This window comes from Acomys russatus, chromosome 23, assembly GCF_903995435.1.
Source record: "Acomys russatus chromosome 23, mAcoRus1.1, whole genome shotgun sequence".
NCBI lineage: Eukaryota > Metazoa > Chordata > Mammalia > Rodentia > Muridae > Acomys > Acomys russatus.
The window spans coordinates 29,504,278-29,648,456 of NC_067159.1; the positions used below are offsets into that span (position 1 = coordinate 29,504,278).

General features: G+C 41.9%; 3 protein-coding genes across 6 annotated transcripts in view; 1 reads left to right on the forward strand and 2 right to left on the reverse strand.

Moving 5' to 3' along the window:
- Tifa (TRAF interacting protein with forkhead associated domain) overlaps positions 1-2,914 on the forward strand; it is a 6,800-nt gene extending 3,886 nt beyond the window's left edge. The window contains exon 2 of the mRNA XM_051165857.1: positions 2,281-2,914. Coding sequence (XP_051021814.1) covers positions 2,295-2,852 — 558 coding nt within the window. The 5' untranslated portion in view covers positions 2,281-2,294 and the 3' untranslated portion in view covers positions 2,853-2,914. The remainder of the gene's footprint in view (positions 1-2,280) is intronic.
- Positions 2,915-13,974: 11,060 nt separating this feature from the next.
- On the reverse strand, positions 13,975-47,590 carry Ap1ar (adaptor related protein complex 1 associated regulatory protein). Of its 4 annotated transcripts, XM_051165482.1 has the most exons (12): positions 47,279-47,375; positions 45,915-45,931; positions 40,316-40,329; positions 30,147-30,195; positions 29,373-29,399; positions 27,088-27,113; positions 22,288-22,384; positions 20,942-21,040; positions 18,920-18,975; positions 18,232-18,305; positions 17,670-17,798; positions 13,975-14,576 (listed from the first exon to the last, which is right to left on the reverse strand). In XM_051165482.1, exons 1-12 carry the CDS (start codon positions 47,358-47,360, stop codon positions 14,314-14,316), a joined length of 933 nt encoding a protein of 310 aa, XP_051021439.1. In that variant the 5' UTR covers positions 47,361-47,375; the 3' UTR covers positions 13,975-14,313. The 4 variants fall into 4 exon arrangements, with proteins under 4 accessions (XP_051021439.1, XP_051021440.1, XP_051021437.1 ...); XM_051165483.1 differs by lacking the exon at positions 20,942-21,040; XM_051165480.1 differs by lacking the exons at positions 40,316-40,329; positions 45,915-45,931 and having other exon boundaries at positions 47,279-47,590.
- A 33,584-nt stretch (positions 47,591-81,174) lies between these two features.
- On the reverse strand, positions 81,175-107,314 carry Fam241a (family with sequence similarity 241 member A). The gene is made up of 2 exons (XM_051165650.1): positions 107,047-107,314; positions 81,175-82,165 (listed from the first exon to the last, which is right to left on the reverse strand). The coding sequence occupies exons 1-2, from the start codon at positions 107,188-107,190 to the stop codon at positions 81,920-81,922; spliced, it is 390 nt and encodes a 129-aa protein (XP_051021607.1). The 5' UTR covers positions 107,191-107,314; the 3' UTR covers positions 81,175-81,919.
- Between the last annotated feature and the right edge of the window lie 36,865 nt (positions 107,315-144,179).

Genomic DNA, 144,179 nt, shown 5'->3' on the forward strand with positions numbered 1-144,179 from the left:
GATTTGATGAGAAGAGTGAGAGGGCCTGTACATTGAGACCCCATCTTAGTTACTTTTCTGCTGCTGCGATATGACACCATGACCAAAGCTTTCTTATAGAAGAAAGGGTTTTGGGGGGGGTGGGGATTACAGTTTCAGAGGGCTGGAGTCCATGACCTTTATGGTGAGGATCATGGCAGCGGGCAAGCAGGCTTGGCTCTGCAACACTGGTTGAGAACTCACACTGAAACACCACCACCAGGCAGAGAATTAACTGGGAAGGATGTGAGCTTTTAAAGCCTCAAAGCCGACCATCTCCACTTCCTCTTAAGAGTTCCACCAAGTAGGAGCCACATATTGAAATATATGCGTCTATGGGGCCGTTCTCATTGAAACCACTGCAGACTCTGTCAAGAACAGCAGCACATGTAAAAGATAAAGAAAGGAGGGTAGTGGAAGTAAAGAAAAAAGGGCAGTAGAAGTAGCCCGAGATCTTTGTTTGTTTTCAAACCAGCATAATTTGATATCAACATCTAAGATAGGTGGTGGTTTAATACTAACCAATTTTTGCTTTGTTATAAGCAAAAATCAGTACAACTATAAATTTCACTTAATTATAAAACCTTATTGATAGGGGCTGGAGAGCACTGACTGCTCTTCCAGAGGACCTGTGTCAGCACCCACATGGCAGTTCACAACTGTCTATAACTCTAGTTTTAGGAGATCTGATACCCTCATACAGACAAATATGCAGGCAAAACACCAGTGCACATAGACGTACAGTCTATTACAACATGATTACTATAAGTTGTGAAACCTTTTTATTTTTATGTACTTACTTATTTCAATTAATCTTATTTTATTTTATGTGCATAGGTGTGGGGGTGTTACAGCCCCTGGAACTGGAGTAATAAATAAAAATTAATTGATTAAAAAAAAGCCACTGACAATGATTGTTTCCCAAGCTCCAAATCAGCATAAGCAGATAAAAGCCAACCACACAATCAAGTGAGGGTGACTGAGAGGCCACAGTGAACACTCAGCAGGTGTTCAGATGGTGCCTTCACCACACTTGGTAGAAGGAGTTGTGTGGCTATGGCAAAAAGTCACCCATACGCATGGAGCAATCAAAGTCTAGAATTAAATACAGTGTCTTTCTATTCATATGAGAGAAATTATTCTCTGTGGAGAAATATGTGATTAAGTGTCCACGCATGCTCTTTGCTTTTTACCAGAAAATTGTGGTGTGTGTGTGTGTGTGTGCATGCTCACATAAATATGCTTATGTGAAGAACCTGCTCTTAAGGTTAAGAGCAACTTTATAGTGGTTGATTATAGAGCAGAAAAATTAAAAAGCCTATGATTGAGTAAGAAACTTGTTTCTAGGTACTTTTTATTTTTTGAATTTTAAAATCGTATGTGCATGTAGCTGTTTTTTTTTTGTTTGTTTGTTTGTTTGTGGTAGTTTTGTATCAAATAGCTTCAGAAAAAAATTTAAGACATGTATTTTCCTTTTCTGCTGTAATTCTGTAAACAGCACTCCACCAGACCAGTACTGTAGTAGTCAGTGTATAGTGAGGCCTATCTAGGTGGGGATCTCAGGTCTTAGGCTCCAAGGATGCCAACAATGGCTAGATGGAACTGCTGTGGTAAATGACTGTTTTTCTTCCAGAGGATCTGGGTTCAATTCCCTAGCACCCTCATGGCAGCTCACAACTGTCTGTAACTCCAGTTCCAGGGGCTGTAACACCCCCACACCTATGCACATAAAATAAAATAAAATTAATTAAAGTAAGTCCATAAAAATAAAAAGGTTTCACAACTTATAGTAATCATGTTGTAATAGAATTAATAGACTGTACGTTTTCTTTGTGTATAGCTCCTCTGAGGATATTAAAACCCAAATCAGTTTGGTTTTTATAGTCTCACTAGGTTGTCCAGGTTGGGTTTGAACTCATGATCTTTCTGCCTTAGCTCCTGAAGCATTAAAAGGGCATGCCACCACAACACATCTGAGTTTATTTTTTAAAGTACAACCATCCGAATTCTCAGTTTGCATTGCTATTTAAATGAGAAAGAAGTCGACACTAACTCTCTACTTCCCCTAAAATCCCTGTGTTGTTAACAATTATGCACATTATGAGAATGGTCAAAGGAGAACTGAAACAAAGAGCGAGGAAGAGGGATAGCACCCCTTCCTTGTATTTTTCTCAGTTGAGGAACCCCCTCCCCCCTCCCTGCCCCCTGCACCACAAGAGGGTGGTACTGGAGGAAACTAACCTGACAGTTTGACTGTTGCAGCCCAGGGGAACATCATGTCCACCTTTGAAGATGCAGATACAGAAGAGACGGTCACGTGTCTCCAGATAACTGTTTATCATCCTGGCCAGCTGCAAGGTGGAATATTTAAATCAATAAGGTTTTGCAACAAAGAGAAATTTCCTTCTATTGAAGTGGTGAAATTTGGACGCAATTCCAACCTCTGTCGGTATACCTTTCAGGACAAACAGGTTTCCCGAGTTCAGTTTGTTTTACAGCCATTTAAACAGTTCAACAGCTCGGTCCTCTCGTTTGAAGTCAAAAACATGAGTAAGAAGACCAGTCTGATGGTGGACAACCAGGAGCTCGGCTACCTCAATAAGATGGACCTGCCTTACAAGTGTATGCTCAGGTTTGGGGAGTACCAGTTCCTGCTGGAGAAGGAAGACGGAGAGTCAGTGGAATCCTTTGAAACTCAATTCATCTTGTCTCCAAGACCACTCTTACAAGAGAACAGCTGGCCATCACAGAGTCCCATACCCGAAGATGGGGGCTACTCATCCTATTTCACCCACAGAACGTCTCCTACAGAAATGGATGAAAATGAGTCGTGACCGGAGTCTGAGTGGAGAAACACGGAGGATGAAGACACAGGGAGGCACTTGAGAGGCGCTCTGCTTCTTAGGAGTTTGTGAGTGTGGCGCAGCACAGATAGCTGCGTGTCGACTTTGAAAAGCCTGTATACTGTGTTCGTTATCAATTTAGTCTTTTCGTTCTGGATCTACAGAGAGCTAAGTGTGCATCCGTAAGGGTTGGTGTCCTAAGGTTGTTCTTGCTCCTTTTTCTGCTTGGTGCCACTCCCACGCTTTGTTTTGGCAGCAGCCGTCTCTTGGCTTGGTCACGTCATTTCGTAGCAGCCTCTGTTTTGCAAGGTTGGATCTCTTGCCCCTTGTTCCCTGGTGTCTGTGGCATGCTAGCACTTGCAGAGCCGGAGCCGTGCAGTGAGTCCTAGAGTGCTGTCTGAGTCACTGTGCTTTCGTATGGGAAGCCTGGAGAACTAACATCTTGATTTTCTTTCTATGGAAGTATAATGTTTATTCCTAACATGGCAGTTTCGCTTTTTTTTTTTTTTTAAACATTTAAAGAACATTGAGGTTAAAAACATTCTCTTACAAAACTGAAAGTGAATTGTAAGTATCTTACACATTTAAAAGTTGCAGAAATGAAGACTTTTAACACCTTCTTGGCATATGATAAAGTCAGAGCTCAGGCCCCTTGCGCTTTGAACCTTCTTAACGAAAGAAAATGTGTTCTTAGGGGGCTCTGCAGAAGTGAGTATATGTGAATATTTATAACAAATACTCAAATATTTCTGAAGTTTCAGCTTCACATGAAGTTGTACTGATTTAAAAGATTCTCGCTTTAGCTAGATTAAGCTGAATGCTAGTGAATGGTAATGTAAAAGAGAACAATAGCCATCATGTTAAGGTAAATTCCAGGATTACCAGGAAGTATAATTTCCTTGGTAAATGAAAATTTCATGCTGTAACAGGAACAGTTATTTGGGGGTGGGAGTAGGTCAAGTGGAGAAAGCTAGTCACACACATATCTTAATTTTGCTCTTTTGACAACATCTTGCTTCAAAGCTCAGGCTGGCCTTGAACTCATGCATTAGCTCCTGAATGCTGTGCTTACAAGTGTGTACCCCGGTGCCTAGCTTAATGTAACTTTATTTCTGCAACAACCTGTAGCGGTGACCTTCATTCACATTGTGTTAAGACGTGCTAAATGTTAATAGATTCTGACATTTTCAGTGCTATTGAAGAATCTCCTGTCTCAGTGTTGTGTAAAAATTACTCCCCAGTTATCTCTGATTGGTTAATAAAGAAGCTGAAGAGCCTATGACTGGGCAGAGGAGACAGTAGACAGAACTTCTGTGTGTATGTATGTGTGCAGACAGTAGGCAGAACTTCTGTGTGTGTGTGTGTGTGTGAGAGAGAGAGAGACAGAGACAGAGACAGAGAGACAGAGTCACCAAGCCATGAGGATGTATCCATGAGGAGGCTGGGCCATGAGAAGAAGGTCATTGGGCCATGAGAAGGGAGGAGGTTGCAGTGGAGGAGTTGCCAGGAGGACAAAGATGGAGAAGAGGTGGCCAGAGAAGTACTAGAGGACAGGAAACAGGGCATGTGGCTAGGAAGTAGGCCAAAGCTAGCATAGATAGGCTAGAATAGATCAATATCTGCCCAGTTATGGTGCTTAAAGCTTATTAATAAATGTAACAGGTCTCTGTCTCATTATTTGGGAGCTAGAGTGGGCACAGAAAAAAAAAAAACCATTAAAACCAACCAACAACCTTTTGAAACTATTCCTAATAAGCTTTTCAGCCTGGTGCCATATGAATGCTATGTTCACTATGCCTCTTGATGGTGATCACCATCACTCCTGACTGTAAAATAGGACCTCAGATGCTGCCCTGGCCCAAGGGTTGTTGTTAAGGGTGCCATTTTCTATCTCTGTGTTAAGTACCCAGATGACTGTTTCATTTCTTGTCCAGTTTTCCTGCTGACTCCTGTGGTAAGCAAAGAATGGCTCACAAGTGTCCACGTGTCTATGAGCCAACTGCCACAACCTGTGAGTACATCATGACATAGCAAAGACAAGGGAATGCTGTGGATAGAATTAAAGTTTGCTCATTAGATGGTCTTGAAATAAAGAGATCATCTTGGATTATCCCAGACTCAGTTAATAACAGGGTCCTTAAAAGAAGGAGGGATAAAACAAATGATACCAGAATGATGAAGTGTGACAAGGACTTGGCCAACTGGTAAGGGCTTTGCACTTGGATGAAGGAGGCCTTAAACCAAGGAAAGCTGCTACATCTTGAAGCCAGAAAACGTGCATAGGCATCCACGTGCTAGAAAAGGCAGAGAAACCTTAGCAAGGACCTTTTAGTCCAGTGGCACCTGCCATTGATGTCTGACCCTTAAAATTTTGAGATGACACATCTTTGTTGCAAATTATAACAATTTGTTTACAGCAGCAAAGAGAAAACAAACATACTCTCTCCCATGTAAGGTTATTGCTGTAATTATTCCATCGCAAATCGCGGTGAAGAGACACCATAATCAAGGTACTTATAAAGGAAGCATTTAACTGGGAAACTTGCTGACAGTTTCAGAGGGTGAGTCTGTGGCTGTCATTTTAGGGCATTGGGGCAGCAACCAAGCAGGCATGGTGCTGAAGCAGCTCCTGAGAATTCACTTCACTTCAGGTTGAAGGTGGAGAGACAGCGACTTGGCCTGACATGGGCTTTTGAAACCACAGTGACGTATTTCCTCTAACAAGGCAACACCCCCCAGATCCTTCCTGAACAGTCCACCAACTGGGAATGAGCTGCTAAAATATATGAGTCTATGGGGCCCTTCTTATTCAACCCACCACAGTAAGGCACCGTCAATCAATAGCCTTCATTACGCTACCTTGCTTTAGGATTATACTTTCTTTTCTGATGCAAATTTGCAAACTAGATCACCTAGCTTGTTACAGTGCTTACAGTGTGGACAGGCTGCCTAGGAGTGCAATAGGTGAGTTATAATAGTGTTCTGATTACAAATAACAAAACCTCTCCTGAGCTACTCAAGCACAGAGGAGGTTCTTCAAGGAAATCTGAAATATCTCACAGAACAAAAGGAAGGAATGCTTCAGGCGCACAGTGGGATTGCACTGGGCAGCCTCATTCCTTGGTGTGGCCCGTGCTGGCCCCATTCTCCACATACATGGTCACAGGAACTCCCAATACATTAATCATTGAAGGTGATTATCCTTTGAAGGTAACACGGTCACATTGTAAAACAGCTGCTTTGGTGGGTGACCGTGTTGAAAGAAAATAGGATTTTCTAACAACAATAACAATACCAACACCAACATCACCAACAAAATCACCCTAGCATGACTGAAAATGAGGACAAAGGAAGAATGGTGTTTGACGCAGCACACTGTGTAGCTAAGAGGAAATTTCAGCACAGGTCTTAAGAGTTGGGAGTTTAAACCTCTGGGAGTTGGAATCAGGCTTTTAAAAGGGCACGTTAACTCGTGCCAGTGTTACACATGCAATCCACTGGGGAAAGCGAACTCATGTGGCATACGATTGTTAATTTTTTTTTTATTTAAAAAAATATGTCTATAAGTATTTCTTTGTGAAGCAGGGAGCTTTGGCTCATGCCTGTAACCCCAGCACTCAGGGAGGCAGAGGGAGGTAGATCTCTATGAGTTCGAGGCCAGCCTGGTCTACAAAGCAAGAATAGGACAGCCAAGACTACACAGAGAAACCCTGTCTCAAAACAAAACAAAACAACAACAAACCAGAAAGCAAAACAAACAAACAAACAGTATGCCTATGTGGTGCTAGAGTTACAGGAAGTTGTGAGCCACCAAGCCTGAGTGCTCGGAACCAAGCTTGAGTCCTCTGCCAAAAATGGTGACCAAGTTCTTCTTAACTGCTGAGTCACGTCTCCAGGCCCCTGGCATAGGGTTAAAATTTTTTTCTTTTTTCTTTCTTTTTTTTTTTAGATTTATTTATAGGTGTAAAGACTTACGCAGTTGAATGGGTAGAGATGTGAGGCCAACTTTTGAAGAATCAATTATCTCCTTTCACATATGACTTTTATAACAACTTTCTAGAAAATTCTATTTCTATATCCAATGCCTTGAGTGACAGGCAGAAGCTCTAACATGAACAGAGGTATTTGTTCAGTGAATGTAGGACAGGGTGTGTTTACCTGGGCTGTAACACACGTTACAGAAAACTAGCCGTGACCTTACTGTCTGGGAGATGCTGTTGGCAATCTGAGTAGCAGCTGCCTCTCTGTGACCTAATGGTTCTTTTGTTTTCTCCTACTAAGCATTCAGCTACTTCCTTGGTCTTTAAGAATGTAGTAGGTGGGGTTACCACTTAATGGTGTGGGCTGTGACTGAAACCATCAGTCTCCTTTGCAGGTGGTGACTAAGGGTCAGACCAGTGTGGGGCTGGGATTCCCTGAGTCTCTAGTTGGTCTGAGTTGCTTCAGAATCCATCCAGTTAACCCATTCTTCTGCTGTTCTGTCTACAGGAAAAGCTTTATTTGCTGGTAGCTCACCCGATAAGTATTGGCTTTAGGATCAGGAGCTATGGGACAGCAAGGGCAACAGTGGCTCCAGCTCTGTTGCTGGTTTCATTTTCCTCTTGATGGAAGGCCACCAAGGAACGGGAGGTGAGTGCTTTGGCCTCACCACCAGCATCCCGCTGGAGCTCCCGCTCCAAAGCAGAATTCATGATAAAACTTCTAAGGTTATTAGCCAGGTTGTAAACTGAGGCAATGAAACCCATCTTAGGCCTCCTCGTGTTCTGCTGCTCAAATACCTTCCTGGAGGAAGACAGACAGCATTTACCTCTCTTCCTGAGGCCCCAGCCACAAAGTAGCTGTGAGTCCAACAGAGGTCATTCTGACAGACAGGGCAGTGGGTGAGAGGTCACGGGCAGGAGCATTAAAGGAGCCACACTGCAAAGAAGGTCTGCTCTATGACCATGCAGGTGGAATCTCTTACCCCACTTATGTACTCTAACTCTCCCTGAAGCCAAGAGGAAAGGGGGGATTTGTGGGTGAGAGTCCCAAGACCCTCCTGAGCCCTTCCACCAATGAAGGAAGTCAGCAGTTGACAAGCCCAGCTGTGGTGTTTTTTTGTAGGACACAGAGGACTTGATGGTGAGAGCAGTTTAGCTCACAGGTGTTGACACACAAAACCCACAAATCTCAACTCAAAGGGGATGAGAAAGAGTTTTATCCTGGAGCCGAGTAATGAGTGACCATGGCCCCAAGTTCCATGCACCAACTTAGAAGCAGTTTCATGAAGTTTGCTTAGCAACAGAACAAGGCAAGTCATACATCAAGGTGCTTTTCAGACGCACTGGTGTAAACAGTGAGTGAGTGGCTGCAGCACAGGGGAGAAACACTCTGCTGTAAGCCTCAGATGCGGGTTGGTGACTCTTATCCTTTTGGTTGGTGGGAAATTAGGGTGTTGTTAATAGACTCCAAAGGTTTTATCTGCAGTCAGGATGTAAAGCTCTACCACAGAAGGGAGCAAAGCACGGCTATGTAGCGGGCTAAAACTAACTCAAGATAAATTGGAATTAGTCCCTGGGCCTGCAACATCCCTAGCTCTCCCGACACTCAAGATTTTGGTTTCTTTCTGTTCAGGAATTCTCCCCCACAGAAGATAGCCTGGTACAAAAACATTTGTTATGATTTTTTTCAAGACAGGGTTTCTCTACATAGCCATGGCTGTCCTGGTCTCACTTTGTACACCAGGCTTGCCTCAAACTCACAGAAATCCGCCTGCCTCTGCCTCTCCAAGTGTTGGGATTACAAATATGTGCTAGGGGCGCCCAGCTCACTGGGCTATTTTAAAACAAGTTTTAAATCCTTGGCTAAGTAAACGGAACAAGACAAACCCCTAACTTCCCAAACCCCCACAAACAGTGTTGGCCCAGTGTCTAGAGCAGGAAGCTTGACGTTCAATGTGGGCTGAGTCAGACTGCCGGGGTTTATCTTCATTGCTGATGTTTCCTGACACTATGTTTTTCTTTTCCTTTCTCTGAAACTAAGGATTAAGACAGTGCCTCGCACAGAGGGCCTCTGTGAAGCTCAGCTGCGGTGTGGCGTGGACTCTGTCATCACAGTGCTCCGTGTTATGTTAGGAGTAGCACCGAGCAGCTGGCTCTTTTATCTCAAGTACTCTTGAATTGACACAGCTCTCACCACTACAGAACTAAAAGGGGACAGGAGATAGTTTGAGTAACCATATACCAGGATGCCCAAAGGATGTCTCATAGATGTGATTATGTGAGATTTTCTTTTTATTAGTCAAGGAATGAATACGTTGGTGGGGCTAGTACGCAGCTGGGCTATGCTCTTACCTTCTGGATTGGTAAAATGACTCTGCTAAGAATATATTTCAAAGGTTTCGGTGGCTCTAAGAATGTTAGCTGAGTCAGAAGGGTGGGCAATGGAGGCCTCAAAGGGACTACAGATAATTCAGGATAATTTAGCTCTGAGTCTTCATCATTCTAACTCGCCCAGTCGAGTTTCCTTTTAAAATTTATTATATATATATATATATATATATAATGTATGAGTTCTCTATCTCCACGTACACCTATGTCTTAGGGTTTCATTTCTGTGAAGAGACACCATGGCCACAGCAGCTCTTATAAAAGAAAACAAAACATTTAATGGGAGCTGACTTACAGTTTCAGAGGTTTACTCCATTATCATCATGGCAAGAAGCATGACGGTATGCAGGCAGACACGGTGCTGGAGAAGGAGCTGAGAGTTCCACATCTCGATGCACAGGCAGCAGGAGGAGACTGTCCCACACTGGGCACAGCTTGAGCATATAAGACTTTCAAGCCCGCCTCCACAGTGACATACTTCCTTCAACAAGGCCACATCCCCCAATAGTCCTATTCCCCGTGGGCCAAACATTAAAACACATGAGTCTATGGGGGCCATTCCTATTCAAAGCACCACAACCTGCATGCCAGAAGAGGGCATCAGATCCCATCTGGTCATGAGCCATCATGTGGTTGCTGGGTATTGAACTCAGGACCTCTGGAAGAACAGCCAGCGCTCTTAACTGCTGAGCCATCTCACCAGCCCCATCCCAGTCAGCTTTGTAGCCTTCTCAACACTGGGTGGCTTGGGTTTTCCTAGAGAATTAACTTAGAAAGAATATCACTATGTCTAGGTGTCAGGGAGTCTCCAAATAAATGTGTAATTTTAACAAAATACTCCTAACAATAATTTTCAAGTTCCATCTCATTTCCTCTTTAAAATTTTCCGAGGGTGTTAAGTATCATTTTGGTGAAGCTGTTTCTTTTACAGTATTCCATTTTGCTTTCTACAATCAAAACATTAATAGGAGATACTACGTGAAATAAAGACAGGACAATACTGCATTTGACATATCTTATTAGATGTTTGTTAATAAACTATGACTGGGGTCTCTGTAGCTAAAGTAAAATGCAAAGTCTGTCTTCTGCTAGAATACATTGTCCAATTTCTAAAAATGAAAGGAGGGGGGATTTCAAACTATCATTTTAGAGATAAACTGTAGACTCTTCAGTAAGATCCCCCACATAATGCCTCATCCCCCTCCAGCTCCCTAACAGAAAAACTCTGCAAATAAAATATCTATGCTGACCCTTCACTATTCTTCATCAACCCACTCATTACCTAGCACACCTCATCCATCAGCCTTGCTGTTCCCCAAGGTCACCAGTCCCCCCGTCAGGACATTTTGATGCCAGTGACCCCACTCTCAAATTATGTATCTGCATCTTTAGGAGCCTTTTTATCCCCCTGCCAATGCCCCCACCCCACCCCCAAGAGCAGCTTTGTTTCTCTGCCTATACTTCCCTGTGGGAGAACTCAGCTACCATGACTTAAAATACCACCTGGTCACTGTTATGGTTAATGTCAAATTGACAGGACCCAGAATTGCCAAGGAGAGAAGCCGTGGGGTGTGCCTGTGAGGGATCATCTAGTTAGAGGAAGGAAGAGGCACGTCAACTATACATGGTACCATTCAAGTGGGTGGAGTCTCCGATGATGTGGAAAGGAGAAAGCTAGCTGAGGACCAGCCATTGTTATTCTCTGCTTCCTGACTGTGAACACAACAAACTCCTGGGGCCAAGACGTCCTTGCTATGGGCTGCATACTTGGCTATGAGCCAGAATAAACCCTTTTGCCCTCAAGTTGCTTTTGCTAAGGTATTTATTTAATGGAAGCAAAGATACAAGTACACATTATTTACTAAGAATCCTCAAACTTACAGCGACACCTCTTCCTTAATGGCAGGCATATGCACAAACACCTTTTGATATCCCCATGGAAATAGTTAGCTTTTCCAACAAAAATTTTCATTCCTCCCTCTTCACCAAATCTGTTCTTCCCATGGTGCCGATTAAGTCAGATCAGAAGCAAGACGTTATTGGCAGGTAGAGCCATGGCTGCTGGTTGGCTGTCAAATATCCATGGACTTATCTAGAAGGGAAGCAATGAACCCAGACATTTATTATTTGCACACAGCAAAGCAAGAGGAGCATGGAGTCATTCTCATGGATGCTCCTGAGATGTCACTGAACCAAGGAGGCTAAATGACAGGTGACATGAGCAGACCCATAGTCTGTGTCTATGTTGTTGAGGAGCCAACACTGAACTGTGGCCATACAGTTGTATAGATTGTCTCTGTATCTGAATAGGGTGACATCAGTTCTATGCTTCACTGAAGTGATGGCATTGGGTGAGGACTGCCTCCTGGCAGAGGCAGATGATAAATGGCCTGACAGTTCCTCTAAGGATGGGCTACTTTCCTACATCCCAGGAGAGATCTTGAGGCTCTCTGCCAAGATCTGCTTCAGTGTTGAGTCCTGCCTGTGTGGAATGTATACACTGCGTGGAATATCTGACCAGCCCTCACTTTTATTCCCATAATCAAGTCAATGGGAAACCCTTCTGAATCTCCCTCTAAAATGACTGACTATGGCTCTTGTAAACTTAAACCATACCCCACCTAACTCGGGGTGCCCTGCATCTGCGCTTGCCTTCTTATGATCTGGTCCCTATTTAGCAGCTAGGCCAGCTTTCAGAAATGCAGATCTGGTCACTATACATCCTAAGCGTCCAACAAAATGTCAAGAGCATTTTATTATACATCAAAACACTTTTTCTTCTGCTCTTTAACCATGGCCTGGAAAGCTTCCATAAATTACCTGTGACCTCATCTCTGACAATGCTTTGCCTCACCCAGATACTTCAGTCTAGGCCTTTCTTCTTGAAAATTTCCTTTTCCTGCCTCAGGAACTTTGTCTACACTCTTTTCCTTGCCTATGACATGCTCTACTAGGCTCCCCCACCTTCTCAATTAAGACCCAGAATAAATGCCTCCTCAGGCTTCTAAGCCTTCTGACCTGTGGAAAGTGCTCACTCGGCCTTGTTACCTTGCCCTGTCACCCTGTGGTTTGTGGTTGTCTGAATGACAATGACGCCCATAGGCTCATGTACTTGAACACTCAGACCCTAGTTGGTGGAACTGCTTGGGAAGGATTGAGAGGTGTAGCCTTGTTGGAGGAAGGTGTGTCACTAGGGGTGGATGGCTTTGAGGTTTCAAGAGCCCATGGCATGTCTCAGCGCTCTCTCTGCCTCATGTGTGAATCCTATGGAAGCTCTAAGCCACTGCTGCAGTGTCATACTGCATGCCTGCTGTCTGCTCCTACCACAATGGACAAGACTCTAACTCTCTGGAACCGTGAAGATCCGATACACCTTTTCTTGTTTAAGTTGCCTTGGTCATGGTGCCTCTTCACTGTAGCAGAAAAGTAACTAAGACAGAAGTTGGTATCACATTTGCTGAACAAATGTTATCCTTAGCATTTTATAAACATAAAGGAAGAAAACTAGGATTCTTTTTCTTGGTAATAAAAGCATATTTTTACATGTAGTTGCGGTCTTATCTTCACAGCTGATTTGAGAAAATAATTATAAGACAAGAGTCACACTACCTGTACCATTATGAAGCAATATCAGCAATATGCAAATATCATTAAATGTAAAAATGTTTATTCACAATCCTTGAGAGGTTACCATTCCTTCAGAAAATTCTTTATGAACAAAAGGCCAAGAAAATTACAACAGTAGCTTATGCCAAAACAAAAATATACATCTGATGTAATATAAACTTTAAAAAGCATTAGCACAGGCAACGTGAATATAGAGACCTTTAAATTATCTCCACGACACACTTACAATTTAAGTTTTAAGACAGATATAAATAATAGCATAACCTAATGTATATTTACATATCAAAGTATATTTATTTTTATGAGATTAAAAAATGACAAAGCTACAGATGTCATAGTATAGCAGGTACAAATATTGAAAGGGCCACATTAATTTTTCATGTACAGCAAGAACTTGACTATTTCTACCTGGACCTTCCTGTAGTGTTGAGAGCATGCACCATCACTGCTGAAGAGAAACAGCAAGGGAGACAGATACCGTGTGCTTGCCAAAGTGACAGTCCTCAGCCAAGCCGAGGAAGGAGTTAGGAACATTTCACAGCCCTGGCCTTTTCCAAGATTCAGACGCAGGTCTTCAGTACACATTAGCTCCACTCTACAGAGCGCCTTGTACTACAAGGCAGAGTAAAGGGCAGTACAATCACAGGGACCTTTCATAGCAGAAAGGATTTTAATTACTTTGAAATACCCGTATTTTGATGTTTTCTTAAATCATTCACAGAATATGTTCTGTGTAAAATCTTTCAAAGATCATTCACTGGAAATATAGAACTTAAAAAAAGAAAGTAAAAACTTAAGATCTCAATTTAACGCTACTATAGTGGCATGTAAAGTAACAATCTTAAATATATATTATTAGTTTTAATTATTACCACGTCAACATGTCTAAACTCTGGAAGCTTCTTTAATCCTATTATCTTTATCCATATTGAGTGAACGACGAATTAGGATCTGTACATGTGGTAGGTGTGGGAAGAATGCCTTGGGGGCGTCTCCAAACGCCTGCTGCCGACTAGGCAAAATCTAAAAGAAGAAATCAAAGTAAACAAGCTAGATAAGAATCAGCCTGCAAAAACGAATCCAACCATCCTCCTCATGCTGCCTTTACATCCGAGAATTCACAAAACAGTCATTTTAAATTCATTTCTATAATAAGATAGGCTTAGGAAAGCAATCAAAGTAAAGCTAATACAGAGTTAAGATGCAGTCGTGAGCAGGGTAAACAGAATGCCACGAGTGCTTGATATGTCAGAATCACTGAGTCGGGCCTGCGACACAGAAGGCAGATGTTGAAATCGCACTTGACTGAAGCGTTCAGCTCTCTCCCTCTACTCCTGCTTCTAGGAAAATGAGCATTTGTCACATGTTATTTGCCACCTTACAAAAAGGCTTGACATGCCATCTGTACATTCTAGTTGACTTTTAACATTTGGTAAGTAAGGTCACACAATTCCTTCCTATCTGATCTGCTGGTCCGTATCAGACTGCTGGATAGCAGAGTCTGACAGCTCTAACACAGGGTTCACAAACCCAGAGTACTCAGAGTTGCCGTTATCGTCCATTTCGGCACTGACGAAGTCATTCTCCCACTCCAGCCCGTTAGAATCATCAGAGGCGGACGTGGGGTTGCTCCCCTTCTTGCTGCTGAACCTCAGTGCTGCCCGCAGGATGTCTTCTTCTGTCTTGGAACGCTCTCTCATTGGCATCATCCTATTCATTCCTGGCATTTGAATAACATTGAAAGACATCTCAGTAAGGATAAGAAGCTGCATTAAAAGACTTGCCAGCTAAGCCAGGCACATAGGTGCACACCTTTGGTCCCAGCACTCAGGAGGCAGAGGTAGGTCATCTCTGAGTTCGAGGCCAGCCTGGTCTACAAAGAGAGTTCCAGGACAGCCAAGGCTACACAAAGAAACCCTGTCTTGAAAACTGACAAAGAATTGCCATCTTAATAATATCATTGCTCCTGTTCGTCTCCACAGACGTGTGAATTAAACAATGGAGCCAGTCCTGTGAAAACTTTCTCAAGAGGAAAAAATCTGGGGTTTGGTCACGTGTCTTATATAAACAAATAAACAATAACACTCCCCCAAAACCCAAAATAAAACAAAACCAAAAAACCAAAGCCAAAAACAAAAAAACAAAACTGCAATACCAATCATCTGATAAAGGAAAATTTCTGAAGGGCCAGAGATCAAATACAACAGGGGGGAGGCGAGTGTGTGAGTGTGTTCATTGCTCTGAGTCTCATAAGGCCACTTGGTATCTTTGCCAAGGTCCTTTCCCACCAGATGACAGTTACATTTCCTGGAGAAAGGCAAAGATGGCACTACAGTGATGACACAGCATTTCCCAGTACATCCTAAATTCCTGCTAACACTGCACTTACTTCCAGTACATTACGCAGCCCGGTGAGGCTAAGTACTATACCATCAACTCCACTTAGAGTGCAAGAACCTGCAGCAGAGAGGTGCGTGTCCTCCAGGTCCCTCGGCTTTGCTAGGGCTCCCTACTGAGCTATGTCTCAACCAAGGCTCAATTCAAATTGACTCAGTTTGGCTTCCAAGTCTGTGTTCTCATGCTACCTTGATTCTTGACTACAGTAGAGGGAAGACGTTTCCTAGTTCTAGGTTTACTATGGTAACATAGTTTCAACAATCTTGAAGCAGACAGAGGGAAGAAAGGACAAAAACTTCTAAATTCCTCAATACAAACTGACATTGGTAAAAGAACTAAAATCTAGGAGAGGCAAAAGGGGTCACAGAGACTAGGGAGCATGATGAACTGTATTTTCTGACCTTAAAATATCAGATCTCACAGTAAAGAAAGAAAAAGGAGTACTAAATCTCTACCACTGTTGTCTGTCAGTCCTAAAACAATTATAAAGTAAGTTATTATACTAGATGAGGGCACTATAAAAATATGAGCCAGGGCTAGGGAAATGGCTCAGTTGGTAAACTGCTTTTTCACACAAATAAAAGAACCTCAGCATCCATGCAGAAGGCCTAGTGTGATCACAACTGTAATGAGAGCTGGAGAGGCAGAGACAAGATAGACAGCTTTAGAGCACCTGAGGCTGCCCTCCCCCCACCTATACCCACAGGAAAACTATGTGGGTTAAGAACTCATATGCCTATGCATTTGTATCCAGTGGACCTGCTTCTCTACACTGAAATTTCTCTAAAGGAAGCTGCAGCTGTACATCAACTGAAAAGAAGGTTTTCAGTGGACTCTTTCCTCTGCCTACTCTAGTTGAACAATTTTGTTAATACGCTGAGTAATGAGCAGGCCAGTCTTCTGTATGGATATGACAGCACACATTCAGTCGACAGAGTAAGTTACAAACAATTGGTGATTGGGATCCAGTAAGTGCAGGCCTGGGGAAGGGGGTATCACTGGGAAGACTTAACAAGCGAATGTAGCCTATCAGGAAACTATTCAAGTTCTCCGCCTGTCCATTTTTTAATTGGCAAACAAATTAGCATGATAAAGGATATCTAAGATCCATTTCATCATAACTGTCTATGAACTGCCTAAAGCTTATTATTTTCTTTAAGGTCTATGCTCTGTCATTCTTTCTTACATTTTCAATGTTTTAGCATGAAGTTGTGTTGAAAACAAGTAAATATTTTAGCTACAATTCTTAGCACTGTGTCAAAATGACTACCATACTCCTTTCCCCCAAATATTTATTTTTTTATTGTCTCTCTTTTATGTGCTGAGGCTCACACCCAGGTCCTTGCACATGCTTGGCAAACACTCTACCTCTGAGCTACATTGTCCTCCTATCTAGACACTTTATTGTTTAGTAATATGTCAGCACTTAGACAAAGCATGAAACATCACCCTTTGCTCCTCCCTCTTGAGGATGAGCAACATGTAAGTACTAGAGCTCAAAGACCAACCAGATACAACCCAAACAATGGCTTCTCTTCTACACCACCCCCCAAGAACTAAATTGCTCAATTATAGTGAATCACACATTGCCTGACTTGACACTAAACTGCTTAGAAAAGGCAGTAATCCCTTAAGCAGAAAACTTCAAAAATTAGGCTAGAAAGGCACTTGAAAATTAACATTTGCTTTCTGCTGGGCAGTGGTGGCACATGCCTTTAATACCAGAACTTGGGAGGCAGAAGCTCTGTGAGTTCAAGGCCAGCCTGGGCTACAGAGCAAGTTCCAGGACAGCCACAGCTACACAGAGAAACCCTGTCTCAGAAAAACAAAATCATTTGCTTTTTAACTCTCAAAAATCATAAAAATTTAAGTAATGTTCTAAGTAATTTATTATGAGATTATAATTATTAATAAAATAATAGCCATGAGTTTGCAAAATGGCTGCATTGGTAAAGGTACACGCTGCCAAGCTGGAGGGCCTCAATTTAATTGTAAGGCCCCCACATGGTGGAAGGAGAGAACCAATGCTCTCACAGATGTCCTCTGACTTCCACACACGTTGTGGTGTGCATGTCATGAGCGCATACATACACATACACACATACACACACACACACACACAAACACACACACACACACACATACACTAAATATAAGAAACAGACTCATGCTTGTAAGCCCAGTACCCTGGAAGCAGAGGCAAGCGATCTACATGAGTCGAGGCTAGCCTGGTCTACAGATCGAGTTCCAGGACAGCAAGGCTAGTGAGACTCCACTAAAAAAAAAATAGTCTTAGTATGATTTTTCATAGACTTGTATACACTCAAGTTAAATGCCATGAAACACAAGGCAGAAGACATTTCTATTTGGACTAACACAGGTCAATGTGACTCTCTGGGAAACTGAGGCAGCATACCTTCCTCATCTTCCCACTCCAGGTCCAAGGAGGTGCTGTCGTCATTTCCACTAGTTGATTTGGTTTTGGTCATTAGGTCACAGCTGCTTTCGGTATTTGGTGTCAATACTGTGGCGTCAGATGAGAGTCCTAGAACACACATCCAATGAACTAAAGTTACTGCACTCCTACCACAGCAGCTGTTTTCTTTCTTTTCTTTTCTGTTTTTTTTTTTTTAAGATTTATTTACTTATTATGTATACAGTGCTCTGCCTGCATGTACACCTGCACTCCAGAAGAGGGCACCAGAACACATTATGGATGGTTGTGAGCCACCACGAGCTTGCTGAGAATTGAACTCAGGACCTTTGGAAGAATGGACCTCTCAGCCATCTCTTCAGCCCTAAGCGTCATTTTATTTTTCTTTTTTTCCTGGGGGGCAGGGAGGACGGACAATGAGATGGGATAGGACAGATGGATAATTGTCTCTCTAATTCTTAATGCTCCTGTAAACTTCTACAAATAGTTCTTAGTGTGGCAAAAAGTATATTGAAGATGTTCAGAGAATATTTTAAAGACTTACTACTACTTCGAAAAACTTCGTACTGTGACTTTGTATTTCTCAAACAAGATTCAAAGTCGTCTTCTGGTCCTGCACTGTAATAAAAGTGAATTTAAAAAATGCATTTGTAAGAGATTCAACAGAATGAGTACCGATGTCAGTGATGGTGTTTCTGGCTTGAAACCTATTTCTCCGAAGTTGTAACTGCTTACAATTAGAATACTCTGGTGCAAATGGGTCTTAACTTTTTAATGCTATCCTGAAACTGAAAGGAGTCCAACCGTGAAGGCCAGTCCTCAGAGCTGACCTGTACAACAGCCCTGTACTGACAAGCACTCGCATGCCCTTTACTAAGGTTACCAGCAACATGCCTGCAGGAGCCCAGCTGCCACATGCCTCTCTACATGAAGACGCTATCACTCTACAAAAGCATCAAAGCCAGTATGAATACATGACCACTTACAGCTTAAAGAACCAATGCTCTCAGTGCTCTTCAGGACAATGTCTTAGGAGTACATATGAATACATATATGTGTATGCATATAAATTTTGGCGATGTTACATACCCGGGGGTGGCGGCACATTGAGGATTGAACCCAGCACCTTGAGCATGTGAATATGTCTACAGATACTTCAAGGCAAACACTGGTCTGTTTGGCAATAACACTTTCTGCCACAAATGGAGGAGGGAACACACGTTGCTCTTTACCTTTGATAGTCTCCACTGCTAGGATGATAGCGCTGTGCAACTCTCTGCTTTTCTTGCTTTGGAAACACAATGTAATACAAAATCATTTTCACATCAAGCTATGTGCTTTAAAAATACCCATGCAATGCCAACATCCTCCTTTACCTAGTTTCTAAAAACAAAAAGTTAAGTGTTACTCCACTGAGACCTTCCCCGTCATCATTACTTCTACATCCTCTTGTTTAGGAACAGAGCTGCTCTCAGCTCATCAGTGTGCGCTGGTGCTGCTAATGCTCAGCAGTCCTGCGAACTCTCGTGACCAGAAGGATGTGGCAGGGAAGTCAACTGCTGGGTTACGCTTCAGCCCTTTTTGCTAGACTAAGGAGCAACCTAAGAACCAGAAAGCTGAGCTGACCCAGGAACTCTAACGGCAATGGATCACTTGGGACTCAGCGCAGGAGTCTCAGAGCTCTGACAGTGGCTGTGCATTCCTGGCACAAGTGCTAGCTTCTGCTTCTCCACCTGTTGATTACAGATGGCTACTATACTGCCTTTGCGGACCAAGTTTCTACGAAAAGCAGTAAGCTAGCACACGTCCCTATAGTTGGGTCCATGTACAATGTGCAGATGATGTGTTCCCAGAGCAAACATTTAGTCATGGAAACAGGGACACAGATTACCCAGACTGATACATCAGATGTGGTGTTTTAATCCAGTGGTTCTCAACTTTCCTAACCCTGCAACCCCTTAATATAGTTCCTCATGTTGTGGTGACCCCAGCCATGAAATAATTTTCATTGCTATTCCATAACTGTAATTTTGCTACTGTTATGAATCGTAATGCAAATGTCTGACATGCAAGATTATCTGATATGCGACCTTGTGAAAGGGTTGTTTGGCCGCCAAAGGGGTCTCAACCCACAGGCTGAGAACCACTGCTTTAACCAAAGACAAGGTACAGAGAGAATTTATTATTATAAAAGGGAATGCCTATATTAAGAGCAACAATTAGTTTCATAGAAAGTGAAAGTTAATTGTAAAGTTTTCCAGTATTTAGGATGTCCCCATAGGCACGTCCCCATAAAGAGTCTACTGAAACCCACCCCCTCATAGAGGGAGAAAGACAGTTCATACAGAAATCACAAAGACGGGATTGCTCAGGTTCTCTGAATTTCCACCTGTGACTGGAGTTCTGTGCTACTGAACCTGTACCACTCAACACTGTGGTGGCAAACGTACACAGGTCCCTATGGTGGAGGCCAGTCAGCAGTGTGCTGGCTAAGCACCATGCGGGAACTCTGGCTCTCCAGTGTGTCAGCTGGAAGATCTGCCGTCACCTTCGTCATCTGTAGACTAGGGGCTTCAAATGTCCCCTTCTTAAGACTGCTGTGAATTGTAAACTAAGAATCTTCCTGATACTGTTCCTGACACTTAGCTCTATAAAAATCTGTTACCGACTGTTGATAAGCACTGTGGGATAATGCCACCTGGTAAGAGACAGTAGATCTGCCTTCCCTGATAAAATACCAATGATTTCTCAAGACTCTTAATGCTTAATGTCTCAAACATATAAGGCACTGAGAATTAAACAATACCCCTACTGAGCCATAAAGCATATAGCTTGTCTTACATTAAGAATGAGAGTCTTACAATTTAAGAAATTGTTTTTAAAAATCTTCATGACAATACACTAAAGTGCTTGAGAAATTATATTGAAGACTAGTTTTGAAATACCTGCCCTCTAAACACAGTATTTTCCCTGAAAGAATTTGAATTCAGAGCACCAGAATTCACCTATAGGCTAAACAAGAATCAGCTCCTGCTAAACTAAAGCTACACTTACGTAGTATCAAGCACATGTTTATGTTACTTCTAGAAGATAATGATCAATGAATTTGCCTTTGAGAGTCCTAAGAATATATGCCTAAGTACATCCTCTGCGAAACAAGGAGCTGTTGATTCTACAGAAAAGGCCCAGCTAGGAGTTGTCGGAGAACACAAGGAGAGAAGGAAGCCTGGTGTGCGCTGGGGTCTCCCCCTCACCTCCAGGAGCGCTCGCTGCCTTGCTGCCCTGGCTGCTTCCCGCTGGGCAGCATATAAAGCTTCTTCTTCTAGTCTTAACTTCTCCTCTTGTAAGGCTAACTGTACATGAACAAAACGATAAGGATTAACGGAAACCAGAACCTGTCTAGCTGCTCTAAAAACCGCTATTCCGATTATAAAACAAAACATAAATCATTGAGAATAACTGATATCTGTGAAGCAGACCAAAATTAAGACTTTTGTAGCTGCTCATTTCAAATTCCTTAATAAATACCCGAGATGATACATAAGACGCTACTGAACTCCCTAGAAAATGCAATGATCTTCATTTTCAGTCATCATTTTAATGCTTGCCACCCTGACAACAATGGTTCTGGCCCTCGCAAATTCAAGGCCAATCACATCTCGGCTTTCCCCAAATTCCTGTCTTTCCACTTAACTAACGTCCATATACATTTCTCAATTTTATTAGTATTATCTAAAATCTACTTTCACATTTAAGTTCTCGCCATTCATAGCAGCATAAGCAGAACCTTAGCGATAACCACTGCATATCAAATCCAAGTTAACAAACTGAGAACTAACCTCTTTTTCTTCTGAGCACTATTAGCATCTAGTGTAGATTAAATTAATACATTTGTAAATCACTAATGGTACTAAACATACTGTGTTTTATTCCTTGAAAAAATTCTTTTTGGTGCTGAGACTGAATCCAGCACCTTGTACTCTACAGTTGGTCTAGAAGACCATAAGGTTACTTCAATACAGAACTCAGACAGTTCAGGCTGTCTGTCCTTGAACTTGTTATGTTCCCAAGACTAGCCTCAAACTCATTCTCCTGCCAGTCGCTCCCAAGGGCTGGGATTATAGGCACATACTACTATACCCAGCTCAAGAGTGCTTTTAAATGTAGAATGAAATACAACTAATTGTCTTTAGTTCAGTGGGAATGAAGCCTTAATTATAGGCCACTTCCTTAAATGTATGTAACAATTATGGCTGGTAGGGTTACATGGTTCACTGAGAACAAATAAACCCAAGACACACAAAACCTTAAACATGGCTCACTATGAAACAGAGCAGTTATGTTAAGCTGACTGAGACAAAGGAACTTGATTTTGCTTGGCACTTCTACTAGTGAACTGAGAACTGTCTTTAAAGAATGCTGTACAGCTGTCATGTGACACTGCATGACCTATAGTAAGCTGGAACAGGTTTCCACATTAAATCATTTGTCTCTGCATTTATATAAACAGAGGCCAGTGACTGTAGGCAACACTTCAGTGAGCACCCCCACCCCAACACTCTTCATGACATGTATTTCAGCAACAGGGCAGACTGCTTACCTCCCTCTGGATTCTCCTATCCACAGCTTTCTGTTTTTCAGCAATAGAATCATAATGCTTCTCTTGTAAATCAACAATTTCCTCCTCAGTAAGTGGCCTAGAAAAACAGGGAGGGAAAGGAAAAAACAAAATAAACGCTCTGATGAACCCACATCCACACAACACATCCCAAAGCCAGGGGCATGCTGGACTTTTACTGTGGGAAAAGTTTACTGAAGCAGTTGTGGAACGGAAAGCTGAGATACAGCAACAGTCCTGCCAGTTTAGGATGACACTCATGCTTCCCATGACAGCTGCCTGCTGGGAAGTAGGAACTCTGCTACTCTACACAGGCTCTACCTCACGGCTGTCCCTGACCACCCCAAACACCTCAGCACAGAGCGCATTTTCAATCCTCTGTACTCTCTCCTCGGTTCTCAGTCAGAGCCTGACTCTCTGTCCAAGCTCCCCGGGCTCCCCAGGCCCTTCATCCTTCCTTGCACTGGTCCTTCCAGCCAGTGATCTCCTAGCCTCCACGTAGGGAAACAGCGATGCCTTTCCTCTCTCACTGCATGCCTTCTTTGTTCTACTGTACTCCAAACACTCTGCTTGCTCACTCTGGCCCCGAGTCTTTCCCACGTTCAGTCCCTTCTGCTGTGGGCTGCTAGAAAAAAAATACAGCAGCCATGTGGGCCTCAGTCTCCAGCAACCTTACACCAGGTGACCACCTACATTAACTACTCTGTAACTTCCTTAAGTTTCTTATTCAAGCCTTTTTATTAAAAGCAACTTCATTTCACGTCCACACTTCAATTTATCTTATTCTTCCTTCCCTTCGCTAAAGGGGCAGGGAGAGGTCCTTAACCCACCCGAGGCCATCACTATATTTATGAGTCATTCACGTCCACAGGTTGTTCCTTCAGTACTTATAATACCCAGCTCCTCCCGACACCCACACCGAGCAGAGATTACACGTGAGGAAATGAGACAGACGTAGATTAAGGAGCAGCATGTATGTGGTAGCGCTAGAACTTAAAGCCGGCAGTCTAGCACTTTGCTCCTAACTACTGTTTCCTGTCTCCATGTTCTTGCCTCGAGCCACACGTCAGTTCACTGCACTCATCGGCTTCCGTCACTCCAGTAACTGGTAAGCACTGGCTTCTATGTCGTTAGACACAACAAACAGCTTTGTGCCCTTCTCGCCTCAGCTTACAAACAGCCCGAGCATCCCCTCTAGCCTGGACCTTCTCATTTATCTTTTGCCGCCCTAGACTCTCCTGGTTCTTTGTTTCTCTCACTTGCCAATCATTCTCAAACTCCTCTTTCACTATGTGTCTATTAAGTTCACAGCACTCTTCCCATGCCTCAAGAACCCTACTCTACCACCCTCCAATCCAGGTATGTGACCCCGCCCCTTCTGAGGTGGGGAGGATTGACCCTGGGACTTGGTACATGCTGGGTAAGTGCTTACCACTGAGCTAGTTATATCTGGGCATGGTGAAGTAGGCTAATGACATCAATATTCAGAAGGATCAGAAGTTCAAGACCAGTCTGAACCTTATAGGAACACTTGTGGCCAGCCTGGGTTATGTATCAAAATCTCAACTCCAGCAAAGTACAACAATGCAAAGCCCCTAGGATTTATTTATTTAAATGGTTACTTAAAAATATTTCATACAATATATTTTGATCATAGTTGATGGACCAAAGTAACTACATTTTGCTTAAAACTTTCATTTCTGTATTTGGGTGACCTACTCTTGAGTTCTGGATCTAGAAGACCCACAAAGAAACACCTGGCACAGAGATACAGAATAACCTATCAGCTTGAAAATAAGAAAGAACTAAAAATTCAAATACTCCCCCAGATTTCTCAAGAGTTATTCCTTAGAAGTTAATTATTTGTGGGTTGATACCAGACTTGTACCAGACAAATATCAATCAGTTCAAGGAATAATCAATAGGACGCTTGCCAAACTAGAAACCCATTTACCTGCTCTCTTGCTCACTACAGTCTATAAAAAGTTCTTTCCTACTTGTCCTCAGGACTCACACCTGCTCCGCTGTGTGGGTAATAGTGTGGGCCCAGCTTAAGCTGAACAATCAATAAATGAGACCCCTGTGTGTTTGTATCCCAATCAGCTCCTAGTGTTGATTGGGGTTTCATTTAAGGCCGGCACAACAATAGTCTTTCTCCTCCCTCAATGTCTCCCAGATCCTCCCCACTCAATTCCATGTCCTTTTTCTTTTCCCTGACTCAAAAATAAATAAATAAATAAATAAATAAGAAAAATATTCTAAAAGAAAAGCTAGTAAAAAATAAACAAACAAAAACAACAACAAAAAGCTCAAAAGAAAACATGGAGTCTGTTTTGTTTTGCCAACTACTCCTGGGCTTGGGGCCTGTCTTGTAGTGTGGTTGATGCACTCGGTGACACTCCAATGAAGAAAACTGATAGTCCCTTTCCCAGCAGGTGTCAACTCCACATGGCTGCTTAGTCAGGGCTAGAACACTGTGACCACTTCTGCTTTTCAGTGCTGGAGTCCTGTCTGGTTTGAACTTGTACACAGAGACCCTAGACTTTTATTGTTTTCTTAATTATCTTCACCTTCCTATCACCATATATAGTCTCCCAGCACTTCCTTTCAATCAATTATCTCATTATGTATGTGCATTTTTTGACTATCCTCGAAGGTCTCCTCTGCCTGAATAATAATTGCTATCCAACTCTTTAGAGATTAACTCAGGTGCCATCATTAAAAGAAGTCCTTTTGGGCAGGGTGGTGGTGGTGTACACCTGCAATCCCAGCCCTGGGGAGGCAGCCTCGTACTAAAATTCTGTCTGTAAGATCTTTCTCTCAGTAGGATAAACTTTCTTCTAGACACACATACACACACACTTGCTAGGCACTGAGGCATACTCTCAACCTTTGCCCTCTTTTTTTTTTTTTTTGGTTTTTCGAGACAGGGTTTCTCTGTGTAGCCTTGGCCATCCTGGACTCACTTTGTAGACCAGGCTGGCCTCGAACTCACAGCGATCCGCCAGCCTCTACCTCCCAAGTGCTGGGATTAAAGGCGTGCGCCACCACGCCCGGCTCTCTGCCCTCTTTTAAAGGGTCTCACAGCCCAGGCTATCTTCCTGAGTGTGTCTACCAGAAGCCTCCTTCCCCTGATTCTGTGTCTCCACGCTACCTTTACAGCTCTGCAACATCACACCAAGTCTGCACTTGATTTTCAATCCTAGTATGTAACACAGTGCCTGGCACATGGACAACTGCCCAATAAAGGCTTGCTAAAGTAAAAAAAAACGCAAGGACAAGATACCCAAAATAGGAAACAGTTCCCTTGACACAAGGAACTTTTTCTTTCTTTTTAAAATTTATTTTATGCATATGGGTGTTCTGCCTGCTTATATATCTGCACCACTTTCATGGCTGGTGCCTAGGAAGGCCAGAGAAGATATCAGATCTCCTGGAACTAGGGTTACAGATGATCGTGAGGCAAATCAAATCTGGGTCCTCTCGAACAAGTTAGTGCTCTTAACTGCTGAGCCATCTCTTCAGCCCAGGAACTTTCTTTTGAGTTAAAGGTAGATGCTTCTTTTTCAAGCCGTCTAAACAATTTTAATAGCAAACAAAAAGACTATGTAAATAAATTGTAGTATCAAAGTTCTAGTTACTTATGAAGTTATAAATGGGCTTTTAATTTTTAGAATGTTTTAGACTGTCAAAAAGAAAAAGGGGTAAAAGATAAAAAGAAACGGAGCATCAGGTGCACACGGTGGCACATGCCCTTAATCCCAGCACTCAGGAGGCAGAGGCAGATGGATTTCTGTAAATTCAAGGCCAGCCTGATCTATGAAGCGAGTCCAGGACAACTGAGGTTACACACACACACACACACACACACACACCTGTCTCCAAAAAACGTTACCAATATTAAGTGAGTTTTCTTTTTTTTTTTTTTTTTGAGACAGGGTTTCTCTGTGTAGCCTTGGCCATCCTGGACTCACTTTGTAGACCAGGCTGGCCTCGAACTCACAGCAATCCGCCTGCCTCTGCCTCCCGAGTGCTGGGACTAAAGGAAGTGGGTTTTCTTAATGCTAAACAATTTTCTTAAAACTGAATGATTTATAACATAGGCCCAATAGAAAAAAAAAGAACCTGAGAAATCGATATACATCAATTTTTTTTTACTACTTGAAATTTTGTTTTGGGAAATGCATTAATTTGTATTTTATGTACAGAGAAAATTTCTGAAACATAAACTCTTCAGTGTCTTGAAGGCTATGATCGGAATCTCTCAGGAATTCAGACCTCAAGAGGCTTCAGGAAGTCACTAGTGCCCTCCCTGCCGAAGTAAGCAAAAACTGAGAGTCTCTCTCAGATAAGCCATACTACAAAGAAAATACAGACAAGACAAGATGCAAAGAAGCCTCTGAGACTACACCAGCTGCCTACAAGAGGTTTAGACCAACTGAGGCACCTGAAAAGGCCATTCTCCAACCCCTTGACTTACCAACAGGCTGTGCACTGAGTTCCGAATTCCTAGCTGTGTGAGCTGTCGTCACCTGTGCTGGGGTGGTCTTGGTGGTGCAGCTGTCTTTGAGTCATTTCTGCTTCTTTAAGTAGCCCTCACCCATAGTCTTGTAAGTGACCCCAATAAAACTCACTGGATCACCAAGTTGGACTTTTATGGGATCCGTACTTGGGTCTGTCGTGGGCTCCCTATCTGGGGTGAGTAATATGGGTGCTGCATCTCCCCAGGAAAAGTTTTGTTACATGACACTTACACATTTTTGTTGTTTTGAAAAGCCTTACCTGTGGCTGCTTCCTGGGCTCTCCCCCTGCACAAAAGTAAACAAGTAAAAGAAATTTCACTAGTTGAACTCACTATTTAAGATGATCCAAAGCTCATCTTTGATGAGCTTTGATGTCAAAGTTAGCAAGTCAGCAATCCACACTAGGAAAAGTGTTTTCAACACACGAAAATAAACCTATAAAGTTGTCAGGTGACAGAAATGCAGGTTTCAGGAATCTATCTCTTAGTTCTCCTAGGAGGAAGGATTTGCTAACAGCATTCATGGGGACTCGGAAACATTTTAACTACAATATGAATTAGGGGCTGGAGAAATAGTTCAGGGTTATGACCAGTACTGCTTTTGCAGAGTGATCGGAGCTCAGTTCCCAGAACACAGCATGTGGTTCAGCTGCCTGTGACTCCAGCTGCAGAAGATCTGATATACCGCTCCCTCTGCTCTGTGAGAGCACTACACACATGGAGCACTGCACTGCACTGCACTGCACTGCACTGCACTGCACTACCCTGCCCTGCACACAACAGATATACATACATACAGTGAACAAAACTAAAAAGTAAATCTAAAGAAATTAACTGGCTCAATTTACTTTACAAATAATAAAATTCAATAGTTGTTGCTCTTTTTTCTCTAAAGCAAACCATAACCATAATTCTTTCAAGACTGATTTGGGCTTATGAGTATATACCTTTAGGCTAGTCATAAATGTCAGCTGAAATTATTACTAAGTTGGCAGTAGGAATCAGATTCTAAATGGTCCACACTCACATAGAAAGTAGCATCACAAAACAGGATGGTACGTCTCCCCACTCATCACAAGTGGGCCAGAGGAGAGGCGGGTCAGCAAGCTGAGAATTAGCAAAAAGGCCTTAGCCAACTACTGAAAGCACTCAGGGAAGCATGGAGCTGCATGCAGGCTCTTCTGAGAAACTGGGGAGGCAGAGGCAGCAGATCGCTGTGAGTTTGAAGCCAGCCTGGTCTACAAAGCAAGTCTGGGGCAGCCAAGACTACACAGAGAGAGACAAAAAAAAAAAAAAAAAAAAAAAAAAAAGAGAGAGAGAGAGAGAGAGAGAAAGTGCTGAAGTGCTGCAAACTAGAGAGCAGAAAGAAGTACACACCTTGCTTCTGCAAAGTCTATTTTGTTTTGTTTGTCTGTTTCTTTGTCTTTTGAGACAGGATTTCCCAGTACAGTCCTGACTGACCTGGAACTCACTCTGCAGACCAGTCTGGCCTTGAACTCAGAGTTGCACCTGCCTCTGGCTCCCAAGTGCTGGGATCAAAGACATGCGCCACTGCTGCCTGGCTACTAAGGTCTTTCTATCAAGTTATTTTGAGAAATGCTGAACTGGACAAGTTTAAATTAGTTTAATAATTTAAAATTATATATTTTTTATTTGCGTGTGCTTGTGTGTGCGTGCGCGCCCATAGCAGGCCTGTAGGTGAGAGGACAACTTGTAGGAGTCAGTTTTCCTATTCCACCACGTGGTCCTGGGGGGGTGAACTCAGGGTTAGCGGCAAGTGCCTTTATGCGCTGATATATCTCATTGGTCTCATGATGTAAATGCTCAATGAAAAGCTGAATACATTTTCCTCCTAGAGGACCCTGGGAAGGTGAGTAATCTGCACAACATTCACAATTAAAGTTGAACATCAGCATATAAACTCAAGCTCTCCTAATTATGTCTCCGCATATTAAGTATAAAGCATATTTCATTGGTTTGAAAGTGCATTTTTTTCATGTTTTAGCATTTCTATTCTTAGATTCATCTTAAAATTGACTGAGCTTTTAATAAAATGAGATATAGAAAATCAGTATTAGCAGGACAGTGATGGCACACACTTTTAATCCCCAGTATGGAAGGTAAAGGCAGGCCCTGAGTTCAAGGCCAGCCTGGTCTAAGGAGCTAGTTCCAGGACAGCCAAGGCCACACAGAGAAAATCTGTCTCACAAAAACAAGGAAAAAAATGACTATTAAGAACAACTGGTGGAAGGTAATTGCTAAAGTGGGAATTTTATAGCCATACATACATTCCACCTTCAAAAATCCACAGAAATGATAGATTCTAGATAGAAGTATTTTCCTTATATATGGGAAAGACATTAGAAATAGCTTCTTTTTGAAGTTTCTTGAGTTCCATAAAAGGCAAAAATATCTGTGTCCAGCTTTATATTCAAGGTACAGTAGAAAATTCTGGATTCCTAAAGATGCAGAATGGATGAGAAGCAAAATGCAAGACAAAAAGTGGTACAGTAACAAGAACAAGGACAGTGAGTCCAATACTCACCTCATCACTCTCTACCAGATTCTCAAACTGCAAAGGACAAAACGGCAGCATCAGGAGGGACACTTGTCTAGTACATCTCACAAGAAACTGCCACTTTTTATGCAACGTCACATTTATAAGGCACCTAGGAAGTTGAGTGCCTTTCATAATTAGCACATTTGGTATATTCCAGTCAACCAAATGGCCAACCCAAGCACGCATGCACAATTATTTTTCTGTCCACCAGAATCCACAATACTGAGCCAGGTCCGGTGGTACAGACCTACATTCTCAGCTACTCTGAAGGCGGAGGCAGGAGGATGCAATGCTTAAGGACCCTCTTGGTGACAGTGTGAGTCAAGGCCAGGCTGTATGATTCAGTGAGACCTGCTTCAAAAAAAGGTAAACCAAGAGGGATGAGCATGTGTGTCAGAGTGCTAACCTAGTATTCATGAAACCAGCCTCCAAAAACAATTAACAATATTAAAACAAACTGTTATGTTTCCATATTATAACCCATACTAAATGTGGGTCTGAATCCTTCTGCATTAGAAGCTCTGAAGTTCAGAACACCTGTTGCTCTTGTAGAGGATTCAAATTTGGTTCCCAGCACCTATATGGTGGCTCACAAGTCTGTAACTTGCTAGGAATCTGTCGCCCTCTTCTGGCCTCTGTGGGTGCTGCAAACACACAGTACACAATGCAGGCAAGCTCTCATATACACAAAATACATCTTCAAAAATAAAGAAAAAGAACCCTGGCAGTCTGGATCCCACCTAGTGCTCCAGGACTCACCTCTATGGTCAAGTGCTCTCCTCGTGGGCATGTTCTAAAATATTTTGATCTAGGAAGAAAAACATAAAAACAACATTTAAAATCACAACTAAACCTAAAATTCAATTTATATTATGGCATAAAAGTATTCCTACAAAAAACAAAACAAACCCCTTTAAATTCTCTAATAAAGAGAGCACCTTGTGTTTCTAAAACAAACCAAATTTACCTAAGACTATACGATATTATTCAGACTATAAGACGCACCTGACTATAAGACATACTCAGTTTTTAGAGCAGCAAAACAAGAAAAACAGTAAAAACAGCAATAGGACCATAAGATGCACCCTAATTTCCCCCACACACTTTTGGGGGAAAAGTGCATCTTTTAATCTGAAAAATACTGTGTGTGTGTGTGTATGTATGTGTGTGTGTGTGTGTGTATATATATATATATATATATATACACACACACACTTTTTACTAGTAATAATTACTAAGACTATATAATAATAAGTTAATTTAAATAAATATTATATAGAACAGAATATAGTGACATTTTAAATTTTATCAAATAAAATATCGTGTTAAAATGGAGGTAAATATAATCAAATCACACATATTGTATGAAAATGTCAACTAAATCTATCATTATGTATAACATGTCAAAAAGACCAGGAAAAGCTCTTTTTAAAAAAAAGTACCCCAAAGGCCATATATGATGAGTATGTCCCTTACATTTTATTTATTTTTTAAATGAACTATGAACATATTCATTAGGATGCTCAAGAATGAACAACGTGTCATCACTCTCGAGAATACACTTGACCCGTCTTGTGGGAGGAAAAGGACAAGAGTTCCCAACACGAGTGTCAAAGGGCTCCACAAGAGATCCCCATCACCAAGGAGGATGTTTCCTGACAGCACTGTCTCTGTAAGTTCCAGCCAAATAATCACGATTTCCCAAAAATCCTTTACTGCAGCATGAATTGACTGTTTTGTCCTTGCTACTCTTCAAAAGCCAAGCAATTGAAGTCACCAAGGCTGCCTCTGGAGTCCGCAGAACATCCCTTTGATTTGTCACTGCATTGATACCCGCAGGAGCAGTTGGGAGTGGGGTGAGAATTTAAGGTTGTACACAGAACATTAATGGCATGTGGACACAGGCCATCATCAAACATCCTTTTCAGATGAAGAGGGGTAGGAGGGACTGCTACCTCAGTCAGGTTAACATTTATGGAGACCTTATATGCAAAGGCATGAAGGACCAGTGCTACTGTTATCTTACTCTGCACGGTGGGAGAAATTTGCAGATGAAAGTATACACTGTCCCTGGCTTAGGTTTTTCCTGATTCTTCCTGTTAAATGGTGACATTCTGCCTCTCAACTGCTTATGTATCATTTCTTTCTTTCTTTTCTCTTTTTTGGTTTTTTGAAATAATTTCACTCACTGTGTAGCCTTGGCTGTCTTGGACTTACTTTGTAGAGTAGGCTGACCTTGACGAACTCACAACGATCCACCTGCCTCTGCCTCCCAAGTGCTGAGATTAAAGGCGTGCGCCACCATGCCCGGCTCATTTCATTTTTTTTTTTTTTTTAAAGAAAGACGATCTTAAAACATTACAAGAGAAGATGAGGAGATAGTGACAAAACAACTCTGTAATAATAATAAAAAAGAACACACAAACCAGATGTAGTGCAATATTTGTAATAGAAACTGGCTGAAAACACTACATGCTAACAGACAACATGATACACAAATAGGGTGGGAGTAGACAGGAAAGGGCAGAGGCCACAGGCCTACACCAAGAGCCCTTCAATAGACTGCTGAAAGGACTGGATCTGCTGCGTTAGCTGAGAGCCTTTTTTGATGGTAACAGAACAGGCGATGACAGGCCTGGAGACCCCACAGGCCCGTCCTAAAGCCTGCTTGGAGCGCACAAATACATAGGGGACATTCTTGTCTTCACACAACAGTGGGAGGTCCAGGATGATCTCCAAGGGCTCAGTGTCTGCTGCCATCACAGTGAACTCAGACATGCCTCTGTTGAGTGTGTTGGTGGCTTTATTGGCTCCTTCCCAAAGCTGCTTGTAGCTGCACAACTACCATGCTGAACAAGGTCCACCAGCTTCTTGGTGAGGTGGGCACCTGTGTTGGGACAGGCCTTCAGATTCCCATCAGCTTCTGCTATGAGTGCAGTATGCCGGTCTCCCCATGATGCGAGCACAGCCCACCTCAGACAGACTCTACATTTTAAATGTATGCAAACCATAAAAATTCTGAAAGGATAACATAGGCAATGTGTGAAGAAGAGCAGCTGTCCAGCTGTGGGAGCTGCTTCCTGTAATCCCATCTCTTTAAAGGCTGAGACAGGACAGTTGCTGTGAGTTTGAATCCAGTTAGGGCTACATAGGCAGTCCTTGGTTGCAGAACAAAACAAGACAAAGAAAGCATTCTAGATAATGGGTCATACATTTATAGAAGCCTTTTTGTTCTTATGTCTTCACAAATGAAAGATGGAAAACAACTCAGAAACATCCACTAGATTAACTTTTCTACGGGTATGGGGCAAATATTTCCTTTTACTTTGATCATTACTGTCTGTACCTCTCTCTAACACTTAAGATGCCATTAAATAAGCACCTTCCTTACCATGTAAGCTCCAACAATATATCTCTACTGCAAGGCCAAGTCCATCTCAGACACAGCCATTTCAAATTCCTCTGCTACTGCAAGTCCCAGCATCTTTAAGACTTTCACTGACATGCAGTTCCCACTATAGCTGACAAAACGAATAAAGGAAGCCACTGCATGGGAGCCATATTTGCTCTTACAGCTCCTGTCAGCTTTACTAGACAGGGAAGGCCTCTTTGAACAGTAAGATTTTGAGGGTTAGGTCAGGTCTTATGCTTAGTATATGTACATATGCATGGAGGGGGCTTACAGAGTTAGGAAGAAAAATGATGTATTATTGCAACTAATGAATAAAACAGCAAGGAAATATAGTTGCTGGTTTTTCCTGAGACTTTTTTAATCTGAGAGATGTGATAGCTGATCTTCACTGTCAACTGACTGGGTTTAGAGGCACCTGGGATCTGTGACGGCATTTCCCTGAAGAATAACTGAAGGGGAAACACTTAGTTTCACTTCCTGTTACTGTGATGATTTAGTGGGTTTACGTCGCCCACAGTACTGGGTCACAGTCCACCACTGTGGGAGTTAAGGTGGCAGGCATGTGAAGCAGCTGGTCATATCACACCCAGTCAAGTGGAGAGCAATGAGTTCATGCATGCTCCCTGGTGCTTCTCCTCTCTGCGCAGGGCCCAGCCTTCGATGCTGCTGCCCACAGTCAGGGTGGCTCTCTCCATCTCAGTCAACACAATTAAGAACACCACTCACAAGCATGTCCACAGACCAACCTACTCTAGATGGCTCCTTGGGAGGGATCCCAGCTGGTTCTAGATTGTGCCAAGCTGACAATTAAAGGAGCCACCGCAGGCACCAGTCCACAGGCCAGTGCTCTGGACAAAAGGGAGAAAGGAGAACACAGAGAGCCTGGTTGCCATGTTGTGACCGGCATATGCATCCCAAGCCATGATGAATTAAAGCCTCTGAAAGTGTGAGCCAAGGTCAACGCTTTCTCCTGCTTTAATCTATATATGCTGGGTATTCTGCTCAAACAACCACACAAACATAACATAGTTGTTTTGTGTCTTCCCCCAGGTTTCTGGTAAAGAGTAGATGAGTCCATACTGTCTTTAAAAGAGTTCATGGAATATTCCAGTATAAACAAAAATCTTTTTATTCTCTAACCATGCGTGGTCTCCAGAAATGTTCTGACAGCGAGAGTCCTGCTTGTGGTATTAAATGCTTCTCTATGTATAACCACTACCCCCTTGCTTGAACAATGTCTCTGCTTGCACCCTGCTTGCTTAGGCCTCTGAGTGGCGTGAGCGAACGATGGAAAGGAGTCTGCAACAGCAACCTAGCATAGGACCCTACGCTGACACTCAGGACCAGGGAGTACCTGCTGCTCTGCATTTACAGGTTGCAGGACTATCACGGCTCACACTTCACAGAAGCCAAGTGTCTCTGGCTTGTCCGCCACAACTGTTATAGAGAACTCTTGCCTGACTCTCACTGGCCAAACTACACACCCCTAGACTCACTTGGTTGGTTCAGAGTTGTCTGAAATCAAACACAGAGAACATCTTCCTGAGATCTGCAGGGCTTCACTTCAAAACAAAACAAAACAACAGACTGAAACCTTACTCACAAAAAATATGTATCAATTCCTACAGCAATAAGACTATATTGATTGGTTAAAGTAAATAAGCAGTTTGGCAAATGCAGGGACCTTTTTTTTTTTTTTTTTTTTTTTTTCCCTCAAAGAGAAGCTTTACTGTGAGGCTTTTCTAAAAACAAGTGGGCATCGGAATATACATTTTTTTAAAGTGAATTATGGATGTTTTTATTTATTTAAGTACTGCTGGCGCCTGCATAGACCTTGCACAGACATGTACAGTATTAAATTTGATCAATGATATTTGGCCAACTTTGAGCTATATAAAAACTATAGCTGTTCTCAGAATTTTCCACATTTTCTATATGGCAGATGTTTTGAACATGGTTAGAAAACAAATGTTTATAAACATCATTTCAAGGTTACTTATAAAAGCCTCCTTAGCACGCAGGCAGTGTGTTAGTTCATAGAGGTGTCCTTCAGCAAACACTCCATCCCTAAGGCAAATGAAGGACACCAAGATTCAAGTCTTTCATACTACTGACTGCTCAAAGTCCAACAAATTTGGAGCATGTTTTTAGTATTGTCCACAAAAAGCTGTCCTGACTTTTTAAAAAACTTTATTGACTCTTTGTGAACTTCACATCCTACCCCTCAGTCCTATTCATCTCTCTATCCCTTCATCTGTCCTCTGCCCTCCCCGACAAAAGAAAGTGAAAAACAAAACAAAACAAAAAGATAAAAACAAAACCCATCTTGTCATGGAAGCTTTAGTGTGTCTCAGTGTGCCACACAGTATAGCATTTGTCCACACACCTTCACTTGCAAATGTCCACTGCAATGAATAGTTGGTCTGTTTCAGGGGCCCTGGCTTCTGCTAAGGTATTAATATGGGATCCTCACCAGAAGTCCTCTGGGATCTCTTGTTGCCCTGTGTCATGGAGATCTTGTAGCTTTGGATCTGCAGAACCAGCCCCTTCACATACACCAGCAGCTCAATGATGGGATGGCCAACTCAAAGCTCTGCATCTAGGCTAGCCCTACCCCTCGCTGGCTGTAGCACTCAGGAGAGCTGTCCTGACTTTATTTTCTCCTTACAGCTCTGTTTCAGAGCAAGGGGTGAGGCTCCTAGCTCATCTACCGTTAAAGTACCATATTAACCTTTTACTACCATGGTTATCAGGATCCATTAACAATAACTGTTCAGCTTCACTGTTTCACTAGTGTAGTAAACTCCCTAATTTTTTACTTTCTTTAATGATTTTTTTTTTTTTTAGAAGCTTTCCACTCTATTAAGAATTTCCCTAGGGGATCTTAGAGATGATTTGCTGCTTTAAGAGGCCAACAAGGAAGCCACTGCAGCAACACAGAGCAGAATGGCAGTGGCTAGGAGCACCGCGCTAATAGGCAGTAAAAGCAGCCAGAATGTTCTAATACAGGTAGTAATACTTTTTTTTTTAAATAGTAGACAAAAATATATAGTTTATTTTAAAAAGAAACTGGAAGAGTAAATTCAATGTCTTACAATAAAAATCATAAGTAAAATGAGCTGTTATTTGACTTCACTTAATGATATCACATTTGCATATATAAAGCGGTGCATTGAATTCTACAGTTGTAGACAACTATAATTTGTCAATCAAAATTAATATTGATAAATGGGAACATTTTTGATAAATTGGGAAAAAAAATCACAAAAACCATCATACAACAATTAAAAAACTGTAATAAGGAAGCTATGTCAAACAGCCTTCCAAAAAAACCAAAGTTGAAACAACTTAATCAAAAAATAAACAAATATTTAAGAAGACAGAAATCAAGGGTGGAGCTGTCAGAGACGAGGACGGTGCAAATGGAACAAGTGTGCAGCCTGGAAATCAACACCCACACAGAGCTAAATGTCTAGGCAAGAGTTCTTTATTTAATGCTAAATCAACACCACCAACATAAACATCAGTCCAAACCCCCTGAGAGTGCTAAGTCACTCCCCTTAGGCGTGTGTGTAGTCACTAGTGCTACCTAGCCCTAGAACTGGAGGCGAAGAGGCGAGATGAGAAGAGCCCCAGAGTGCTGAAGGCAGCCTACAAGGGCATCCAGGCTAGCTGTGTCTCAGTGCTTCTTAGAAACAAGGCTGGGGCTACTTCTTAACTCCAGACCACTAGAAGCATTTTTCTTCTCTTTCTTGCTTCACACTCAAGAAATCATCTATTTTCTACCCCGAGGAATGTTGGTCACAGACAAAGACAATGATGTCAGCATTTTCCCCTCCCACACTCATACTTCATGTCACGACCTTCCCCTTTGTGCCGAATCTATACCAAACACCTCCTACCTTATTGGTCATTTCAAAGCAAAAGGACGTCCTTACGGAAAGACAATTACTACATACTTTGCAGGCAGCTGACTTCTCATCTTAAATTATCGACTTATACTTAAGCTGTATATCTGAATGAATACAGATAAAGGTGAAAGCCTGGGGCACGGAGAAACCACCTTTGTAGTTGCTTGAAACAAATTACCATGTTTAAATGAATCAACCAAACTAACCACACACAAAAGATAGTAAGACTTGCTTTAGTCAGGTCTCCCAAGACCTGTGTTTCACAATGGCACAAGGATTGTTTTCTTCAATTTGAAGAGAAAACAGACAACAACAACAACAACTCAGTATCTCACTGGCTCGATTTCCAGCTAAGTGCGACATAAGCAAAGAGAAGAGAGAACAAAGCGTTAACATGGTAAAGAACAGACTCACATTTATCAAGTACACAGAATGAGCCCAGAACTGAACTAAGTCTCAGAGAAATGTCCTTTCCTCAACACTCCTAGGGCTATTGTTACCCTAAAGAGCTCACTGCTATTGAGTTTGACAGCCATTAGCCATGAGTGCTACAAGCACCTCAAGTACAATCGTCTGAATTTGGAGGGATATGAAATATCAAACTGAACTGGATTTTAAAGAGAGTACAAAAGGAACTGAAGTGCCTCCTTCAGTAACTAAGCTCTTCAGCACATCTGCATGGCTAGATGGGGAAAGTGTTCAGATCTGGCCACACATGGTCCAGTACTAAGTGTGCGGCTTAGAGTCTAATTGTGCTCATTTGTTATGTAACACCATCCACATAGATGCTTTTGTCCATGACATGACTGCATCTTTCATTAAAAAAAAAAAAAAAAAAAAGCTTTCAACAAAATTGGTGAACACTGACAACATTCAAAGAAAGTCTACTCTAATAATTTTAATCATACCATCTATAAAGGAAAATAGCCATCCTACTTTTTAGAACTACTATTGTTAGCACATAAGTGGGTCATAGTGTACAAAAGTCCCTGAATTTACTTAAGAAAAAAAAAAAAGCAAGCCAATGGAAAATCTGATTTTTTTTTCTATCTTGCTTATAAGTGAAAATAGGAAGAAAACCCTTATTCTCTGCCTTTGTATTTGTAGAATTTGACTACAGATACTGAATTCTTTAGGAAGAGATGCTGCTTTTCAGGGATTAAGGATTAAAAGAAAGAAAAGACATACTTAAGAAAGCTGGTAAAAGGAGACTGGGATGGATGTGAGGACATCTTACTGAGACTCTAGGTAAGAGAAATATAGGAGATGGAGAAATAGAAGGACACAGAGAGTCCTAGAAACCTACAAGAAGAACATCGTGATGGGTGGACTGGGGCCCAGGGGGTTCTGTTCAAACTATTGCACTAACCAAGGACAATACAATAGTAAACATTGAACCCCTACTCTGCTCTACCCAATGGACAAGACATTCTCCACAGTTATGTGGAGAGCGGGGACTGACTTTGACATGAGCTCTGGTGCTCTGTATTTGACCACCTCCCCTCAGTGGGGAGGCCTGATAACACTCAGAGAAAGAATAAGCAGGCTACCAAGATGAGACTTGATAAGTGTATGACCACATAGTGGGGGAGGAGGTCCCCCTCAGTGATAGACCTAGGGGAGGGGAATAGGGTGAAAGCAGGAGGGAGGGAGGAATGGGAGGATACAAGTGATGGGATAACATTTGAGTTATAATCTGAATAAATTAATAAAATTTAAAAAATTAAAAGCTGGTAAAAAACCAGGCAGTGGTAGTGCATGCCTTTAATCCCAGCACTTGAGAGGCAGAGGCAAGTGGGTCTCTGAGTTAGAGGCCAGTCTGGTCTACAAAGCCCAGGACAGCCAAGGCTACAGAGAAGGCCTATCTTGGAAGAGAGAAGGAGAGGGGGTGGCGGGGGGAGGGGGGAATGAACATGAGCACATGTTGGTAAGGGCCAAGCTACTCGACTTCTATTAACTTCATTTATGATGATAACACAACGGTACCATTAGACATCTTCCAAGTTCAGAGATTCTTGGAGGTATGACTTTTTAGCAAATTGGAAGAAAGATGGCAACAGTAAGTGTGAGGAGACACACAGATCCCACCTATAGCAAAAATCGACAAAACAACAAATTCCTATTCCTGCCACGACACTGCTGCCCTCCTTGGGTAGTTGAACTAGGGAAAGGATAAAAAGAGGGGAAAGGGGCAGAAAGAAGGGGAAGACTCTAATTGGACAACATACATAAAAGAACAATTCTTAGTCCCACTAACTTGATTTCAGAGAGGCAGCCATCCTTCCAACTTGTCAGAAGGCAGTCACCACGTTAAAATGAAGGTATCTGTGTTTCACACAGGTGCTCTATCCAGTTCCTACTATCCATCTTTGTGCCAACATTTCAGTTTCATTAGTGTTTGTCGTGCCCTAAGACAAATTCATTGCCTTCTTCCCAAAGCACAAAATTAGCCTGCCAAGTTCCAGAAAAACCCTGATACCAACCTCAGTTTGAATGGCACCTAGTTTGTGGTCACCAGCAAACACTGTGGAGTCCTCAGCAGTGAACACAGTCGTGCTCTCTGGTCACTGGCAGAGCCTCTGCAGCTTTCAGCATCTCCTACTACTTACTCCTAGGTTCATCCATTTCTGCTATCACTACAGGGATTAAAACTTATATACATGCTCTATTTGCTACAGGCACGTAGAACTATAGTGAAGGTCTTGTACAAATACCCAACATTTCACAGTAATAGGCTGGAAAAAAGCATATTGCTAGTATTTAGAAAGTGGAGCAATGAAAATCTCTTATTGGTAAAAGTATAAACTGGAAAAAACATGAAAAACTTTAATGCCAATTGATGGTAACAGCAAAAACAAACAAACAAACAAACCACAACCACCACTGAAATAACAAAAATGCCAATCAGTAAAGGAGTGGCTATGTGTTATGTTAATATAATGCTACACAGGAAGAGAAATGAGTAGATGATCAGGTAGGTATGAAAATGAGAGTTTTGGCCTAACTGTTCAAAAAAACACTGAGAGCAAAGACAAACATATATAACTAATATTTACTGTATTTAAAGTAATTATAGAGGAACAAGAATACAATTCTTTCCTTAAATCTAGCTGGGTAAGCCAGCATAAGACACTTGCTTCAGTGCCAGGAACCACAAGAGTGTGAGGGAGCTGAGAGGGGACGGTGCAGAGTGAGTGCATGAATAATGCATGTAATCAACCCAAGGCTACAGAAAAAGCAATGATAGCTAGGATTAGGATGGTGTCCATGAGAGAAGCAGATAAACAAAAATGTGACCTAGCGGGAAGGATTAGCGGAGGAGAGATGACGGGAAGTGGTGTCAGATCCTAATGGTGTTACAATGTGCCAGAGGCAAGAGTGGGTACAACACAAAAGGAAGCAAGTAAGTCATAGAAGATGCAAGACTTCCGGCAGTGAGAGGATAAAAAGTAGTGATGTGAAAAGCTAGGAGAGTCCTCAGAAAATACTGCAGGGTCACAGCATATGCACATTTAACTTTCACCAACTGAGGCAAATGCTCTGGGGAAAAGGGTGGTGTAAAATAACAGGGACAACCCTGACCACCGCATTAACAAAATGCACACCTAACACACGGGTGCTCCAAAAAGTAACTAAAGAAAACAAGCACATTTTCCTTCTTAGCCTGGAGCTTTCCAAAGTTCAAAGTCATCCATGGATGACTTATAGATACTCCTTACTGTCCCTGAGAGCTGTCTCAAGAAGAGACAGGATTGCTGCACATTCATTCTACTACTGAAAATGTTAAGTGTGGGCTCAACATGTAAAGAGGTACAGAGAAGCAAAATAGAGCCTGTGGTTGGCATCCTACCTGGTGAAATACAGTAAGACAACTCTGTGTATTTTGCTGGATATTATAAATTAATGATGAGTAGCCAAGGTAAATCATTCCAAAGTCTACTCAAAATTAAAAAGCCTTCCAAGACAGCCCTTCATCCCCAAACAAAAGACTGGGCAGGCTATAAATCATATGCCTGGCAAAAGCTATTACAAAGAAGATGATGGACACTGTTTTCCAGCTGACATCAAATATTCAGCGGAGGTCTAACCACTGGGCTCTGAAGGGATAAGAATTGACAGAAGTAGCAGGGAGGGCTGCTGTCAACACAGGTATATCATGCCTATGGGAAGAGTTCCAGTTCTCTGTCTCACTGCCTGAGCTGCTACCCTGGCTATCTTGTGCCAGGTACTGGGACTCAAACCATTGGCTTTCCTGGGTCACTAGCTTGCACACAGCAGACAGTGACACTTAGTTTCCACTGAGGCCAATCCCTCATCACAAATGTGATGTTATATCTACCGTTGCAGCTATGGGACAATATATGGAGTTTTTCTACTGGTTATGTTACCTACGGAGACCCTTACAGAGCTGGTAATCATAAAGTAAAAATAGCTACTATTAATAGTACCTTCTGAATGATAACTTTAGAATGGATGGTCAGAAAAATCAATTTATGCCTTGCAAGAGCAATGGAAACAGACCTTCCCTCTGTGCATAGCAAAGACAAAAAGGAAGACCAAACACACACACACACACACACACACACACACACACACACACACACACACACGCACAGAGCCAGTGCCTTCTGAGAGAAGCCTGCTCTAGAGTAGGCTAGTAACAAAAAGGGAGGTCAGGAAGAGCTTCCCGTTCATTCATCTTCCATGCTGTGATACATGTGATGCTTTCATATGTAACATTCTCTTTCTCTTCTTTGTCTAAGTTAGTGAATGACAGCCAAACCAACATATTTATATTTAGAAATTTCATGTTCTAAATATTAATATTTATATGTAGTCTAAAGTTCTAAATATCTAAAGACAAAAATTAATCTTACAGTCCAATGGGGTAGACACAAAGGTAAGTTACAAGCAAGGTTGTGATTTACTTACCCTGAAGAGGACTCAATCCATCCCTAAATGTGGGGAAAAGCCTTCAGAAGTATTAGAGATCAAAGCCCAGGGTGTGAAACTCACATACTTAAGAAACTATATTCAACAACCACTTGCATCTACTATGTACTAGGAACTTAATTATGAACCAGGTACTCAACAACAGGAAACCAAAGTCAGCGTGGGCACAGACAGGGGAGCACATGCAAGGTTAGGCAGACTGTTGGGCAGTGCTGACAGCTCTTATTTCACTTCAGGAAAACTTAGGAAAATAATTCTTGACTTGCCAGTGAAAAGATGAGTAGGTCAGTGTTATTCAAGTGAAGAGGGAAGAAATAGATTCAGGGAAGAATGTAACTCAGAGACATGACAAGAAAAATAGCTAAGAAATACATAATGCAGAATCTGGAAAGATATATTAACAGTTTTACAGATTTTAGCCTTTATCCTAGAAGTAGGGTAAGTATGTACAGGCTAATTTGATGTAGTAAATTCCTCAACTGAGATTCCCTCTTCTCAGATACGTCTGAGAAGGCGTATGTCCTGAAGAAGCACGATTACCATCTTATTCACAGCTAAGGTGACTGTAGACTACTTTTGTATGAAGAAGGGAAGAAACAAAAAGTAAAAACAAGAAGAAAGGGCTGGGAGAAGAAAAGGTAAGAGCAGCATGCAAGACGGGTTAAAGTTGCATTTCATGTCAACTGGAATTGGTAAGCAATTAGATTATTTTAGAACTCAGCAGGAGAGGACTGAACTGAAGAGGCCACAGGGAGTAGATAAAGCCATGTGTTTCACAGTACTACCCAAAAGTGCACTGGGAAAAATATATACTAAGGAAGAATAAAGATCAGAACAAAGCCCTGGGAATCTCTAAGCTGTAACACAAAACTACAAAGCGGGCAGAATTTTTATATCCATTTAAATCTACTACTATGAAAAGTAACTTTCACTTGTATGTTTTTCAAAGCCCATAAATATGCACAACAATAAAACAAATCCTTACCATTGACACCCTAGATCTCTGTATCTCAGCAACACATTATCATGGCAAGCATTACACATAAAACAAAGAGCAAGGGACTAATGTTCCTTAACATGGATAACATAGTTCATCTAGTGTACAAGATGTTAAGAGTGACAAATCAAGAGAACTGAGGAGAGCAAGGCTGGCAAGCTACGGTCAATACTATTTTCAAATAAAGGGTAATAGTTTATCAAAAAGTTAAAATATGAAGATTTGTGAATGTGTAGTATTAAAACTAGGAAGTCTTCAGTGTTATTTTAATTAAATTGTTTTCTGATCTATTTGTATTAATGTGTTTTTGCTGAAAACAAAACGTGAACAGTTATTCAAACCCAGAAATGCATGATACAAGTGGATATATATTGAACTTGAATTCCACACAACTCATCAGGCTGCTATAGGAGAAATACAAGATCTAGAAATTTAGCTATAGGAAACAGAAAGTAGCAGAAGTCATTAAGTAAGGAAATGGCATGATACAGTGTAGTTTTACAAGGCTAGACTCCTGTAACATGCAGGTAGCCCAAGGACAGCAATTTGGAAGCCACTAACTGGGTGACAAGAAAAGCATCACTTTAGACAGAAACACAAGAGAATGCATGTGTATAAGCGGAGGCTAAGACAGACCCTAAGTAAAAGCATCTTAGTAGGCTAAAAAGGTGCATAAAGGGGTAGTGGCTGAAGTGAAAGAACGGCTCAAACTTCCTTGGGATAAGCAGTATACACATAAAGAGAACTAAATAAAGACACCAGAAAACCCCTTATCTGATAGCTAGAAAGAGCAAGACCAGGCAGGAAAGAAACAAAAAGGGAACCGATAGTGTTGGTGTACTTTTAACCAACTATTTTTATTTGGAGTTCTTTAATTCTCTTTCTTCCTTCTCCACCCCAACACCGGGTAGGGGAGAAAGAAGGTTAGTGGGGGAAAGGGCCTTGGCTTTCCCTTAGCTGCTTCCCACTGTGTAGGGTCGTCGAGTTCTCTGGGGGCAAGTCCAGTTCTTGTTTCAGGATACCTCCGACTTCTTCTCATCCAACCTCATCAAAAGCAACCAGGAGCAGAATGCTTAGCACCAGCAGCCCTGTCTTCTTTCTCAGAGCTCCTTAGTCGCTCTCTGGGGCTGGCTTTTATCCCCACTAACAAAAACCACACCCCTGCATGAGGTGGTTCACAGCTGACAAACAGCAAGTGCCCTCTCAGGAGGCAATTATCAACTTCGGACAAACTGTGGAGCAGCTCTCCCCCACCAATCCCACACCTGGGATTTAAAAAACAAACAAACATGTTTACTTATAAAGCAAAACAGAGTGATGTTGCAGAGATCATGTGCACACCGTCAAGAAGCTTGTCACATGAGACAGGGTCAAGTTGTTAAGCCATTCGTAAGCTCTTCACCAAACAAGTCCAGGACAGTTCAGACACAGAGGGTAGTAACTAAATGTTTAACTACAAAGAGCTGCAGGCTATTACCAGTTAAAGATAAGGGCTCTGGTTTCTGAGGGACTTTGACTGCAATCCCAGCTCTGTTATCTCGGGCATGTTAAACGTATAAACTTTGGTTCTCAGTCTATAACACATGTACAAGTTGAACAACAATCTAAAAGTTCAAAAATCCAAAATGCCCCAAGTTCTGAAACCTTTTGTGAGCCAACATGAGGCCACAGTGTGGAAATTCCACAGCTGACTTCACATGACAGGAAGACAGTAAATTGCAGGGGTTTGAGGCCAGCCTGGGTAACACAGTAAGACACTATGCTGCTTAAAGCAAACTGTGCAAAACCATAGGAAGACTAAAAAGTACTCTATAAAATCACTTTCAAGTGTACAAGGTATGGATGAAATACAAATCAGTTTTATGCTTTAACTTGGGTCCCATGTCTAAGAGTATCGAATATAGAAACATTCCAAAATCATACTAAAAATAAGAAATTGGTCTCATGCATTTTGATAGAGTATGCAATTTTCAACAGCACTTACTACATGACAGGAGTGTGCAAAAGAATGAGATAACATGTAGCATTTAGAATACTGCCCAGCATACAGGTAGTAGCTAAACACTGACAGGCACTAACATCATTTTCACTAGGAAAAGCAAATCACTGTAAACTATCACCTAGAAGCAAGTCTGCTGCTAGAACCCAAGGAGCTGACACCCATTAAATAGAGCACCCCAAACATGACCATATCTTTGCATAAGCCATACTACAACTTACCTGGAGCAAGAGTGGGCAGTTGTCCAGCAATCAGAAGGTGACAATTAAATTACAGCACAACAAAACACAACCAGGTTCCGAAGAACCTATCTAAGAACAAATAGCACATAGTGCTGGGGGTGTGGCTCAGCTGGAGAGTGCTTCCCTAAAGTGTATGATACCCTGGATTTGAGCCCCAGCACTGCATAAACCAAGCAAGGTAGGATACACCTCTAATCCCAGAATTGAGAACCAGAGGCAGACTGACTAGAATTTCAAAGTCATCTTAAAGAGGGGCATGCTAAACGTTAACAACCACACGTACGCACTTACTCAAAAGGCTAACCCTCAAAATGAAGAAGGCTAACCATGAGAGGCTACCATCAGGATTATCAGTAGCTTGTCTCTTGGTAGTAAGGTCTCCAACATGCCAACAAAATATTGATATTCTGATTAGCCAACAGCTATTCTAGCATATGAAATACCAGTGCACACTCTAGTATATTTGATAATTATAGTGCTGAGATTACATAGTGTAGAGTAAGTGATCTCATTTTGAGACTCCTGGGAAATCTGCAAGGCTAAGAAATCAGGCTTCCAATCATAAAGCACCCCTGTGGAGTCCACCTTAAATGAGCCTAACAAAGCCCAGGATGTCCTAATTCTCACTAGCCATGATAAGCACAGAGACATGAAATCAAAGCAAGCTTTGTGATTACCCATCTTTTCCCACCTTCAGAAGGACCCATTACCTGTCCAGATGCATGCGTTAAAGAAAACGACTAACAGCAAGAAAACTGAAAAGCGGTTTAATATTAATGTGTAAGTAACTACATGCTTCCAGGAAGCAGCTAAGAACTGTTAAGACTAATATTAAGCAGTAAGTTTATGAGAAGACTCAAGTAAGGGAACTTTTGAAATCTATGCTTACAGATGAAAAGAAAGAAGACTGATCATGTGGTCTGAGATGTCAGCATCCGCGGCCCACAGGACTTACTCAAGGTGCCGGCCAAAACAAAGTGTAGATTCATGCTCGAGTATTATGACAAATCCACAGACAACGTACACACGGCTCACTGATTTCCTCCTGCTATTCCTACTCTATGTTGCAAAGCCTGTGCTCAACCAGTAGAATCCACAATTTTAATAAACAACGTAATAGTTACAACATACTTTGTAAAATTACTGTTTAAAAAGATTCTTCCAGAACCCAGGTACTCCATAGTCAAATATAGAAACATTTTTGTCTACCACAGACTCCAAAACACTCTTTCTCAGAGTTAGAACATTACACCATCTGCGGCAATAATCCATGATAATAAAGCCAAAGGCAGTGCATGGTCAGAGCTTCTGCGAGCCTACGTGCACAGCTTAGTGAACAGGTTCATCCACATACAACTTAAGACAACACGATTTTGGATCACAAAATAAAAACAGCTGTCACATCCCGGTGACAGTAATAGTATGGAAATCAGGAAAATCAAAATAACGAACTTAGTGCAAATCTTTTAAGTCTATCTACTCCCATTCAGGGCATGCATGGTGTAAAGCCTTAGCTGCTTTGTCTCCTAAGAGGCACACTGCCTGATTGGTCAATCATATTTTATAATGTCTCCATGACCCAAAGATTTGAAGTACAAATCACTTGGTTTCAGTTTGTGTATGCTGAAAGCTTTGTGATACAAAGCTATTGGCTGAAAAGTTGGCACTACGCTTAAGACAGTACAAAATAGACATGTTTTTTACATTAAGTGGCTGGCTTAGATTTTTGGTTCTAGGTTTAAATTTCTGGGAACTACTTAGTTAACAATAAAACCAACAGCAACGCTATGTGCCCCCCTTTTCTTTCAATACTCTAGAAAATAAAAGGCATAACAATGAAATAATCATAAAAAATTCTATTGGATGGTGTGGATAGAAAAATCTTAAGCATATTCCACTTTCACAACAAGAGAAGTAATGTTCGGTGATACTTTGACTACATTATCAAACATGTGAGGGCAATCGCAAATCCCTCCCCAAATTTCTAAGTATTACTATAAAAAGAATCTCAAACAGCCGCACCAATCACTTAAACGGCCAGTGTGCACTGTGATCCAGTAGCTCTTTACCTAACATAGTTAGTTCATCAGAGTCTGGAGCAGAAGTGACTTCTACTTAAAATGCACCTGAACCATCAACCTTGGGGCCAGACTTTCACCTGCTCTGTCAAGGCCCCAAAGGAAGATGAGTATAGAGACAGACGCTTTGGCATTAAACAAATTCAAAGCAGGGTGTGTCCAGACGGCAGTGCAGGGTGCTTACGGGAGACGCTGCCTCCCGAGGCAAATCCTCGGGGAGGTAGCCTGGACTGGGGGCGGCGAGCACCACCACCGCCAATCCCCGGCCATGCATTCGGGACTCCGCTGCTGTCTCTTACCCTCCGCCTGCTCGCTGCAGCCGACCTGCTTCCCGGCGGAGCAGCCCGAAGCATTGCGTCCAGCAGCAGTTCCCCATCGCATGCCGCCCGGCGCCGCCGTTCCTCCTCCAGCCCCTGAGCGCGAGCCCAGGTGGAGCAGCTGCATCCGCGCCGGCCGGAGCGCGGCAGACGGCGACGCAGGGAACAAAGGCCGCCGCTAAGGCAGCGGGCTCCCGGCTACCGCGGCGCGAGGGACGAGCGCGGAGCCGTGGGTTCCCGGGTCGCCAGCCGTCCGCATGGCCTGCTTAGCCACCCGCCAGCGCCCGTCACCGCCCCGGCAGCCGCGGGAGGCCTGTGCGGCCACGCCCCCTGCAACTCCTGCGCTCCCATTGGACACGCTTCCGGCGGTCCCATTTCCGGCGGCCGGCGTGTGCGTCATTTCCGTTAGCTTCCGGATTGGCTGTCTCAGCATGGCAGGAGGCGCTGTTTGCGGTTGTAGGTGCTGTGTGTTGAACCCGGAACCTAAAAGGTGAGTTACCTCTCTCTGCGCTGTGGTCGCTATCGAGCAGGGAGCCTTGAGCGCAAGCTCAGCCTTCGAACTTTGTACCTAAAGCATGCAAGCCTCCGGTCTACAGCCGCGGGTCGGATCACCCAGCGAGTGCCTTCCAGTACTGCACCTTAGCTGGAGGTAGAGGTTAGGCATTCATTGCCATTACTTAGAATACACCAACAGGTTTTGTTTTTGTTTTTTGTTTTTTGGACTTCAAATATTCTCGTTTGTGTGGCAGTTTCTATACTGCCAGCGCAGTGGAGAGACATTAATGGTGTACTACTAGCCAGGTTTTCTTTTATTAAAAACGAAAATTTCCAGGTTGGGGATGTAGCTCAGTTGGTAGAAGTGTGGAAAATATGCAATCCGAGCACTTTGAAAGATGGAAGCAGAAACATAGCTCAGGGTCATCCTCAGATACATTTAAATTGGAAATCAGCCTGGGCTGCATCTGTCTCTCCTCCTCCTCCTCCTCCTCCTCCTCCTCCTCCTCCTCCTCCTCCTCTTCTTCTTCCTCTTCTCTTCTTCTTCTTCTTCTTCTTCTTCTTCTTCTTCTTCTTCTTCTTCTTCTCTCTCTCTCTCTCTCTCTCTCTCTCTCTCTCTCTCTCTCTCTCTCTCTCTCAAAAGTTCAAGTACTTTGAGAACCAGAGGGAATCAGCAAAAAGGTCTTGAGTTTTCAGGAGGACTGGCCGGTTTACTTCAATTATCCTGCTCAAAAGTAAGAACAAGGTTGAGGGGTTGGAAATCCATGCCCTCAAATGCTATGGTTTCAGATACCAAGTAGCTTTAAAAGCAGAAGGCAGGAATCTCTCTGTGAGTTGGAGGCCAGCCTGGTTTACAGAGCCAGTTTCTGGCCAGCTATGACTATAGATAATGAAACCCTGCTCCTGCCCCAATTGGATATAATGGTAGTTTCATAAATGCCTAGTCCTGTCGCTAGATGCTTCTCTGACAACCAGATCTTACCATTTTAACCTGCTTTAATGCCAGTGAAGTAGTTACACTGAAAAAATAGTACTAATGGTAAAACATTATTTGAGCTACTCATTTGTTCGTTCTTACCATCAAAGACCAATCAGGATTTCAGTCTTAGCACTTAACTAGTGTACTTGAATCTTCCATATCTAAGTACACAAACTCACTGCTCATTGGATGCCAGTGAAATGTCTTAATTGTTTCCTAAATTGTTACTGTATTTTCTTTCTCTCGTCCAGTACCTGAAATCAATATTAATAAATGGGTCTTGGCAATCAAACTATAAATGTTTAAGGAAGTTGGTATACGCATCCTGTGGATATTACCCATAATGTTGATAAGCATACCTTGAGTGAATGAGTCTGCAGAAAATTATGCTGAATTAAAAACCCAATTTGCAAAGCTTACATATTGCATAATTATACCTACAGGACATCTTTTTGAAATACAAAGTGATACAAATGACAAACACAGTAAAGGGTTCCTAGGGGCAGCAAATAAGAAGTAGGCTCATGATAGGAAGTCTGTATTTTGGTTCTGTGGCTATCAGTGTACTCCCATCTGTGGTACTTCACTGTGGTTTTGTCAGACAGTCTTATTGAGGGAAAGAAGCTTAAGGTACAGTAGATGATACTAATAAATAATGTGTGTAGGAGTGTGTGGGGGTGTGTAGGGGTATGTGTGGGGTGTGTGTAGGGGTGTGTGGTGGTGTGTGGGTGTGTAGGGGTGAGCCATATCCATGCAGATGCCTGTGGAAGCCAGTAAAAGGCATTGGATCACCACAAGCTGGACTTACAGGTGGTTATAAGTCACCAGACGTAGGTTCTCTGGGAACCCAGTCAAGCCCTCTAAGTCATCTCTCCAGCCCTGATGCATTATTTCTTGAAATTCCATGTGACACCATGATAATTGCTAATTGAAGAAGCTTAAGAAATAGGCTGGATGTAACTCCAGCTGTGAGGGGGCAGAACAGGTAGGTATCAGTGAGTTTGAGGCCAGCCTCAGCTGAGGTATACATACTGAAGATCCAGGCCATCTAGAGGGAGGGGGTGAACCCCTGTCTCAAAAACAGCAACAAAGCTTAATGAATTACAGCTGCAGACTTGACAGGCCACTTCTCATAGGTGCTTTTAGAAACCTCCATGAGAAGTAAATACTAACACTGGTTAAGCCATGTCTTAGTTAAGGATGTGAATGGTCTTCATAATCAATGTAGACAAATAAACCTTTAAAAAAAAAAAACAAAAACCACACTTCACTAAGCAAATTAAGCAACCTAAAGTAATGTCATTTACTTGTTAAGTTAAAAAAAAGTTTGCAAGTACCCCATCATCTTCAAGGGTGCAGCAAATTTTGAGCCTCAGACAGTGAAACTCATTATGGAAATTCATTTGAAAATATGTATTAGTAGTCACCAAATAAATGATTAACATTTGAAAGGACGCTAAGTTTGCTGGTACATTCACACTACATAGTCATCAGAAACGTTTCTGAAAGTTAAAAATAGAGGAAAATACTTTTTGAATAATGTGTGAAAATGCTTGTATTTTGAGATAGGGTCTTGACACATAGGTCAGACTTAGCTCAAACTGGGAATTTTTCTGTTTCCCACTACTGAGTGAACAGTAAGGTTATAGGTGTATACCACCTGCTCTAAGCGTGGAAACCTTTCTGAATAAATATGTGAAATGCAGTTTTGAAGTTTTTCATTCAGCCTGCTACATATTGATGACTAAGAACTGACAGAGAGAAAACCTGGAGCTGCAAGGGATAAGGCAGACGAGGGTGAAGAAAGCCTAGTTCTAGTGACATAAGCTTGGGTCCCTACCAAGATATAATCTTGCTTCTCTCAAGTTTGGGCAAAAGGTGAAGTTAGTAATAGCCATAGCCAAGAGTATTTCAAGATACATGTATGGGATTTATCCTAGCCAGAGAGTATATTTATATGAAATTATATGAAAATTGACCAAGTAGGATATTGAGCTTATCCATGAGAGACACATACATATATAGATTAAGTTGAGTGGAGGACTTCTTTTTTTGAGACAGGGTTTCTCTATGTACCCTTGGCTGTCCTGGACTCACTTTGTAGACCAGGCTGGCCTCAAACCCACAGAGATCACCTGCCTCTGCCTCCCCAAGTGCTAGGATCACAGGTGTGCACCACCTGCCTGGCTAGTAGAGGACTTTTCATGTCAGCCTTCTAGAGTATATGGTAGCTTGCCTTCCAGGTATATGGTGGCTCTCTTCCTCACCCTCTTCAAAATTCTCTTCTGTAGTATTTTATTATGAAGTCATTGTTTTCCATAGAGGCTCTAGAGTCAGGATATGTTTTATACCTTCTAACTGCCTTCTGATCACGTGATTCCAAATTTGATTTTCTTTACTCAGAATTTTTCATTGGTTAGTAATCTCTTTGTGTGCTCTCATGTTCTCATACACAACAGTTCTTAGGAAGACTTCTGTGTTCCTTATTACCAAACAGGAGCACAAACGTCTCCTAATTCATTTCATGGTTTAGATTACCAAACACAGGGTATGGCATATGACCTGTGTAAAACAGAAATTACAGTAGACCTTGTCAACAAAATAAAAGTAATAAAGACTTGCCTTGTGAGGATGAACTATGCCAACTCCTTCACATAGTCACCCCTATACTGCATTATATGGACTTTCCATTCCCCACGTGTCAGTGTTTCTGATTACTAAGTGGGCATTGTTGTTTCCATAGAAGTATCCTGTGAAGAAATGCTTCCTTTTTCAGAATTCAACCTTTTAGACTCACCCTCAGGCTTGAAGTCAGACTTTAAGAAAATATGCCCCCTTAGCCTTTAACCCCAGCACCCAGGAGGCAGAGGCAGATGGTTTAGGACAGCCAGAGCTACACAGTGACATTCTGCTTCAGGGGTGGACATTAAAGGAGAGAAGAAAAGAAAACATGCCCTGAATAAAAGGAAAAACTCTCCAATTCTCAGCCTTTGCCCCATAAGCTACCTCTTTTGGGGTGACTAAAAGTTAATATATCCAGTGAGTTAAGAGGAGACACTGCTTGCTACCTAGTAGCCGTAACTTTTGAGAACCCAAGCAGAACAGTCTTAATGCAAGACTCTGGCATCATGATTCTGAACATCTTGTTTCGTCAGCTTAAAATATGATGTGAAAGACCAATTATCTTATTCAGGTTTAAGTTGGCACAGAACTGCCTAACTCTTTTATACTAACATATGAAGTAGTCCAGCTACTTATAAATTCTCTACAGATGAAGAAAGGCTTTTATCAGGGGTGAGGAAACACACAGTAAGCACACAGAAAGACCTGCAAAACAGAGCCAGATGAAATCCCTTACTTTTCATGATAGAGAAATGAGCTATATAGATGCATTTCAAAGGAAATAAGCACAACGAAGGGTGTTTAAAAACACAGAAGGTAATTACTTAAGGGAATCACTAGCAGCTTGTTGTCTGCCTCATGGGTGTGTGGTAAAGCAGCTTAGTTGCTCAACATTGTTCAGAACACAACACTAGGGGATTTGTTTCCCTCTTTGCTCGCCAAACATTTTCATTTCACAAAAGAGGCATTCACACAAACGATTATACAAGGGTCATACTGCATTTATTGGGCATAGTTTGTCGCAAGTCTCTTCATGCCAAACCAGAAACCACATTACTAGTTAGAACAAGGAGAACTTAGCACAGAGAACCACTAAGCTTAGTGTTGGGAACTTCTACGATCCCACAGATGTAGCTACCATACCAGAAAAACCTCTGAACATTGAACAAAGAAGGAGCTTAGAAGTTCCCACGTCCATTGAAGATAGACACTGATTTCTGGGATGGTTCATTTGTGCTGTGGAAACATGCTTCCTGCCTTAACAGAGTATGACCATGTCTGAAGGTGCCTACTTTGAACAGACTCACTCTGCAGGGGGCTGCTCACCACTGTGGGAAACATGACATGACAGAACAGTGGAAAGGGGATAGTACCTCCACACCAAGGATGTCCCTGCAATGCCTTCCATTGGAAAAGCCTCACATAGAAGCACTCAGTTAGAGTCTTCAGGGTCTGGGCATGACATCAAACATCATGGCAAAAAGGGTGAGAAACAACACAGGTCTTAACCATCCTCCTAAAAACAAGAGAGTCTTGAACACCTACAAGGGGAGGTGCTGAGACCAAACACTGAGCATTCACATGATTCATCACCTCCCATTGTCAGTGTCCTGTCCCACAATGCAATATTAACAGTTTCCCCAATGAATGGCAAATTCTGTGATCCTTGCCGTGCTTCTAATGAAACTTCTGACAGTGGCAGAAATAATATGTTAACTCTGAGGCTGACTCAGAAAACATGATGAAGCTGCTGCCTAGGCTTGAGGCACGATAGGAGGATGGGATATAAGGGGATATGAGAGGAAGGGAGCCTTTCAGTCTGAAGTGGAAGTTTGAAGCCTCTTGCCAGCTGACAAGCCAAAGATTCCAGGACAATTAATATTTGCTCTGGAGGTTGCCTATCTAAAGACAATTCCTTTCACACAGGAGTATTCCAAGTAAGAATGTTAAAATAGCAATTAACCATGTCTAAGGCCTGAGCATATATGACCTTGTTCCTCCTAGCTGCCTCTGGGAATCTCATGAACAGGACTATAAACTTTACTTACAGTGATAATAATATGTCTTAGCTGCCTTGTGCATCTCTTGACAGGCTTTGACCTCATCAGCTATAATCCTATCCTGAGAACTTCAGGAATGCTCTATCATCTCATTTAAATTCCACAAAAAAGTCCTTGAGATGTGTCAGGCAGTGATGGCACACACCTTTAGTCTCAACACTCGGGAGGCAGAGGCAGGTGGCTCTCTGAGTTTGAGGCCAGCCTGCTCTACAAAATGAGTTCTAGGAGAGCCAAGGCTACATAGAGAAACCCTGTCTTGAAAAACAAACACACAAATAAATTCCTCAGTAACTCCTTGAGATGTAACTCCAGAAGCTTCCAAAGACTTGTATTTCACTGCTGTAAGGACAGACAGTTCAGGACAACTCTCTGAGGAGCCCCGCCCACATTTAGGTGTGTCTTATCCTTTCTCAGTACTTCTTTTTGTATTTAGCCCTAGAGCTTAAAATCTGTCTTAGCATTTGTCTTAACTACTTTCAGCTCTGCTTCATACTGACTCATTCAAGAATCCCAGCTTCACTTGTCTCTAAGAGAGATCCTCAGGTTGCTGTAGGCAGCAGTGTGGAGCTGTCTAGCTGGCACCCTACTCATTGTCAATAACTGGTAGGCGTAACTTTGCAAACCTGATTTCAGGCCACAGAGTGAGGAGTGGTCTCAGGAAAGAGTTTTGGATCACTTCTGTCAGTGGCACCAGTCAGCACACTTGTGATCAGAGCTGACTTTAGATGACCCAGTTCTTTGCCGTGATGTCATAGCCAATCTGATTCATGTAATCCCCAGGCATAGTCAAACTTCTTTTCTCATTTCAAATATTATTGTTTTATTTCACTTCAAAGTTTTCATTTTCAGATTTTAGACCTACTAAGTCTGGGTTCATGTGGGATAATGCATCAGATAAGCAGAATATCTGCTGATTTTAAAATAAAGCACCCACTTTCCCACACAGCAGTCACAGCATGGCCAAGAATGCAAGAGTGGAAGAGAGATTGAGAAGGAGATGAGATACATGTCCTTCCATATCCTCATAGCACTTGGACTCGTGGGCCCAATGGCTGAACTTGACAGAGAGTCAAAACTATCTGAAACTGTAACAGCCTTCCTCTAAGCTGTGAATCAAAGTAAAATGAAAAAAAAAAAAAAAAAACACCAAACAAATACCCGAGGTACACAGTTATCATTTGAATATTCAGGCAAATTCCCAGTGAGTTAATACCTAAAGAAATGTGGCTTGTCTGTGTTCAACATAATTGCCATCACTTTAAAGGAAAGAAAAAGAACCTTACTCTTTAGGGACAATTACAAAAAACAAAACAAAGTTACACTTTCTTTTTAATGTTGCTGTTTAAAGAATGTCAATAAATTAAAAAAAATTTAATGGGTACAAAAATAAGTAGAAAGGAGACCCATATGCAAGAGAAAATGTAGAAAGTGAAAACGTTCTGAGACATAGACCTAGTTACCAGACTCTGAATGAGAGCTTCAACGGAGCTATTACAACCATGTGGTCCAGAAGGTTAAGGCATGTAATATTTGAAAGAGAAACAGAAATGCCACAAAGCAAGTTGGGAACTAAGAATTGAGTATATTTTATTGCAAAAGCACAAGGAACATATTAGTTGAGCTTCCCAGCAGATTGCAGAATGAAATGTAAAGGAGTAATTAACTTAAAAGTTCTTTGCAAATGAAGAGAGCAAAAGGACTAGGGAATAGAGGCATGGAAACAGCCTGGGAGGCCATGTCAGATGGCAGTGATGCTGTGTCTGGGTTCCAGAAGAAGAGAGAGTTGGATAGGAAAAAAATATTTGAAAATAATGGCAAATAATTTGGGTTGTGTTTTACTTTTACTTTTGTCTTTTTCCCCAGTCAAGAACTCATGTAAGCAGGCTGGTTATGAACTCTGTCTGTAGAAGAAGCTGCCTTTGAACTCCTGAGTCTCCTGCCTCTCCTCCAAAGTGGCTTACAGATATCCACCACCATACTCAGTGAAAGAGAATAATAAAAGTTGATAATCAACACCTAGCCACAGATGTTACGGTACACTGTGTGAAGTTGTATCTCTTTCTATCCTTCTTCACCTACCTAAGGCATTCTCTGATAGGCTTTAATAAAAATCTCATAGCCAATTAGCTGGGCAGGAAGTGGAAGAAGGGATTTCATGAGAGAGAGAAAGGAACTCTGCGAAGAAGAGAGATGTAGGTTTTTCACCAGGAGAGGAGAAGGACATGACTATGGACCAGGAAGGTATAGCTAAGCACATGGCTGGATGGGGCTGGGTGGTTGGGTTAACTTAGAAGAGCTAATGTAGAATCTGCTCACCTAAGGCCTCAGCTTTGAATTAGTAAAAAGTGTTGGTGTCTTTCTTTTTATGGATGAAGGCCTGTGTGGGTCCCACAACACATAGATTTAGGAACATTTGATGTACACTAACAGATTCTGCACTGGGCCATGTAAAAGCTGATGAATACAAAGATAAGGAGAAAAGTTAACAACAAAACCAAAACATCCAACAATAACAAAACAAAAAACCAAACCAAATCAAACAATCAAAGAACAAAAACAACACATGGAAACAAAGAAAAACCTACACCACAGGAGGAAAAAATCCAACTATAGGAGGAACAACAGTAAGAACACCATCTGGGAGGCTGGCTGTTCTGCTTCGGAGCACTTGACTAGCATGCTTCCTGGCTGGATCCTAAGCCAGGACCACAAAACAAAATTACTCCCAAGTGAGGCAAAGCACAGCAGTGTCTCTAAAGGACTACAGTCATGAAAAGGGCAGGGAGAAGAGACTGATGGACTCTGTCAGCTAGATTGCCTTAAAAAATGAAGGCAAAAAAGAACATTTTCCAGTAAACACAAGCCGAGAGACGTCAATGCAATAGAATTTTCTACCACAAAAAAAAAAAAAAAAAAAAAAAGCTAAAGGGAGCGCACCCGCCTACAGGAAACAATAGCAGATGGCCACCCAGATTCATAGAAAAGAATGAATGAAGTGGGTAAGAAGAAGCCACTAAGTAGGTTTTTTTGGGTTTTTTGTTTTGTTTTGTTTTGGTTTGGTTTTTGGTTTTTTTTTTTTTTTTTTTTTTTGTTTTTTTGGTTTTTTATTTTTTAAAGAGGAAAGTTGACCGTATTTTTAAAAAAAACAGCAAAATTTTGAAATTGCATTATATTGAAGAAAATCAATAAAGGAAGTATTCATTAGGATCCTGCAATTTTCACTGTGAGCTTTTTTCTATTAGTAAAAATTGTTAACATAGTTCAATGTAGTCTGAGAAATTTAGTGTGTACATAATAGTCCCTAGAAGAGGGCTTCTTAATCTCAGCATCATTAGTACTGGGACCAGATGTTTCTTTGTCACAGGGCTGTCCTGTGCACTGAAGGGTGTTTAGCTGCATCCTTGATCTCTACAGCCATGGCAGCTACACCTACTTTCTTCAGATAGTTGACAGATATGCCCTGGAGAGCAATATTGTCCCTTATTGAGAATCACCAAAAACACATAGTAAAGGTAGTGCATGCTCACCCTCCTTATAAATACTCCTAAGAATGTGTTCAACTTAATTAAATATGATATGCCAACAAAGACATGTAAATAATTTCACAATATGTAAATAATTTCACAATAATTGAGGACTGAAAAACTTCAACAAGGTCAATTTATTTATTTTATTTTTCTTTTCGAGAATTGAAGTTTAAACCAGGGGCCCATACATGCTAGGCAAGTCTTCTGCCACTAAGATAGCCTGTTGTAGAAGTTTTGATTTCTTTAAAAACTCAGTTATGTTATGTAAACATGTTTTTGTTTTAATCCAGGGTGTGGGATATGGGGGCTGCTCCAGTTTGTCCAAAGCTGATAACAGCTTCATGAGACTGCCTCATGGTGGGGTGTGGTTTTTGCCAGTTGGAAAACATCTTGTACAGACTCTGAGAGGATGTAAATATGAGATTCCAGAGAGAAAGAGGAAGAAGGGTTGGGAGAAGAACTCTTGGAGGACATGGTTGGAAAAGGAATAGAAGGCTGCTGCTGCATTTGCTGTTGCTGGGTAAATACCCTGATGACAGAAATTGGTGTCACCCCAAAGAAGCTAATGACCCTACACAACAGGCAGTAGCCAAAGAGAACTACACCCCTTCTCTCCGCTAACTTTTTTCTCTCCTGCCTGGTGTTGGAGTGTTGGAAGGGACTGGAGTGGAGAAGAGAGAAAGAGATACAAGAAATCAAAATAAAAATCTATTTTAAAAGTGCATCTACACTAGCCCTCTATGTACTTTTTGTTTTGTTTTGTTTTGTTTTGTCTTGTTTTAAGTTTGGACAGAGTCTCATTAAGTTCCCAGGATGGTCTGGAACCTGCAACCTTTCTGTCCCAGCATCCTCAGTAGCTGAATTTATATGCTTATGCTGTGAGGTCTGGCTATGGGTTATTAAGTCAAATTTTAGTAAAATTCTGTGTGTATTGAGACCACAAGTCACTAACTACTATTGAGTTGGTGGGGAATTTATTAACCCTTTCCTGCATGAAATCATGGCTAAGAGACGAGAATCATTAGGGATACCTGTATCAAAAGATTGCAGTGACAAGATATCAAAGTCTGGAAATAATTGGAAATTACTAGAGTGTTGATGAATAAAGCATAGCTTGCATGTCTAGCAAATAGCTTTATAATATTGATTAACTTATTTAGAGCACAACACAAAATTAATTTTAAATCTTAAAACTTGTGCACTGATTTCTATATTAACTTAGATTAGCTTATCAACTACAAAACACTTTAATAGCATCTTGGAAGTTCAGAAGAAAAGGGAATTTTAAAAGTCCAATCAGTACTCGATCTATTTTTACAGTTTTGATTGGTCTAGTCTGGCCTCCATGGGGAACTGTTTACAGGTTTCCCAGGAAGTGTTAATATGCTCAGGTTTGAGAATCATTGTTTCATGACAGAAGTCTACAAACTACAGCCACAGCTTACTGTTTTATAAATAACATTGTATTCAGTGAAAAGGATCAGGCAGTGAAATGATATATGATACTTATTACCCAAAGTCCAGCCCACAGTAGTTAACCCCTAAACAGGAGCCTTCTGCTCCTCAGCAAGCTGCATCGTGTTTATGACATGAACACTCCCCTGGACTGGCATAGCATGAGTGAGAAGTAATGATGGGAATACAGTGCACAGTGCGATATTCTTTACATGTAATTTTATCATTTGTAATACTCATATGAGTGCACATTTAGACACCAATGTTAAAAACACATATACACATCCATTCAAAAGACAAGCGCAACATGCAGGATCGTAACTGTGTTCTGGGAAGACAGAAGGAAAATACTCAGGGAAGAAGAGAGAGGGGTAAGTTTAAACATAAAGGAAAAAGACAGGCTAGGGCTGAAAGAGTTCCATGCAAGTACGCTATGCTCCACACTTTTCTGAATGTCTCAAAAACTGAATAGGAGTAATGAGGGGAGGTCCCCCTCAGTCACAGACATAGAGGAGGGGAATAGGGTGAAAGCAGGAGGGAGGGAGGAATGGGAGGATACAAGGGATGGGATAACAATTGAGATTTAATATGAATAAATTAATAAAAATTATTTAAGAAAATTAGTGCATGTTGAGCCTTTTTTTAGATTCAACTTCTAGTACATTTTAGCAAACTACTTTTCATTCAGTTACCTTGTTGGATTCCCACAATAATATAGTAAGGTGGATTTTAATGTTAGTTCTTCCAAAGTAGGAACTGTCTCCATATTAGTTTACAACTAAATCCTTAGCTAACAGTTTAGTGCCTGGCACTTAGAATAGGATCAAGACATACCAACTGGATAAACAAACCAATGAATAATTCACATATCAATGACTTGTAGAAGCCTAAGACCTACCTGACATTCAAATTCATATTGACATCTAGCCTAGTATAATTCCTGGTTTCCAAGTTAGCTTTCCACATTGTACTGTATATAAGTTATGGCTTTGACAGAACTGCTAACAAGGAGAGAGGAGATGAACTCACCTTTTTAGTGTTTTCTGTAACTATCAGAAACAATCTTGAGAACACCAAATTTTACATTTTTTTTTTAGTATTTGGTAGATAGGAGAATGGGGAGACAGCTTTATACATCAAAAGTCTGAGAATTGTTAGGTTCACTGGTAAGACGATGGCTGCCTAGAAGGGAGATAACCTGTTAATCTAATCCATCCCAAGGTGAACATGATGTCTAGTGAACTTCCTGTGGGTGGACATCAAATACAATAAAAGTGCACTGTTACATGGGGTGTGTGTGTGTGTGTGTGTGTATAGTCCATTTTTGTGTGTTTGTGTGCATGTTGAATGTGTGCACATGTGTGTAGTATGTGGGTGCACAGGAAGCCTCCTTTTCCATGCCACTGTTCTGTTGCTTCCTCTCCCACCTATCTTGACTGAAATGATTATGGATCACACAGCACAATAACCATTACCATCGATAGGTGCCCTCCTCACCTTGAACAGGAAAGAATCCTGTAGGCTCCAGTTTGGCTTCCTGTTATGCATTAAGTTTCCCTTCCTCAGTGGTTTGCAGATGATAAGGTGAATTAATGAGAGCTAAGTGCCATGCAAGCTTACAAAACTATTCTGTGGCAAAATGTATTGGGCCTTTATGGATCTCAAATCCAATTTTTGTTCTAATAGCCTATTGTGATGGATAGTCATCTGAGAGGAAGGAACCTCAATTAAGAAAATACCTCTATAAGATCCAGCTGTAGGGCATTTTCTTAATTAATGATTGATGGGGACGGTCCAGCCCACTTTGGAAGGTGACATTCCTGAGCTGGTCCTGGGTTCTATAGGAAAGCAGGCTGAGCAAACCATGGGAAAGCAAGCCAGTAAGCAGCCCCCCTCTATGGCCTCTGCATCAGCTTTTACCTCCAGCATCCTTCCCTGCTTGAGTTCCTGTCCTGACTTCCTTCAGTGATGGAGTATGATGGGAAAGTATAAGCCAAATAAGCCCTTTCCTTTCCAACTTGCTTTTTGATCACAGCAATAGAAATCTAACGAAGACAGCTAGCACCAGATTGCACTTGGGAAAAGCCAAGATCACCTTCCGTGATCTCAGAAGGCGGCTTGGTGTACTCGGCTTCCAGGAGCCCTCCTGTTTCCATCTCCCGTCTCATCCAAGGACACCGGCATTACAGATGCACACTTCCCCGTTAGGTTCTCTGTGGCTTCTGGGTATCTGAATTCAGAGCCTCATGCTGTGCAGCAAGTGTTAACCACTGGCCTCTGCTCCCAGCTCTTATTGTCTATTTTCTGCTGTTGGTTGATCTTGGTGTCATGAAGTTTTTCCCATTTGTTTTCTTATAGAAGCAATACAATTTCATAGAATTAATTCAGTCTTTATCTAAACTCAGAAAGCATGGAAGATGGAAGTTGAATTTTATTCCTTTGCTTGCAGATACCCACTTTCCCTAACACCACTCATCGAAGTGACGTTCCTTTCTCGTTGTGTTTTCTTTGCACCTACTTGAAGACCAGAATTTATATCTGGGCTCTCTGTTTTGTTCCATTGGTTTACTATCTGTCTTTTTAATAATGCAGTACTGCTTCAGCTCTCTTGGAGTGTTTATTTTTATTTTTGGTATTGTGCTTACTGGGCACGTGCTGTACCAATGAACTACACTTCCAGACCCCTTTTTCCTCTTCATTCTATTTTGAAACAAAGCCCCATAGTCCCATAGCAAGCCTGACCTGGAGCTTGCTATGTAGACCAGATTGGCATTGAGCTCATAAAAATCTTGCTCATTTTTCAAAAAATTGAAACAGAACCCTACTGGGTTTCAGAAGGTGGCCTTGAAATAATTCTGCATCTTGCCGAAGCTTCTGGACAACTGTGAGACCACCTGTGTGGCCAGGCCAGATCTGTATGCTTCCTAATACATTTTGAAATAAATTTAAATGTCTGCATGCCTGTCCTGTTAAAGATTGCTTTGGCTGTTTGAGGTACTTTGTGGTGATATACAAAATTTAGAATTTTTTCTATTTCTGCAAAAAAAAAATTACTAGGATTTTTAAAAGAATTAAGCTTTTAGATTGTCAAGTATGAAAATTTCAACAAACAGTTTTTGTTTTTTTGTTTTTTGAGACAGAAGTTCTCTGTGTAGCCTCCTGGACCCACTTTGTAGACCAGGCTGGCCTCAAACTCAGAGAGATCTGCCTGCCTCTGCCTCCTGAGTGCTGAGATTAATGGCAAACACCACTGCTTCTGGCTCTGTTTTCAGTTTCTAAATCCATGAAAATGGGATGTCTTTCCATTTACTTTCTGTTCATAAATTTCACTCTTCAGTGCTTTGTAGTTTTAACATGTATTTTTAAAAAGTTTTTGGACATGTTTTTACTTTTTTATTTTAACTTTATTTAATGTTTTTACATGTATGAGTGTTTTGCCTGCTTGTATGTCTGTGCACCGTGTGTTCAATGCCTGCAGAGGGCATGGGATCTGTTGAGACTGGAGTTACAGATGGTTATAAGCTGTCGTGGTCCTCTGGAAGAGCAGCCAGTGCTCTCAACCGCTGAGCCATCTCTCCAGCCTCCTCTGATATTTTTGATGTTGCTGTCAATAGGACTGTTTTCCTAATGGTCAGTTTTCTTAAGTACGTATAGGAGTTACTATGCTGCATCTTCTCAGTCCACCTTTGAGTTCAGCCACAGCTAAGGTGAAAATTTATATGTTAGTACATTGTCTCTTAAAATGTTCTCAACCAGACGTGTACATGAAGGCCAGAGGTCAGTATTAAGTATCCTCCTTGCTTGCTCTCCACCTTCCTTCTCTAAGATAGGCTCACTCCAGAGCCCGGGTCCCAACACTTCATTAGACCCACTGTCCAACAAGCCCAGAGAGCTTCCTGTCTCTTTCTCCTCAATGCTGGGGTAACAGGCATGAACTGTTACTGTTTGCTTTAAACATAGGTTCTAGGGATCCAAACACAGGCCCTCAGGCTTACACGGCAGGCAGCTCACTGATGGAGCCATCTCCTCAGCCACCATTTTATAACCTCCTGTTCAAGGGTTCTCCTGGTATTACTGGAACCTGTTTCCATATAAAAACACAGTCCAGCAGTGTGGAGTTAGGCTTTCTGCGGTAACCCTAAACAATGGAGAAACAGCAGACAGATACTGTGTTTTGGTCCTAATCCTAGGCAGATAGTTGTTAGTTTCTATAAACATAGACTGTCCTGACACAAGCTTCACCCACAGTAGCGACCTGCCCTTGCCCCTAGCCTCCGTCTCATGATTGTGCAAGCACCGGTGCACACATTCTTGGTGGAGATGGTTGTGGGGATGGAACTCAGGGCCCAAAGCCTTCCTCACACATAGCATGTGCTCTGCCCCTGAGCTACACCCCTGGCCCTGGGAACTCACCTTTAAGTTGGATTTCCTCTTTCCCCTTCATACTTTCATCTTCTGTCAATTCTGCTTTCACTCCCAAATATATATTACTCAAGTCTTTATCTCAATCTAAAGTAATCCAGGCAGCTCAAGTCAGGCTCTGTTGTTTGCGACCAAACATATAGGTCCATATATCTGGTCTTTTCCGGTGTCCTATTTTTCCTTTAATTTGGTACCACTTGCTACTTATGAGACGCTAGGCAAGACACACAGCTACTCTCCGTTTTTAGTTTTTCCACATGTAAAATGAAAACAATACAAGACCTATCCTAGATCAATATGAGATTAACTTGGCTGATATATGTAAAACATGCGAAATTGTAGCTGCCACATAGCATGCCATGACTTTTAATCCTTTAATTATTGTTATTTTAGATCAACCACCAGTTTCCGGGGTAAGTTTTCCTAACTTCTCCGATCAAGTGCCTCCTTTCCAGGCTTACTTCCATCTTTCTTTCATTCCACCAGTTACAAGGGTTATATTCAGTCATTTAAGTTTTCTCTAATCTACATCTTGACTACACAGATGTTCGTTCCATTGCTTTACTTTAAAAGAGCAATCATTTGGAGCTAGAAACATAGCTCAGTGGTGGAGCACTTGAGGCCCTAGGTTCAAATTCCAGCATTGCAAAAATTTCAAAACAGGGCTGGCAGGCCAGGCATGGTGGTGCTTGCCTTTAATCCCAGCACTCAGGGAGGCAAAGGTAGGCAGATGTCTGTGAGTTCACAACCAGCCTGGTCAATAAAGCGAGTCTAAGACAGCCAGTGCTACACAGAGAAACCCTGTCTCAAAAAAACAAAACAAACCAAACAAACAGGGTTGGCAAAAGGCTCAGAGGGCAAGTGTGCCTGCTACCTACCTGGTGACCTATATTTGATCCCAGGTCCACATGGTGGAAAGAGAGAGCTGCCTCCTACAAGCTCTCCTCTGACTTCCATGCTGTGCTGTTGGTGTGTGTGTGTGTGTGTGTGTGTGTGTGTGTGTGTGTGTGTGTGTGTGTGTGTGCACGCGCGCGCGCGCGCCTTTTGCACCAAAACCAAATGAATTTTACAAAAAGGAAGGGCTAAGCATTAAGATTTTACTCACAGATCTTACTGGGGTATAATTGTCATAAAATAAGATATTCACATTTCTTTAACAGTTTCATGTAAACATATTTACAATGCATTATAATCAATGTATATGTAAAAAGTATTATAAACATATTCATTCCCTGTTACCTTCTTTTATTCCTTTCCTACTCCTGTTCACCCCTCTTTTCTTCCTCTCTAATCTCATCTAATCTAATCTAATCTCCCTTCTACTTTTGTGTCATTTTCTGTTTGACCCACTGAGTTTAACTAGGGTTGCTTACATGCGAATGGGCGAGGGGTTATTTACTGGAGCATAGGCAACTTACTAGTGGCTTTATCACTAAAGATCATTAAGTTCCTTAGGGTGGGCCTCATGAAACCCTCCCCTACCCACAATGCAATGCTGGTGGGCCCGATCTTGAGTGGGTAGCTCCTACCTGTTCATGACTGCAATGATCATGTCGTAGCCAGAAGACAGCATTTCCTCACACCCTGGCCTTTCTCCGCTCTTACACACCCTCTCTCTTCTGCAATGCTCCCTGGGCCCTGGAGGGTGTGGTATAGATGTTCTATTTAAAGCTGGGCATTCCCCAGTGACTTATTCTCAACACTTTGACCAGTTAGGAATCTCTGCTTTGCCCATTGTGAAAAGAGGCTTCTCTGCCCAAGGATGAGACCAGCCCAACTCTCTGAGTAACTACTCAGGTTTAAAGCATGTAATTCTATAAATATTGACATATGTACACACAAGCAGAAGTATCACCACAGTAAAAGAAGGCTATATAGAGTCTAATTTTCTACAGATCTTAACGCCTCTAGGAGTATTTTTCTTACTTCTTTGTTGGAGTATTTCTTCCAGGCATGCTCTCAAGAGGGTGTGTACGTGGTGGGCGTTGTGATGTCCTGCATATGCTGGGGAGTATCTTTATTTCTGTCACATACTGCATATAGAAATGCAATCAGCAACAGGGAATATATGGATACAAAGCGAGTCTCTTCATATTGTGGAGACGATTCATAGGGAGGAAAGATGAACGCTTGTCCTCTGCTGTTGCCACCCAGGCACCTGCATTTCAGAAAGGCCATTTGTAGCACCTTTTCCTGTAGTGAAGACAGACCTCAGGTGACAGCTTCATGTTGTGCATAGATAAACTATAAACAGTGCAGAGCCATGCTACTTTTGCTTATTGTAACTGTGCTCAGCAGAGTGCCCACCACTTGCTTATTAAAGCTGATTGCATTTAGCAGGAGGCAAGACGAGAAATGGCCTTTGCTACCAATTGAAAAGGTCTGTATCAAGTGCGGTAACTAATAGAGTAAAACAAAGCTTTACAATTCTACAGTGACACAATTGCAGGAGCCCTTTAGGACGTGTGCTATTAGCTAGCAGCCATGCTGGGTGCATTGCGGGGAAGAAGCCAGTGGCAGGGCCACAGCAACAGCGCAGGCGGGAGAACAAAGGTCACAACTCAGATGCTGGAGATGAGAACCGAAAGCAAAGATACTCTCAAAACAGAACAGACCCCGAGGGGGTCCTGAGTTAGGCTACCATGACTTCTAACTGTCAGGCTGCGTGACTGGGAGATGCTGTGCGATGAACAGAAACAGTGGCTTTTGACAGGCAGACAGGTGGTCTCGATGAGACATATGTTGTGAGTTAGTTAGTTTGTTTGTTTGTTTGTTTGTAGCCACCAGAAATAGTTTATATAACTGAAAGAGATAAAATGGTTTTGAACATTCCATGATGAGGAAATATGAGACTGTTTAGGGTTGTCAGCGATCCACATGAGCCACAGATTATCTGGCAAAGCCTCCAGTTCCAGGTGTAAGAAACCTCTTTTTTAAATGGCCTTGGGTTTAAGTGCTTCGGCATATTCACTGCAGGATGAACTGGAGACTATTGAGACTGTGCCTGGAGCAGCCTGGCCGTCTGCTTCCGGGCTATCTAGCTCACCGGCCACCTCACATAGATCAAAAGCTGAGGCTTTTTTTTTTTTTTTTTTTTTTTTTTGCCAAAAAGAAATATACAAATATCTATTAAAATTCAGTGAAATGTAACGGATTTCAATTTCAGTGTTCAGAAATAGTTCTGTTGGAGTGGAGCAATGGTTATTTCTTCCAAGGATTTAAAAAGCTGACTGAGAAGTCACGTGGTCTGTGAAGCGAGGGTTGTTTACTGTGTGGCCCTTTACAGATGCAGCTCACTCTCAAGCACATATTGCTGATTTAGCAAGGACTGCTACTCTGCCTGTGGCAACTTCATGAGAACAGAAGACAGCAAATGGCAGCAGTCACAGAAAACAGTCAACAGCTGCCTTCCCCTCCTTACACAAATCCTCTCAAGTGTTTTCATAAGACATCAATCAAGTTGTCTTAAAATTTTGTATACAAAAATTTACATCTTATAAAAAGTTGTGTTGGGAATAGTAAGATGGCTCATCTGGGAAACCCTGTATTGTGTAAACCTAGTGACCCCAGTTTAATCCCCGGAACACTCAGAAAAGTGGAATGAGGACACTGACTTCACACAGTTGCCCTCTGACTTCCACATTCATAACACTGCAAGAGCTGCAGCCCCAGTCCCATGACATGAGGCTCCCCATCCAACACACCATGGCAGGCTCCCACCCCAGACTACCAGTACTACTGCTGCTGCTGCTGCTGCTACTGCTACTAACAACAACAAAATACATTTTAAAAAATGTTTTAGTAAAAACCTTCTAAGTACTTCAGGCAAAACCAAATTATTGGCCTCTTAAATGAAGACTAAACCTCTGGGCCTATATTAAGAACTAGAGTGCCTCATTAGGTCATTCGAATTAAAGCTTTACACCGCGGCTAAGCAAAGACTAGCTACTTTCTGTTCAGCCAAAAGGGGGAGCCATGTCTCCTCAGAGGACCGGAGTTCAGTTTTGCACTTAGCCAGTTGACTTTTGGGCACAATTCTTCCCAATAAGAAAAGGCTTCTTGGTGTATTAAAAGATTGTAATATGAAGAGCAGCGGTGCTCAGTGAGACTGTGGGGGGACGGTCCTTAAACTAGAAAAGCCTCGGGCTAGAGGAGTAGGCTCAGAGGCAGAGTACTTGCTCTTGCTGCACTGGCTCGTGGTCCAATATCTTGCCTGCGTTTTCCCCGAAAATTTAAGAGTTTGATTAAGGTCTTTGATATGTTGTGAATTAGTTCTTGTGCAGGACAAGTGAGGGACGGCGTTTCATTCTGTTAAAAGCACTGGAACTCCAGCTGGCGTTACCAGAACCATTTGTTGAAGGATCTTTTTTTCTCACGCATGTTTTTTGACGTCTCTGTCAAAGCTGCTCTTTGGCGGCAGTGAAGCAGCCGGCACGTACCTTCTGCTATCCCCAGCGGGGTTCCTTCCCTCCCTTGCCAAGGCTCTTTTGTGATTTAAACGAAACACTTTTGAACTTTAGGGAGACAGCACGCTAGCCACAGCTCTGAGAAGTGTTACCTGCTCCTAGAAGGCCTCAGGATGCCAACCAAGAACTGTACCCAGCAGAGCTAGTCTGCAGGTCGGAGAAGCATTACCATTGAATGACTTCCGGAGCAGCAGGTCTCTGAAAATGTCTCCATGGACCTCTGTCTGCAGGCTGCAAACTGCACAGCAATTGCTGACTACAACGTGGCATCTTCTCCAAGGTTGTGTTCTCTCTGCCTAAAGTAGTTCAGTAAGATCCCTTTCCTTGCCAGAGGCAGAAGCCTTCTGCAGTGCACAGGGACCTCTGTCTCTGCTGAGTCTGTCCCTGGAGTCCTAAAGGCAGTCCTCCTCCCCCTTCTCCTCCTCTTCCTTCCCCTCCTCTCTCTTCCTCCCCCTCCTCCTCTTCCTTCTCCTCCTCCTCTTCCACCTTCTCCCTGCTTTCCAAAGCCCAAATTGGCACTAGCTGGGCCTTGATTTGATATTTTATTTCGGTTGTTCTGCCTCAGCTTTTGTCCCTAATTTTATTAATCTGTATCTTCTCTCTCCTAGTTAATTTGACTAAGGGTTTACCAACCTTACTGATTTTCTTACTGGTTATTTCTTGTTTATTGATTTCAGCTCTGGGTTTCATTATTTCCTGCTGTCTACTCCTTTTGAGTGTGATTTCTTCCTTTAGTTCTGGAGCTTTCAGGCATGCTGCTAAGTTATTAACATGAGATCTTGCTAATATTTTTATATAGGCACTTAGTGCTATGAACTTGCCTCTTAGAACTGTATTCATTGTGTTCCTCAGGTTTGAGTATGTTGCATTTTCATTTTCATTCAATTCTAAAAAGTTTAAAATTTATTTCTTGATTTCCTGATGCATTTTTTCATTCAATAGGGAGTTGTTCAGTTTCCATAAGTTTGTAGGCTTCTGTTGTTGCTGGTTTTAAGATTAAAATAAGATATAAGATATAAAGCAATAAGATTATAAGGTACCAGGTGCCAGATATTAGAATATATTAGGTTTATTAAATAAGCATTGGAGGGAGAAGGAAAGGGAGGAGGGGTACCCCATAGAGAGACAGAAGAAGAGAGGGGGGAGGGGAATAAGAGGGAGGGGCAAGGTAGGACTGTCCTTTTATACAGCTGGGCAGGGCCACGCCCCTATGGCAGTTAGGCAATGACATCACAGGTAGGCAGACTGAAGCAGAGTCCTAACAGTTGGTACCCAGCTTTAATTTGTGGTGCTCAGATAGGATGCAGGGTGTTTTTTCTATTTTCCTGTCTCTATTGGGACTTGTTTTGTGTCCAAGTATATGGCCAGTTTGGAGAAGGCTCCATGAAATGCTGAGAAGTTGTATCCTTTGATATTTGGGTGAAATGTTCTGTAAATATTGGCTAGGTCCATTTGATTTATGATGTCATTTAGCTCCAGCATTTCTCTGTTTAGTTTTTGTCTGGATGACCTCTCTATTGGATGTGTGGTCTCTTACGGAGCATGGTTGACTTACCAGGGGCCACCCTTAGAGAAAACTGTCTCTCTTTGACCCAGCAGCTCGCAATTGTCGATAGCTCTATGGATTTTTTTTTTTTTTTTTTTTTTTTTTTTTTTTTTTTTTTTAGCATGTATTAGCAAAACAAAACAAAACAAAAAACAAAACCAAAGAATTCAAGAAAACTCACACACCAAGTAACCATTGTCACTGGAAGGCATGTGTGGGAAGCTACAATCCACCCGAGGGCAAAGTGTCCCTGGAGTCTCTCCTAAAAGACTAAAAGACTGGGGCCATTACTTCCTCCAGATGGATGTGGAAACACGTCATTTCTCTTGCTTTCCTTCCCACCTGGATCTCTGGGAGGGAATCAATTTTTCAGTGGCCCATTGCCTCAGGGAGGCAGGGCCTGTAGAGATGGCCATGAAGTGACAGGGTGGACATGACCAGAATGGCTTCCACTAAGCTTCAGATTTTTTGTTTTGTTGGGATAAGGTTTCTCTGTGTAGCAATCTTGAAACTCCCTCTGTAGACCAGGCTGGCCTCAAACTCAGAAATCCACCTGCTTCTGCCTCCTGAGTGCTGGGATTAAAGGCATGCGCCACCACCACCTTGCTTTGCTCAACTTTACAGTGGTTCTTTATTTTAGGCTATTACAATCAACTCCCAAACTACCCATGACACAGCCGGGATCATGTGAGCAGGATAGTAAAGCATTTTGAAATATTATAAAAAGAGGTATTAAATGTAAGAAATGAGGATTGAGGGCTGGAGAGATGCCTCAGTGGATAAGAGCACTGACTGCTCTTCCTGAGGTTCTGAGCTCAATTCCCAGTAACCACATGGTGGCTCACCTGTACCAAGGGAGGCAGAGACAGGCAGATCTCTGTGAGTTCGAGACCAGGCTGATATACAAAGCAAGTCCAGGACAGCCAAGGCTACACAAAGAAACCCTGACTCCAAAAACAAAAAAGGAAATGGGTTTTGGCCAGCTGTTTATTTAGTCAAATTAAGACAGGCATTATAAACAACTTGAAGGAAAAACACAGAAATGCTGAGCAGACACCCCAAAGAGCTTCGGGAGGAACTCCTCTTGGCCCCCCACTTGGGCCTGTTCCCTGTTCCCTGGCATTCTGCTTTGGTGATAGGAGAGAAACAAAGGCAGGGAACTTTTTGAAAAAGTGTGTTCAGGGATTCCAGAATTCAAGCCTTCATCCGTGACATCCTGATTGCAAACAGTTGTGTGAACAGCTGTTTTAAAGTTACTTAAAGGGAGATGTTCAAGATCGTCAGCATCATGTCTGACGTCTCTGTGGTGTTAAATTTGCCTTCCCAACAGTCAGTGACGACACAGCCTTGAACCCCAACAGACCAAGTGCAGCCTGCAGAAAACAACTTCACAGCTGGGCCTTGTATCCCTCTGTCATCACCCAGGCATCACCGGCTTTCACCCTCTGATCAGGCCTAACCACTCATGCAGTTGTTATTGTGGCAAATGAAAATATTTTGGAAATTTCCATCTTGAAGGCCAGCCCCTTGTGGAAAACTTTGAGAAGAATTTTATTTACTAAAAGAAACCCAGCTATTACTATTATTTATTTATTTATTTATTTGGTGGCACTTAAGAAACAATCATAGAGACTTTTTTTGTGGCGGATAAATTGACAAGAGGTAGAGAATCTTATGCCCTAAATGCATAAACTATCACACATGAAAACAATGTTTTAAATCTTACCCAGCATTATCTTACCTCCTGGAGAGCTATTTGTTGGCATTTACAAGCTAAGACACAAAGCAATGTTTGTGAATAGCAGTTTATGTGTGCTCTTCTTCTTGCTTAGTTAGTACACATGTTCACCATGCACATGGTCTTCGCAGTCATCACTGGAGCCCCAGGCAGCTGACCAACAACAAATAGAGTGGAGATCCTCAGGCAGAAATGCCTTTAAGTTCCAGGAGCTGGAGGATCTCCTAATGAGAGGAAAACAGGTGGTGTGTCAGAAATGCCTGTCAGACCTCAGAAAACCTTATACTCCAGAGGGGACTCAGCACCTGCTACTCCCCCCCAAGGAAGGACTCCTGGCATTGCGCTGATGCATTGAAGATGCTCCATGGCTATTGGGAATAAAAGGGAAGGTGCCAGGTATCAAAATCAGCCATTTCTCTAGGGACTCTGGGCTCCTTTTATTGGAGAACGGTCTTAGAAACAAAGACTTGCTTCGGGTATGTTGGTTGCCTTTGTGATGGGGCTGCTTCTAGGCACTCAGAGCTTGGAAAAGAAAGAATATATACTAACCTCTTGTCTTAGCGTCTTTCCCCCTTCCTGAAATAAAGTACCCAGACAAAAGCAACTTAGGGGAGAAAGGGTGTATTTTGTCTTACAGTCCAGCAGGATACGGTCCACCATGGTGGTGGAGATGTAGCAGCAAGGCGAGAAAGCATGATTGACAGGAGCAGAAGGCTGGCTGCACCTATCTCTGCAGGAAGCAGAGAGTGAACAGAAAAATGGGCCCAGTTATAAAACCTCATGGCCTGTGAGCCACTTCCGCCAGGAAGGCTCCACCTCAAAGGGTTTTGCAACCTTCCTTCAAAGTGTTATCAGTTAGAGACCAAGTGTTCAACACTGTGAGCCTAAGGGTCTGAATGAGAATGACCCCCATAGGCTCATATATGTGAATGCTTAGTCACCAGTTAGGAACTGTTTGGGAAGGATCAGGAGGTTTGACCTTATTAGAATGGGTGTGGCCTTGTTGGAAGGGATGTGTCAGGAGGTTTAGCTTTTAGATTTCAAAAACCATGCCAGGCCCAGTCTCCTCTGCTGGGGACTATGCCTGTCTGCTTCCCACCATGATAACCATGGACAAACCTTCTAAAACTGTAAGCAAGCCCCCAATTAAGTGCTTTCTTTGATAAGAATTTCCTTGGTCATGGTGTCTCTTCACAGCAATAGAACAATAGCTAAGACAGACATTTAAAGTCAATGGGAAACTACAACAACCCAATCCAGGCAGGATGACAAAGGGCACAAACCCTTCAGTAATGATATGGGTCACTCCCCCAGGGACAGAACCAAGACCTGCCGTGGTGCTTGCTGAGGGGGAGGAAGGACAGAACGAGTAGTAGAGGAAGGTGGTTATAAACACCAACTTGTCATGTAACCAGTTGCAAAAAAAATGAGAATTATAATTGACATGAGTCTTCGTGTCATATTTTGTGAAAAATGTGTTTGTGCAGATATTTGTTTTATTTTCTTGATTTAGCATATGCTGCAACATCAATTGAGAGGACACCAATATTTATTTTTATTGCTGTTATATTTAAGTTTGGTATTCTAAAGGCATTGTCCTAAAGGGGCAGTGCCATTTATTCTAAAACATGTACTGCATTTGCTATAGTACATGGGATAGTTATATTGTTAGGCATAATTGTAATTTGGTGATTATTTTCCTCTGGAAGCAAAGCCTAACTTAAGGAGATATAAATGTGTGTCAGGTTAAAAAGGATGGACTGTGATAGGCGTTCTATCAAATTGACTACACCTGGAGTTAACTAAGCCCCAAGCTCTGGGGTGCAATTCTGAGCTTATTTCTATATTCATTTATCTTCATTTATATTAAATTATAGATCAGTTCATATTGATGTCCCTTCTATATATTTAAAGGCAAAAATGGCAGCAGATGGTGTCTCAGAGTAAATTCTATTTCAGTTTTGCTATGATTGTATGTTCAAACTACTCAAAAGTCAACTTCTTCAGAGAAGCTTCACCCAACAACTGATGGAAACAGATGCAGAGACCCACAGCCAAACATTAAGTGGAGCCCAGGGAATCCTCTGGAAGAGGAGGACAAAGGAATAAAGGAGCCAGAGGGGTCAAGGACACCACAAGAAAACCTACTGAATCAACTCACCTGGGCCTACAGGGGCTCATAGAGACTGAACTTCCAGCCGGAGAGCATGCATGGCACGGACTAGGGCTCTCTGCACATATGGAACAGTTGTGCAGCTTGGTCTTTCTAAAGGAGGAGCTGGGCTGCCTCTGACTACATTGCCAGCCTTTGGGTCTCTTTCCCCTAAGGGGCTGCCTTGTTTAGCTTCAATCGGAGAAGATGCACCTAATCTTACTACAACTTGAAAAAAGAAATCAACTTCTTAAATGTTTTCTCTAGGCCACCTCTGAAAATTAGAGTGCAATAAAATCATAGTTCTGGGAAGAGGGCCCTGCACAGCTACTACAAGTCATGACAAGCTCAGGAGGTGCCTGCGTGCTGCTCTCAGACTAGAGAAGGTGACAGGCCATATGAAGTGTGGTTATGCTCTCAGGAGTCAGCAGTCCTGTGTTTTTGGTATGAGTCCCCCGGCAGTCACAGAGAGAAACATGACTCATTTGGTGAAGGACACTGGTTTCAAGAGTTCTTTGTCTTACTAGATTGGCAGAGATCAGAGAGCACCACCAGCACCAGGAAATGGTGCTAGGAAAGCCCCTGTAATTGTAAACAAGACTTAAAGTCAAGTTATTTGGTTTTTCTCTCTCTAGGTATTTCTGTCATTTAAAAAATGTCTCCTGTTACCTTAAGGCTTTTGCAAGCCAAGTCGGTAGGAGAAAGCCCATGTCACAGACTTGGGGGTCAGCCATGTGGTGTGGGAAGGGAAAAGGCAGCGTTCCACTGCAGAAGCAATTGTGATCAGATGGCCCTGCACAGAGCTCCCAAGAAGTGTCTCTTACAGCTTGAAAATGAAATGCCTGAGGAGCACTCTACTTGGCGAAGCCCAGCTCTATCTGAACATCTCATAAATGTCTCTGCAAGCATAACCTGACAGCGAAGAAAATGTGGGAGAACCAGTTTTGAAATGCAGTGAGATGGAATAAAGACCGGCCACAGCTGTTCCTAAAAGCCCATACACAGGAGCATCTAATGCAAGAAACTGCTGTTCATGAATGGAGTATTGGGTGCGAAGAAAGAAAATAGGAAGGGGTGGACCAGGTTGAAGATATTAATGGATGGATCAGGAGAGAATACTTTTAATGGCAGAGTGGGCTTGATCAAACAGATAAGTATATGCAATGTGCTTTCATAGACTAAAAAAGGTAAGATTTATGAAAATAACACTACCTGTTTATCACATTGCTTGGCTTCTACCCCCTTGTATACAGACTGCATTCATGGACACTGGTATGGGTTGGATTTTTGTTTTGTTTTGCCTTGTATGTGAGAATACTATTTTGAATGGGGACTAAAGCATCTCAATTCGTGCATTAAAAATACAATATATGAAAAAAAAATAGGCAGCTGGGTTTGGTGGCAAATATCTTTAATCCCAGTACTCAGGGAGGCAGAGGCAGGCTGATCTCTGTGAATTCGAGGCCAGCCTGGCCTACAAAGCAAGTCCAGGATAAGCAAGGCTACACAGAGAAACCCTGTCTTGAAACCACCTCCCACACAAACCCACACACACACAAAATCTCTCTCTGTCTCTCTATGTCTCTGTCTCTGTCTGTCTGTCTGTCTGTCTGTCTGTCTGTCTGTCTCTCTCTCTCTCTCTCTCTCTCTCTCTGTGTGTGTGTGTGTGTGTGTGTGTGTGTGTGTGCGTATGTGTGCTAATGGATTAGGTTTTTAACTTTTACTTCAATGGCAAAGTGTTGCAGGTCCTCTATGGTTATGTAAACAAAACAAAACATAATATGCTTGGCATATGTCACACAGTAGAAATTAGACATGTTTTCAGGATCGCTTTTATTTTGTAATGTTCAAATTCACAGCAGACTTGTGGGTACCCTGCTGAGTGTGGTTTTCCATCTGGCTGTTAAGAAAAGGGGGCAACAGAAACTGTGTGGGACTGTGGTTAAGTGTTTCAAGCAAACAGAACTCAAGGTGTGGTCACACAGGGCCCTGCCTCCTGCTCAGTTCTGCAGGGGTCCTCATTATTTTATTTCATGAAGCAGTAACAGTTCACAAGGGTGTAAATTATAAAGATTTGAAAACAAAATTTCTTTTGTAGAATTACATTTTCCCTTTCTTCCAGCAACAACAGAGTAAGCTTTAATTGCTCTCAATGCGTGAGCTTTAAAGTAAATGTCATCTCTTTGATACCAACATTTATAGTTAATAATGGTATCATTGCAAGTTTGCTACATGTAAATCCCTTTACTTAGTTATCTTAATTTTTCCATTTCACATGTAGGGATTTGAAGTTTAAAGAGCTGGAGATAAGGTTTCTACAAATCTCAGAGTTAGTAAATAGCAGAGCCAACTCTTAAGTTCAAATCTTACATAAAGAAATCTTTTCATCTGAAAGTTTGTTTGAACATAGTTCTAATATTTTCCTATAAGCAACAGGGAAATTATGGCTAAACACTGTTATAGTTTTGGTATATAACTGACTTTGTTTGGGCCATTGTCTGACTTGATCTTGGTACATGACTAAGATCCCAGGGATGAAAACAGAAGCTTGTAAGGTCCCCATAATATTCTGGACTAAGACTGGAGAAAGCTTTTTTGTGTATGCCCGCTGAACTACCAAATCTGGATGCAAAATGCTTTGTGCTAAAAATAAGTAGGAAAATTGTGATTAAAGCCAAGTCACAAATCAGTAGCGATTGCGTGTGTGGGTGACGGCGGGCACAGGACAGGGTTTTTCTCCTCTGCCACATCTTATTACAGACATGCTCTGGAAGTCTCTCTCTCTCTCTCTCTCTCTCTCTCTCTCTCTCTCTCTCTCTCTCTCTCTCTCTCTCTCCCCTCTCTCTCTCTCCCTCTCTCTCTCCCTCTCTCCCTCTCTCTCCCTCTCTGCCTCTCTCCCTCTCTCTCTCTCTCTCTCTCTCTCTCTCTCTCTCTCTTTAATTCAAACTATTTTGCAAATTGGAACAGAGCCAGAGAGCTCAACCCAGCGTGTTGGAAACACCTCTAACTACTCTCCACCCCTCCGGCTTGAAGGCAAGCCTTGATGATGATGTGCCCACCTGAGGGACGGGGTAACTGAGATACTGATCTAAGCAGTTTGTGTGCACAAAATGGATTTCCTATTACCTTTGCCTCCTGAGTGCAGGGGTTAAAGAGGTGCACGAAGAACAGGACCTGGGAGCCCGGTGCAGTGGCGCACACCCTTAATCCCAGCACTTAGGAGGCAGAAGCACGTGGATTTCTGGGAGTTTGAGGCCAGCCTGGTCTAGAATGAGAGTTCTAGGACAGCCAAGGCTACACAGAAAACCCTGTCGCAAACAACAACAACAAAAGGAACAACGTTTGGAAGGACTCAGACACTATGGGAGGGGAAGAAAAAACAGATCTAGAGTAGCTGCTGAACTGTGTGGCTCTGTTCTTCCCCAGAGACCGAAGACTACATCAGTATAAGCTAGCTGACCACCTCCGGTCCTCGCACAAATCTGAAGATTGTTTTTGGCTGAAGAGCACTGCCTCCTGCCAGTGTGTGACAGGGCTGAAAAGCCCGATAGTTTTGGAGCACTACCTAGGCCTGCGATGATTGTCTGCTTGACTCTGCCAGAGCTTGCCTCTTTTACAGTGCTCAGGGGTTGATCCCAGAGGCCTCCCTGATGATGTTCCTGCATGCTAATTTGTTCTGAGGCAACTTCCCAGGGAACTTGGCCTAGCGTAAATACTACAGCAGCCTTAATCTTATTGTTTGTTATCCCTGATGAACATGGTCTGATTCACTAGTTTTTAACTTTATAATGATGTGAAAGCAACGCCATTCAGTATAAAACCATGCTGCTAATTTTGGCTTTGATCAGTTCCCAGGCTAGTGGTATGCAGGAAGGCTGTCTTGTGAGATGTGGCAAGGAGCTTAAAATGCTTTGTCTAGATACCTGGATACATTGTGCTTGGAACAAAATCAATTATGTTTAGCTAGTCAAAATGATGTCATGCTGCCCCCACCCCGACCCTCAATTCCTACACCTGGTTACCTGGTTTTGTTTTGTTTTGTTTTTCTTTTAGTATAAAAAGCCTGTCTTAGAAACAGACAGGAGTTATAGTCTGGTTCCTGAATACAAGCTGTGGCCCTGACTGCCCAATTTTTGTTCAGTGTTCAATACATTTCTATTAATCTGAGTCTGGTGTTTGAGTGGTCAGTGTATGGCTATTCCTGAATGAATTGTTGTAAAGATAACTCAGATTGCTAAGATATGAATGGACCTCAACAGGCTTCTTCTGAGATCAGCCCAGAATCCTAACTTACACAACGGGCTAAGCAACAGAAAGAATACACACAGCGTGGAGGCAGAGGGTGATCTTGACCTTGCTTTTCCTACTTCTCTGCTGTCTTAGGGGCCACACGCATAGATGGCAGCCTCTGGCTTTCTGCCCCATCTACAGGAAAGAGCAGACAAATGCTACAGCTTCTGTGTGCTGCTGCTGTGGCAATCTCCAGCCTTGATGTGGCTCCAGTTACCCAAGTAGAAGCCAACGGTGCAGGGAGGCAGAGGGAACGCAGGCTTGGGAGAGGACACTGTTTGCTAGCGAGGCTAGCAAAGAACTTCATGTGCTAGTTATTGAACACAGAGCACGTGGGCCCCTGGGCTAAGTGGAGCAGTGAACGTGTTCTGGGGTCTAAAATATCAAGATCAGATAACTGAAAATTTTTGCCTTAAAGTTGTTTTTGAAAAAAAAAAAATTAGATAAAACCCAATTGAAAAATACTGGTAGAATGAAGTTTTAGTGCCATCAGTAAACCTATCTATTATGAAATATTCTTTCTGGAGAAATACACAACCAAACGTAGCATCAGTAATACATTTCCCCTAAAAATTTGAAGGTGTGGTAGCAGCGCTGTGTATATACACAAACAGCAACAGCAGTCCAGGGAATGCATATTGTTATAATGCATACAACCAACCACTCTCTTTATGCACAATTACTATTTTTGCAGCCTAAGAATTCTGATGTACAACTAACTCTAGGTCTTCATCCTCCTTTTCTCCCTCCTCAGTACCAGGGAAGGAACCTAGGGCTGAAAGCAAGCACAGGACCACAGAGCCACAAGCCACCATCCCCGAGCTTGTTATTGGAGGATGGGGAGAGTGTGAGTAAATAAAGTTGATTTCCTCATTTGACAGTTATTCTGAGAACTTATTACATGCCAGCTGTTCTGCAGGCACTGGCAATGTAACTACAGACACAATAGGCATGTTCTGCCCATGTGGAGCCTACTATCTAATGGAAGAAACTGACAAATAGGCCATGAGGCAGGCGCACTGTTGATGGATCAAAAGGGAGCCAAGCACATGCCATGCGCAAACTGTATTTAAAGGGCAAGTTTAATGATGTTTAAAGTGGGTACTCCATGTAGTTGTTGGTCGTTCTGGTTGGGGCAGGGGTTGGGGCTAAAGAGGGTAAAGCACATACAAAGTGCTGGAAGACAGTGTGTCTCTTTCAAGGAACTGACAAAAGCATTCGGTGTAGCTGAGTCTTGGAAAGGGTCGTGACATGGAAAGAGAAGGTATGGAAGAATAGTTCACGAAAGGTGACATAACTATAGGCTTTGCCATAACAACAACAAGAAGCCACTCAAAAGATTGAAATCAAGGAGATCAAAGTCATATTTTAGAAATATTCCTAACTACAGAGTAGGCAAGGAAGGTAGGAAGACCAATCAGGATTCTCAGAGGTGAAAATTCTCCCAGGTGAGAAAATGGCTGTGTGGACTGTGGGTGATGCTGGGAATGAGGTGGGAGGATTAAAGACATTATTAGAAACAAAACAAGACAGGGCTTGGTAATTGGTTATATGTGGGCAGTAAGGGAGAGATGGGAGCCAAAGATCACACTTACAACCCCTACTCAGGAGCTGGGGAGAGGGCTGTGCCAATGCTGAAGGGGAGGACAATGCAGAGGGAAGACTTTGGAGAAAGATGGGGTCTTTTTTGAATATGCTGAAGCTGATTTTTGTAAGCAAGCAAGCAAACTGAAGGATTTTCTAGGCTGCCTGGTGCTCTGAACTGGAGATGCAGATCAAGGAGCTGTTGGTATGCAAATAGCAAAAAACAAGCAATGTGTGGAGCCATGTGAGACCAGGCTACTGGGCTGACCAGCAAGGAAAATCAAAACTTCAAGTCTTGGGCAGAGACGGTAGTTACAAAAGAGTAAATCCACCAATAATCCAAAGTCTTGGCCTGTACAGTCGTCTTTAATTTTTGTGTTTCCCCTAGACAAATACTCACTAGGGTTTTATCAGGTCTGAAAGTATAACTTGATTTTTTTCTTTTATTTACTTTTTAAGGCCAAAAACTGATCATAAAAGCAGCGTCAATAATCTGTAATCAACAAATATTTGTGAATCAACTTAAATATAAACAAAAGATCTCTGGATTTCTCAATGCCTAGGTTTGACTATGTTTAAGATTTTAAGTTACCACTGGCCTTTACTTAAGCCAAAAATCCTGGCTCCTCTCTTCCTGGTCTCCTGGCTGTCCTTTGTGGGTTTGCAGCTAACTGACAGCCACGAGAGGTTTTCTCTCATCAGGACACTCAATCAGACATATACTTAAAGACAACTGTGGCCCAGCGTCCACACGGAAAATATATAGAAGTGGTTCTGGGTGGGTATATGAGGTCACACTACATGTGCATCTCTTGTTTCATAATGTGTTGTCATCTTTTCTTTGAACACCATGGTAACTGTGGAAATGTGGCCTCCAAGGTGGCTGATTGGAAATATGCTGAGGATTTTAAACAACTAGCTCTCTAGAAAAGAAGTTCTTTGTGGTGCTTGCCAATTTTTATGATGTAAATATTCTCACCACAGACAATTTAATCTACCAACTTGATGTTACCAAAGGCAAAAAGCATACAGTGTAGGTTCTTGTGAGCCAGAGCAAGTGGCTCCTGTGTACAGACGCACTCTGTTCTCTAGAATGGCAGCTTAACACAGGAAGATGAGCTGCACAAAATACCATCAGGTCAAAGAGAAGGGATCTACTTATGTGGGGTCAATTTAGGTTTAGTTCCTGACAGTATGGACGTTGTACACACCAGCAATCTGATGACCTTAGCAATATAACTGCTATTTTTTGGCTTATAAGGAATCTTTTTATAACTTACATTTAGAACTGAAATAATTGAGAGTCACTTTGAATCTATTTTTTATACTATGAACCAAAGAATTTATGTTGTACTTCAAGATAACTGTACAGTTTGCATTTTAACATGTTGAATAAGAGAAAATATTTTATATCAAGGGTTTTTTCCATATTAAACAAAAACTTTGACGGCATATCTCATTATTCCATAATGTATTTGGAAGTAAAAGCATAAAACACACCCTATTTCTTCGTAAAATATAGGCCCATTAACACCAGTGTGCCCATGCATAGTGTTGACAGGGCATTATATAATAAATACTAGGGCTTCTTTTCAAGCATTTATGACAAGAGGCACTGGTAGAGCCAGAGCTGCTATTATGTGCACTAACTCTTTTATTTTGCATTCTGCAAGGAAATTAGCCATCCTTGTAGCATGAGGGAAGAATGTGCTCATTAGCATTTTGTGCACATATGCAAAATCCCATGGCTGCTGTTGGAACCTTGCAACCCTACTGTACCCGAAGGGGGCCTTTTCCAAACACCATGCACTGATACTCAACTCAGAAAGGTGATCACAAAAATATCTCAGACACAATACAGTATAAACTTTTGTTTTTCCAAAGCCAAATTGTAAAGGCTATGTTAATGCACAGCACACAGGCGTACAATATATTTCAGTGCTCCTCATTTCTTATCCTTTGGTGCAGGATTAACTGATTTCAGAACACCAAGTGAGATGTTCTCATAATTTTCTGCTTTAGATTTTATTACAGAATAATGTTTAAAATGACACGAGGAAGAACTTCACAAAGTGGCCTCGTAAAACTAAGTTAATTAAGCAGGGCTTTAGTAAATGCCCTGTCAAAGGAAAAAGCCTTACCACCCCATCTTTGTATTTAAGTGTCAAGAGTTTAGGTTCTTTAACAAAATCAAAAATATCAAAGCCATTTTTCATTTTCAAAGTGTATTTAAAGAAATGCTTGTTTCAACATATTAAAACCCCATAGTACACATTAAAAACATGGCTAGCCAATTGACTTTATTCCTAAAATATTACAAGTGGCTTTTGAGTTCTAAATTTAAACACAAGATTTTATTCTGTACATTTGTACTCTTCAATACAAATATCAAAGAAAAATGATCTCATTTTTTTCTTAAATAAGATGTAAGTCACTCTTTTGGGAGGAAGACTCCATGCCATGACAGGAAGTGCATTGTTTGTAATCTGAGAATAATTGTGGGAAAAGAACTATCAAGTTATAAACTTTTGGGGGAAAATGCAGTGAAAATGTCTCTAGGAAAAATATGCAGCTGGCTAGGTACAAGATCACAGGCGCTCAGCCCTAAAAACTCAAAGAAAGAAATTAGCACCAGCGCCATCTCGAACTTTACAGACAATGTAATGAAGGCCCATGTATAACATATAAAAACTTACATTTAACCCAAAAACTTTACCAACAATAATAAATATATTATTTTCAGTTTCAGGAAACAGCTAGGTTTTTAATTTTCCCAGCACTATGGCGGCATGTGGCAGTTTTCATTTACTTTGTTTTGGACTATGCAGAGCTGACAGAGAGACAAATATTTCCCCAAAATGGGATTTTTCAGTGGAGGTGCAGGTGGAACAGTTTTCCAATGAAAACTTATTCTTAGCTACTTTTTCCTTTTTCTTTCAAAGTGTTTTTATTAGAACTTTAGAAGAACTGCACAGCTTTACTGCAACTCCATGCCATGCTAGTCCCCTGTTCCTGTCTGATGTTCAGATTCGGCATTGGGAAGCAGGTGTGGAAAGGGAGGTGCAGATCACAGGAGTGAAAAAGGGCTTGAATAAGCTAATATGTAGCCAAAATATATATTCATCCTTGTTATAACAAAGAGTTGAGTGTTAAAGAACATTCATTTATAATTTTAATTACAAAACAGCCAGTACACAATATGAAATATGTCAAATTATTTTGGCTTCCAAACAGCCCAAGTGTATAGCTCTATCAATTACATACATGGCTACCAAATGTCCACTGTATTACTGCTGTACATAAATAATGACAAGACAAAGAACAGCAACCAGTCCAAGGGCTTGTAGGCCAAGGAACCAGAGCATAAGCCAAAAGAAAATGACCACTACTGGTTCCACAATCCGTTCTCCAAAGTACATCCTGGTGAAGCCCATGTTGAGGAGGTTTTTGTTCAGTTCACCAAAAAGTGTTCCCATCTTTTTGTAGTCATCTCCAATGGGTTCGCCAGTGTGGTTCTGTGATTCTTCAACGTCCTTAAAAAAATAGACAAACCAAGATATGGACATAAGACACTGTAAATACCTTTAATAACAATGATCTCACCATATCATCTCCAAATAAATTGGACACACACTTCCGGTAATTGTTTAGTAAACACTTATGGAGATGTCCATAGCTCATGAGCATAGAATTTCACATGGCAAAGGTACTCTGAAGATGCAAGCAAGGCCCTGATGCTGAGACAAGGCCGTCCTGAGCTATTTCGTGGACTGATCGAACACAAGAACTTTTATAGGAGGGAGTTGGTAAGATGCATAATAACATGCTGTGTTCCCAGTTGAGAGATGGCAGGAGGAGCCGTGAGTGGTGAATGTAGGCAGCCTGTGACACTCAAGGAGAAAAAGGGCAGACCTTCTAGTACCTCAGAAAGGAGCACATCCTTGCTGATCTAGACTCCCGATCTCCAAGAATATAAGATAATTAATTTGTGTTGTTAAAAATACTGTTCAGACAATGGGAATGTTCCTTTGGATTGACATATTGTCTATCCTACCATTCAAGAAGAGAGAAAGCAAGCCGGGCGTGGTGGTGCACGCCTGTAATGCCAGCACTCGGGCGGCAGAGACAGGCAGATCTCTGTGAGTTTGAGGCCAGCTTGGGCTACAATGAGAGTGTCAGGACAGCCAAAGCTACACAGAGAAACCCTGTCTTGGAAAACAAAAAACAAAAACAAAAGCAAAACAAAAAAAGACTAGAAAAAACACTTGCTGGTGTTTGTAGACTTAGCATTGACTAAGACCCCAACTAGACCACTGATTTGATTTGTAAGACATAGGTACAGTTCATTCACCTCCATGCATGTACTCACTCACTTACTCTTCGGATGCTCGGATTTGCACCAACGTGCCTATGTAGATGAAGAATAGTGCGCCCACTTCCGAGAGCCCGGTTGCAGAGCCACCTTCCTGCTGTGCTCCTGTTTCATGAAGCAGGCCTCCTGGCTGCTTTAACTTGGTGAGCACACTGTGAACTGATTTTAACAGTTTAAGCTCAGCTGACTGGAGGATAACTAGTTACTGTGGGATAGTCCTCAGCCATTGCTGTTGTGATCTCTCATTTTCAGCCTCAGCTATCTATGCAGGCTGCTGTGGAGTCCCTTGCATAGCTTCCTGTCAAAACACTACTAAGACTGCAAATGTTTCCTGTTAATCTCACCAGGGGAAACAAACTTTTGAAATAGAATTTTATATAAGGCCGAAATCAGTGCCCCAGAAAGATCTCTACAGATACTCAACTATATATTCCACCAGTATAGGTTTTTGCTACTGCCCAAGCTTACTGCAATTCTGAACATCACGCTAGTTCTTAATGTTCCCAGCCCACTTGTGCCGCTTTGATTCTGTTTCTTCAAAGGCTTATTATGTATTTAGTGCGTGGTGTTTAGCACGATGCCAGGAGGTGAGAGCTTTAACAGGTGAGGCTTAGTGGGATGGTATGCCAAGCTTTGTCCGGATTCCTGCTCCACAGTGTAGTCATTGCACCTGAGATTGCAGTCTACTTTGAGGTAAGGCACCCAGGGTGGAACACTCACCTGCCTGTGTCATTTTATTTGGATTTTTAGAATCCAAAACCATTCGTTAAATAAAACATGTTTTCTTTAAAGATTAGTCAGTCTCTGGTATTTCCTGACAGTAGTGAAGAGCTGATGAATAGAACAATCCCTTGGAATTCTGCAGACATTTCTGGCTCCTATTATGTTCTGCCAATAGAAGGACCAGGGCGACACCCCACAGGTGAAGAGAGAAAGTGATTTGGTTGGCTTAATCTTATGTTTATTAGCTCCTTATACTTTTATGTGTTCCATGATACCATAGTACATTAAAACATGAAAATGCGTTCCTGTCTGATATTAAGCTATTTCCCTCCAGCAGCCTCTGAAGAACCTTTGACTTAGTTTGCAATTGTTCTGGGTCCACATCTCCATTTTTCTAGCATTTAATAATGTTGAGTGTTTTTCTTAAATAAATAATAAAAAAAACCCTCTTTGTAATTAATTGTTATCTATGCATGCAACTGTACTTTGGTGGTTGTGGTAGTTCTTGAAGGTTTCTAAGATTTTTTTTCTCCCAGAATTTTTGTGGTTTCAGTATGAACAAAGCACCTGGATCAGATATAATCGGTATTCACTTTAATGTACTTGTAAAATGAATTAAGTCTATGAACGTGCCTGGGGTTAGCAGGAGAAGAGGTAGGTGTTGCAATACTTAACTCCAGCAGGGAGTTAGTTAACCCTGAATCTCAGTGCAGCAACAGCAAGGATCCTACAGGGGTTGGTGGGACTGAAATGGCCAGGTGTAGTTACTGCAGCCCGCTTCTATTAACACACACACACACACACACACACACACACACTCACACACACAATCCAAATGTAATGATTACTAAATTTTGCAACCTCACTATTGGTACTGTTCAGTGTGGCCAACTAAGAGAAGGTTAGTGGAAAAATGCCCCCCAAAATGTATCTTCACAAATGCAGTTCTATGAAAATATCAGATTCCTACAATGAACTGAATAGGGGCTCAAGCAATACAAAGATGACACCTGCAAACATGGGGAAGAAACGGGCAGTGTTGCTAAAGTAGCAAACTCTAGTGGGCCTCAGTGCTATGCTTTCTGTATGTACAGAGAAGTTTCGGGGTCCTTGTTATGTTTCTGAGGTTTGTTATTTCCAGGGTAACTGTGATGTCAGTAGCACTATTAATAATGTAGCTACTGTGTAACAGGCACAGTGTTGCCTTGATTGATTCCCCCCAGTAATCTCTATTTACAGGTAAGGAAGCTGCCAGTGTTACCTTATACTCAACAGTGGTCAGGTCTATGAGGGCCCACACACTTATCCCCATACACTGCTAGTATCTACTACATGGCAAATACCTGTTTCAGATACTATACTATATATATATATATATATATATATATATATATATATATATATTTTTTTTTTTTTTTTTTTTTTTTTTTGAGACAGGGTTTCTCTGTGTAGCCTTGACTGTCCTGGACTAGCTCTGTAGACCAGGCTGGCCTTGAACTCACAGAGATCCACCTGCCTCTGCCTCCCCAGTGCTGGGATTAAAGGTGTACATCTCTGGGGAAAAAAAGGCTATGGTAATATTTTGTTTACAATAAAACAGTTAACAGAGCAAACTAACATTGGGATGATTCTTGCTTTACATCCTTTCTCAGTAAATTTATCAAATAAGAAAATTGTTCAAAGCTTTATTTTCATCTTGTGCAAAAATTTAAATGAGGTAAAGCCATTTGTAAACTTTCACATTTTGTAGTTTTTAAAGTAGTTACTGGACTTCACATTAAAAATGTAAAAAAAAAAAAAAAAAAAAAAAAAAAAATAAGAAAGAAAGGGGAAAGGAAACACTGAGGACTGTAAGCATCCCAGCAAGCATGAAGAATTAATGTACCTGGCGGGACTGCAGTGAGAAAAGCTACTTCACACACAAGCAGAAGTGCAGCGGAGCTTTCCCTGCTCTGACATTAGTCATCTGTGTTCCTGCCAGACTTTCTTTGTGTGTGAGGCTCCAGTGGAGACCATTTGTCAAGCAGACGGCTCCTTTTAGGGTTACACACGACGATGGAGAGTGCTCTCAGCAAGGCACTACAGCTCTTGTCTGTCCATGATTGAAGATATACACAGAACTACGAGAGTGACACAACTGATTCAAAATCCTTTAACATTTTTCTTTTGTTTATTACTATTATTATTATTATTAGTGTGTGTGTGTTGTGTGTGTGTGTGTGTGTGTGTGTGTGTGTGTAATGTTTGTATGGGTATACACTATACACGACACGTGTGTGGTGGTCAGAGGCTTTTGTGTAGTTGGTCCTCTTCTTCTTCCTTTACATGGGATCTGGGGCCTGAACTTATATGTCACCAGGCTTGTGCATCAGGCGGCTTTTCCCTGTTGAACGGTCTTGCCACACCCTCAAAATCCTTCTTAATGATAGCAAATTAAAGGTAAGACTTTAAGTAGGATTTTTGAGGAAAATCTTTAAAATAATTACATTGGTTTCATATGTTAAAAACCATGAATAAAAATATCAGGCTCCATAAGCCTACTGATAAAGAAGTAAGTGTTTTAAAATGCTGCATACGAATTTGCAGATAAACCATTGCTGCAGAGATTCAGAGATACAATAAATATAGCCGAAAACATTGAGACCGGAAGTCATAATGAAGAATGTGAATTCACTGCAGTGAAAAAGAAGCTCTCAAAAATTCAGAGATGTCAGAATTAAACAAAGAATGTTCTGTGTCAAAATGATCTCTTTTCCCTAACTCCTACAGGACAAAAATAAACATATTAAGACAAGTAAAAACAAGGCTACCTACGCTGCCACTTATATTCATCACAACATTTGTCATTTTACTACTTTCAAAAATGTTTATTTAATAAAATCAATTCAACAAGTACTTTCCTGGTGTCAATAATGGATTAAATAAACGACTAAACCTTTAATTTCAAAAGGCTAGCAATCCTCTATAGAAGTTAGTATTAAGTAAGCATAGTTTTCGTGGAAATGTGATATTTTAAAAGTTACAAAATGCTTTTGTAGTTTGGCTTAATTTTAATAAAAATTAATTTTTTTCTGGCAAAACCTTAATATTAAAATACTTAACTTTATAGCCCCCAAAATGAGGTGTTTAGCTGCCTTTGTATTTTAGCACAAACTATCCTGTAGTTGAAAAAAAAAATAAGGAAAAAGCAAAAAACAAAAAACGCCTAACTGAAAGGACTTTAGAACAAGTTGGAATTTCAATTTGTCAGACACAAAAAAGGAGTGTTACATGTGTATAAACAGATAGGGCTGAGATCCCAGCTACTCAGGAGGATGAGGTGGGAGGAGCTCCAGTTCTAATGTCTTTCTGGGCAACTTCATGAGAACCTGTCTCAAAATAATAAAGCACAGCGAGGCATGGTGGTGCATGCCTTTAATCCCAGCACTCAGAAGGCTGAGGCAGGTGGATCACTGTGAGTTTGAGGCCAGCCTGGTCTACAAAGTGAGTCCAGGACAGCCACGATAACATAGAGAAACCATGTCTCAAAAACCAAAACCAAACTAAAACAAACCAAACCAAAAAAACAAAAAACAAACCAAAAAACCAAGGAAACAAAAACCAACAAAATAATAAAGCAGGAAGCAGTGGCAGAGTTCCTCCAAGTACCCAAGTGCCACAAAATAAAAATCAACAGAAAAGAGACATAAGAAATGTCAGAGGCTGGTAATTTTTCCAGCTTTCTAAGTGTATACAATGAAGAGAGAATGTACTTCAGTCAAGCACAAATAATGATCCCCACTACCCCCCACCTCACTTTCTTTGACTTTGTAGTGATATACTTAATAATAGCTCAGAGCGAGGAACTTCTGCAGAGTGAGCGCCAATGATCATGGCTGCCTAAAGACATCATTTTTAAAAAATCTATTACAGACATAAAAAAAGCAATAAAATTGAGAAACAGAAATTGGGAGTCATTTGCTAAGGCCTTTTATACTTGAGTGTCCTCTTTTTTTCTACTTAAACCACTCCATTACTCCACTCAACCCCTCAAAAGAAAGGCTGCTTTGCAAACTGCCTTGTTACCTTCTTGGGAGGAGACACACATGCAAAGCAACAACAGGACACAGCATTGCACATAAGGGGAAGATGAACACAGGAGTGCCTTTGCTAAGGAGTCAGGGATTTTGAAAGGCTCTGAACTGCTTATACATTTGATCCTTTTGGCTAGTATATTCTGTTTGTAACTTAGAGCCTTCGTCTATCATTGCAATTATGAATTTATAGACACTTGCTCTTCCTCATGCCTCTCAAAAGGCTTCTGATCTCTCAGCTCCTTTTGCTAGGCTGCTATGGGTTGGAGGTAAACACTGTGTTCACATGCCTCCTTATAAGATCATGTCTCATGGTTCCTAGTCCTTTTCCCACATTCCCAAATCTTTTCAGTCACCTCCCAATTACTGCCCACCCATTTCTCATTTCACTCTTCTATTCTCCTTCCTAAATGTACTACTTCTGTTTAACACTACACTAATAATCCTGTCTTCCTATTCATATGTCCAGGTTCTGCTGTGTGTCTGTGTGTGTGTCTGTAAGTGTGAAAGCACATGCGTGCACGGCACGGGTATGAGGGGCAGGGATAGCGCCAAGTCTCCCTCCCTGCCTTGTTTGGAGACAGGGTCTCCTTGTTATTCACTGCTGCACATACCAGGCCAGTGGGCTCACAGTCTCCTGGCAACTCTCCTGTCTCAGCTGCCCATCTCCCAGCATGGGTATGCTAGGATAACAGGGGTAGATGCTACTGTACTGGTCAGCATTTTAGAATGTGAGTTCTGGAGGATCCAAATACAAGTTAACAGGCTTGTACACCAAGTGCTTTCTTTGCCCACTGAGCCATCTCCCTGGGCCCACTCATGGGTTTTGAACCATAACATATACCTTTTATTCCTATAGTAAAGAAGAAAAATAAAAGATCTAAGTTTGAAGTAAAACAGATGAATATTAGGCGTTACACTTTCTTTAGAGAAAAACCAGGTAAGCATACTCCAAAATCAGAAGCTATGGATAGAACATTTTACTTAGATGAGAGCTAGCTCCTAAAAGCACTGATTCTGCTGTTTGGGATGCCTGAACATAATATATTTTAAAGTGATTTTTTAAATTTATTATTTGTAAATATTCTTTTGATAAAGTTTAGATTAGAGTTTTCCAGTTTATAGTGAGGCCAAAGAAATGTAGTACACCGATGTTTATAAGCTCTGTTGCTCATGGTAGAATATTTATAAGAAATACTCAAATATGAATGCTCATTGCTAGAATTACATTCTCTAAACTTCATTTCTTATTAATTTTTAAGGCCTATAATGGGATTTGTTTCACCACAGTCAATAGCTCTTAATGAGTCTGACAATTTTTCAAACAGTGTCCACAAATACTATTTATGCAGCCATGTTGGGAGTTGCTCATTACATCCTGTACAACAAAAGCTTCTTGCTTTGTGAACAGATCTTTGTGTCAAGTCTAGCGACTTGTTGATTCTTTTCTTTGCTGTTCTGAAATAAACACTGTGCAACTCTTATTGAGTGAAATGTCTAAGTCCTCAATCACTGGACCAAGTGGGGGACGGTTTGAATAGCTTTTCATTATTCCTGGCACTGAAGAGTCTGCAGGGATCTACGCTTGCAGATGGGCAAAAGGGTACAAGGAATGGAAGAAGGGCTGCGTGAGACGGCAGATTAGAGTTGCCTCTGTGTGAGCCAATGGAGCTGAGTCAGAACATGAAAAAACACACCATATTACAAGGAGAGAAGAAAGAAAGGAACAGCTTGCACAACCCACGGAGGGAATGAGAAGGTACTAGGAAAGGTTAGAAAAGCAGGATGGGCAATGCAGTAAGGTTGAGCTCAGCTTCTTCCATGCTGTTCTGAGGCCTTGAGAGGGAAACAAAAGCTTCCAGAAGGTAAACCTGATCAAAGCTGGGCGGCGCCACCCTCAGGACAAGTCCGTGGCTTTCATGATTCTCAAACCCACTAGTGGTTTTGTAATTTCTCTGGCATGGAGGTCAGAAGTGGAGAGAAATTCCATTTTGTCAGGTTCTATGACTCACTGGTCCTGCAGCCATCTTAAGGGAGGGAGTACTGTTAAAAACTGACCCCCACAAGCCTCAGACCATGTCAGGGAGACTTAACTTGGCCTGGTACAACTCCTGGGTAAGGGAAGGCCCGGAGAGACTTAGAAGCACTAGAGTCAGATACTGACAAGCCAAAGGGTGTAGCCGGGAGGAAGCTGGTTCAGGCAGAGAAGCGCCTAGAAAGACATAGCTTTGCTGTCTTAGGCTGGCCACAGAAGATTTCATCAGCTGAGAATACCCCTGGTGTCTGAAAGCTCTGAGCCCGGGGAGATCTGTGGGCAGATCAGAGTCTGGAACCACCTTATCTGTCATTCACTGCTGAAGAACTTGAGCACTCAGAAGTTCACTCCAGGGGAGCGCTGAACACTTCAAAATATGAAGACAGGTCTGTTGGAGGTTGGTCTGATGTATTTTGATGCTAATTACTGCTTGCTGTCTTTGTGCCCCAAGATTGCTATGTAACCTTAACTAATAACTTAATTCCTATTTGACCAATAAAAAGCTAACCAGGAAAATGTGATAGGCGTGGCTAAGGTTACTGGGCTTTGGAAGACAGGGAAAATATGATTTTTTAAAAACTTTTTTGTAACTTGTTCACACATTACATCCCAATTGTTATCCCCTTGCTCTTGTCTTCCTTTCCCACCCTCCGTTTTCTGCCCTACTCCCCTCCCTTAGACCTCTGAAGGTGGGAGGCTCCCCTACCCCAGTGTCTGGCCATAGCCTATCAGGTCTCATCAGGATAGCTTGCATCCCCTTCCTCTGTGTGCCTGCAAGGCCGTCCTCCCAAGGGGCAGTGATCAAATCCTGAGTACCAGAGTGCATGTCAAAGGTTCAGCAGCCTTCAAAAGCCTCAGAGACCTACAGAATATGGCATTTAAAGATGTCTTTTATTATTTTAAAGACTCTTTGACAACACAGGTTAACTCCTGGCAACATCCTGCCTACTTCAAAGAAGATGATGTGCATCAAAGAACCTCCTTCTGGATGTGCCTTCAAATATGGCAAACCAGCCACTGGGCAAAATGTCCTTGTTCCTGCCACAAACAGAATTCTGCTTAAAAATGGGCAAGCTTGGATACAGGCAGAGTCAACAGCCAAACTCTGGCAAGACAGGGTAAGCAAGTCCTCAATGGTTCTTGCCTCACAAATAATGTCTGTCAGATATTGAGCCGGAAAGGAGAAGATGATGCTCCAATGTTACAGAGAATTTTGGATGACTGTTCAAGCAGTAAACTGTCTCTGTCATTTTTTCATTTTGGAAGCTGTTAACCTGCACTACTGGTTCAGTCAGGTATTTAAGTTTTATTCCTTCTTAATTCTCTGATTAGGTTGAAGATCAGATAGTTTAGTCTTACAATTAAGCTTAGTTGTTTAGGGGTTAAGATGTTTTTAGGTTTAGATAGATGTTTTAAATAGATAGAGATGAGATATGATAGATATTGAGTTATATTCAGAATTTTAGATTCACCAAGATAGCAATGATGTTTTCTTCAAGGTTGTCAAATACAAATAGCCAAAACACTATGAATGTAACATTTATACAATTCCTGATTGTTTCATGGTTCTTCCTGCTGTATGTAGTTTATTTTATTTATGTGTAATAATATAAGTGTATATGTAAAAAAAAAAAAAAAAGAAATGTAATAATAAATTTTTTTAAAAGGTCCAGCAGAAGTCGTCTTCCCCATCTACTTGGAGAATCAGCTGTCCATTGGTTGCGTACATATGGACAGGGGGTCTAGGTTCCAACCAAGGATAATGCACACAGAGATCCTAGACAGGGAGAATCTTGGGAAAGAGAAGGAGACAGCATGGAGGAAGAGCAAGGAGGAGAATCGCCAAGGGATGGGAATAGAGCCACGTGACCCAGAGAAGGGACTAGGAAGTTCCTCAGGGAATGCGATAGCCCAAATGAACAACAACAGCAGGTATTTTGGGATTATGGGTGGGAAGTAGCACAGATAAAATTTATTAGAAGCAGATGGAATGGGATGGAGACGAGGAGTTATTGGAGGATAGCTTAGGAGGTCATATCTGCCTTGCACAGGTAAAGGCTCATTTTAAAATAAAGCAAGTGTCTGTGTTTCATTGATTGCTAGCAGGTTAGAAAATACCACTGTAATAATAATTAGCCTAATAATAAATATTTATTAGGCCCTACATCTAAATTAACCACAACACAGGTCCTATGCCTGTGCCAACCTCACTGCTGTGATTGCTTCCTGCATTCCTTATGCACTTGGAGACACTCTCCATGTAAAACATCAGCCACAACAGAGAGGCTGTACAGAGGTCCCTGGTATGCAAGGAGAGAAAGCTACTACTAGAAGATGGCTCTGGTAGATAGCCAGTACTTGTCCAGTGCAGACAATCACAGAAAGAATCCGCAGGTTCAGCTACCCTCCCCCTCGGTGCCTTGAAATGGCTTCTCCAATGTCTTCTAATTGCTGTCCCTATTTCCTCTCAGTGCTAAACAGAATTTTAACATTATGCATTACATATTTAAATTTTTGTTACTTCCCTTCAGCATTTATCTAGCACTATTTCCACATACCTCCTCACTTTTTTCAACCTTTGTGACCCATTTTTCTTCTTTGTATCTTCCCCATTAAGTAGTAGTATTTTTAATTTACCTTTTTTTTTTTTAAGGAAAATACTCTTATGCTTTAATTTTTGCTCCTTTTTACATTTAATTTTGTTTTTGAAAACTTTCATTTTTGAGATGCCTTGTAGTTGCTTTTGCCCCTTTCTCCCCTAATCTCCTGCTTTTTTCTTTTCCTATCCATAACATTCAAGTCTTCGTTTCCTTTTAAGTACTTAACCTTGCTTCTCTGTGTCTTCCTTCTCCACGCCATCTTCCTTTTTCTCATTCATGTACTTATAAACATCATATAGTCACTGCTGATAGATTAGTGGGCATGAGGAATTTTAAGTTGATTTTCCCTCTTCATGGGCAGATGTTGCTGACACGGCAGCTTAGTATCTCCTTGTGGGCAGCACTGGGGACTGAGACTGTTCAGGCATCTGCTCAGCAAGATCCCACACCAAATGCCACAAGGGAAATCCAAACAAGGAAATGTTCAAATTGAAGCACAGGATTTCAAAAAAAAAATGAAAAATGATGATAGTTTTCTGGTAAAAGAAAATGATAATCGGAAAGAAAATACAAAGAAGCAAACAACGAAAAGGGAAAAGTAAAAAAATAAATAAATAAAGGGAAAAAAGGCAACATGGATGAAAAACTTAGCAACATGAAAGGAAAATTCAGCAAGGAAATTGAGATTTTTGAAAGAAAACAATAAACTCACTCCTCCAAAAGCCAAACAAACCAAAACTACCAAATAGAAACACTGGAAAAGAAACAAATGAATCAAATAAAGACATACTGAAGGACATTACCAACACACTAGGCCCGGCAGAGGAAAGGAGGATGGCGGCAGGGTCAGGGATGGAGGATGAGGCTGGATGAACAGTGCATTCAAACATCAGCAGGGCAAGAACAACCCTGACGGAAGTAATTAAAAACTCTAGGACACAGTCAGGCACAGTAGTGCACACCTGTAGTCCTGGCACTCGGGGAGGGGGAGGAAAGTGGATCTCTGTGAGTTCAAGGCCAGCCTGCTCTACAAAAATGAGTCCAGGACAGCCAGTGTTACACAGAGAAACCCTGTCCCGAAAAAAACAAAACCAAAACAATACAAAATCTGGGGCTGGAGAAGGCTCAGTGGTTAAGAATACTTGCTGTTTTTCCAGGGGGCTCTAGTTCAGTTCCCAGCACACACATCAAGGTGGTTCCCAGCTGCTTGTTACCCAGCTCCAGGGTTTCTGACGGCCCTTTCTAGCCTCCACAGGAAATCCCCCACCCCAACGACACACATTCACAAATAAACACATACACATAAAAATTGGGAAAAAAAAAAAAAAAAAACCTAAGACACATTTTAAAAACTCTAAGGCAAAAACACGTCACACACACAGGCAGAATCAGAATATTATCAGGGACTGGAGAGATGGCTCAGAGGTTAATAAGTGCACTGATTGCTGTTCCAAAGGTCATGAGTTCAATTCTCAGCAACCACATATTGGCTCACAACCATCTATAATGAGATTTGTATACATAATAAATAAATAAATCTTAAAAAAAGAATATTATCAGATGTCTTGTCAGCAATTCTAAAAGCCTGAAAAGCCTGGCATCGTTCTATTTTAAGCCCAGAAAATAAGTAACTGCAACCAAGACTGCTATATCCAGCAAGGCTACCCCTTAAAATGGACAGACAAATAAGAACATAACAAGACAAGCAAAGGGAAGACAATTCTTGACTACAGGCCAACACTGCAGAAGGTAATTACACAGCGAGAACAAAGAAAAACACTCCCACAAGAACATGTTTAAGGCCTGGAGAGATGGCTCAGAGGCTAAGGGCACCAACTACCCTTCCATAGGTCCTAAGTTCAAATCCCAGCAACCACATGGTGGCTCACTACCATCTATAATGTGATTTGATGCTCTCTTCTGGCCTGCAGGTGTACATGCAGATAAAGCACTCACATACATAAAATAAGTAAATAAATATATAAAAAAAGAACATTTTTAGAAAGAGGAACAGATGAAGTAATGAAAGCTGGAAAGGAGTCCATTATGTCAAACATGGTAATGCAGTTGACTCCTGATACTAATAGGGGAGACAAGAAAAAAAACAAAAACAAACAACAATCTATCTAACAAGGGGGGGGGGGGAAGGAAAATTACAGGAATTAGTAAATATCTCTAAAAAATTAAATGTAAATGGCATGGTTCAGCAAACAGATGCAGACTAGCTGATTGAACCTTAAAAAAAATAAAAAATAAAACTTCACCTATCTGTTGTCTCCAAGAAACACCTACAGACTGAGAGTTCAAGAATGAAAAATAAGCTGTGAAGTGAATGGAAACCTCAAACATGCTGGCATAGCTATTTTGATATCTGGTAAAGTAGATATCAATACAAAATCCCTGAGGAAAGCTAAAGGAGCCTACTACAGATTAGTAAGAGGAGGGAACAATGCCTCAAGAATATATAACAATTGTAAAGAAACATTCATGCCCAGGGTCGGGGTTCCAATTTCATAAAACAAACAACTAAGGGGCATAACGGGCATAAAGGTCATATGGATCTAGATACAAAAGCAGTGGGTGACCCCAACATGCCACTCTGACCTCTAGTGAGGTCACTAAAACTGAAAAACAACAAGGAATTATCAGTTCGATTACAACAAATCAAATGGAGCTAACAGACATTTTCAGAGTATTCCACCCACTTTTCCCAGTCACCACAGATTGACCCTTCTTTAAAATACAACAAAATCTAGGTCAAAAAGGAGGCCTTAACAAATATAAGATAATTAAAATAATTTCTGGTGTCTTATCAGATCACAGTGGAACCAAAGTAGGAACTTTCTTCAGGAAACGAGAAAACAGACAGGCTGGGGGAGCTGGCCCGCTTGCTGAAGTGCTCGCTGTGCTCGCATGAGGGCTCAGGTTTGGGCTCCTGCACCTGCATAACGAGCCAGGTGTGGTTGGCACGCTTGTAACTCCAGCATCGGCGAAGTGGAGACAGGTGGTTCTCTGCGGACCTTCTGGCCAGTCAGCCTAGTGTGACTGGTGAACTCCTGGTCTCAGATCACAAGGCGGATCACTGTCCTGAGGAATAACACCCAAAGTGGACCTCTGGTTTCTGTACATATGAATGCGAGCGCATGTGCGCGCGCACACACACAACACACACACACACACACACACACACACACACACACACACTGAGGGGGGGGGGAGAGAGATAGAGAGAAGGACCACAGAAACTGTACAAATACTTAGACATAAACAAAACACTCTTGAATGACCAAAGGCTCAATGAAGAAATAAGGGAGGCAATTTAAAATGTCAAAGAATGACATGAAAATAAAAGCACAACTTACCAGAACTTTTAGAACGAAGTAAAGACAATTCTAAGAGGTAAGTTTATAGGCAGTACCAGGATGTTTCTGGTATGATGACTCCAAATAAAATTTGATAAAGGGGGAAATCTTTGCCAATTACACATCATTCAGAATTTATAGCAAGGGCATATAAGAACTGTTAAACACTCAACTATCAATCAATAAATGGGGCAATGAACCGGACAGTTCTTTAAAATAAATAAATTAATTAATTAATTAATGCATATGACAAAAATACTTTAAAAAGTGTTTAACATCCTTAGCCATTAGGAAAATGGAAATTAAAACTGACATTTACAGGAAATAACTGGAATTGGAAACCATTATGTTAAGGGAAATAAGTCAGACTCAGAAAGAGAAACGCTATTTTCTTTTATGTGTGGAACTTAGATTTAACACTGTGTGTGTTCATATGTGTGCCCATGAAGTCTCCAAAATAGAAAATGGATCATGAGCGGGGAGGAAGAAATCCTGGAATACAAGTGAAAAGAAGCAGAAGTGGAGGGTGGCTGGGAGGCGGGAAGAAACTAGCTGCACGGGTAGAGGACAGTGAGAGTCGGGGGGGGGGGGCGGGGGGAGACGAGTGAGTGGGCCACAGTGAAACGCTTTACTCTGTATGCTAGCCTTAATGATTAATAGACTAACTTAAAAAGAAAATATGGGTTTATCACATTTCTTATGGAACACTTTTGAAAAGCAGTACATATAAATAAGGTCAACCGGCTTTATCAGCGTCTATTAGCTGTTTTAGGTGAGTGATGTTTTGAAAAAGCAGCTTTCTGCTTAGAATCAGTCTATAGTTACACTCTAAAGCTAAACCATTTCCTCGTGGCAGATTTTGCACCTGTGTTTTTATGCTGGGCGTGTTATGCCCCGTTGTGGTAAACAAACCTGCATAGACTTGACAATTTGCTAGGCTGATTGATGGCTGCCTTCTTTCAAGAAACGACACTCTGGCTCTTGGTGTGCCTGAGTACCACCTAACTTTGATTGCTCAGTTCTAACTCCAATGATTCATGATCCTTGATTCATGTAACATGTAAGTTTGCAAAACAGACAGACCCTTTAGTCAATTTGGTTCAGTTAACAAATGACAGACTGCACAGCACCACGTAACTCCCTGCCATCAGCACTATTTCTGAGTGTGTGCAGCTCTTCATATTTCCAGACTGGAATGCTCAACTGCAGTCCAGCATTTCCTTGCAGACAGCCTGAAGCACCAAATCAACACGTTGAGTACCAAGCTCAATCATTTGGTCTCAATTTGTTTTTCCTTCAGGATACCCTGCCTTAGTAACTGGCACTATCAAGTGTGACCAAGCAGTCTGCTGGTCTTTCTAGACATCTTCTGTTTCATCCTTGGCTCGTGTCTGCCAAGTCATTTCCTTCTGAGGTCATACGTTAGAACTCATAACTCACTAGCAGGCGATCTTATTCACTTTTTTATTCTTTCTCTTGGTAGAGATTTCATCGGCTTTAATGATATTAGTAATGCTTATACAGTCTATGTGATGAAGATGCTTTTCTTGGACACAGCGTCTCGTTTAGCTCAGGGTAGTGTCAAACTGGCTAGGTGGTAGGAGATGGCCTTGAACCTCCTCTAATTCTTCTGCCTCCACTCACTCCCAAATACTGGGATTACAGACATGCACCACTACACTTGGTTAAAATGCTTAGTTTTTAAAATCATATCATGGCCAAGAGAAAATTTTACATCTCTACAGAATAAAGTTCTTGTAATTTTAATTTGATCTGTGTCTCTTAGTTTTCACTGCCTTTTTGTTGTTGTTATTGTTGATTAGCTATTTGTTCAATAAAGTTAGTCAGTACTTATATCCTAGACACTTGCTCATCACAAAGGTGCTATAATTAAGATGTGTGCTATTAGACTCTTGAAATCTAGCACACACTGCAGGACTTCCCAAGAATCAGTCTGCCAGGAGTGAAGGCAGGAACAGTCTCACAACAAATTCTGAACTCACTCCAACAAACAGTGCCACAGTGTTAAAAAAAAAAAAAAAAGTGTGAGTGTGTGTGTGTTAATGTGCTTTACTCAAAATAGCATATCTTCTTTCTCATCCTCATCCTTTCTCAACAAGGACTCAAACAAAATAAAAAATTTAACAAATACATTATGATATATGATTATAATTCTCAAGAAATGTATTTAAAATAGATGAATTATTTTATGTGTATTTATTGACACCTAAATGTGTGTGCAGGTGCCCACTGAAGCCAGAAAAGGGCATTGGGTCCTTGGAACTAAAGCTACAGGGAGTTGTGAGCCACCGATGTGGTGTGTTGGCATGACTGAACCAGATTTAGCAGCGAATTCTCTAAACCACTAAGCAGTTCTCTAGCCCTTCAAGAAATACACTGAGAAAGAAAGGAAGAGAAAAAGGTAGAAAAGGAGAGAAGAATGGACGGAGGGAGGGAGGAAGGGAGGGAGAGGAGGGAAAGAGAGAGCTAGACAGAGAAACCAAAACTGACTAAAACAAGTCCAGGCCCAGGGAGATTTTTCAAAAGGTAAATAAAGGTGCTTGCCACACAAACCAGACAGTATGAGCTCAATTTCAGAACCCACACAAAGGTGGAAGGAAAGGACTGGCCTCCACTGTGACACATGTGTGTACCCCTGCATATGCAGTGATGATGATAATAATAATTAAAACATGTCCATGATTTATTTATCTTTTGATCTTTCTAGAGGGATTTGAACTGGCAACAGTAGAAGTGAGTAAAACAATAATAAAATATAGAGAAGCAAAAGGATGTGTGAGAAAATATTATGAACCTAGGGGGAACTTTAGCTTTGGCTCTACCCTCCCAGAAAGTGAAAGCAAAGCACAGCTAAGCAGGCCTCTGCTTAACCATCACCTCCGTGGACCCTTCTGTGGTCACCCCATTTTCCACAGCAAGCCCACCCACACCATCACCACTAGCTACCTTCTCTGACTTTACTTTCTCACAACACCTACAATCTATCCGTTGACTAGTTCCTTTATGCATGGTCTCCCCTCACCCCATGCATGGTACCAGATTAATTAGAGGAGAGGTTTGAACATATTTTTATTTATTTATATTCCAGCCTCAAGCAGGGCCTGGATAGTAGGTGACTCCACTCCAATTTTTTGATTGAATAGATGAAAAACTATCAAGAAAACATATGCAAGCGAAAACAAAAACAAGAAACAAACAGAATGCAGAAAACTTTCTATAACACAAGCATTATAATAACTTTCTAAAGCAATAAATGCTTACTATGGTATAAGTGGATAGGTATACGGATTGCCAGGTTGTTAAAGCAACCAAAGTTTTAACAACAGTAATCAAATATAGAGTGCCTAAAGACTCTGACTCTACAAGGTTGCAAAAACATCCAAAAATGTCACAATTGTTATACCATATTCATTACATTGTAAAATGCAATGTAACACAATTAATCAATACAATACATAACAGAACAGGACACACTTCTAAGTATAAAATGCAGTTTTATAATATACCTTATAAACTCTGCCTAAGGGTAAGTAAATGCATTTTTTCCTTGTGTACTTGGGTTGTTGGGAGTGTAACCTGTTCTTTCAGGTCAGGTGTGGAATTTACCACTTGTGGCATCTCATCAGATTTGGCTTTTGGAGGACCTTAGGTTTTCAGCTGAGAAACAGTTATGTGCACTAGTGATGCGCATAGCTTCCTGTGATGCACTAGTGCATCTTACATCTGGCAATGACAGCATCTACTCTATGGGTATGAGATCAGATTTCCCATCAAAAGACTTGCCGTGAGCCAGTGACAGACAGTAGTGTACACAGTATGTAATAAGTCACCACAAGCCAAAGTCAGTTTTCCTACAATGTAACTTTCTTTCTCAGTTCTCAATTTGTAGCAATGTAAGGTTACCTTCTGGTATATGAAAAATTAGCTTGGAACTTTCGAATGAGAAACTCTGAATCTGACTGAGGGAATGAATTGGTAATACGTAAGACCTCAGATTTAAATTTCTACCTCTGTAGATAGTCTGCACAAACATAGGTAAAAATAGGAATAAAGAGATTAAAAATAATTTGTCGGGTGGTGGTGACATTCACCTTTAATCCCAGCACTTGGGAGGCAGAGGCAGGAGGATTGCTGTGAGTTCAAGGCCAGCCTAGCCTATAAAGCGAGTCCAGGACAGTCAAGGCTACACAGAGAAACCCTGTCTAGGAAAAACAACAACAACAACAAAAGAGATTAAAAATAATTTTTCCTAATTGGAATAAAAATATTCTCTAAAACTGGTATTACAGAGAAATGTATCAAAGGAAACATAACAAAAATGTAATTCTCTTAAGATTATGTTCTTCATTTTCCCAAAGTTCAAAACACTTGTGCTATGTTCCTTTTGATCAGAATTCTGATAAGCTGTAGTTGTCGCTGTAGGAAAACAGGCAGAGACACGGCAGGTCACTTCCTCTTCCTGGGCCAAGATTAAGCACAGATGCCAATGATGTTAAATGAAAAAAAGCCCTTTAGATATGAGAGAAAAATAGATCACAGAGTGGAAAACATATTTTACATCAAATTTGCTGAAAATCCAGTGTATCTGCTCAAATTAAGCTAATTTTCAACAGTCTTATCAATTTCCTTATACAGGAGCAGGCAGGCACACAGGCACACACACACACACACACACACACACACACACACACACACTTTTTGATACACAGGAGCAGGCACGCGCGCACACACACACACACACACACACACTTTTTGATACACAGGAGCAGGCAGGCAGGCATACACACACACACACACACACGCACGCACGCACACTTTTTGATACACAGGAGCAGGCACGCACAAGCACACACGCATCACACATAACAGGTTTCTGCAACTGAATGGATGCTATTGAAGATGAGACTGTGAGCCAGAGAGGACAGAAAGATAGTAGACCAGGGTGTAAGGAAGGTACAAGCAGAGGTGACATTTCTGCTAATGCTCCTTGAGGTGACCTGACAGCCATGCTGTCCCTGTAATCTTGCTTTATCATTTCTCTCAAGTAGGAGATTGAGAACATGTCGTATGGGGTTATTCTTTCTCCTGTTAAAGATTAATGACACACAAAGGGGGAAATCAACTTAGGATCTCCTTTAAAAAAAAAGGTGAGTGCTTTTTTTTTTTTTTTTTTAGAGAAGTATCAAACACTTAACTTACCTATTTTTTTAGTTTAGAAAATTGTAATAGTTAGTCAATAGATAACCTGAGTTCCATAAAGTAGAGAATATTTACTAAAATGCAGTCCTATAATGTGATTAGCTGAGACGAATAAAACAGAACCAGAGGGAACGGTGAAAAAAGAGGGACCATGAAGTAGAAATAGGGGGCTTATACTTATTGAAGGCCTACTGTGTGCTGGGCATTTTGTGTAAAGTCTGTCTCCCTTAAGAGGTGGGCAGCAGTACCCATATTACAAATGAGGAAGCTGGCCATCGGGTTCGGGTTAAGCAGTAAAGCCAGGGTGCAAATGTCGATGACCACACCACAGATCCTTCGCTGTCTGATAACAATGCCAACGGAAGGGAGGAAGGCATGGAAAAGAGGGAGTGTGGCAGAGGTGATGGGAATGAATAGGAGGGTCACAGGAGAATTAATCCAATAGGAAAAAATACAGAAATGAATGTGGAGGAGAGAAAAAGCAAGATAGTTAGATATGCTGGAAGAGACAAAGATAAGGGCTCAAGGGGGTTATCTGTTGGAAATATAGACTTCAAGACAAGAAATAAACTATTTTTCCTCTCTCTTTTGGGACAAAGACTAGCAGGGCAGCTACTTCAACGCTCACTGCACTGAATCCTTCCCTGCACATTTTTGGGTAGAGTTTGCCATGCTGACATTTTCAGCCAGATAACAGTTGCTGTGGTATTGGGTCCCTTGTCTCTGACCAAAGTCCCTGATGTAGATGCCTTAAAGGGGCAAGGATTCATTTTGGCTCATGGATTCAGACTTAGGGTGCAGAGCACATGGGAGGAGGCATCCAGGAAGGAGTTTTCCTCCCCCCTCAATGTTTTCCCAGCATGAATCCATCACAGAGCTAATCCATTCAGTGGGGGAGAGCTTTACGACCCGTCTCTAACCCTCTGTGACCTGCAGACCACCCTGCCATGTGTTTTAGGAATCTATGCATTCTTCTCTAGGCAGAGGAGTCCCACTCACTGCACAGTCTCAGCTGACTCTGAACTCACTGCGTAGCCCAGGCTAGGACTGCAAGTGCGCACCATAGCACCTAGTGTATGCTCTTCCTTAATCCAGTGATGTTGCCAATCATAACAAACCGTCCGAGGGGGCCGTTTTCTACATTTTAGGCTCTAATACATTAGCAATATTCCTGGCCACTTCCATTGGATACCTAGTAGCACCATGTAGCACCAACCAAAAATGTCAACATATTGTCACATAATCCTAATGCAAAACTGTCTTCAGTTGAGAACTACTGATCATCTGAACTCAGTATTGGCATGCTATTGTTTGTAAACTGCTTTTAAAGGGTGCCTCATATTTAACCATGACCCCTGGATGGGGAGATCTGGTGGCACTCAGAGGAAGGATAGCAGGCCACCAAGAAGAGACTTGATACCCTATGAGCATATAAAGGGGGAGGAAGTCCCCCTCAGTCACAGTCATAGGGGAGGGAGTAAGGGGAAAATGGGAGGGAAGGACGAATGGGAGAATACAAGGGAGGGGATAACCATTGAGATGTAATATGAACAAATTAATAAAAAAAATTAAAATAAATAAATAAAGGGTATGACATGATGAGGGTATAGACAAATACCTAATCTTGAGCTACATAATCTAAGGGAGAGCAACAGAGCTATCAGACAGAGGGTTCACCATGATGGTGACTCTGAGGTAAGAGAAGAAAACTGGCTTTGGAGTTTACAGCCCTCTGCTCTGGTACAAACTAATACCAAAAACAATGTCAAGAACAAATTTCTTACTTCCTCGGCTTATCTTGCCTTTGAACTCTTGCCTTACTGAGAGTTCAAGTGTACACTTCAGGGAAAAACTGTCAACTAGTTTCCACACATACATCTGTTGCTGATACTGAGCCGAAGGGCAATTACAGTGAGCACTGTGGGTTGGTGCACTTATCTTTCCTCTATTTCCTTGCCAAAGTGTGGTCTGTGGCCATGGCACCACACCACCTGAGAATCTGTTAAGAGACACCAAGTGTCAGACCCGTGCTTCAAATTAGTTGCATCAAAATCTTTGTTAGCAAAAGACGACATGTTCTGTTTGATGCTGAGGGTACTGCGGCAGGTCGCCTTCAGCCTGGTCTCCTCTTAACAATGGATGTGGAGAATCTTAAAAACTACTTTTGCCACATTTCTTTTCAGTTCTGGTTTATCTGACAATTAGGTCTCACAGCTAACACTTGCGTGCTAGCTTAGGCACTAGGAACCCTCTAAGAGTACTTTTCATACATTAACTCGTGTGCTCCTCTCACCTTCCTATGAGGCTGATATAATTATCTCCCTCACTATACAAAGGATGAAACTAAAGCCCACAGAGGAGGATTAGTTACCTTTCAAAGTACAAACCTATGTACTGTGGATCCAGAATCCATATAGCCAATCCTATCTCTAATGATAGATCAAAAAGGGCATATGGGCTACCCCATTATTTTTCTAGATCATCTGTGAAAACTTTGATAAACACTGTCATGAAAATCCCTCTTCTTATGGACTTAACTTTCTAAGCCAGTGTCACTCTTTGTAAAATTCTAGGCACTGCAAAAGGAAAACAAAAACAAAAACAAAAAACCCCAGAAATGAAGCATCATTATTTTAAGGAAAGCAGGGGGCTTTCTGTGAGCTCCAGAGTAGCCTGGTCCACATGGGGAGTCCAGGCTGGTCAGAGCTGCACACTGAAGCCCTGTCTCAAAAAGACAAAAAGCAACCAAAACAACAACAGCAGCCGCAGAAAGCAGGACACTTGGTCTTGAACCATTCTTCAGGATGCCTCAAGCCACTTCAGGGGTTTCACTCTCTCACCCACTTTTACCACTTCTAGGGATCTATTTCAACACAGAAGCGTGATGATTACTCGGACATATTTTTCACACAGTATTATTTATGAAAGAATGTTTGAAGCCACTTAAGTGTGCACTGTTAGGAGAATAGACTATTAAGGAGCTCTAAATGTCGTTCTTTCACAGGACTTTCCTAATATGGGGAAGAAATGCTAACTTTGTTTTTCTTCTTTATTTATTCTCCTCTCATGTATTACATCCCAGAGTTTCCTCTCCCTCCTCCCTTCCCAGTCCCCCACTCCCACCCAGATCTACTCTTTCACTTTTCCTTCAGAAAAGGACAGGCCTCCTAGGGAAAAATCAGACAGAAAACTTTGCACAGGACGGATTCATGGATACTTAAGCCAAAACAGAGATCCAGTAACAATCCCAAGTGCTTCATCTCAAGGCATTACTTGGAATAATTCCTTACAAGTATTTATTTTCTTCACAGGCATTCTTAAATTTCTGAGGTACACATTACTTATATAATAATAAAGAAATTCAAATTAATATTAACAATTCCAAAGTCAATTTAGGGATCATGAGGTTGTGCCATGCTTTCATAAACACAGCAGTCTCAGGTTATTGTGAATTGTTATCTATGTTGTATATAAGCAAATGCCACTGACATTACAGACAGAATAAATACAGAGAGGTTTAGTCTTTCAGCTATCCAGAAGGGGCACATATCTTCCATAAAACCACCAGGCAGTCACTGTCAGCAGTATAGGTGGATCATCTCTCATGAACACAGTTATCAATCCACGTGGAATAGCCATCTGTGTTCGGTCTCTTAGGTCCCCTGGACAGCAGCACACATGACTCCTTTCCTTGCTTGTCTCTCTCTCCGAGGTTTGACTTGTACTTCTAATCAGACATAGTTTCTTTTTCTCAAGGCTTCCCTTTTCAGTAGTCTTGATTTTAACCAGACCTCTTTTGTCAGTCATCCTGCCTGGAAATATCCAGGCCAGAAGACTACTTAGCTTTTCCACAAGTGGAGTATCAGCTAAGGATAAACTGTAAAGTATGACTCTGACAATAGATTAGTTATTAATAAACCATCTGTATGCGTAGCAGTTATTTCAATACTATGGGAGTAAGTAAAATCAGGAGCATTCTCATCAGGTGTTTTAGTAACAACAAAGCAAAGAGCAGTTGTGCGCAGATGCTTCTACAGGCTAAGGGAATGGGTCTTTTAGATAGAAGACCTCAGTGATGGGAGAGATGTATGTGGAGACTATAGACTGCCAAGTAACCCGGGGGAGATGCCTGCTTCTTATCAGAAAAGGAAACAGAAACAGAACACGATAGAACACATAAGATTAGGAACTGACAAAAAGCTGATTCTGGAACTCTGCACACTGACCCCGCCCACGGGAAGAAGGCATTTCAGAGGTGCTGTGGCCTTGGTTCCTTCTCCCCGTTGAGGAGGCTGAGGCTCTGGAACACCAGCTGAACACACACTAAGCAGAAAGAGAGCAGGAAAACAGCCTCGGCCTCACTCCAAGCTAATCTATTTGCTTCTGTTTGGTTACTATCGCTGATTTTATGGAAAAATTCTGTGTAAATTTTAAATATCTTAGGAAGTAATTTTCCAGAATTATTCCATTTATAATCTGGAGTTCTGGTACCCTTAAGACCAACCCCCCCCCCAAAAAAAAAATGATGAACAAGAAAATATCTCCGTAATGAAAAATTAAAATGACTCCTTGGAATCTTTTATAGTTGTTAACTGCAATTCTCCTTCAGCTATTATATGTGTAAAAATAGCTCTTTGTGGCATTGCATAGATTTTTAAACTTCATTTGTAGGTTGATTTAAAAAAAAAACTAGAAAACAGGCTTTGTAATACTGTTGCCAAAATATAATGGATCACAAAAACTTGCTTTCTGCACCAGTGGGCTGGGCTGTACCAGTTCTGACTTCCTGATAAGAAGTTTCCAGGTACTGATATGGTAAGATCTTGGGTGTGTTTTGTTTTCCTATTGTGAGAGCTTAGAGCATTCAGGTAAATGATGTCGGAAAAATACAATGGCACAAGTTAACATGGCTAAGGAGTACAGGAAATGAAATTTCATGACACAATTCAGGAAGCAGGCAGTGAGTGACAGGGCATCTATTTTTTTGGAATGTATCTTTAACTTTTGTTTCATCCCTTTTCTGAGTTCTATTAACAATTTCAGTGGACTGATGCTGTCCATGTCATCGTATTGGTAAAGTCCGGAGGCGTTTAAGGGAAGTTATTCCACATCTGCCATTACAAAAGTACACTGACTTAAGTCGCTGTCTTTTCCAGTTGAGCAACTAAGGTAAGAGGAAATCAAAACCCTATCTATTGAGTCATACTGGTAGAGTGAAGTAAAAACACCACCAGGAAGGGAACTATCAAGATCTCCTAGCTACCAATCCCTTGCTTCAGTCACCAGCTCCTATATTGTCCTATAGGTGAACTATGGATGAACAATTACAGTCCACAGAGCATTGTTTTTGTTTAAGTAACGTTTGTTGAAATGTTTTATTATATTAACGTATTTAGTTACTAATGTACTTAGTGATAGCAGAGGACAAAAAAGAGAGTAATGACAAGAGACAGGTGTTAACTGATAACTCCAGTAGTACAGGCTGACGACAGGACTTCTCAAGGTCTGCTTATCTGGGGAATTTTTGAGAAGGTGATTTCTGTAACTGTCTGCAGAAAAAAATCGTCCCACGTAGAATTCAGTTTTTACATTCAACAGATTGTCTAATCTTGCGGATATCTGATGTTATAATTTCCCTTAATATACTCAATGATATCAATTCAGAGAACTTAAAAAGTACCCAGTTTCTATTATGTCTGGCCTCTTAGTAAAGCTCCCTTCCCTTTGGTGCTCACAAAAAGCAATGTTCTTTTTTCACTTCTAAAATGAAGTTCAGCTCTGCCCTAAGGTGCTGTGAAACTTGCTCTGGGAGAGTCCCGGTATCTACCGGCACCGACACATGCTCCTGCGGGCCGTCCGCCCACAGCGTCCTGGGCGCGTGTAGAACTCAGAATGCGAGCCGAGGGCCCAAGTAGCGCAAGTTGCCCGGTGTTTTCAGGTGAGGCACCCGAGGGCATTTCCACGGAGCCCAGCCCCGCCCGTCAACCGCTCTCCGCGTGCCCAGCCGCCACCCTGCGGCCCGCGCTCACCTGCTCGCCCTCGCCCTGCGGCCGCCCGCGCCGCGGGCTCGCCCCGGGCTCCCGCTCCACCGCCCGCACTGCCGGCGCCGCCCCGTCCTCGTCGCACTCCCCGCCGCCGGCGCCGCCCCACAGCAGCTCCCCGGCCGAGCACATCCCGCCGCCGCCTCGGGCCGCCGCTGGCCACACCGGGACGCCGCTCGAGAGCCCAGCGTAGACAGGAATCCAAGAAGTGCGCCCGCCGGCCTGGGAGCCAGAAGTGCAGGAGCAGCGGGCCCCTCCTGTCAGCCGCTCGCCCCGCCCCCAGATCGGGGGCGGAGCCCCAGGGGCGGGGCCGAGGTTGAGGGGCGGGGCCGTGGCGGGTCGCGGCCCAATGGAGGCGGGAATCTGGTGTGGTGGGCAGGGCTACTGGAGGGGCGGGGCCATGGAGGGGCGGAATCAAGGGGTAGTATAGCAGCATCCGTGTAAGTAACTGCAGGAGGGAGAATATGAATGAGGCTATAGGTGCCTGAGGGAAATTGTGTGTGTCTATTAATGTATACGAGAGCTTCTGTGTAATTGTGTGTCTGTAAGTCTGTAGCTATCTGTACACAACAGACATTCGCGTGTGTTTGTGTGTGTGAAGGTGGGGTTGAAGAAGTTGTGTGTGAGAAACATTATAACACACTGCATGAGGGAGCTCATATGTGAAAGAGGCCATAGGTACATGGTAGTGGCTATTAAGGTATATGAGAGCCCATGTGTAATTGCGTGTCTGTGAGTAACTGTACACAACATACTGAGGTGTGTGTGTGTGTACAGGGAAGAGAGAGTGTTAGAAAAGAGGAAGTGTGTGCTGTGAGAAAGGGTGCGTAGGAAACACTGTAACAGACTGTAACAGACTACATGAGGGAGACTACGTGCAAGAGGCCATTATGCATGAGCTTATGTGTGTCTGACAGTGTATTGTGAAAGCCTGGGTCTCATTGTGTGCCTGTGAGAGAATCTCGCCTGTAGATGACAGTCTGTGCAAGAGTGTGTATACAAGAGTCTATTGTGTTGAAAGTCTGTGTGAGGACTTAGTTGTAAAGGAGAGGGTAACAGAGAGTAGGAAGCTACAGGTGAGAGGGGAGCTGTGTGTGTGAAGTAGTGAGCACATCTAAGAGGTTTTTGTGAGTGGGAAAGAAAGAACAGGAAACACACACATGAACCTCTGCAGCAGACACTGGGGTGTTGTCTAGGTATACTGATGGCTGCTTGTCCTTTGAAAGGAACGCAGGATCTCTGTCATTCCACTCTCTCACTTTGCCTCCTGTCCCTAAGTACCTCTCTGAGTGGCTGTGCCTATTTCTCTCTGCTTTTTGGTGTGTGCTGCTTCTTGGAGCCCTGGGATCACTTAGTGGTCTATCTGCCATTGTATATATTTCTAGAAATGATTCTTAAAACCCTCAGTGACTGAAAAAGAGCAACAATGCAGGTCAATTTTCTTTTTCTTTCTAGCCCATCCATCATATAAGGTCAAACAGAGGGACATGAAACTACAATACCAAGTTTTGGTGCTTGCCTTTTATCTATTCACTGAGGAAAGGGCTGTGGTGTAGATAGCATATCAGACTGTCAGTGGAAATTATTTCCATCTTTAATGCACAGATCTGGAGACACATAAGTCATTTGAGAATGCTTTTTAAAAATGTCTTCAGTTCTAGCCAACGAATTACATAGGCTTATTTTAAATCTTTGTTTTGTTTGGGGATGCAAGGAGAATTTCTTATACTTGTGCTCACCCCTAACTCACACTCTCTCTCTTGGGTACACATTATCTCACATAAGCAGAGCTTCTCACACAGTCTAGCCGTCACAGTTTGTAATGAAACCCAGTTCCTCACTTACACAGTCTCTCACAAACCCCCTTTAATACACTCTCCTTGGGGACTCAAAAATATGCTTTTAGACATCGCGAATTAAAAATAAAACGAATCTGACTTAACGCCTGTCTTAAAGGAATTTAAAATCTTAGATGACAGTAATTAATGCTGTATGTACATAGTCTGAAGCCAGTGTCACCCTGTTTGGAAAGAGAAAGGTGTCTAGTGGGAAAGGCTGGGAGAGAGAGTAATGGGTCTGTGTGTGTGTGTGTGTGTATGTATGTGTGTGTGTGTATACAATCAAATACATTATATGCATGTTTGAAAATGTCATGATGAGTCCCACTATCTTGTATAAACTAACAAACATGAATAAAAAAATGGAGAAAAAAAATTCACCTCAAGAACTCAGAAGCATCTTTGACAAGTCTCATTTCATTTCATTTTTGAAACTTTGTTTTGGCTATTGTTTCTTATAAATGACTCTATGTAAAAAACAAAAACCTCTAGGATTATATGTAGTGGCATAGAGAACATTAGCCTTTCCTGTCAACTCTACGGACTTTAGACATTGTCTCTCCTTTGTATGCATCTGTTAGTGCAGGGAGTCCTACAGTTGTGCACTGGTCAAGTAGCTAGAGTGAACAGACACTGCTGGTGTATGTAACAAGCTCAAAGAGCATGAAATGCATAAGACGGGTTAGTGAAAAGCTACAGAGCTTGGCTTGTTCAGTGTGTGAGTCCTTTAGAACATACTGTCTGCTTTCCTACTCACAGCTGATCCTCCTCTTCCTCCTCCCTCTTCCGACAAGGTCTTGAACTCAAGTCTCCCCTGCGTTTACTTCCGGAGGGCAGAGGCTGCTGATATATTCTGCCATGCATGATTCAGGCTCCCTAATTCTTTGAGAAGTGTTGGGATTTAGAGGAGGCATTGAGCTCAGACATATAGCCCTATGCTCAGGAAACTTCCATTTTAGTAATCCCATCCTAGTATGCTTCTCCTGACCAAAGTAAAATAAAATAAAATAAAACTTTGTAGCAAGGCATGACCAGAGTCCTCTCTCAGTAGTCCCTTTCTACGGTATACACTTGGGGTTTCTTGGAAATGGTATACTTTTGTTCCCAAGCATCTGTTTTTCCTAGAGACTGAGAGAATTACATCTTTCTACAAATCTAATAATAGCATCTACACAGACATTATTCAGATTACGTCGTAGATCATACACTTTCAAGTGCATTTTCTGAGAACCGTGGGCTATTTTCACTCTCTGAGCCATATGAATAACATCTAAAGAAAGCTATCAGCCACTAGCCCATGGGAAACAGAAGATCGTTGTTACCTAGGCAACGACAACATGTCAAATTGCATTTTTAAATAGGTACGTTTACCTGTCTCCCCAGGAATTAAGTGGCATCCTGCGCTTGTCTAAGGAATGTCCTGCAGCACAGCATTTGCTCTAAGAAAGTCTTCATATCACACTGTCACCTCCTTTATATGTTATTTTTAATGCTCCGTCACTTACTTCATTTGCTCATCTTTCCAGAGAAAAGAATGAACAAGTAGTCATGGTCTGTCCTTACTTGACTTTGAAAAGAAATGCAGTTACCTCAGACTTCATTCTTCTTCTGAGTGTTGGCATACTGTGGTGTTACCTTCTTACAAGTTTCTCACGCTTTCTTTTGCTCCTCATAATTTGCATCTGCTAAGTTCTTTGTCACACCCTTCAGAATGAGGAGTCATTCTTTTTGTTTGTTTGTTTTATTTTTTTATTGAATGTCTATGATTTACACGGCATGCACCAAAATCCCTGTCCTCCCCCCAGTCAAATAAAACAAACAAACAAAAAGTCTTGTCACAGAAGCTGTAGTGTATCATGCAGTATAGCCTTTTGTCCACATTATGTTTACTTTCAAATGTTCATCACTACGAGTCATGGGTCTGGTTGGAGGCCTACACTATCGTTACTGAATACTCACTGTTGTTGGATATCCTGTTGTTGCTGTGTGTCAAGGAGATTCTTAATCATTGAATCTGCAGGTCCGGCCCCTTCATGTGTTCCAGCAGGTCATACATGAGGTAGATGTTGGGGTGAGGTTCACTCAGAGCCCTGGATCAGGGCCCACTGTGTCCTCAGTGCAGGGCCGCTCTCCTGGTCCCATGTCATCATGGCGGGGCCTGCTCTCGTACTCCAGTGTCCTAAGGGCAGGGCCAGCTAACCCACTTCTCTGTTCTCAGGGCAGCCCCTGCCCTCACCCCCGACTCTCAAGCTCCCGTGTCATCCTGGTAGGGCCAACTGTTACGATGGCAGGGCCAGAGTCATTCTTGAAATGTTTGAAATTGTAACTAAAAGTTCAAGAACACCTAAAGGTTTGGTCTGCTATTTGTGCATTTAAAGGAAAAGGGTTATGTTGCTATATTCTCACTTTGATTTGAGTCCCTGCAGATAAAGGTGAGTGAGGGTCTGAGATAGATATTGTCTACTTGACACAACCTACACATTCCTGAGAAGAGAAGACTGTGATTGAATTACATCAGATTGGCCTGTGGGCATGGCAAATCTATATGGAATTTTCTTAGTTTCTAGTTGATGAGGAAGGATCCAGTGTGTGGTGTCATCCCTGGGCAGGTGGGCTGTGCTGTAGGGTTTTGGGTTTTGTTTTGTTTTTCATTTTTTCAAGATAGGGTTTCTCTGTGTAGCCTTGGTTATCCTGGACTCGCTTTTATAGACCAGGCTGGCCTTGAACTCACAGGGATCCACCTGCCTCTGCCTCCCGAGTGCTGGGATTAAATGCTTATGCCACCACGGCTGGCTGTGCTGTGTTGTGTGAGAGCAGTAGCTGCAAGGCAGGGTAAGAAAGACAGAAAGCAGCAGTCCTCAGGTCTCTGTTTTAGTTCCTGCCTTGAATTCCTGCCCCAATTTCCTTCAATAGTGGACTACGGCCTGTAAGGTCTAATAAACCCTTTTTTCACAAGCTGCTCTTAGTCATACTGTTTATCATAGCAACAGAAAGCAAACTAGAACAGTGGACCAGGGGTCCAGATCAGCTGCTCCAGAAAGTGAGCTGTTTGGAAAGAAAATGTGCCCTACCTCTTCAAATTAATTTACACACTCTGTTCTCTCTCAGTCTCCCTCTCTCTCTCTCCATCTCTCTCTCTCTCTCTCTCTCTCTCTCTCTCTCTCTCTCTCTCTCTCTCTCTCTCTCTCTCTCTCTCTCTCGTGTTGTTGATTTCTTTCCATGCAGTAGGAATGCTGTCATTGGGGGTTGAGGGTTGAGGGAAGGGGGTGGGAAGGAGGTGGATGAGAAAGCTATCAAACTCACTGCTAGAGAGCGACAGAGTGACAGAGAGGGAGAGAAAGGAACCAATTACAAACTACCACTCAACACTTGTCTGCTGCCTTTAAAATATAGATAATGCTTTAAGGAGATAGTTCTGCAAACCAACAGCATACTCAACTATAAAGATATCTGTACCCTTTTGCTCACTAAGGTAGGAATTACTTCAAAAGGGTGTGTCCTGGGCAAAGGGAAGGTTAGTCCAAGGGAACAAAGTTGCCATTAGATAGGAGGAATGCAGTGTGGTGACCTTATCCAATAACATTCAGTGATATAATTCAAAGCTGCTAAATGTAAATATTTAGAATGTTCTGGTTATAAAAAAAATGGTAAGCAATTGAGGCCTGGCTATGTTGATTAGCTTGACATAATTCTATGATAATAAATGTCAAAATGTCACATCGCGTGGATTCCAGGACAACCTAGTCTACAGAGTGAGTTCCAGCCAAGGCTACACAGAGAAATCCTGTCTCAAACTCCCCACCCTTAACCCCCCCAAAACCAAAATGCCACATTGCCTCATGATTGTATATAAATAATATTTGTCAAAAATAAAAAAAATATTTTAAAGTTGTTTGTATAAAGATGCTCACGTAGAACTATAGTCTAAGATGCAGTTTTATGGTGAACATTTTAAAATATAATGTAAGCGGAAGACTGCAGCCTGTTGAGTTTGGGGCATAAGCCTGTGTTCCTAGCACTTGAGGGACGGAGGCAGGAAGATGAAGGCTTCAGGGCCACCTGGGGCTACACAGGTGAGTTTGAGGCCAGTGTTGGCTGCTATACATATTGAAAATGTTTTCAAAAACAACAGAGAGAAACCAAAACAAATGAACAAGAAAAGTGACTTCAAACTGAGAGTAGCATAGCAAGGCTGTTATCTTACAACCCAGGCACAAGGCAGGAAGCAGCATGAAAGGACTCAGCCTTGCTCAGGGGACGTATTAAAAATTCCCAGATGTGAAATTCTGAGGACAAACAGAAAAAGGTTTAAATAGAATTTTGAAATGTGTTGCTTTTTTTTTTCTTCTTCTTCTTCAGAGAGTATGACAATGGATGCTGCCTTCCTTTAAAATGAATTTTAATGTTCTGATTTAAAAATACATTATTGTCGAAGATCTATATCTAGTTTCCTTGTAAAACAGGGTTGCTATCACCCAAAGCCTAGCTGACTCAACTTCACAGCCGAAAGTTCTATTACCATTTGTTGAATAATTTAGCTCATGAATGGGCTTGGATCTTTTATTCATGCTAGTCTCAATAATTTAGAATCAGAGCTGGAAAGGAATTTAAGAGGCAGCTTTGAGCACATCTCAACCCAGTGTGATAGCCTGTGAGACTCCTGATGGGTGGCTTCTGGGATGGATAATTTTTGTCACCTTGATGACATCAATTTGAATCACCTGGGAAGAGGGAACCTCAGTTGAGAAACTGCCCCCGTCAGATTGGTCCGTGGGCATCTTTGTGGGGCATTTTTTTTTTTTTTAACTTAGTGATGGATGTGCGCAGTGCCACCCCGGGGCAGGTGGTCCTGGCCTGTAAAGAAAGCAAGACACTGAGCAAGACACAGAGAGCAAACCAGGAAGCAATGTCCCTCCAGGGCCTCTGCGTCAGTTCCTGCCTCCAGGTACCTGCCTTAAACTCCTGCCCTGAATTCACGCAGTGGCGGATTACAACCTAGGAACGGTAAGAGGAAATAAATTCGTTCTTCCTCTACCTCGGTTTTGGTCGGTGTCTCATCACAGCAACAGAAAGGAAAGTGAGACAGCTGCCAGCTTTGGGAGACTCACCACTTCCTCACACCGTCTGCTTAATTACTGGATAACTGTGCTAGCAAGTTGTTTCCACTTATGGACTTAAAACTTTTAAGTTTACATTTATTTATTTGCTTGTTTATGGAGGAGGTTCCTAAACGCAGTCATAGAGGTCAGAGGACAACTTGCAGGCGTTGCCTCCCTCCTTCCCCCTTGTGGGTCCCTGGGATTAAACTCAGGTCTTCAGTCTTGACAACAAGCTCCTTTTCCTGCTGAGACATTTTGCCAGCGTGGTCCATCTACTAACTTTAATTTGTATCTGCATCTCCTGTGCCTATTGACCCAAGTTAACTCCTAAAGTCACAAGGAAACAAATTAAATTTTTAACCCCTCAAGACAGTAGCTTGAAATTTTAAAAAATACTCAGTTATTAATTATTTTCTTATTGTGTGAACATGCATTCCTCAGTATGCTTGTGCGGGTCTAAGGACAATTTGCAGAGTTGGTCTTTCTTTCTTTCTTTCTTTTTCAAGATAGGGTTTCTCTGTGTAGCCTCAGCTGTCCTGGGTTCGATTTCTCTGGAACTCATAGAGATCTGTCTGCCTCTGCCTCCCTGAGTGTTGGGATTACAGGAGGGCACCAGTGCACCCCGTTTGGTGTTTTTTGTTTTGTTTTTGTATTTCGTAGTATTGGTTCAAATTCAGGTTATCTGTCTTACTGAGACATCCCACTGCCTCCCTTTGGATTTCTTTTAAAAGCAGTTTTTTTTTCTCTCTCGATTTTTATTCTTTCACTTCTTATTCTTCTGCAGGTACTGGATTGTGCAGTTGCTATCTACACCTTTCTTTGTTTTCTTTTAAGGTAAAGCATGTTTACTACCACCAGGAGACAGGATGCACCTATTTCTTTTTATTAAGAATTCTCCAACTGTTAAAAAGTTATTTTATCTTTTGCCAATGTGATTTTGGTGTCTGTGAACCTATCCCTGGGCCCAGCGTGGGAGAATATGATATTGCCTAAAATTCAAATGTATTTCACTGTCCCTCACCTCCACTGACCATTGTGACTGGTTTAAAGATTGGCACATAACCCAACTCAGGCCAGTCAGGACCAGTGAAATTCAACTCTGGGACTTTGGTTTGTATAACAGGAAGAATAACATCTTGTCCAGTTGACTGATATGCAATGGCATGTGTAGGACTACAGGAAACCATCTCATAGCATCCAAGACTGGAATCAATCCAACAGAAGTTATGGCTAACTAGTAAACTTTGTGAGGCAGCCAGTCCCAAAGCTAGAGACAGCTCTGCGTGTTTTTTGTTTGTTAGTTTTTCATCAGTTATTTAGCAGCAAGTCTATCAGCGCATAGTCACCTCCTCCCAGCTTCCCTCAAGTACTAAAAGAGTCAGAATAGGGAACTCTGGGATACTGGAGGAGGAATAGTTCTTTAATGGTCAGCCTGCAGAAGTCTGGTCACTTCATATAGAATGTCTCCTTCTGCCTTTCATCATTAGGAAAAAGAAAAGCAGGCCAAAGTAGATACTTCAAAAAGCATTTTATTGCTTTTATCCTTCCTTGACTTCTGAATGTCTTTGCATCTAGATAGTCTGAGTGTCTTGGCTACTGTCCACCACATTTATTGTAATTAGTATTAAATTGTTATAATTGAGGAGGTTAATTCTTAAAAGTAAGAGAATAGAATCAATTTCCTCATGATATGTCTTCCTTTGTTACTAGTAATTAAATCACCTAAAGTTGCTTTCTCCATCCTCCCCCACTGCAAAAAATAAAAATTTAAAAAAAGCTTTAAAAATATCTTGATGCATATATAATTTGTCCTATTGTAATTATGAGACACTTATAATTTTAAGACTATAATTTTTGTTCAGTCAATAGCAGGTCTCATGCTCTTTTACCCCTGTATTTAAAAAAAAAAAAAAATTATGCCTCCAGGAAAGTTGCAGGAACAACACCGAGACTAGCCATAGAGCTGAATCACGTGGTCCAGTTAATGTTTTTCTGTGTTTGTGTTCCTGGCTATGAACTTCCTGAGCAAGTCTACTTTTCTAAGTGTGTGCATGACAAAAAGTGTAGACTTCTAAGAAGAGTGCTACCTCTTCCAGGGAGCATTTTAGGAGGTTCTAGGAGAGTGACGGTGGTAGAGTACAGGAAGCTAGAAAACTTAAGTCTAGACTGTGCCTGAATTTCTGCCTTGCTAGGCTCCTATTTTCTTATTTACAAAGCATATAACATTATCAACATCTAAGTGTATGCTCCAACCACATCAGCTGGCATTAATATTACCACAGTGGAACCAATAGCATGAGGTAAGGCTTGACTTTTTTTTTTTTTTTAATTATAAAAGGGAAATCTTCCGTTTTACTTGCTCTTCACATGGGGTTGAACTTGAGTTTCCTCATATTGGCAATACATTTGTGGTTGGGTTATAAAGGAACTTGACACACCGAAAAGAGACTTACGGAATTTGTGTTCTAACTGGGCAAGAAAGCAGACGGTAGACAGTATGTGCTGGTGTGGTTCCAGTGGATGGAAGCCTAGATCCAGGGAGGCAAAGGAGCCTCATCTCTGTACTGATATATTGGTGGTGGTGACGTGGCATGCTGTGTCAGAAGGCTGTGAGAACTTACTGGGGAAAAAAAAACTGGATGGCATGAGAAATATGAGCGGTGGTCCAGTGTCGCTATGGTCAAGTGTTGCCTACAGCTGACATGTTGAGACTTGATAGGCACAAGGCCACAAGATGAAGCCTGTAAGAGACAGGAGCAGCGCTCTCAGGGGTGGGGTCGAAATGTGTGGAGAGACAGAGCCCTCAGAGTTTACAGCTAAGCAAAGTCAAAATCATTCAGGGTGTTCCAGATGGCATAGTGTGTCATCCACAATACACTACTCAGCCTTGACTTGTTTCTTTGTGGGATTTAATCATCAGGGAAGATAAAATAACTGAAAAGTACACATGAATCTCAACACTGTTCCTATAAGGGGCGGGAGAGATGGCGCCATGATTAAGAGCACGTGCTGTTCTGCAGAGGACCTGGATTAAGATCCCAGCGCCTACAAGGTGGCTCCCAAGCACCTGTAACCCCAATTCCAGGAGATCTGACACTCCTTCCTGACCTCTAAGGGCACCAAGCATAGCACGCACATGGTGCACATATATACCTGCAGGCAAAACACTCATACGCGTAAAGTAAAACAAAATTAAATCTAAAAAACATTATTCCTATAGAATTATGTACAGAGTTTTTTTTTTTTTTTACAGGTTTTTAGTCCTCTGAGAAGAGACACATTTTGACTGATGCATAAACAAAAATATGCAAATACATGAAAGAGAGCAGAGACGGCAGCTTGCGTATTGTTTCTTGTATAGCTGCCTCCTTTCTCAAGTTATGCTTGAGGTTTCTTCAGTGTTCCCCTTATCATCCTGCTCTTCCGTATCTTCACATCCTAATAACCTAGAACACAGTTAATAACAAGCAACTCCCCTTCTTAATGACCCTAGAGCCTCCTGAGCATTAATTAGTTCAACCACTTAGAAATGCGAGCTTCTTAGGTCCTCAGGGGGAGTCTGCTTATTCATAAAATGCAGCTGCAGTGACTCAGGATGTGCAAAGATGCCAGGTGAAGTTTGGACCAGTAGACAAAGCCCAATAGTGGGTGATTTATGTGCAGGGGCACAAGGACTATTAAGGAACCCATGTTGTCCTCAGTTTTTAAACTCTGATGGAGCTTATGAAGCCTTTGGGCATCGAAGGGTAAAGCCTAACGTGTGAACCTCAGGGGAGCTTGCAAATGGGCTGCTGTGCAGTTCAAAAGCAGGGCGATTACTCATACTTACAGCACACAGCTGAAATGGCCAAACTGGAAGAGGGGGCAGTTGCTTCAGGCAGGATATTGTCTTGTCAACAGCTGTGGTTGTGTTTTTCAAGTTAACACAAAATGGAAATTTAAAAGTACCTTTTGGAGCCACTTAGTATAGGGACAAACTTTGAAAGACTTCCAGGCCATTACTGAATAATACAATAAATAACCAGTACTCTAATGCTTTATAGCTTTTGAAATTAGAAGTTTCCTTGGAGGCCATCTCGGTTCCAAATTGCGTTAATGACACTTAGAAAGGATAAGTGGCAAAAATAAATAAATAAATAAATAATAAAAAAAAAAGAAAGAAAGAAAGAAAGAAATGCTTAAATGGCTTACTCCAGACGAAGAGGAGTGTGCCATCACAAACACACCCTTTTTCCCTTGCTTTTTCCACCCTTCTTGCCTCACATTGTCGATTACTCTCCCTGCTCTGCTTTTGTTATAAGCTCTCCTTGTCTAAAGTCTGCCCATGAAACACTAACTCATACTTTTCCTTCTATTCCTTAGCTCTCCATTCCAGGATGAGTGTGTTCTTGCACATCTGTAATCCCAGCACTTGAAAGAGCATGGTACAGATTTCAAATTCAGGCAAACTTGGGATCTGTGGTGAGATCCTGTCTTAAAAACAATGAAAGAGCCAGATGCGGAGGTGCCCGCCTGCAATACCAGCACTTTGCAAGGCAGAGGCCGGCAGCTCCCTGTGTGTTCGAGTCCAGGACAGCCAAGGCTACACTGAAAAACCCTGTCTCAAAAACCAAAACAAACCACCCCCCAAACTAAACCAAAACAACAAACAACAACAAAACAAACAAAACCACCACCACCAGCGCCATCACACCACCACCACCGAACCACTCTCCACTTACCAGGGATTAACCATGTATGCCCACAGTTTTTCACTGGCTGCAAGATAAACCTTGAATCTATCTTTCCTTTTCCTCACCTGTCACCAGCAGCTCCTAAGTCTGTGCCCATCACTTCGTGTCCCACTTCACTTGGCTAATTCCTCAGCATGATAACATCATGCCAAGGAGCCCACGCTAAACAAGAAGCTCTTTCCCCGTTACTTCTGCTGGAGTCACCTCATCGTGTTGTAATTCTGTAGCCGCAGCTCCCCCTTAGCGAATGAGAATTCTTTGATGACGATGTTTCCTTCATCTTTGTTTGTCAGAGCATGTATTACGTGCTTACTTCAGACTGGATGTTCGTGTGTGCAACTCCCCCACCCCAATTTCTATGTTAAAATGTAATCCTTAATCTGTAATTACATACAAATGTGTGTAATCTGTCTTTAGGGGCAGAAACATCAAAAATGGCAAAGAATTCATTTGCCCTTTCTGCCACAAGAGGAGACAGAAAGATGGCTTTGAATCAAAACACGGGATTCCATCAGGCATTGAATTTGCTGATGTTTTCTTTCCATTTTTATTTTGTAAGTATGGGTTTTCCTTGCATATCTGTCAGTGGACCACACACATGTGGTGCCCACAGGCTCCAGAGCTGCAGCTGTAACTGGAGTCACAGATGGTTGTGAGCTACCAGGCAGGTTGCTGGAAACTGAACCCAGGTCGCTTGGAAGAGCAGCCAGTGCTCCTAAACCACTGAGCCATCTCTCTGGGCCCAAACTTCTGTTGTTCATAAGCCACTTAGTGTATGTCATTTGATTGGGACAGCCCAAATGGAATAAGAACCACAGTCAACATTAAGGCGTATTAGATTTTCAGTAAATAAATGCTGACTTCACATACAGGTGCCTGATATAACAGAGCCCAAGAATGGATGACCAGGTGAGTCTCCTGCTACACCCTTGCTTCCTGCAACCAATGATGGGTCCAAATCATTAAAGAAGGTTTCTGCCGGGCGTGGTGGTGCACGCCTTTAATCCCAGCACTCAGGAGGCAGAGGCAGGCGGATCACTGTGAGTTCGAGGCCAGCCTGGTCTACAAAGCGAGTCCAGGACCGCCAAGGCTACACAGAGAAACCCTGTCTCAAAAAACCAAAAAAAAAAAAAAAAAAAAAAAAAAAAAAAAGAAGGTTTCTGGTTTTGTTTTTTAAGCACAAAATTCTAGGGCCTCACTCTTTCCCACAAATATCAGATTCTGTCTCTGCATTTTTATGTTTCTCATTTGATTCTAATGAGTGAACTGAGCACGTGTATTTGTAATCTCTCTCTCTCTCTCTCTCTCTCTCTCTCTCTCTCTCTCTCTCTCTCTCTCTCTCTCTCTCTCTCTCGTTATCTGCTTGTTTTTCAAGACAGAGTTTCTCTGTGTAGCTCTGGTCAGCCGACCTGGAACTAACCCTGCAGACCAGATTGGCCTCTGGTTCAGAGATCCACCTGCCTCTGCCTCCCGAGTGCTGGGAGCAAAGGTGTGTGGCACCACTGCCTATCTAGTGTTTTCTTTTATATGCGTGCAAGAATCATATTGAAGAAGTCATAGCAAAGTGCAAAGGACTTTAGAAAGATTTGCATTCAAGATGGTTAAATTTGTTTAAACGTGTGTTAAAGGGTAAACCCTCTCTAGAAAACAGTACATTATAATTACATCCATTAACGATTATGGGCAGACAAGATTCAATTCCACTTTATGCTGCTCAATTATTAATTTTTTCTTTTCTACGTCCTCTGAAATAGGTCTCATTTGACACATTAATTTTCTCCCTTGCAATTGTTTCCTTAACATCTTATGCTCAGTTCCCGTTTACACTTAAGGAAACCTCATTCGTTTCCACCTCAAGTCCACTTTTTGGATGAAATGTCTCCTTTCAGCTCTGGATTCTTGATACTCAGATTCTATTAGACGGCCTGGTTGCATCTCTGCCAAGTAGGTGAAGGTGTCTCTTTCCGAGGCAGAGAGTCGGGGGGCTCTTCCGCCATCACATAGCCTCCGTTGGCTTTTGTGGGTTGTCAGGGCTCTGAGGACAGCTGCTGCTGTGGGTGGGAATTTGGCTGGCTTCACAGTTTTCCATGGGCATCACGTGCTGCTCCGGCTTGGGCAGGAAGCCGGTTTCCACAGGCCATCCTGCAGCAGGAAGACAGCCCCTGTGTAGGAGGTTTCGAAGAAATCTCCTTCGGGTTTTACTGTTGCTAGCTGGCTTTACGTTTCCAGGTCCCAGGGCCGAGACAGCCTCAGAGTTGTCCCTGATTGAACAGGATCTCACTTCATGTGTTTGCAAGATAATTCGTGGACTGCTTTGGTTTGAATTAGAGGCTTTTTCTGCGACAGTTGATTTTTATTTTTGGGTTTGCTATTTAATCCAACTCTAATGATGTCCCAATAGACATTTATGCTGTTTGCATCCTACTTGTAGAGAGAAAATGAATATGTAACTTCTGTTATGTTATGATTTACTGGATTCTAGATAAAGGACAAAAAAAGATATGTTGTTTTCCTAAGGTCTTTCCTGAAATTTATTGCTTTCAAGTCACCAAGAATAGACTAATTAGTTACCATGAACTATTTAGTGCTCATATCTTCTGCTATTATTATTATTATTACTATTACTATTATTAATAATAATTATTTGATTTGGTAGCTAGCAGTACATATTCATTTCTTATTATCTTCTTGTTCCTAAGTGCTTAAAATCTAGTAAAAAATAAAAGGCATTTACCCAACTCAGAACTCATGTTGTAGAGTTAAAATGTCAAGATGAGTTAAGGAAACAGCTCTGTAGTTTTCAAAGATCTTTATTTATTTTTTAATTTTCTTTGTTTTAAAGATTTATTTATTTATTAAGTATACACAGTATTTTGTCTGCATGTATGCCTTCACACTAGAAGAGGGCATCAGATCTCATTATAGATGGTTGTGAGCCACCATGTGGTTGCTGGGAATTGAACTCAGGACCATTGGAAGAGCAGCCAGTGCTCTTAACCTCTGAGCCATCTCTCCAGGCCCAAAGATCTTTATTTTGAAAGAGAACTTTCATTCTGTCTTGAGCCAGGGTTATATTTGCCTATTCATATAAGAATAGAGGGCAATATAAATGGATGCCCTGAAATTTACTGATATTTCTTTAACTGATTACTCTATGGCCTTCAGCATGTAAAATTGGCATAGGTTCCAATCAGTTTTACAAAGGGTATTGAAGTGGTTCATAATATGTTAATGAATTATCTTTTATAATATTTTGTTTGATTATTCCAAATATACATCTCCAGAAAAATCTACATTATAATATTGGGTGCTGGCTTAAAATATTAGGTTTTAAAGTTAAAAATTTTAAAGCCCTTTTTATTATTTAGGTTTAAAAGTCCATAAAGGCCTCTGTGTCTTTCTCCAAGGTAGTTTTTAGGGCTGGGAGTATAACTCACAGATAGAAAACTACCTAGCCATGTCCTATCAAAATCTTTATTTACCAGGAGATTGGGAGAGATGTGAGGACATCCTACTGAGACTCTAGGTAGGAGAAATATAGGAGATGGGGAAATAGAAGGATCCAGAGGGTCCTAGAAACTTACAAGAAGAACATCGTGACGGGTGGGTCGGGGCCTAGGGGATTCTCCTCAAACTATTGCACTAACCAAGGACAATATAAGTAGTAAACATTGAATCCCTACTCTGATCTACTCAATGGACAGGACATTCTCCACAGTTATGTGGAGAGCGGGGACTGACTCTGAGACGAACTCTGGTGCCCCATATTTGACCACCTCCCCTTGGTGAGGAGGCCTCGTGGCACTCAAAGAAAGAGTAAGCAGGCTACCAAGATGAGACTTGATAGCCTATGACCATATAGTGGGGGAGGAGGTCCCCCTCGGTCACAGACATCGGGGAGGGGAATAGGGTGAAAGCGGGAGGGAGGGAGGAATGGGAGGATACAAGGGATGGGATAACAATTGAGTTATAATCTGAATAAATTAATTAATTAAAAAAGAAAAAAAAACCAAGAAAACTGTCTAGAGAGTCCTGGGTTCAAGTCTTACCACCAAAAAGAGGTAGTGTTTGGTTAATAAAAGGTGGTATCTTTAGGAAATCCACGTGCTTCCATTATGCCACAGAACCAAGGTGGTGTCTTCTGAGGTATTAATGTTAACAGACATTTCTTAATGTAGAATACAATTGGCAATTTAATACTGGATATTTACATGCATACTTAGATTGTATTTTAAGGGGGCTAGGGAGATGGCTCGGTGGGTAATGTGCCTGCCATAGAAACATGAGGACCTAAGTTTAATCCCTGCCATCCGTCCAACAGCCATCCTGGGAAGGTAGAGATGGAAAGACCCCTGGGCTCGCTGGCTGGCCTAGCCACATTGTCAAGTTAAAAAAAAAAATAGGGTGGGGAGCGATTGAGGAAGGCACTTGACATCAACCTCTGGATTCCTGTGCATATGACTTCATGTGCATATACACCTATACACACTGCATACCAATAAGTACATGCACATACAAATTATTGCTTAAGGTTTTATTTTTAAAAACCTTGATAGCAGTAGGTTTTGAAAATGCACAGAATAGTTTCTGGGTTATTAAAAAAAAGTTTTTTGTTTTTTTGTTTTTTTAAAGCTGCCTGTCTACCCTCATATTTACAGCTGTTTCATATTCAAAGACATGGTCTTTTGTGAACCATTTCTTCAAAAAGTGGTTTGAAACTGTGCCTGGAAAGATGGTTCAGCGGTTGAAAGCACTGGCTGCTCTCCTAGAGGTCCTGAGTTCAGTTCCCAGCAACCACAAGGCGGCTCACAACCATCTACAATGTGATATGGTGCCCTCTTCTGGCCTGCGGGTGTACATGCAGATAGAGCACTCATGTATTTTTAAAAAAAAATTGGTCTCACAAGACTTGAGGTTTTAAATTGTACTGATAAGTCCTGAAAATACGGTTTGCCTGTTTAAATCATGAGGGTTACTATTATTCAGTGTGTTAATAAGCAACTAATTGATTTTTCAGGAGATATTTGATGTGCTGTCTAGGGAATGCAGTGTTTGGGGCTATGCCAGAATTACAGGCAGAGTGACAGGAAAATTCAAAGGAGGAACATTACTTGGGAACTGCATGAAGTTTGACAAGGAAGAGACCGAAATCTGCAGCCAGCGGATTGGAACTCCAGGCCTGCCACTCACTAACATTGTAACCTCTGTCAAATTCTGGCTCCCCATCTGGATAACGGGACTCCAGAACCTGCTTCCTAGTGGTAATTATGAGAGAATATATGATGAACTCATCCTAGTTAAATGCACACCTTAAAAATCACAGACTAACAGTTTACAATGCAGATTCTAAGCGTGATTATAACCTATGAGACATTTGATCAATTAAGTTTATTTACAAAAATATTGTGATTATCACTCTTCTCACCTCCTGTTACTTGAGACTTAGAAACTATCTTACTTAGAGACACTTGTGCTAAAATCTTTATCCAGTCAGATGAGATTTATAGGACTCTAGAGCTGGAAACAAACCTTAAGAAAGCATCTATTCGCTGGGTGTGGTCCTAGCACTTGGGGAGGCAGGCAGATCTGTGTGAGTTCGAGGCTAGCCTGGTCTACAAAGCAAGTCCAGGACAGCCAAGGCTACACAGAGAAACTCTGTCTCGAAAAAACAACAACAACAACAAAAAAGCTTTTACTCCCAGCAGGATGCTGACTCCTACAGAATTGGACTTATGACAAATTAAAATCTAGGCAAGAGAAAAGTACTCAAAGGTGTATCTCTATGGCGGCAGGCATTAGCCTTGCTTAGAAAGTAAAGAGAAATGGGATAGTTTTTTGGACTAAAAAGACCTGTTTTTTTTTTTTGTTTTGTTTTTTTTTTGTTTTGTTTTTTTTTTTTAATGAACAGAACAGGGCTAGTTAGATACTTAAAGATGCTCGCTGCCAAGCTAGACAACCTGAGTTGGATCTTTGAGACCCACACAGGTAGAAAGAGAGAACTGACTCCTTCAAATTGCCCTCTGCCCCCTCTGCCCCCCTTCCCCGCCCCGCCCCTGACATGGGGGAGTGGGGTAGGGGTGTGGTGGTGGGGTTTAACACATGCACGTAAACACATGCACAAAATAAGAAAAACATTAAAATAAATGAATGACCTGTCAGGATAGTTAATAGTACTTTCTTTCTGTGTGGTCTTGACGTAATTGCCACTTCTCCTTTCCCTTTCAAAAGTGTCTTGGTTGAGATCATTTATTTTAAATTGTGTTCATACAGGCAAAGGGTAGCAGCTGTCTGGTGAACCTGGGGGAAACTCTTCTTGTAGTGCAGTTGTGGATGCTTATCTTCTGGACGTAATGTGCTAGAAGTGGGAAGACCAGCTAGTTTGCTGGAATAACCAGAACGATTTCCAGGAAACTATATCCATATTTTCTTTCTTTTTGTTTTCCTGGGTGATTTTTGTTTGTTGTTTTGAGAGAGGGTCAGTTTCCCTTTGCCAGTGCTGAGGATCAAACCCAGCACCCCCACCCTCATCCCCGTGCTTGCTAGGCAAGTACTATACCTCTGGGCTACACACCAGTTCCATAAATCCATATTTTCTTACAGACTCTTCTAAATGACATCATAAAAGACGAGCAGTTGCCAGCTCCTGGCCCCTGTTGCCCCTTGAGCTCAGTAAATCTATAACGAACAGAATAAATGCTCTTATAATCAAGAGGATTATGTTAATAGAAGCTTGTTAAGAGAAAATAACTTCGTTAAATGATAAATATTTACAAAATCTCTTGAAGTCAAGGCTTGCTAGGACACCCTCCTCACAGGACAGGAAGGAGACCTTCTCAAATTCCTTGAAATCGGGGTGGGCATGGGGTGGGGAGTAGGAAACTTGCCATTGTTTCACCTGAAGGAACGACCACTTCAGTCAGTTATGGAAATTACTGTTTAAATAATAAACAATGCTCTCGGCTTTAGGAGAATCTAGAGAGCAGAAGGCATTTAAGTACCCAATCAACACACAGCAGGCTCCGGAGTTCCTTGGGAGCTTAGACACGCAGAGGAAAGGTGCAACAGGCTCTGCCCTTGTGGAGAGTGCCTGGGGGAGCAGATTTACTTGATCTACTTTGAGTTTTGTTTTGTTTTGTTTTACTCATGATCTTTCCTTCCTTCTTTAACCAACAACTTATTTCTTCTCTGTAATTCCTCCATGGGTTTTTTTTTTTTTCCCCTCCAGAGTGGCAAGGGGAAAAAGATTTCTTAAAATGACTAAGAGAACACATGCTCTGCCTACAACCCGTGGACTCCCTAGGATAGTCTAAATATAGACGACAATCTAAATACAGAGCACAGAGTTCCCACTGGGTCTAACTGCAGCACACTGACCAACCAAGGGAAGCTTTGGCGTTATTCTGCACTGTTTCTTTAAAGGGAAATGGCATGAGTTTTCTGAAATGATAACCAGTGGGAGAAAAGACGCTGCAATTGCTCAATTTTAAGTAATTGCCTAACTAGGGAGCAGAGTCCCAGGAGAGGGCTGACAGAAATAGCTTATGCTTTTTTTAGCTGCCAGTATTTTAACTATATACAGAGAAAAATGGTATCTATGTAAAATACAAGTATATACGACATTAGAAGTTCCAAGCGGCTAAAGAAGGTAAGAATTCATTCAAAACGACGTCAGCCACTCCAGTGCAAAGACAATTTGCATACTCGTCATGGGATTCATGTGTTTTAACCTAGTGAAAGGGAGGCACAAGCTTTCTCAGAAGGGAGAGAAATGCGCACAGTACAGTTTTACCCACATTTAACGAAGATAATTATAAAAGATTAGAATTATATAATTATAAAAGATAATTATAGCAAAGATCACTCGCATTATCTCTCTCTCATCTCTCTCATCTCTCATCTATCTCTCATCATCTATCGATCTATTTATTTAATCATGATAGGCCTTCGAGCATTTTGCTTGAAGCTAATTTGGGGATGGACAAATAAGTAAAACATGATGATGCATGTCTCATTTCCCAGCTTCCCTATGTCGTGTCTTGGAAGCCCTAGGAGAGACAGTGTAAGCCTCCTCTGCCCCACTGGCACTTCACCCGATAGCTTCTCCACTACCCCACTGATTTCATGATCTGCCATGGTTCATGACAACCACTAAGTGTAATTAGGGCTTTTAATTACATGATTACACTGTAGTTCTTACACGGCAGACTAGAGGCCAGATTATTACATTCCAATTTTTTTTTTTTCTGATTCATTTATTTGCACACGTTTTCTGGATGTAGCTCCTTGGAAAGCCAGCACCGACGTGGCAGTAAATATCAACATCTTGGATCAATTTTTTTTCCGTTGGCAGTTTTATGCAGCCATACTTTAGATGCCATAGTTTGAAAACAAAGAGCTCGATGACTTTTAGTATGCTGTGCATCCCAAGGCAGCTTCATTTTTCCTCTCCCCAAACCCATACCCATCATTTCTCCTCTCTTGTCCCCCCACTCTCTCTTGTCTTTATGGATTTGCCTGTTTCATGACTTTATGTGAATGGAACTCTACAATATTCAGACTCTGTTGTTCGGCTTATTTCACTAGCGGTAATGCTTACTCGTGTTCTAGCATGTGTCAGTACTTACCTATTGTACTACAGGACTTTCCTTCAAGTCAAATTTCCCCCTTTGTGCAGAATTCTGCTGGGTTTTCCTGCAAAAGAAGGCTGGTTGACTATTTTCCTTCCCTCCCGAGGAACATATGAGCAAAGTCATAGGACGCCCACCTGAATATTCAGCTACCTGTCCCTACCAGGTGTAGAAAATTTCCCTATGCATATGGTCTTGTGGGATGGGCAGGGAGAGGCGAGGAAGACCAAAGAGAGAGGCTTCATCGACACAGCCATACATTTCTACACAATCCCTGCTGAGCACACACCTTCCTGTGGCTGCTTCTGCCCATAATTCCTTACCCATCGCTCTGTACGGAAGTGTAATAAACTCACTGACTCTCCCTGGGTGAACTTTTGTGGAATCACACTTCAATTTGTTGTTGGAACCTTGAGGCAGGGGTGGTGGTGGTGGGGTGTAAATGTTGTTTCTGTTAGCACAGTGAAAGGATTTTAGCAACAGTACTTTATTCTTTTAATAGTCTTATGTGTTTAGTTGTTCTTGTTATCGATGAGTGATTGGTTTCAGGAGCCCCCGTTGGATTCCTAAAATCCTCAAATATTCAAGTTATTTGTATAAAAAGCATGTGAGTGAGAGCTGGGTGTGATGGTGAACTCCTATAACACCCAGGAGGCTAAGGCAGGAAGGTGGCAAGTTTGGGACCAGCCTAGGTTACATAGTAAGAGTGTCTCAAAACAAAACAAAACAAAACAAAATAAACGAAATGTAATCAAGTGAATAAATAAATGGAAATACCTTAGCATTTGCCTATGTATAATCTAGGTGTCTCCTCCTTAAGTAATTCCCTACAGTCCTTGAAATATCTAACACAATGTAAACAATATGTGAATAGTTACACTATTTAGGAAACAGTAACAAGGGAAAAAAAGCTGTTATGCTCAGTACAGATACAATTTTAAAAATATTTTTTATCTACAGTTGCTTGCATGCAAAACCATATTTCACTTGTACGAATATACATAGATTAATGACTATTTGAGTCTTCTGCTTTTTGGCTATGGTGAATAATGTTGCTAATAAAACCATACTCAAATAGTTTCTTGGTATTAGCATATTTTTAATTTTCTTATTGCATAAACCAGAAATGGAATCAATGGGTTATATGTTAAGATTTAGAAAAGTTAGCAGGCTCTTTTCCAAAGTAACTTACCATTTTACGTTTCCTCTAGCCTCTCTTGAGGATGCAAAACACTTCACACCCAAGCCCTGCCTATCCCGAAGACTGAAGTTTTGATTACTCCTTTGAAAATGTTCCTTATATATTCTGGATACACATCCTTTATCAGACATATAAGTATTTTCTCTTATTTGTGGGCTGTGCAATGCCCAAAATATATGTATATTTTGTAAATGTTGTTTTTATTTCCTTAGATGAGGGGATGAGATGAAAGCCATATCCAATCTGTGCAAATATGCAGCTTGGGCTGAGCCCAAAGCATTTCTTTCCTTTTGGTTTTTCTCTGTATAGCCTTGGCTGTTCTAGACTCACTTTGTAGACCAGGCTGGCTTCAAACTCACAGTGATCTGCCTGCCTCTGCCTCCTGAGTGCTGGGATTAATATCCCCAGGTGTAGGCCGAGAAGTGTCTAGCCTCTGTACAATCTAATCTTCTGCAAGCCTGGACCTTGAAGGCTTCAGCATCCAAGCTCTGTCTGCTAACCTAGGCCTAGTCCTGGAAGCTTCTAGTCTCTGTGCCATCTTATCTAGGCCTAGAATGTTTTCAACCTCTGAGATTTACTGCTGAATAAACTCACCCTTTCTAGTTCTTTCTGAACTCTGGCTGGTTCAACTTAGCTGTTCCGCCTCAAAACTCCTCTCCAAGCTGACTGATTCAAACTGATTTCTCGCTGAATTACTCTGCTTGGAAAAGCTGCCTCTGAACTCCGTGAATTGGACTAATCCATACTGGACTGTACTGTGCTCCTGAATGCCACTGTACTGTTTCTATGAATGCTCTTGCTCTCTCTCTGTGCTGTTTTTAAGTAGCCTCACCTTCCTGTCTGTTCTCCTGAGAGTGAGGCAGATCTTATCTCTGATTAGTTCTGTCAAATCTTTCTCTGATTCAACACTTTGTCTGCCCCTCAGTTAGATGTCGTTGTTTGGGATTAAACGTGTGTGCTAAGGGCTTGTTTGTGTTCCAGCCACACCACAGAGACCTAGGTCTTTGGATATGATCTCATGCCAGGGTAGCATGTTGCTGGATTAAAATTCCCCTATACTTTTTTGTTTAATCCACATGTTCTTTATTTAACCCGTATAATACACTATTTTAAGGGCTTCTTTAAAACCAGCAAAAGAGCATTTAAAGCATAGAAGTTTTGAATTTTGATGCTGCCCAATTTCTTTAATTTTAAAAATTTTTGTCATTTGTAATTTTTTTCCGAGACTCGGTTTCTCTGTGTAGCCTTAGCTGTCCTGGACTTGCTTTGTAGACCAGGCTGGCCTCGAACTCACAGCAGTACGCCAGCCTCTGCCTCTCTGAGTGCTGGGATTAAAGGCATGTGCCGCCACCACCTGGTGTCATTTGTACTTTTAATGTGATATCTAAGAAACCACTTACTAATCCAAAGTCACAAAGATTTACAGCTATCCTTTGTTTTCTTCTAAGAATTTTGTTGTTTTTATCCTTATGCTACTTTCCACTCTTATCCAGTAGACAGTTCTTTGTGTATGGTATGAGGTATGAGTCTACATTTATTCTTTGGCATGTGGGCATTGCATTGTCTCAGCTACTTACTGAGAAAAGTTGCTCCTTCTCCACCAGTCTTGGTACATATGCCAGAAATCAATTCACCCTAAGGTTGGGAGATGGCTTTGTGCACTGTGTATTCAGATGCCGATTTCTGTGCCCAGAGATCTGGTTGCAGTCTGGACATAGGCATTGTCATTACTAGCAAGAATCTTTTTTTTCTCAGTGCTGTGTAATCATTGTTCTCCGTCATCCCTGATTAGTTAATAAAAAGCTGAATAGTCAATAGCTGGGCAGGAGAGGAGTGGAGAGTTGAGGCGAGACTTCTGATCCCAGTTAGGGGGTCCCAGGTGGACAGGGAGAAGAAGGGAGAGAGGGAAGAGAGGGAAGAGAGGGGAAGGTCACCATGATGAGGTCACCGTGAGGAGATGGCCATGAGGGAGTTGCCATGAGGATAAACATGGAGTAGGCGTGGCCGGGCTGAGACTAGATGACAGATAACAGGCACATGACTGGGGAATAGTCCAGCCCAGCATAGACAGGTTATAATAGATGAGTCTCTGGCCTGCTACAGTGCTTCAAGAAGTATTAATAAATGTAATAGGTTTCCATGTCATTATTTGTGAGCTAGAATGGTATTAAGAAAAAATACTATTTATTTTTATACTATAAATTTAATAATTCCATTCTGTACTCTTCTAGTTATCTGTATTTTGCTTTTTTTTTTTTTGCCAGTACCATATTATCTTAAGCAAATGCTGTATCACTTGACCACTGTAGTGTCTTAAATAAGAAATATTTCTCATATTATAGGGCATTTTTGAACATTTGGCTCCTGGTTGGTGGTACTATACAGGAAGTTTAGGAGGTGTGGCTTTGCTGGAGGAAGTGAATCACTGGGGGTGTGCTTTAAGAATTGTTAGCCTCACCCCACTTATATTTAGCTCCGTGTGTGTGTGTGTGTGTGTGTGTGTGTGAGTGTGTGTGTGTGTGTTTGAGGATGTGAGCCCTCCACTTCCTGTTCTAGACACATTGCCTCTCTACCATGATGGACTCTGGTCCATCTGGAATCCCAAACCAGAGTAAACCTTTGTTCTATAAATCACTTCTAGTGATGATGTTTTCTCACATCAACAGAAAAGTAACTGATACACTCACATATTTAACCTGTACCACTCGATCTTATTACTGTAGAGTATTTATAGTAAGTTTTGAAATCAGAAAATGTCAGCCTTTAAATTGTCATTTCAAAAATTAGCCTGCCTACTGTGATCCCTCCCTATTACCATAGCAATTTTAGGGCACCTTCTTAATTTCTTCAATAAGATATAAAAGGAAATAGCCCAAGAATTATCAATATTCACCAAGAATAGTTTATTAGAATAGTTTATTACAACAACTCAGAACCACAGAGACTTGAAAAGAAATTCCATCCTTCACTTTTTTTTCTTTTTTTGAGACAGGGAAGCCAGGACTATATAGTAAAACCCTGTCTCTGTAGACCAAGCAGGTCTGTAACTCTCAGAGATCTGCCTACCTCTGCTTCCCAAGCACGGGGATTAAGGGCCCATGACACCACGCCAAGCCCTGCCTTAAAAGAATAATCTACAAGTATGTCCGTTATCAATATATTGCTTCTCAACTCCAGATTCACTGTTGAGTTTGCTCTTTGGTAACAGTTGGGGGTCCTTTTAGTCATCTCTCTTTGCAATGCCCTAAATTCGAAGCTTTGCCAACAGCATTTGTTAGAAGGATGCCTACTGCTGACCCTGACAGCTGCTGCATGGTGAACTGAGAACATGCACTGAAGGAGATCTTAAAAAAAACTCCACTTCAGCCACTTACCTAGGATGTGTGGTCACTGTGTGATCTTCCACTCCAAATCCAGCCTGGGAAAAGGCTTTTGATAGACTCCCTAATAGAGACTGGAGCCCCAAAGCTTTCTTGCCCACATATACTTATGTTTGCATAAGGCTTTCCCATGCAGGGCTCCATTGACACATTATTCTCTCTTGGCTTCCCTGTTCTCCATGCTTGCTTGTACCACTGGTATTGATCAGCTGGCACTGTGACAAGGTCCCTAGACCTTAGCACAACTGACTCCATGATGGAAGTGCCATCCAGTCTGCAAGATTCAGGACGGAGACAGCAGCACCTGCCAAAATGAAGCAAACCATCTAATCTATCAAAGTCCATAGTTTTGGGAAAGTCTTTAAATTAACTGACCTTGTTTCTTGGCTTCTGTAGTTCCATTTCTGGGTAACTAAGCGCTCTTGTTAATGGAAGTATGTCAATCCAGAAAATGATTTTGTGTGTGTGAGTGTGTGTGTGTGTGTGTGTGTGTGTGTGTGTGTGTGTGTGTGTGTGCGCAAGCGCGCGCGCGCGCTTTAAAGCTCAATCTGAGAAAGGCTCCCTGCTACGCTGCAATCCTGAACACTGAATGTAGTCACTGGCTGGCTAACAGAGACTTTCTATTGGCAAACAGCACCCTCTGGCCTCTGAAGCATGGAAGGGAAGCCTTTTGCTTTCCCAGTGACCCCAGATCAGTCCTGGCCAGGACAAGCCCCTGAGCATTTCTGTTTCCATAGTGTTTCTACACCTTCTCCACTGACGTCTGAGGGACTGCCACTGCCCTTTCAGCTTTGTTAGTCCTTGGCTACCTCTCTCAGGTATAGTTTTTTTAATATTTTGAAGGAGAGATAAACATGTTTTTTGTTTAGATCCCAAGTGTGGGATGAGAAACAGACTTGTGAGAGAGCAGGTGATGTTTATCTCCTTAGAAATTGAACCACCTTTGTAGGGGAGCTTGGTTGTTACCAGCTGAAAAACATCCTCAAACAAATTTTGAGAGGAGATATAAATGCCAGCCAAAAATAGGAGAGGGGGTCTTTGGAGACGTGGGATTGTTTGGTTGTTCATCCCTCCACTCTGAGAAACTCCTAGAGAGAGCCACTCAAGGGAAGGCATCGAGGCTCCGGGCTCCAGCTGAGACTCCAGGTTCCGGTTGCTCCTGGTTCCCGCAGAAATATCCTGCTGACTATGCCAGGAGAATCGTTCGTAGGAACTGATACCCAGAAGGTTTCATTCTTCTGCTCCTTAATCTCCTTTTCGTCTTGTTTAGGTTAGTCAGGTTATAAGTGAGGGATGCTTGGTTAATAAGTTCATAATAGAATATAATTGTTAAGAAAATTGAGCCTACAATGTTTTTTAACATTTACTTTCTATAAGAATTTACTAATTTTTTAAATTACATTTCTCTGCTTTCACCCACCTTTCATTTGGAAGTACTACAATTAAGAATTATTATTTATAAGCGAACAGTAAGATGAAGATTTGGGGTCACAGATGGAGTAAGGAATGGCATAGGGTGCAGTTTTGCATGAACCTTGGAGGATTGAAAGGATTGCCTTTGAAATCTTATTTTTAAGATGATTACCTCTGTTTCACCTTTACAAACCAAATTTCTCTATTGGTCCCAAACAGATGTCCTTTAATGAGAACTGAAAAATCTCACCTTGAGTCTTGTTTCTAGGTTGGTGAGAGTTGATGAAAAAGGCACTGGAGATAGCAGAAGAGAGAGTCAAATATGAGTGGGTTCCTGACTCCCAAATCTGAGATTTTAAAAATTATTTCCTCAGGTTTCCATAATCCAAGTGTCTAATGGAAGGACTTAGAGGTTAGAAATGAACACGTGCCACCACATATACCACTTAATTTCCCCTCCAATTGTTTTCATACAATTGAGTGCATGTGGCCTGCTTCCTTCCTGCCCTTCCGAGAAGTGATTGTACTATTTAATTTCATTTCCTATAAGAATGCCAATGACACATTACTTTTTATTTTCCTTTTTTTTTGGCTTGCCAAAGCCTGTTAATTTTCTATCATCTCTTCACAGATATCCTATAAATAATTCTGATTTATGGAGCTATTCAAAGCATGGCCTTTGGACCAGAAGAATTGGCATCACTTGGGACCTTATTAGAAAAGCAACGTCTTGGCCCTTGCCTTGGCCTGGCTGTTTCTGAATCTCTGGTGAGTGCTGCCCTGGGTGTGTACCATAGATTTCTTCTCCAGGAGATAGCGATGCAAACCAAAGCTTGCAGGGCATCAGGTAAGTTCTTACTGGCTGCATTTCACTTGAGGCACACTCTAGGATTTTAAAAAAAGACACGGGCTTGTGAAATCTGTCCAGTGAATTCTGATTAAAAGTACATGTCTGTAGTTTCCTTTGTAACTGCTCGTTGAGTTTGGTTAGTGGTTGGAGCTCACAGACTCACAAGTGAACCTGTTTTATTTGGAACAATTCTAATTTGGAGGGAATATGTTTTTCCTGTGCACTTAACCCAAACTGGCTCCACTGCTCGTGTTTACACATTACTCAGTCCTCCCTGGGAGGAGCATCAAATACAGCAAGTTCCCTTCGGATGGCCAGACAGTGAGATATTTAAAGCAGCTGTCTGCTCTAAGGCATTTCATTTTGAGAAAGTTCTTTGACTTTCTCCACCTGAAGATGCCTTTTGGGTCCACTGCTCTTAGGATGTTTTTCTCATTTATGTTCTGTTTAACGTGTGACCTCCGCAGTCAACGATGAAGCACTCACTCCATGTGTATAGTCTCATGGGTGCTGTCCTGGGACTGCTCAATTTGGCCTTCAGAATAACCAAACGTGCTCAGAATAATCAACCGTGAACCAACCGTGAAATTTGGTTCCAAGCTTGTTTTTGTCACTGTGGATTTGGGAAGAAGAGTCAGTTTCTCTGGGGTCCCAGTGTAGCTCTTAAGCCTGAGGAAATATTAGTGTTTATGGAGCAAGCACAGCCAGTAGCACTTTTGAAAAAGAAAAAAAGAGAGAGAGAGATGGAACTGTCAGAAACACAAAACAAGAAGAAGCAGCAGAACGCACTTCCATGGTTATCTGATACCCTTGTTTGACAGAGAGTCCCCAGGCAGAATAGCTCCCAGTGGCCTGGGCAGGACTCCAAGGCAGGTCTCTCTTACCCCAGGCTTCAGAGCTTCCCCGAGGGAGGCGGTGTGTGCTGATCAGGTGAGTGAGGTGTTCTGACGGGTGTGCAAGGTTAGTGTGAGGACAAGCTGCCCAAATCTGGGTCACACAGCTCTGCGGCGACAGCTTGCTAGTGGAAAGGGAGAGGACAGCCTAGATTTACAGAGACTAGTGACTGTTCCACAGACACACTGGGTGGCATTAAAGACCAGAAGAAAAATGAATGGGTAAAACCCAGGAACACAAAAATTTGACAGTGTCAAATAACAAAGAAAAGTTAAAACATAGGACTGGAGAGATCATTCAGCAGGTGATAGAAAACACTTGCTGCTTTTACAGACTGACTTGGGTTTGGTTTGCAGCACCCACACCTGGCTAACATGAACTCCAGGGAATCCCATGCCCTCTTCTGGCCTCTCTGAATACTTGCACTCCTATAGTGCGTTTAAACTCACTCAGGCATACATGCATATGCTATAAACAAACAAATCTTTTTGAGAAGAGAAAAGTCAAAACAAATCTATACCCACCAAAAGCACAATCATAAGTCCAATAAAGTGCTTTTGTTACAGTAAAAAACTAAATTTAAATTGGCTCAAGGAAGTGGGATTTGCTCACATTTTAAAAAAGCGGTAGGGCTGCCTTCCAGAGTGGCTTTCTCAACGTCTGCATCTTATTTCGGATGCTCAGGCTTTGCCATGTGCCTCACGTTAGACTTAGCCTCAGGCTGACTTTACTCTTGGCCACCAGGAATTAAAGGGTCCCCTTGATGGGAGGTGAGTGTTCAGCTTTTCTAGTTGACTGTTGAAAGTCTTGAGCATTGCTAAGGAAAACACCACACACTGCAAAAGCAGACAGGATGCCGGGGGGGGGGGTGGAGGGTATTTGGTACTTCAAACCCTTCTCAAATGCCATAGCTGCTAAATGATGTGAGAAAAGTGATTTGTCACTTGAGAAAACTATGATTTCTAGCTCACTTCATCTTCAGGTCTGAGGTATGCATCCGTCTAGCTCCTGCCAGTGCACAACCCATAGAAGTTTCTGAAAAGAAACAGATTCATTTACTCTTTCCAAACTGAGAATAAAGAAGTAAGGTATACAGTTAGCAGGCTGTGGGGACCCAGGTGTGTTGCTTTGGGGAATGGGAAGAGCCAGGTCTCCTGCTCCACAAGGAAGGAACTCCTCCTTGTCAGCACAGGTTTGCCTGGCTTGCTGGGTTCTGGGTAGGGCATCTGCTGTTGTAACACAGTGTCTTGTTTCCTGCTCTGAGGATGACTGATGGGCTTTTAACCTTCATCCTTTGAAGGGCTTCTTACTTAGGTAGTTTTTGGAGTCCACTGAGTCAGGTTTATAAGACTGCATCTTCCTTTTACTTTTATGTGAAAGATCAGCAAGTCCCTTATTGTTAAACTGCGCTTTCCTCCAAAGCAGTTTTTAAATTTTTTTTTTTAATTTAAAAAGAAACTTCTGTTGAGGACTTACTACTAGTTCACTCATGGTGTTCAGGGCATTTATAGCAGTGTCATCAGGCTGGCTCTTTGGGCATTCTACAGTTTGTGGACAAATATCCAACTGGTTGTGAAGTCATCAGCCCTTTAAATTTGTCCAAGGGAAGAGTATTTACACACAGGGACTAGAAACAGTGTGAACCGATGGTCAACTCCCTGGGTGCCAGAAAGTTACCTGTAAATACACACACACACACACACACACACACACACACACACACACACACCCCTTTTCATATATATATATATATATATATATATATAAAGTTGGACTTTAAATTAAGTCTAAATTAAACTCAAAATAGATAAAATATCTAAGCATAACTTCTGAAAATATAAAGGCTCTAGAAGGTTACCTAAAGATGTGTACCCAGAATCAGGGCCTTTAGGACGTAATCATAATAGATCTTGATGGTTAGTGGCTTATGAATGGGATGACTATCTTCCTAGAGACCTCAGAGACCTTCATCACCCCCTCTTCCCTACAGTGAGAAAATGGGACTTGTGAAACAGGAAGCAGTCCCTTGTCAGTTACTACAACTGTCAGCTCCTTAATCACAGACTTCCCCAGGACTGGGAAACAACTTTCTGTTGTCTAACAGTTACTCTAAGCTTGGCTATTTTGTTGTAATAACCTAAAATATACCAAGGCAGAGGCAGGGGCTTTAGAAGATTGTGTCAAGTCAGGTTGCTATGGTCTTCAGTGTCTTAGGGGTCTTTGCAGAACATAACAAAATAAATGACTATATCAAAAAGGAAATTTACTCATCAGTGGACACAATATGGGGTGAATTATCCAGACATGGCTTTCTGTACATTAGAGAGGCTGAGAACCTGGTGCCTGCTTAGCTCATAAAGCTAGATGCCTTAGCGATCCCGACCTGGTGCTGAAGGCCTGCAGGGTTCCTGGAGTGACACTGGTCTTTAGCCTGTGCTGGAAGACTCAAGAAGCTGGATCCTTTGCCTGTAAAGGATGGTAGCTGTGTCACCAGCAACCGGGCTGATGAACTCACCAGCAACATGGCAAGGCAAGCAGGCAAAGAGCAGCTTTCCCTCAGACCTGTTTATATCTTGGCAATTGCCAGAAGGTACTTCTTACACTCAGTGAGTTACCCCCTCAGTAATTCTTCTAGGAAACATCCTCACTGACCTTCAGGCAATGCGTTTCTTAGCTGATCCCAGATCCAAAGTGACAACTGAGATTAACCATCATAGGCAGCAAAGTCACTATAAAAACTAAGGTATGTATGAAAAGGAGAAGACCAAACTGTCTCTGTATATAAAGCAGGATGCCCCAGATTAATGCACAACTATACAAGTTGTCAGTCTCTGCCACATTGGTAGGAATAGATGGAGGATTGAAAAGAGAAAGTTCTTTCATCCTAGAAACCTACAAGTAGAACATTATGATAGGCAGATTTGGGCCCAGGGGTCCCGCTCAAACTAAGGCATCAGCCAAGGACAATACAGGCAGTAAACTTTAAACCCCTTCTCAGATCTAGCCAATGGTCAGAACATTCTCCACAGTTGAGTGGAGAGTGGGATATGACTTTCTCATGTACTCTGGTGCCTCACATTTGACCATGTCCCCTGGAGGGGGAGACCTGGTGGCACTCAGAGGAAGGACAGCAGGTTACCAAGAAGAGACTTGATACCCTATGAGCATATACAGGGGGAGGTAATCCCCCACAGGAACAGTCATAGGGGAGGGGAATAAGGGGAAAATAGGAAGGAGGGAAGAATGGGAGGATACAAGGGATGGGATAACCATTGAGATGTAACAAGAATAAATTAATTTAAAAAAATAAAAAAATAATAAATTAAAAAAAAAAAAAGAAAAGAAAAGAGAAAGTTCAATAATGTATTTATTGCCTTTCATGGATCGGAAGCTTGAAGCTAGGGTTTTCTGAAGGATGAGAGAGGCTGTCCCTGGACTGTTCCCAGTTAACATCTTTCTGTTTATAATAGGCTCATTGAAGTTTGAGGATATTTTTGATCTTTAAGTCACTATTCTTATATTTGAGTATATTACTGGGGTTGGAGAGATGGCTTGTAGGTTAAAGGTTGTGTATGACCAAGTTTGGTTCCTAGGTCTTATCTTGGGCAGCTTACCTGTAACTCCAGGATACAATACCCTTTTTGTGACATCCATGGACAACTGCACTCACATGCACATACCTCCTCCCCGTACACATAGTTTAAAATTAAAAAAACAAAACAAAACAAAACTTTAAAATCATTATAAAAGCCTGTTTTTCCCCCCTAGAATGTAGTTTATTCTCTAGAGAATAAGATGTAATGCTAGCTTTCGAATTTTGTCTGTATTTCATAGAAACTATATCATTTGTGGTTGAATTTAAAGAAAGGTTGAGGAAAAAGAAATACTGAGCAGTTATAAAGTAGCGGGTAAGTGTTAGGAACTGGGGAAAACTGGAAAGCGGCACAGGACTGGTGCTGGCGAGATATAGTGTGTTTCCCAACCTCCGATTTTGCCTTATCCCTGGAAAGCCACTAACGAGTGACTTGTTCAAGGGGACTGTGGGGTAAGTGAGGTGGCCATGGTCCTGACTTGCGTCTCTTCTTTCATCCCTGGGGCTGTGCATTGAGGGGTGAACAAGGGGTTCTTCTGGAGGATCCAGGAGCATCTCTTTCTAGAAGTGTGAGCTGAGAAAGATGAGGCTGGGTGAATCTGCTCTAGGCTGTACCTTCTGCTTCCTGATCCCTCGACACTTGCTGATCTCATACCCCACTGCCCCTATTCCCTGCCCCGCCTCCACCGCCACGTACACAGTTAAGATTTTATTTCCAGGATAGTTTGGAGTCTCTCTTTACTTAGTCTTACATCTGCCCTCTATCCAGAAGGTTGGCTGTTTTTTCTTTTTATAACATTTTCAAACGTGGCACATTATGATTTCCTCTTGTCATTACCTTCAAGTGTTCAGTTGTTCTCATAACCAGGAAGTCATTCTTCATGCAATTGGAGTAAAGGCCTCTCTCCTTACAGCTTACCTTGGGACCAACAGTGGAAAAGTTTACTTGTTATGACTGAATAACAATAACGTGAGGGAGAAAGGGTCCATTGTGCTTCACTGTTTGGGGAGACAGAGTCTACCTCAAGGGAAGAGAGCATGGTGACAGGTATCTTGAAGCTGATCGGGGTCTAGCTTGGCTCCTCACCTGCTGGGCTCACACCAGGGCAGAACAGAAAGCAGAGAGCAGATAGAAGTGGAGTTGTGCAGTAAAATCCACAGAGCCCTTCCCTATGGACCCACCCCAACCTGCTTCCACGTAGGCACTGGCTCCTTATGGTTTCCACAGCCTTCTAAAACAGTGGGTTCTGAGTCAAGGCTCCCTCAACAGTTACTGGCCGGAGCCCGGGAGTTCAATCACAAGTCCACGATGGGCAGTTCATATTCAAATGCTAATTTTGAGAATGTGCTTTTGCTGACTAGCGTTCATATTAAAGTTTCCCCTGACTCTCTGTATGATGATGGACCCACAGATGAACTTGAATAATAAATCTGGGGTGACCTCCCTGCTTCTCTATAAGAAAATATGATTCATACCCTTCCTTTCCCCTCAACCCATTATAACTGGAGTCTGGCCCATGATGCCCTGGGCCTTTAGATCAGGAGTTCTCAACCTGTGAGTTGTGATCTCTTTGAGGGTCATGGTGAATGACCTTTCCACAGGGTCACATATCAGACATGTACATTATGACTCATAATGGTAGCAAAAATGCAGTTATGAAGCAGCAGTCGAAATAGTTTTATGGTTGGGGGGTCAGCACAGCATGAGGAGCTGTATTAAAGGGTTGCAGCATCAGGGAGGTGAAGAACAACCGCTTTAGCTTTTAAAGTTTAGGAGGTGGTAAACAGAGGTAGAAATTGAATGTTAAAACTGCTTTATTTAGAGAGCCAGAAATCTGAGAAGACAGTGAGTTAACATCCTCAAAATCTATTATACATATTTCCAGCTAGCAGAGGACATAGGTAGAAGGGGCCAGGGTGGGGAAAAGCAGTGTGGAACTCAGTCTTGTTCTTCTAGTCAGATGGTAAACGTTTGAGATGTGTGTGTTTTTATTTACTCTCTCCCATCCAGTGGTGGGGGGAGGGGGTGTACCTATGCCTTGATAGACATGGTAGGCCAGAGAGCAACATCTAGTGTCAGGCCTTGCCTTCCCCCTCTTTTGAGACGATGTCTCTGTGTTGTTCTCTGCTGTGCACACCAGGGTAACTGCCCAGTGGCTCACACATTTCTGATGCTGCTCCTGCCTCTGCCTCCTATTTTGCAGTAGAATGCTGGGATTACAAATGCATGCTACTACATCCAGCTATCAAAGGGGCCTGGGGATGCGAACTCTGGTCCTTAGGCTTGCATGATAATCACGTTACCAATGGAGCCATCTCCCCAGCCCTGACTGTACCTCCCTCATTATCATTCCTTACATCCTTAGTTCTGAGTCAAGTTAGTGTCTGCTGGTCTAAGGTCCTCTGGGCTGGAGGAGGGAGTATTGACTCAGAACCCACTTGTAGTGTGTACGTGCTAAGACATTAACAACATGTCTGTATGGATTCTTTTCTTCAATATGGACTGTAAACATGTCTTTGTAATAAGAAAGTGTTCCTATGTGTCCCTTCTTTCTCCTGTCCCCATGAGGAGTGACGCTCAGGAGAGCGATGACCTAGAGGTCTGAACAGTGTGACAAGAGGCCAAGTTGTGGGTAAGATTCCAGGGCTTGCTAAGAGCAAGAATTTAAAATGACATTTTTTTTAGAGGCTTGTATTGCTTCAAAGCCAATCTCCTCTATCTTCCCAAAACTTCAGCAATGCAACCTCTCTCACATGCTTGTGTGAAAGCATGTGAGTTAGTATTTTTGATGTCAGCCTCGGAGAATGGGGAAAAGAAAGACAAGACAGGATGCTGGGCTTCCCGGGGTGACTCTCTGTAGGCTGACAGCAGCAGATGAAAGGCTTATTGGGTAGAACCAGAACCCAAAATGAGCAGAGACACAACCATCCTGAAAATGGCTGGAAGTTCATGGGCAAGCATGGGGAAACCTGAACACAGCCTGTCCGCGTTACCAGTCCTGGCATTTATATTGTTTGTATAGCTCAATGAGAGAATATATGGGGAGACACCCTGTGACACCTTGGATATACTACTTCTGTTGGCACTGGCAAGACTATAAGCCTGAAACGGAAACCATTTGGAGAAGAGAATTGATGTGTATACCTATGTTGAAAGCAACCCTGTGGTATATTGTCACTAATCTTAAAACAGTGTTAAATGAATGCGATCAGATCCACATTCTGGTTTGGGGCTGCCTGAGTAGAGCTGTGGTGACTGCACTCACCTTGCCTGTTTCTCAGCCTGCCCTGTAAGACCAGCTGCTGCTCCCTTCCAGCTCCAACCTGGGTCATTCTGATTTTTCTTTTTCTTTCTTTCTTTCTCCTCTCTCCTCCCTCCCTCCCCCCCCCTCTCTCTCTCTCTCTCTCTCTCTCTCTCTCTCTCTCTCTCTCTTTCTTGTTTGTTTTGTTTTGTTGAGACAGGATTTCTCTGTGTAGCCTTGGCATATTGGACCGACTTTGTAGACCAGGCTGGCCTCGAACTCAAAGAGCTCTGCTTGCCTCTGCCTCCCTGAAAGCCATTCTGAATTTCTAAATAATGGGCTCATTCTACTATTTCTCAATGCCATTTGATAATTAGTTTTTCATTTTTAATCATTCTGTGTTCAATCTGTGGGATTCTATCCATTCTAGGGTTGAAACACAGAGCAGTAGGTGATTAGTGTTGGGAGTGGGGCAGGCGGGCAGTGTTTGAACAAGGGCAAAGGCATTCAGAACTCAGGTTCAACTGAATCACAGTGAAGTGGCACAGAGGTCAAGGTGCTGCTCTCAGCTCGGCAAAGCCCCACGCCCATGATAGACATTGTGCAATTCCACTCCCTGTAAACATTCTTACCAATCCAATTCCTTGATTGCTAGCAGCCATAAGCCTTTTCTTCACTTCTGCCTTCCAAATCCCGAATGCATGTTAGGACAGAACTTAAATTCCCTCCAAAACTATAGACACAAGAGTTTTGGGGAAATGCAGTCTGGGTTCGTTTCCTATCACCATTAAAGGGGTGAGGACTTACAAAGTTCAATGGTTGATTTGCACATAGAATATGCTCACATTTCCTCCTTCCTTCACTTGAGAACACAGACAGGTTCCATTTCTGGTTAAGTCAACAGTCAGGCTTTGCATTACTTTGACTATGCAGAGACATTTGACTGTGTGGAGCTGCATGGTGCCCCATGCCTTGGAGTGAAAAAAAGAAATATTTTTAATGTATATGAATGCTCTGCCTGCATGTATACCTGCATGCCAGAAGAGGGCATCAAATCACATTATAGATGGTTATCAGCCACCACGTGGTTGATGAGAATTGAACTCAGGACCTCAGGAGGAGCACTTAACCACTGAGCCATCTCGCCAGCCCCTCATGAGTAGTATTTTGTACTTATTATAGCTGTCATGAGCCAGGTTTGATCAGATCCTTTTACTGATGGTTCTAGATTTTAAGAACATCTCTAAGGTTGCTCTTCTGAGGGCAGAGTAGGAAACATATTTCTGAGTTTGGGCTTTCAGCACACCCAGACTTCCTTTCATCCCCATCCTATCATCTACCCTCTGCTGTGGCTGTGGAGATCTGGTGATTCTCTGAGTCCATTTCTGGTCCTTGATGGATGAGGCAATGGGAGAAGGGGACCTGGACTTCTCAGTGTTTCCAAGGATCAGTTATGACTCATTTTTTGCTTGTTTGTTTTGTTTTTCAAAACAGGATTTCTCTGTGTAGCCCTGCCTGTCCTGGAATTTGCTCTGTAGATCAGGCTGGCCTCGAACTCACAGAGATCCACCTGCCTCTCCCAAGTGGTGGAATTAAAGGTGTGTGCCACCACCACCTGGCCTAAGACTCACTTCTTTTTTTTTTTTTTTTTAGTTAAACATTTTTATTTTTTACATATACATTTATATTATTACACACACACACACACACACACACACACACACACATTAGATTACCTATAGCAAGAAGAGCCATGACAATCAGGAATTATATAAATGTTACATTCTTAGTGTTTGACGATTTGTATTTGACAGCCTTTCCTATCTTGGTGCATCTAAGATTCTGAATGTTAATCAATCTCCATTACATATTGTCATTATCAACTTAAAATTTCTATCTAGACCTAAAAACATCTTAACTCCTAAACAACTAACTTCTCATTTGGAAAGCTACTAACTTGCACTCCTGGCTCACTCAGGTAATTAAGTTTATTCCTTCTCAAGACTCACTTCTTAACTCATCTCCAGTATCCTCAGATCTGCATAACAGTCTGGTGATAAAACTAACCTGAGCACTGATGAGAGATACTGCAGTTGGTATCCCATGGTGTATCTGACACCTTCAATTGAAAGGCTGCTAAGAGAAGACACTGTACTTAATTTTTATTGAATGCTGTCATTTAAAGATTTTAATCTTTTAGAACATAATTACTCATGATTGCTATTCCATTTGAGTATTTACACTATTTTTGT

Bases quoted from the DNA above. Each gene is read 5' to 3' on its own strand.
- Ap1ar (XM_051165482.1), bottom strand. From the start codon at position 47,360: ATGCGATGGGGAACTGCTGCTGGACGCAATGCTTCGGGCTGCTCCGCC. The intron at 21,041-22,287 runs GTAAGCAGTCTG...GTTCATGTACAG, and splicing joins ATAGGAGAATCCAGAGGGAG to TTAGCCTTACAAGAGGAGAA. The intron at 17,799-18,231 runs GTAAGTCTTTAA...TGTGTGTTCTAG, and splicing joins CGAAGTTTTTCGAAGTAGTA to GACTCTCATCTGACGCCACA.
- Fam241a (XM_051165650.1), bottom strand. From the start codon at position 107,190: ATGTGCTCGGCCGGGGAGCTGCTGTGGGGCGGCGCCGGCGGCGGGGAG. The intron at 82,166-107,046 runs GTGAGCGCGGGC...TATTTTTTTAAG, and splicing joins CGCAGGGCGAGGGCGAGCAG to GACGTTGAAGAATCACAGAA.